We start from the raw sequence: 144,179 nt of genomic DNA, 5'->3' as shown, positions 1-144,179 counted from the left end.
TGTTGCTGTGGCTGTTGCATAAGCCTCAGCTGCAACTCAGATTCGACCCCTAACCTGGAAGCTTATCCCACAGGTGTGACCATTAAAAAAGGGGGGGTTGTCAAATCATGTTAATTAATCCATTGGGAAGACTATATGGATTCTCTCCTTAGTGTATATACAGGCAAATGGTGTAATTATTTTTTTCTAATTTTGAAAAATGCTAGGAAATTCTAAATGTCAGAATATAATGTGGGTTCAATTTACTAACCATTTATGTAGCATTTCTGCATTCATGTTTAGAGTTTAGATTGGCCTATATTGTCCAGTTTCAGGTCACAAAATTATGCTGGCCTCATAAAAAGTTGGTTAGCTTTCTCTCTTTTTCTGTTCTCTGCAACAGTTTATATGAGGTAGAAAGAACTTGTTTCTTGGAAGATTGCTAAATTCTTCAGTGAAATATAAACATCTGAGTCTAATGCCTTTATGAAGTGGATATTTTTATTTTTCTAGAAATGTGTCAATATCATTTGTTTTAAAATTAATTGTCCTAACATTGTCATGTATTAAGGTTAAAAATTATGCTAATCTGTTCTTACTACTCTTTTCCATTTTTTTTTCTTTTAGGACCGCACCAGCGGCATATGGACATTCCCAGGCTACGGGTTGAATCGGAGCTGCAGCAACCGGCCTACACCACAGTCACAGCAACGCAGGATCTGAGCCACGTCTGCAACCTACAGCACAGCTCACGGCAACACTAGATCCTTAACCCACTGAGTGAGGCCAGGGATTGAACCCATGTCCTCATGGATGCTAATGGGATTCGCCAACCACTGAGCCACGACAGGAACTCCCACTCTTTTCCATTTCTTTTGTTGTTGTTGTTGTTGCTGTTGTTGCTATTTCTTGGGCCGCTCCCGCGGGCATATGGAGGTTCCCAGGCTAGGGGTCGAATCGGAGCTGTAGCCACCGGCCTACGCCAGAGCCACAGCAACGCAGGATCCGAGCCGCGTCTGCAACCTACACCACAGCTCAGGGCAACGCCGGATGGTTAACCCACTGAGCAAGGGCAGGGACCGAACCCGCAACCTCATGGTTCCTAGTCGGATTCGTTAACCACTGCGCCACGACGGGAACTCCTCCATTTCTAATATTAATTTGTATGTATTCTTTTTTTCTTTAAGCAGACTTTTTCTATTAGGTTTTGATTTTGCAGTTTAACTCTGATTTTAAAGTCTTTGATCATTCTGTTTCATTTCTATCTTTGCCTTTATTTGTCCAATTTTTGTTGTTCTTTTATAATTTCTTAGGCTCACTTCTTCTTATAATAAACACAACTAAGACTACACATTTTTCACTTAAATACTGGATTAACTATTCCACAAGTTTTGATGGGTAATGTCCTAAAGATAAATTTTCAAAAATGTACTAATTTTCATAGAAATTATCCTATTTCAGGTCATCTGTTTAACATGCTTTGTTGCCATTTGTTTTTTCTCTTGTTAGTCTTTGTGCCTTTTGTTGGGTTAGTATGTTTTTCTTTTTCTTTCTCTCTCTATCTTCCTTTTTTTTTTTTTTTTTTTTTTGTCTTTCTAGGGCCACAGCCACAGCAACGCCAGATCCGAGCTGCATCTGTGACCTACACCACAGCTCATGACAACACTGGATCCTTAGCCTACTCAGCGAGGTCAGGGATTGAACCCACATCCTCACTGGGTTCATTAACCACTGAGCCACCAAGGGAACTCCCTATCTTTCTCATTCATTGACTTTGGATTTGGTTTAGAATCAGGACTAGTATTTCTGCTATCATGGTTTTTCCCTATGATAGTGACTTCATTGATTTGCCAGTTACTTACCCGGTTTTGCTCTACCTGAAGCATAAAATCTGGACACTTGGGCTAACAACATAGTAAAGAAAAGTAAAAATAAAAGATAAAAAAGTTTTAGATTATTCATCAGTGTCACTTTAACCCCCAAGAGTGTTTCTGGACATCTGGAATACGTGTCCGAAACAAGGTTATCAATTATGCCTCAAGGAATACTCATGCTCTATGCTGATGCTCTACAAATATTAAATTTATATTTGGGACCAAATATTAATGTCCAGTTTGGGAAAACAAACAAACAAACGAACACTTCACTTTTATAAACCACCATAGAATTCCTTTCTTATTATCTTCCATCCATTACTAAGATTAAAGTACACTTACAAAATCAAGCCCAACATTTATTGGCCACTGCATGACTATTATTCAACTTACTGGAGTGTATTGACAAGCCTGGATGCAAATACTTCTAGGGTGCACTGATAATATAACAAAATATCAACTCTTTTGTTTGCTGCATCCTGAAAGATGAAATCCTTATATTTGTTAACTCTTAAAAGGGATTAAATCTCCGACTTCCTGTTACGCAACAGTCAATAAGAGCACATGTTGTATTGTTCATATGCAATTTCCTTATGGCACCAAAGATGATGTAAACTCATTTGTTACATAAAAGTAAAGTTAGGGATCTTGGCTCAGCTGAAAGGAATCTGAGGATGCAGGTTGGATCCCCAGCCTCACTCAGTGGGTTAACTGATACAGTGTTGCCGTGAGCTGTGGAGTAGTTTGCAGATTCTGCTTGGATTTGGTGTTGCTGTGGCCGTGGCCTAGGCTGGCAGCTGTAGTTCCAATTGGACCCCTAGCCTGGGAACCTCCATATGCCAAGGGTGTGGCCCTAAAAAGACCGGAAAAAAAAAAGGGGGAGAGAGAGAGAGAGAAGAGAGAGATCAAAGCTGGGCAAGATTATTACATTTCTGAGATTTAATGTTTTTATACTAAAGGGAAATAGGCTTATGTGAATGATGTTCAGTTGTCTGAAGTTGATAATATTCTGCATCAACAGACCTTTCTTTCTCACACTCCCCAGTCCATTTTGCACCATGTTATTGAAGATTCGAGTCCCTTGTCATTGAATCTCTAAAATTTGCCATTTCTCAGCAATGAAATATACAAATAGGAGTTCCCATCGTGGCTCAGCCAAAATGAATCTGACTAATATCCATGAGGACAAAGGTTCGATCCCTGGCCTTGCTCAGTGGGTTAAGGATCAGGCATTGCCGTGAGCTGTGGTGTAGGTCACAGATGAGGCTTGGATCCTGCATGGCTGTGGCTGTGGCGTAGGCTGGCAGCTACAGCTCCGATTTGACCCCTAGCCTGGGAATTTCCATATGCCTCAGGTGCAGGCCTAGGAAAAAAAAAAAAAGAAAGTGGTACATATACACAATGGAACACTAGTCAGTAGCCATAAAAAGAATGAAGTGGTGCCATCTGCAGCAGCATGGGTGCAACTAGAGATTCTCATACTCAGTGAAGTAAGTCAGAAGGAGAAAGACAAATATCACATAATATTTCTTATTTGTGATAATGCATAAATTATGGCACAGATGAACCTATCTACAAAACAGAAACAGTCCCACAGACTTGGAGAGCAGACAAGGGGGATGGGCAGGGAATGGGATGGACTGGGAGTTTGGGGTTGGTAGATGCAAACTCACGTTTAGAATGGTTAAGTAATGAGATACAGCTGTAATAGCCCAGGGACCTATATCCAGTCTCTTGGGATAAAACATGATGGAAGATAATGTGAGAAGAAGAGTGTGTACAATGTTTGGGTCACTTTGCTGTACAGCAGAAATTGACACAGCATTCTAAATCCAGCATAAGAAAAAACATTTTTTTAAAGATTTCAGAACTTGAACTTGAACTTTAGAAATTAAATATCTAGAAATAAATGATAATACATTTTGCACAAATTTAAATAATTACCATTTTTAAAATTTTCCAGGATGAAGCTCCGGAAGTGACACCATCAGAGTAACCAATTCCGATAACGGGTAATTTAAACAACATGTGGTAGCATTTACAAAAATGTGTAAGTAAATGATCACAATTAATTCATTAGACATTTATATTTTCTGTCATGTACTTACATAGGTGTTTCCTAATTTTGTGTGATCAATCATTCTTTTCGTGACATAGCATGTAGGATGCACATGGAAAACATTAACTACTATTTTCCATATGTGTCAAAATATTTTGTAAGCACTACTCTAATTATATATACATATCATACTAAGTCACAATAAAGAAAATATCCATGATATGGGGAGCTCCCTTTGTAGCTCAGTGGAAACGAATCTAATATCCATGAGGACACAGGTTCGATCCCTGGCCTCCATCAGTGGGTTAAGGATCCAGCATTGCCATGAGCTGTGGTGTAGGTCACAGATGCAGCTCAGATCTGGTGTTGCTGTGGCTCTGGTGTAGGCTGGCAGCTGCAGCTCCAATTCTACCCATAGCCTGGGAACGTCCATATGCTGCGGGTGCGGCTCTAAAAAGACAAAAAGAAAAGAAAATATCCATGATAAAGTAAACCATTGGTATGAAATGAAAAATAAGCTAGACTAAAATGAAAATAAATATGAGCTGGATCCGAATCTGAGTAGCAATTTTTAATTAAAAGCCATACCATAATCAAATGATTGGGGTTTTATTTTGCTTTCTTGGATCTTTATACAATATTTCTATATATTTTTAGCATCTACAGAGCGAAGGCTTTATCTGATACTTCACAAATCCCCTCCAAGAGCTAGAACTTTGTGATCAACACGAACTTGTTCACTCGCCAATAGAGCATATCCTGAACTGCTTGGTGTAATTTTATCATTGGTACTAAGTCAACTAAGATGTCCATTTTTGATAGTGATGTTCAATATGAAATAATCTTTGTCATATTTTCAGGACTTTCAAAAATTTTTTAATTACTACTGATTTTTTTTTTTGTTTTTGTTTGTTTTTTCTTTTTAGGGTCACACCCACAGCAAATGGAAGTTCCCAAGCCAGGGGTTGAATCAGAGCTGCAGTTGCCAGCCTACACCACAGCCACAGTAGCTCTGTGACCTACACCACAGTTCACAGCAACACCAGATCCTTAACTCACTGAGCTAGGCCAGGTTTTGAACCCTCATCCTCATGGATACTAGTTGAATTTGTTACTGCTGAGCCACAATGGGAACTCCTGAATTACTACTGATGTTTTTAACATCAGAGCTAAAGAATTTTAGAGCTAGTAGGAGGCAGGCAGTTATCTGGTCCACTTCCTTTATTTTACACAAAGCTGGGGCAGTTGCACAGAAGAATTTAAATGGTTTATTCCTGTTCCTTGGGATCCATTATACCTACTTGACCTCTCAATTTTTTTAATCCTTTTTTTTTTTTTTTTTTTTAAGCAAAGGAATTTCTGCAACTCTGGTGACTTTACTTTTGTTTGTTTTATATCATGAGTGATAGAATATACTTCTTGGTTGGCTAACTGCATTTTTTCTTTTTAGGGCCACACCCAAGGCATGTGGAAGTTCCTAGGCTAGGGGTTGAATTGGAGCTAGAGCTGTGGGCCCATGCCATGGCCAGAGCCATGTGGGATCCATGCCACATCTGCAACCTATGCCACAGCTCACAGGCAACTTCAGATCCTTAATCCACTGAGTGAGGCCAGGGATCGAACCCACATCCTCATGCACACTAGTAGGATTTGTTTCCCACTAACTGTATTTTCTTTTAGCTCTTCAGTAGAAATACTTGTCTTGAGGTCTAGAACCTATTAAACTCTTAGTGGCCAGCAGAGGTAGTCCTTATCCTAATAGCTGTCTTCCTAGACTTCTGCAGCACCACCTGCTGGTCAATTGACCCAAGGAAATTAGAAGTCTCTTAGGTAAAAAAGAAACTTTTTAAAGTACTTTTTAAAAAGTAATTTATTGGAGTTCCCGTTGTGGCTCAGCTTGGCTTATCGGTTAACAAACCCAACTAGCATCCACGAGGACTCGGGTTCGAACTCTGGCCTCGCTCAGCGGTTTAAGGCTCCCGAGTTTCCATGAGCTGTGGTGTAGGTCACAGACACAGCTTAGATCTTGCATCTCTGTGGCTGGCAGCTGCAGCTCCAATTCGACCTCTAGCCTGGGAACCTCCCTATGCCCTAGGTGTGGCCCTAAAAAGACAAAAAAAAATTATTAAGTGTATACTGTGGACTCTTACAAAACAACTTAGCTCTGGAAGTTCTTGGATGCAGCCATGTAGGAATAGGTCATAAAACCCAAAGCAATTTAAAGAATTTTTCTTTAGTTCTTACCACATATCTTTATACTAGTCTTGGGACTTTTCTAACAGTTTTTATTGTGTAATAGATGATACACATGAAAGTTCATATGTGACATTGATGTAAATTAAGAAGCACAAAAATAAACACCTGTGAATCCACCTAAGCTGAGGAAATAACATATTATAAATATAAATAACATATTATAAACATCACTGAAGCCCCTGATGTGTACACTCTGCAGCATGCCTTTAACACCTTATTTAATATAGTAAATAAATATTAATATGGTTCCACATGTTGGAGAAAGACAGCAGAAGGTTGTAAAGAATGTAGCCTCTGGATTTGAATTCTACCCTTTCCACTCGCTATATGCACAAGATGAGGCAAATGACTTCACTTCTCTATACCTTTCCCAATCTTTATCTGTAAAATGGAATTAAAATGTATTCATCTTGTAGAGTTTGATGATTATATGAGAAATGCAACATTTTTTTGTAATAATGAAAACCTGGAGGTTGGAAACAATATAATACAAATATTCATTAACAAGGGACAAATTAAAAAAATTAGTGCACTTGAACAAATGACTTCTATTGAGCACACACAAAAAAAAGATGTGATGAACGGTTACCCCAGGTGGGAGGCAGAATTGTATGAAGGTGGTCAAAAGGTATAAACTTCCAGTTATAAGATAAAAAAGTCCTAGGGATGTAACATACAATGTGATAAATATAATTAACACTGCTATGTGTTATATATGAAAGTGAAGAGAGTAAATCCTGAGTTCTCCTCACAAAGAAAAAATTTTTTTCCACTTTTATTTTGTTTCTACATGAGATGATGGATGTTCACTAAACTTCTTGCAATAAACATCTCAGGATGCATGTAAGTCAAATCATGATGCTATACACCTTAAACTTTCACAGTGCTGAATGTCAGTTATATCTCAATAAAACTGGAAGAAAAGAAATAGCTACAAGAAACAACACTAAAAAGCCCATAGCTAATGGAAAATAATCATACAACATACAATGTAATGAACAATGATTTTTTTTGCCCTTAAGGTTAAAAAATAAATCATGAGAAAGTCAATCTTTCTTTCTTTGAAAGAATGGTCTCTTCTTTCTGAAATTATATATACGCACATAAATAACTTAAAATATATTATATATGTGTTCTTCTGTTTTGTTGGGAGAAAATGTTATTTCTCTGAAGAAATTAATTAAGAATCCCCGTAATTTGCAAGGTGTTCTGGGGCTTAAGGAATTAGCAGTGAGCAAAACTCCATGTGTTTCTTTAACACATGGAGCAAATTCTAGAGAACAAATAAACATATAACGTTATGTCAATAGTAATAAGGGCTATGAAGACAAATTAAGCAGGGTCAGGAGTTGAAGCCGTGGGGCTCAGCCTTATGTCAACACTGGAAACAGCTGGGAGCTTTTAAAAAATGCTGAAGCCTTGGTTTCACCTTCAGAGATTCTGTTTCAGTTGTTAAAGTACAGCCCGGGCATCGTGATTTTTAAGTTCCTCGGGAAGATCTAATGGGCAGCCTGAGTTGAGGACCACCAGGTTAGAGAGCGACATAAGATGCTCTTTTTGGTGAGTGGTCTCTTCTCTTTGACTACTTTATGTGCGGAGGGACACTTTAAAGTCCAAAGTCAAATTTCTGGGCCAAGTCTATCTAGTAAGTGATCAAAATGGTACCCATCTGCCCACCAACAGCAGAACCAATAAATTGTGATCTATTACAGAGCGGAATATTATACAGCAATGAATGAACTGCAACTATGCAACAGCAAATGTTATCACAAACAGCACTAAACATGAAAGTATACATTGTATGATTAGATTTACATAAGGTTCAAACACAGACAAAACCAGTCTTTAGTGTTAGAAGTAAGAAGAGTAGTTACCAGTGGGGGAGTAACTGAAAGAAGGCATAACAGGGTTTCCAGAATTCCAATGGCATCCTGTTTCTTGCTCTGGGTCCTATTGATTTTTGTAAAATTTCATCAAGCTATACTCTTACATTTGTGTGTGTGTGTGTGTGTGTGTGTGTGTGTATTTTGTCTTTTGTCTTTTTAGGGCTGCACTGGTGGCATATGGAGGTTCCCAGACTAGGGGTCCAATCAGAGCCACAGCTGCCAGCCTACGGCACAGCCACAGCAATGCAGGATCCGAGCCACATCTTCAAACACAGCTCATGGCAACGCCAAATTCTTAACCCACTGATCGAGGCCAGGGATTGAACCTGTGTCCTCATGGATGCTAGCTGGATTCTTTTTGGCTGAGCCATGAAGGGAACTAAATTTGTATGTATTTTTTAGTATGTATGTTTAATTCAGTATAATCGGTATGACTCAAAAGACTCCTTAAGTGAAACACCACTGAACCTTAAGGGTATCCACAAGCTTTCTGGAACAAAAGACCATATAGGTCACTTTCACTTTGTCCAGGAAAAGTCAGAATTCTTTAAGCCCCCAGCTATGACAGTGGTCATCTCCTGTGTCCCAATGTCAGCTTACTCTGACAAGCCTTAGCCTTGTATATTTGAGTTGGGTACCTCTGAGACTCTGTGGGTACCTTTCCGTGGCTAGAGAGCTTTGGAGGTGAGGGAGGCGCCATGCTTATACCTATACTTTTGAAAAAGCTGAATCTTCCCAAGTCAAATCTACTCCTACATGACTGAGAGCTGAGGAGGTCATGAAACCCAATCGTGTCATGTGAACACCTCCAGAGGGCGGGGAAAGTCAGCTCTCTTCTTTAAAATGCTGGATTTAAGATTAAACTCAGAGTTCCCATCGTGGCTCAGTGGTTAACAAATCAGACTAGGAACCATGAGGTTGCAGGTTCCATCCCTGACCTTGCTCAGTGGGTTAAGGATCCGGCATTGCCGTGAGCTGTGGTGTAGGTTGCAGACATGGCTTGGATCCCACGTTGCTGTGGCTCTGGTGTAGGCCAGTGGCTACAGCTCCAATTAGACCCCTAGCCTGGGAACCTCCATATGCTGTGGATGTGGCCCTAGAAAAAGACAAAAAGACAGAAAAAAGAAAAAAAGAAAAAAAAAGATTAAATTCAATCATACAGAAATCCTGGGCTCATATCTCATCTTTCAGTCTTAAGGAGCTGGTATGTTTGAAAGCCTCCCATTCCCTAAGAGATTCTTTGCCCCTTCAACATGATATGAGCTGATGGCTACATTTAGAGCTGTGGAACCTAAATTTGGGAGGAGGGGGATTGGATTTAGGGCACTTTGGAGAAGAGTAAGAAGAGAAATAAAATTTCCCTCCATTTGCCCTCCCTTCCTCCCTCTCTCCCCCTCTCCTTTCTCTCTCTGTCTTTCATTTCTCTTTCTTTCTTTCTCTCTTTCTCTCTCTCTTTCTTTCTTGTCTTTTTGGGGCTGTACCCACAACATATGAAATTCCCAGGCTAGGGGTCGAATCAGAGCTGAAGCTGCCAGTATACACCACAGCCACAGCAACTCGTTATCTGAGCCGTGTCTGCGACCTACACTGCAGCTCACAGCTAAGCTGGATCCTTAACCCGCTGAGTGAGGCCAGGGATTGAACCCAAGTCTTCATGGATATTAGTTGGGTTTGTTACTGCTGAACCACAATGGGAACTCTACCTTTTCTTATCTCTTCTTTTGTCACAAGATTTGAAAAATGTTAATCACAGAAAAGTTTTTAAATTCTCATTTGGCTTCCTAGGGAGCAATTTAATTGTACGGTAACATACTTAACTGTTCCCTAGATCCACACCTAATGGAGGTATGTGGCTACTGAAATAGTCCCAGTATCACTTCTCTATAATAAAGTTTTCAAGCCACTTTCAATAAGTGGCTTATTCCACTTATTCTTCTTACCATTATTATTGTCACACTTTTTCACACCTAAATCTTGCTCAGCTGATTTAAAGAAACTTTCATTTTTTCATTGCTATCATGCCATCTTTGCAGCTTCTTTTCCTTTTATAATTATTTGTAGCTATTTCCTTATTCTCAGCCCCATTCATAGAATGGCTATAATATCTAACAATTTTCATTTTTTTCCCTCATACATTTCATCCCAAACAAATCACAACTTGCCTCTTTCATGGCAAGTTACCCAAGATTTAACCAAGTTATAGTCTTTCATTCTTGGCAGTTGAATCATTGAATGAATATGTCTGAAACTCATTCCCAGCAGCATTTTAATCAGGACTCTCATAAAATAATCCCTGTATTTGGGCAATGGATAATTTATTTGATTTTTTTTTTTTTTTTTGTCTTTTCAAGGCTGCACCCGCAGCATATGGAAGTTCCCAGGCTAGGGTCTAATCAGAGTTGTAGCCGACAGCCTAGCCACAGCCACAGCAACGCAGGATCCAAGCCTTGTCTGTGACTTACACCACAGCTCATAGAAACGCCAGATCCTTAACCCACTGAGCGAGGCCAGGGATCAAACCCGCAACCTCGTGGTTCCTAGTCGGATTCATTTCTGTTGCACCACGACGGGAACTCCAATTTGAATATTCTTGAATAACAAATTTTATATATTTTTTATTTTTATTTTTTGTCTCTTTGAGGCTGCACCCACAATATATGGAAGTTCCCAGGCTAGGGGTTGAATTGGAGCTGCAGCTGCCCACCACAGCCACAGCCACATCAGATCTGGACTGTGTCTGCCACATACACCACAGCTCATGGCAATACCAGATCCCTAGCCCACTGAGTGAGGCCAAGGATTGAACCCACATCCTCATGGATACTGGTTGGGTTCATTACTGCTGAGCCACGACAGGAACTCCACAAACTATATTTAGAATGGTCCCATGATCTGTGTACATTTCCTAAGAGACTTATAGGCCTTTCTTTGCTCATCCAGTGACCAATGATATCCACAAGCATAACTATCACCAAAGTAACTCATGTAGTATGTAATAAGCCCAGAAAAATAGTCAAGAAACTTTTTAGGATTGTGTCTATTTCCAAAAATCAACAGATTAATCTGGAATGATCACCAGAAATAGAATTTTGCTTAGGAATCAAGATTTGTCCTTTTTTTTTTTTTTTTTTTTTACCACTGAAAACATTTATTAACTTTTTTCTTCCACTTCTTTTTTCTTTTTTCTTTTTGTCTTTTTAGGGCTTCACCCACAGCATATGAAGGTTCCCAGGCTAGGGGCCCAGTTGGAGCTGCAATTGCCAGCCTATACCACAGTCACAGTCACTTGGGATCCAAGCTGCGTCTGCAACCCACACCACAGCTCACAGCAACACAGGATCCTTAACCCACTGAGCAAGGACAGGGATCAAACCTGCAACCTCATGGTTCCTAGTTGGATTCATTTCAGCTGCACCACGACGGGACTTTTCTTCCATTTTTAATTTCTCCACTGTTATGATTTTTTTTCTTGTTTGAACCATTTCTAAGCCCTTTGTAAACTGACACTCTTTTTACCTTTCTTTTTTTTTTTTTTTTTGATTGGACTAAGTGGCTTTATTAGTGAAAGCCAGGATTACAAAGGACTTAAGAGTTGGCATCGGGTCCCTTCTTCTTGCCAAAGGTGGGCACGACATTGACAAAGCGCCCGTTGTATTACATACGTCTCTTGGCCTGGCCAGTCTTCTTCTTTTTCTCTTGTTTGGCCTTGGGAGCCTGACCTCTGACTTTCCCAGCACGGGCCAGGGAACCATGAACTTTACCTCCAAGCATAGGGCCGGCTACTTCCAGAGTGCTCAGGGCCTCCACCCGACACTGGCTGAGGATGGCCTCATCCTCCAGGGGCGTGCCTGCCAAGAGCAGGACTTGATCTTCCGGAGCGATGCCCTCCAACGAGGTGACATGAGCCTTGATCTGGGCGACCATCTCCTGGCCGGTCACCTCGAGAGTATGTAGCTCCTGGGCGGGGACAAAGAGCTGCATGTTGGCGACTGAAGCATGGACACTACTGCCACTACTGCGAAGACGGAGTCGAGAAAGAGTGTTTTTACCTTTCTTTACCTGTCTTAACAGCTTAAAATCTGCAAGGAGGATTCCAAATTGGTACCCTCGTTTTCAGCTCTCTACCAGGCTGCTGAGCCCTTCCTTGTAGTTTCAAACCTCTTTAGCGCCTTCCCTCCAGAGCCTAATGCCCTGTAGTCGCCCGTTGCTTTTAGCCATTGGCAAAGGAATACTCTCCTCTTTTCCTCATAGATAATGGCCTGTGGTGAAAAAGCTAAGTGGTTGAAGCTTTTTCAAATGCGGAAAGCGATGGCACAGAAAACTATATTGCTTGTATGGTGTACCATAGTTTATGTGGTACTTTATGCGCTGTTTAAAAATAAATGACAGACTTCCTAATTCCCAATGCCTGTGTCTGCAGAGAGTTTAATAGTATGGTCTTATAGTCTTTATATTAGTTTTAAGATTCAACCCCTAGCCTGGGAATTTCTATTATCTTCTATTATTATAGTATGTGAAACTGTTCTCCCATTATATGTTCTCCTATTATAGTACGTGAAACTGTTCTCCCATTAATGGTAGCAATATAAAATTTCCCTTTAAAATAATATGTTTAAGAAATTTCCACCGTGGCTCTGCAGAGACAAATCTGACTAGTATCCATGAAGACGCAGGTTCAATCCCTGGCCTTCCTTACTCAGTGGGTTAAGGATCTGGCGTTGCCATGAGCTGTGGTATAGGTTGCAGACGAGGCTAGGATCAGCAGCTGCTGTGGCTGTGGTGTAGGCCAGTGACTACGGCTCTGATTCAATCCCTAGCCTGGGAACCTCCATATGCTGCTGGTGCAGCCCTAAAAAGGCAAAAATAATAATAACAATAATAATAATAATAATATGTTTAAGTAAAAGTCATTACTTTTTTTTTTTTTTTTTTGGCCACACCTGCAGCATTGGAAGTTCCTAGGCCAGGGATCAAATTCACACCATAGCTATAACCAGAGCCACAGGAGTGACAACACCAGATCCTTAACCCACTGAGGCATGAGGGAACTCCCAAAATTATCATTAACTTAAATAATTTTTTTTTGGCTTTTTTGTCTTTTGAGGGCCGCACCCCGGCATATGGAGGTTCCCAGGCTAGAAGTCTAATCAGAGCTGTTGCCACCAGCCTACACCAGAGCCACAGCAATGCCAGATCCAAGCCGAGGCTTCGACCTACACTACAGCTCATGGCAACGCCAGATCCTTAACCCACTGAGCGAGGCCAGGGATCGAACCCGCAACCTCATGGTTCCTAGTCGGATTCGTTAACCACTGAGCCACGATGGGAACTCCTAAAGAATACTTAGAAATAAATAATAGTAAAGTTAAAAATAGTAAAGACGATATGAACATATGATGAAAACAGTCACCATCAAAGGACCGAAGTCTGAGAAATCTCACTGTTTGGGAAATACTATAAAGAGGGGCTGAATATTTATGGCAGGGCAATTGAGATCCCACTGTCATTTACTTATTCTCTGGATGATACTTCCTGTGCCTCCTGGTGACATACATCTAAGATGATCATAATGACAAGAGCAAACCAAGCCCTGTTCTGCCTTAATCTGGCCAATGGCTGACTGTACCACCCTCGTTCTGGCTGATAGGACAGGTTTGGAATAGCCAGGGAATAACATTGACAGGGGCCAGTCTGAGTGACGGCCTTCACGTCCTGGAAAACCCATAAAATTAATCCACATAAAGAAACAGGTAAGTTGGGCAGGATCAGGGAGCAGAGATTCGCATGCCGCCTCGCCCTTGGAACCTTGGGGAAATGGTAGGAATTCCAAATAATAAAACGATGCAGAAATTTTTAGGATCACTGAAGATATAAACTAGAAAAGAAAAGCAAAACCAAGGAGAAAAACCCAACATAGCTGTCCAGATTAATAAGTGGTAGACAAGCATTAATGTGCACAAGGACAGAACTAGCCCTGGGCCGCCTAGCCACCCAAAAGAAAATGGGAAATTTAGTTACAAACTATTCCTTCATTCTTCCTGAGGGAAAAAATATCAAATGCTCGTGTTTATCGGGGCACAGGACTTCAACTGTCCAAGGTTTAGATTCCTCATCTTTTGAACAACAACAATGTGTATATATATATATATATATATATATATATTTGTTTCAGGCTAGATGTTGAAGTCTAAGTAGAATAATACATTTGAAAAAGTATTTTTTTATGAACATGATGGGCTATGGAAATGCTACGTATTCTTTTTTTTTTTTCGGTCTTTTTGCCATTTCTTGGGCCGCTCCAGAGGCATAGGGAGATTCCCAGGCTAGGGGTCTAATCAGAGCTGTAGCTGCTGGCCTACACCAGAGCCACAGCAAAGCGGGATCCGAGCCATGTCTGCAGCCTACACCACAGTTCATGGCAAGGCCATTTCCTTAACCCCCTGAGCAAGGCCACGGATCAAACCCGCAACCTCATGGTTCCTAGTCGGATTTGTTAACCACTGAGCCACGACGGGAACTCCTATGTATTCCTTTATATATCTTAATTTATCCAATAGAGAAGTCTTGTCACATGGTTGGATCTTCACTTATTTTTTTGAAAATTTTTTTTATGGAAGTATAGTTGACTCACCATGTTGCGTTAATTTCTGCTGTACAGCAAAGTGACTCTGTTATACATGTGCGTACATTCTTGTCCATACTCTGTTCCACTGTGGTTTATCACAGGATATAGAATATAGTTCCCTGTGCTGGACAGTAGGACCTTGTTGTTTATCCATCCTGTATATACCAGTTTGCATCTGCTAACCTCAAACTCCCAATTTATCCCTCCCCTCCCGGGCACCCCTCCCCTCCCAGCTTGGCAACCACAAGTCTGTTCTCTGTCCATGAGTCTGTTTCTATTTTGTAGATAGGTTCATTTGTGTCATATTTTTGATTCCATATAGAAGTGATACCATATGGTATTTGTCTTTCTCTTTCTAACTTACTACATTCAGTATGAGAAGGAGCTAAATTATTTTTACCATTAAGAATATCTAGCAGGCCCAGGCACTATGTTAATAATTTACACATATTCATTTACTCCTGAGAATAATATTAGGTGTTATCACTATCCCCATTCAGATGAAGAAATTGAGGCACAAAAACATTGAGCATTCCCAAGGTTATTCAGAACTAATAAGATTGATATCCAAAAATTTGGCCAAGTCCATGCTCTTTAACCATCCGACTACATACATGCAACTAGATTAAAAACTTCTTATGCTTATAGAGCTTATGTGACTTAAAAAAAAAAATACCAATCAGGAGTTCCTGTTGTGGCTTAGCTGTAAGGAACCAGACTAGTATTGATGAGGATGTGGGTTTGATCCCTGGCCTCACTCAGTGGATTAAGGAGGACCCGGCGTGGCCGTGAGCTGTGGTGTAGGTCACAGATGCGACTCTGATCTGGTGTTGCTGTGGCTGTGGATGGCAGCTGCAGCTCCGATTCAACCCCTAGCATGGGAATTTCCACATGCCACACATGTGGTCCCAAAGGAAAAAAAAAAAAAAAAACTTAAAAAAACACCAATCTGTCAGGAGTTCCTTGGTGGTTTAGTGGTTAGGATTCAATGCTTTCACTGGTGTGGCGTGGGTTCAATCCTGATCTGGGAACTGAGATCCCACATCAAACCGCTGCACGCTGTGGCCAAAAACAAACAAACAAACAAACAAAAAAACCCAAAACAATTTACAAAGTGAATATAAGCCATGCAGTAAAAACAGAAAGTTTAAAATTGCGAATTTAATTTCATGTGACAGATGATATTATTTTCCTCATCACCAGCTGTAGCATGAATTACTTTGAGGTGACTACCAGATACTGTGAGATGACAATTCCCCATCACATTTTTTTCACTCAAATTACTGTAAACCATTTCTTCTACAGCCTGTCATAATATCATGTGGCCTTCCCTTGGCATAAATGCATCATTTACATATTAAGTCCGCTTCGGTTCTTTCTCCTTAGCACCCTGATTAAAATAGAATTGCTTGGCGCTAACTCAATGATAAACACAAACACAAGACTAAACTGGCAGGGTAGCACTTGGTTACAGGGAAATCAGTTAGATGATCCATGATAATATGCTTATATTATCTTTTAAATGTTTAAATGAAAATACAAAATTGAAAATTGCTCACAGATACCAGAATCTGTAGTTTGAGGAGTCCCACCACAGAATATTCTTTTTGTTTATATGTTTGTTTATGGCTGCGCCCAAGGCATATGGAAGTTCCCAGGCCAGGGACTGAATCTGAGCCACAGCTGCAACCCAGGCTGTGGCTGTTGCAATGCCAGACCCTTTAACCCACTGCTCCGGGCTGGGGATCAAACACACACCTCCACACCAACTGAAGCCACGGCAGTCATGTTCTTAACCCACTGTACTACAGTGTGAACTCCCAGAATAGTCTTTGAAAAGCAGTTGAGGAGTTCTCAGCAGTGGCTCAGTGGGTTAAGAATCTAGCACTGTCATTGCAGAGGCTTAGGTTGCTGCTATGGCGCAGGTTCAATCCCTGGCCCAGGAAATTCCACATGCTGTGTGTGGGCACAGCCAAAAAAAATTTAATAAATTAAAAAAAAAAAAAAAAGCAAGGGGGGAATTCCTTGGTGGCTCAGCTGGTTAAGGTTCCAATGTTGTCACTGCTGTGGCATGGGTTTGATCCATGGCCCAGGAACTTCCACATGGCACAGGTGCAACAAAAAAATTAAAATAAGAAATAAAGGAGTTCCCGTCGTGGAGCAGTAGAAACAAATCAAACTAGGAATCACAAGGTTTCGGGTTCAATCCCTGGCCTCGCTCAGTGGGTTGAGGATCCGGTGTTGCCGTGAGCTGTGGTGTAGGTCCCAGATGAGGCTTGGATCTGGCATTGCTGTGACTGTCGCATAGGCCGGCAGCTGTAGCTCTGATTAGATTCCTAGCCTGGGAAACTCCATATGCCTGGGTGCGGCCCTAAAAAGACAAGATAAATAAATAAGAGACAAAAATAAATAAGCAAATAAAAATTTAAAAAGCAGTGCGCAGATGACTTCTCCGTAATTTGATGTTCAGTCCTACCCCAGTCTTTTGCCAGACAGGAAGCACTGGAGCACCCCTCCTGCTAGTGAGAGTGGAAAGTCTCCAATAGCATCCATGCTCTTTCAAGGCTCCACCTCGTTTCCATCACGTACCCACAGCCCTTTGGGCATCTCAGGCTGAGGCGTCCAGCCAGAGTGAGCCCCATTTTAATAGAGACCACTGGGGAAAGAGTGTAACAGCAGAAGTGGTATTGCTCCAATAAATCTCTTCTCAGGGTTCCCATGGCCACACGCTGGCCTGATGGGCTCGGAGTGACAAGGGCTCTTTGGGGTTCTTTTGGCAACAGCCAATTCCCAGTATCATACTCCACTCAGAGTCCCAAGCCTAAAGGACTGCAGCTCACATGAGAAATCCTACCACAGAGTATTCCTAAAAAACGTAAGTGGCCTGATAAATTCTCTGTAGTTATGGCAACTTAATCCTTGTTTGTCTGTTCTTTTTTAAACATCATATCATTTACCAAGAAAATACTTTTTTTTTTTTGGCCATCCCGGGCATTCAGAAGTTCCTGGGCAATGGATGAAACCCAAGCCACAGCAGTGACAATGCCAGACCCTTAACTCGCTAGGCCACCAGGGAACTCCACCCTGTCCTTGTTAGTTTGGCTCCTATTCCTCAACTTCCCAGGGTAAAAGCTGGACCGGAAGCACTGCTTCAGGACTAGATCAAAATAGAAAAGAATTCAGTCTTATTTCCTATTGTAAGCACCCCTCAAATTACAGTGTGCAGGCTGAGGTTTGATGTATTGGTTTCCAAATATGCACAGTGGACTCAGCAAACTGATTTGAAAATACAAACAGCTTAAGATGCCTGTGAGTGGACCTTATGTTTTAAGACTCATATGACAAAAAAAAAAAAATGTAGTTCCCTTTGTGGCTCAGTGGTAACAAGCCCAACTAGTGAGGATGCAGGTTCAATCCCTGGTCTCACTCAGTGGGTTAAGGATCCAGCCTTGCCATGAGCTGTGGTGTAGGTCACAGACATGGTTGGACTTGGCATTGCTGTGGCTGTACGCTGGCAGCTTCAGATCTGATTCAACCCTCAGCCCGGGAACTTCCATATGCCTCGGGTATGGCTCTTAAAAAAAAAAAAAAAAAAGACTGGGATGACAACACTGAATATATTGTACCAGTTATTACAGAGAGGCTGAGACAGGGTCCATCACGCTAGCATCTGGTTTAAAATTACTGTGATATAAAGAACCAATAGCACAGATCTTCACTAGCAGTTCTGAGAATGAAGTCTGGACCCTAAAATAGAGTGACTCTCACTCTCATGATGACCAAAACCTGATCTTGGCCTCATCAACCTTCTACCCTAACTCCTAGATGAACAATCTCTTTAGAAAACCCACCTGGGATCCATAGGACCCACCTGGAACCTCCTTTTGTTGACGAAAACAGGTAAGAGGTAAATGACAGGGGGTCCAAAATTAAGGATAGTGATATCAAACTTGTCATATGTGTGGTAAAAGAAGCAAATCATTGGCTACCACCAGAGCTGTAGGTTTGGGTTTTTTTGTTTGTTTGTTTGTTTTTGCCTTTTAGGGTCTCACCTGCGACATATGGAGGTTCCCAGGCTAGGGGTCGAATCGGAGGTACAGCTGCTGGCCTACACCACAGCCACAGCAACTCAGGATCCTGAATCTGCTGAGTGGAGCCCAGGGATCGAACGCGCAACCTCATGGTTCTTAGTTGGATTCGTTTCCACGGCACCATGACAGGAACTCCTGTTTCTTTTTTTAATGGCTGTCCCATGGCATATGGAAGTTCCTGGGGCAGGAACTGAATCTGAGCCACAGCTGCTACCTATGCCGTATCTGCAGCAATGCAGGATGCTTAACTCACCACACCTTAGCAGAAACTCTTTTTTTCTTTAAGTTTATGTTAAATGACTTAATTTCCTAACTTACCCTGTATAACCCAGTATAATTCAGCCTGTTGTCCCAGCACAATTATTAACAGTGCCATTTTCACTCTGGAAAATGTTCTGGCTTTGACTCCAAATCATCTGGTCTCCCGAGCTATGGCACCACCCATAGTACTTTATGCCCCACCTCTGTCTTCTGCCACCTCTTCTCCCTCATCTCCTAGGAATCTAATCTTCATTCTGGCCCATTGGCTATCTTTCCTATTTTCCAAGTGTTTCAGGCCCCCAAAGTTACCCCTCTACTCAATATTTACTCTCACGTAATCCCATTCATTCAGCTCAGGTGATCCTGGTAGATGAATAGGAAGCAAGAAAGCAATCTGATTATTTCATTTAAAATCGTTTCTACATGGGAGTTTTCACTGTGGCACAGTGGGTTAAGGATCCAGTGTTGCAGCAGCGCTGGTGTAGGTCACAACTGTGGCTTGGATTCAATCCCTATCTCAAGAGCTTCTATATGCTGTGGGTGTGGCCAATTAAATAAATAATGTAGTTTGAAGTTGTGATGTTACAAATAATCTAGACGTATAGAGGAAAAGTTTTTAGATTCCTCTTGCAAAATCTCCACCCATTATCAAAATAGGGTGCAATTGTGTTAATTATGTAATCATTTCTGTCTGAGTTATTTTTGTCACTGCTATTATATATATATATAATATATACACACTTGTTCAGTTATATAATAGGGCTCTCTGATTTGGCACCCTTTATCCTCAAAGTTGGCCAACACAAAAAGACGTACAAGGAAAGACACTGGAAAGAGATTCAGAGAAGCAGGACTACAAGTGGTTAGTGTGGTCTTCATTACACATTTCCATATTTTCCAAATGGCTGGTAATGAGTTTATGTTACTTTTACCATCTGGGAAAGAAACTAAATAGAAGAGAATAATATGCAAGAAAAGAGTAAATGTCACTTGGACTGTTACTTATTTTTATCATTAAGAAAATCTGGGAGTTTCCGTCATGGTTCAGTGGTTGACAAATCCGACTAGGAACCATGAGGTTTTGGGTTCGATCCCTGGCCTCGCTCAGTGGGTTAAGGATCTGGCGTTGCCCTGAGCTGTGGTGTAGGTTGCAGACTCAGCTCAGATCCCGAGTTGCTGTGGCTCTGGCGTAAGCCGGCAGCTACAGCTCCGATTGGACCCCTAGCCTGGGAACCTCCATATGCTGCGGGAGCGGCACTAGAAATGGCAAAAAAAAAAAAAAAAAAGGAAAGAAAATCTGAAAGCCAGATTTGACATTGGATAATGATCTGGTGACTATAAATATATATATTTATCTCACATATATGTCAAATAATGCTTCTTGCAATGGTCAAAGAAGCTCACCTTAGCAATTCAGCTTTGCAAAAACTGTTTTTCTCTCTCTTTAGGGCTGCACCTGCAGCATATGGAGATTCCCAGGCTAGAGGTCCAATTGAAGCTGTAGCTGCCAGCCTGTGCCACAGCCACAGCAATGCCAGATCTGAGCCACATCTTTGACCTATACCACAGCTCACGGCAACACTGGATCCTTGACCCAGTGAGTGAGCCTTGGGATCAAACCTGCATTCTCATGGATACTAGTTGAGTTCATTTCTGCTGAGCCACAATGGGAACTCCTACTGGTTATGCTTATTAGCAAAATAAAGGCCCCCTGCTTCCATGTGTGAAGCCCCATAAGGTGTTAACCCAGCCATATCAGGAATAAGCTCTGGAAAAGCACACTTTCTGTAGGAGGTGCTGCTCCTCTCACCACCATTCAGAGCACTGGAATTTTTTTTTTTTTTTTTTTTTTTGCTATTTTAGGGCTGCATCCCAGTCTATGGGTTGAATAGGAGCTACAGCTGCTGGCCTACACCACAGCCACAGCAACTCAGGATCCTTAATCCGCTGAGCGGAGGCCAGGGATCGAACGTGCAACCTCATGGTTCCTAGTCGGATTCGTTTCTGCTACGCCACAGCAGGAACTCCACGAGCACCAGAATTTTGATTGCCATTGTCAGTTGAGAGCTATTCAGTCCCCAAACCTAACTTACAACAATGCCTATAGTGTTCTTTTCATGCAATACAATAGAGACAGCAGGATTCATTAAGAATAACTGAATAAATATTAAACTACAATAAACCACCTGTGTCGATTCTGTCATTAACATCAACCCCCACTCACCTCCACACTAAGGAATTATAAGAACGCTTAGCTAGATAGAGCTAGGGGAATAATTTACAATTTGATCCTGTTAAATTCCTCCTCCTTTGTCATCCTAGGCCTGAATTTCTTTGCTGACTCTCTTTTTATTCTGATAATGATTCATGTTCCATAACAGTAAATGGTCTTTCTTGTATGGAAGCTTTAATGATCTCTCACAGAAAAGTCTCGTCTCTCTTTCTGTGATTGTTCAGTTCATACTTTAATAGAGTCTTTACCAACCATGCTTCTATTGCTATAGCTATTGCAGTTCCTTTTTGACCTCATAAATCCATGCAATGCTTAAATTTTTCGTAAGATTCATTTTTTTGAAGTCTAGTTGATTTATAATATTATATTAGTTTCAGGTGTACAACATAGTGACTCAACATTTTTATAGATTATTCTCGATTTAAAGTTATTACAAAATAATGGCTGTATTTCCTTGTGCCGTACAATATATCCTTGATGCTTATTTATTTTATACATAATAGTTTCTGTCTCATAATCCCCTACCCCTATCTTGCCCCTCCTTCCTTCCCACTCTTCACTCATAACTACGAGTTTGTTCTCTATATCTGTGAGTCTATTTTTGTTTTGTTATCTTCATTCATTTTAAAAAAACAGAGTCCACATATAAATAATAACGGTGTATTTGTTGTTCTCTGTCTGACTTATTTCACTAAGAATAGGAGTTCCTGCAGTGGCTCAGTGGTTAGGGAACCCGACTAGCATCCATGAGGACATGGATTTGATCCCTGGCCTTGCTCAGTGGGTTAAGGCTCTGACGTTGCCATGAGCTGTGGTATAGGTTGCAGATGCGGCTCAGATCCCACGTTGCTGTGGCTGTGGCACAGGCTGGCAGCTGCAGCTCCGATTCGACCCCTAGCCTGGGAACCTCCATATGCCGAAGGTACAACCCTAAAAAATGACAAAAGACAAAAAAAAAAGAAGAAGAAGAAGAAGAATACCCTCTAGGTCCGTCCACATTTTGCAAATGGCAGAATGTCATTCTTTTTAACAGCTGAGTACTATTCCGTGTGTGTGTGTGTGTGTGTGTGTGTGTGTGTGTGTGTGTGTATCACATTTCCTTCATCCATTTGTCTGTTGATGGATATTTAGGTTGCTTCAATATTCTGGCTATTGTAAATAGTGTTGCTATGAACATTGGGGTGCGTGTATATTTTCAAATTAGTATTTTCATATTCTTTGGACATACACCCAGGAGTGGAATTCCTGGATCATACTGTAGTTCTATTTTTAAATTTTTGAAAAACCTTCATACCGTTTCCATAGTGGCTGCACCAATTTACATTCCCATCAACGGAGTACCAGGGTTCTCTTTTCTCCACATCTTCACCAGCATTTGTTATTTGTATTCTTTTTCAGTGGTGGCCATTCTGACAGATGTGAAGTGATATCTCATTGTAGTTTTGATTTCCATTTCCCTGATAATAAGCAATGCCAGAATTTTAAGCAGTGTGGTCTCTGCCAATGTATGATTTTTTTCACTATCCTGAAGTCCAGGGTAGGGTGGGATGGGGCAGTCATGGAAGGGAAGGAGTTCTATATAGTCCAGTTTTTTAATAGCAAAAAGAATAATTTTCATATTGCATACTATACGAAAAATCCCTCTTTGTTGTGTTTTTACTATGATACTTCCAACATCAAAACAAAAAAAACCCCTCCAACCTAGGGTTTTGCTGTTTAACCACTTCATATCCACTAGGTCCATAATAGGTCAGTTATCACAGAGCCTAGCATTTTGATAAGCCATATAGGAATAAAAACCTGTCATGGCTCAACAAACGAATCTGACTAGTATTCATGAGGATGCAGGTGCGATCCCTGGCTTTGCTCAGTGGGTTAAGGCTCCAGTGTTGCCGTGAGCTGTGGTTTACATTGCAGACGTGGCTTGGATCTGGCGATGCTGTGGCTGTGGTGTAGGCTGGAGGCTATAGCTCTGATTAGACCCCTAACCTGGGAACCCCCGTATGCCCCAAGTGCAGCCCTAAAAAGAAAAAAAAACCTTGAGTGACCCAAAATTTAGGGTTCATAAAATGAAGATGGCTGCTGCTGACTGAGACAAACATGTGCTATCAAATAAGAATATAAGAAAAAGAATATTTGGAGAGTGAATAATGATGGAACATGTGTCTCTACGACACTGTGTCAGCAACAAGATTATAGGGAAACATTTATAAATGTAAAAGCACCATTTTAAAATTTGTCTGTTGTTTCTTTTTCAACTGTGCCCAGACCAGGGATCAAATCGGAGCCACAGCTGCAACTATACCACAGCTGCCACAGTGCAGGATCCTTAACCCACCATGCTGTGCCTGGGCTTGAACCTGAGCCACCACAGAGACAATATGGGATCTTTTGGACTTGAAGACCCCTTCAAGGAGACTGAATTTAAAACCTCTGGCCAGGACAAGAATTACCAGACCCTTATCATCACCCCACCCATCTCATTGTAACGCCCCTTCCCCAACCTTCAGCAAGCTGGTCTGTTCCTTCCTGCACCTTACTAGGAAAGCTATGTGGCCCACTCCTCACCCTGCCCCTATAGGGGCCTTATACACCCCCATCCAACCAGCAAGTGAATCCTAAGACCTATCTCCAACCAATCAGCAGGTCAGCAGGTGCATGGTGAGATCTCGTTTCTCCCTGGCTTATAAAAGCAGACATGACCATGTGCTCAGCAGGCGCTCCCTGATTATCGGGAAGTCATCCCCCTTCGCTTGCAGCTTCTCTTATCTCAATAAACTCTACTTTCTCTCCACCTTGCCATGCTCAGTAAATGCTTCTTTCTTTTCACCCCCATATGAGTCTGGAAGTTCTTTTCAGACTCGCGTACACAGATCACAACAGGATCCTTAACCTGCCGCGCCACAGCAGGAACTCCTAAGAGCACCATTTTAAAATGAGAGAAATGGGTAAGTTGTCTTAGACACTTTGAACAGAAAGGTTTATTGAATAGTTTTTAAAAGAATTATATCTGTCCAGCTCTCTTATCGATTCAAATGATCAGATCCCATTGAGACAGGAAGGAAGGGGACAAGGCACAACCCTTAAAGAATGTCATAGCCATTGAGGACACGACAAAAAAACGGGTCAGAGCAGATTAGGCCTAAAATGGTAGAAGATTCAACTTCCAGTGGACCCTGAGCCTCATTATAAGTTCATTGTAACACCTTAGCATCTAAATGACATGCTCACTGGGAGTTCCTGTCGTGGCTCAGTGGTTAATGAATCCGACTAGGAACCATGAGGTTATAGGTTCCATCCCTGGCCTCGCTCACTGGGTTAAGGATCTGGTGTTGCTGTGAACTGTGGTATAGGTCACAGATGCGGCTTGGATCCCGAGTTGCTGTGGCTCTGGCGTAGGCCGGCAGCTACAGCTCTGATTAGACCCCTAGCCTGGGAACATACATATGTTGAGGGAGCGGCCCTAGAAAAGGCAAAAAGACATGCTCACAGGTGCCATGATGGTTCTGAGGCCCATCATCAAAGCCCCCATTCCTGGATATCCCCCCCATGTCTCCAAAACTGTTGAACTAATTCTCCCACTCGTTAGCCTATGAAATTACCTATCCCCTAAAAACTCACTACCCCATATTTCGGGGCTGCTTTCCTTCTAAGATGGACCAACCACACTCTCTCTAAGGAGTGTGTGTCCCTAAATAAACCTGCTTTCCCACTTAGTTCCTGGGGCAGAGCCCCCTTCCCCTGTACACCTGTTTGTTTCCCTCACAAGTGTCCTATATTAATAAATCTACTTCTTACCCATCACTTCAACTCTCGTTGAATTCCCTCCATGATTCATTAACTCCCGACACCAGGTGAGTGATTTTAATTAAAAGACAGTGGGTCTGAGTCCCAGCTGTGGGTTCAAGTCCCAGTCTTAGGTTTGGCTGGGTTCACTGTCTGAGCAGTTTGGTTTCAGTTTCACCATCACTCTGTAATATATTAAAATAGCTTTTTTAAATTAAGGGATAACATATATACAATAGACACATTTTTGAAAACAAACTTATGGTTACCGAAGGGGACAGGTAGGGGGGAGGGATGGACTGGGGGTTTGGGATTGGCATATGCACACTGAGGTATGCGGAATGATTGATCAATAGGAACTTGCTTTAGAGCAGAGAATTCTGTGTGGAACAAGAATCTGAAAAGAATGGATTGTGTACATGTATAACTGGATCGCTTTATTGTACAGCAGAAATTATCGCAACCTTGTAAATCAACTACACTTCAAAAAAACTTTAAAAAATGGGAGTTCCTGTTGTGGCTCAGTGGGTTACAAACCTGACTGGCATCCATGAGGATGTGGGTTCTATCCCTGGCCTCGCTCAGCAGGGTAAGTGTCCGATGATGCCATGAGCTGTGGTGTGGTTTGCAGAGGCAGCTCGGATCCTGTCTTGCTATGGCTGTGGCATAGGCTGGCAGCTGCAGCTCTGATTTGACCCCTAGCCTGGGAACTTCCATGTGCTGCGGGTGCAGCCCTAAAAAAGACAAAAAACAAACGACTCCTCAGGTCCAGGTTCAACACAGCCACAGTTGTACTGTGACCCAAAAACCCAGTGACTTTATGCTGCCCTGTGGCCAGCATCTCAAAGATGAGCTCCAGGTGGCTCTCAAAACTTTTCAAAATTGAACCACGCTCTTTCAAGACCTCAGAAGGCATGGCAGAACAGGAAAACCTGCTCTCCTCTCATAGGCCTGGGGCTGGACCTCTGGAAGCTGCTGAGAGAGAGCGCTCCCTTTCACTCAGGCTCCTCCATGACAGCTTGGGGCCACCCCACAAACCCACAGAACCTGGTTTTGAAGATTGGTGTGATCCTGAGACGTGTCCTTCATGAGGCCTCCTACAAACTCGAAATGCCCATGCATGCTCTGGCCAGTTTGTGGCCATTCCGAGTTGCTGCAGCTGTGGCATAGGCTGGCAGCTATAGCTCCGATTCAACCCTTGGCCTCGGAACTTCCAAATGCCAAAGGTGCAGTCCTAAAACAAACAAAAAAGCCTTTAAAAATATGGAAAAAATGCATTCAGTGCATTAATCAATGTACAGTTTAATAATTTTTACATATACGTGTGTACATGTATGACACATACGTGTACAAACGGAAACTCACATCCCTTGCATTCCGTAAAGTCCCCCTCCTTTTCCTTCTCCACCTAGCATTACAAAGCAATTAAAAAGTGGCTGAATCTAACAGAGAAAATACTTTGAAGAGTACTCACACTAATTGTACAAGGAATTGCATTTAGTTATGAGGAAGGAACCCCACAAAACAGTGCTTTAAACAAATTGGTGGTTTTCCTTTTTTTTTTTTTTTCGTGTTAAAAAACGATTCTGAAGGTAAGGAGGCTCCACAGAACCTAGACTTCTTCTCTCTATTCAGCCATCCTTGGCCATGAGCTCTCTTCTTGGTTGTCAAAATATAGCTCCTGACTCCACCCAGGTGTGGTGACCACACTCCCAGAAGGAAGAGGGCAAAGGTGAGGAGCAAAGGCACGTCCCAGAGTCAGCCCCCTTTACAGGTTTCTTGAAAGCTGGATCAAATGACCTCAACTAAAATCTTAGTGCCTAAAACTGTGTGGAAAACACAGATCTAGGGGGCAAACCCAACATAAAATCCAATTTTATTCTGAAGGCAGAAAGGGAGCATGGGCATTGGTTAGTCATCCAGCAGTCTCGACACACGAATGGTCACAAACTGCTCCCAGAATGACCATGCTTGCAAATGCCACTTGGTTTGCAATGGATGAATGTGATCTAAAATCATCCCACTGTGGGTAAAGAGTTCTGAAGTAAACACTCTTATCACCTCTGTAAAGACTTAATATTAGGGAGTTCCCGTTGTGGCGCAGCGGAAATGAATCTGACTAGTATCCATGAGCATGCGTATTCGATCCCTGGCCTTGCTCAGTGGGCTAAAGATCCTGTGTTGCTGTGAGCTGTGGTGTCTATTGCAGACACGGCGCGGATCTGGCATTGCTGTGGCTGAGGTATAGGCTGACAGCTGCGGCTCTGATTTGACCGGAGGCTCCATATGCCATGAGTTTGGCCCTAAAAAGACAAAAAAAAAAAAGGAAAGAAGAAAGAAAGAAAGAAGGAAAGAAAGGAGGAAAGGAAGAAAGGAAGAAAGAAAGGGAAATTTGCAGGCGAAAAAAAGTCTGATGAGGTACTGCTTTTAAATACTCTGCCAAAAAAGCATGTTTCATTACTTCTTAAGAAGGAAAATATGGGGAAAATTGTAAAGGTTAAAATTTAAAGGATTTATCCAAGACTGCACGAATAACTAATGAAATTTCTTAGCACAATGCACATTAATTTATTAGGGCCCATAAACAGAAATCTGGCCATTTCCAAATTATAACTCTGCTCATAATCATTAGGACTCTGAGCTTTGACTAAGAACTTTTTTCTTTTAAGAAACAGCCTAAATGGGGTTTAAGTCCACAGTTGCACAAGCCCTCATCCACAATTATGAATGCTCCAAATCTTCGAAAACTGAAAGTTTCCTCAAAAGTTGTAGTGTATGGCAAAGCGGAAATGAATCTGACTAGGAACCATGAGGTTGATGGTTCGATCCCTGGCCTTGCTCAGTGGGTTAAGCCGTGAGCTGTGGTATAGGTCGCAGATGCAGCTCAGATCTGGTGTTGCTGTGGCTGTGGTGTGGGCCGGCAGCTGTAGCTCCAATTCGACCCCTGGCCTGGGAACTTCCATATGCCATGGGTGAGGCCCTAAAAAGACAAAGACAAAAAAAAATTGTAGTGTATGTTGGTAACAAAAGCTGACCTGAACTGATGTGAGGCTATTTATGGTCTGTCTTTACCCCATTTAGTGTGACTGATCATATATTTCTTTTTTCTCAGAGCTACAGCTGCCAACTTATGCCACAGCCACAGCAATGCAGGATCCAGCCATGGCAACACTGGATCCTTAACCCACTGAGCAAGACCAGGGATCAAACCTGCAGTCTCTTGGTCATTGGTTGGATTTCTTCTGAGCCACAGTGGGAACACCGACTGATCATAGATTTCATTGCAAAATATTATTGTATTTGATTATGGGGCGATTATAACACCTCATATAACTATTTATTTATTTATTTATTTAGTCTTTTTGCCATTTCTTGGGCCACTCCCGTGGCACATGGAGGTTCCCAGGCTAGGGGTCGAATTGGAGCTGTACGCCAGAGCCACAGCAACGCAGGATCCGAGCCGCGTCTGCAACCTACACCACAGCTCATGGCAATGCCGGATCCTTAACCCACTGAGCAAGGGCAGGGATCGAACCCACAACCTCATGGTTCCTAGTTGGATTCGTTAACCACTGCGCCACGACAGGAACTCCTCATATAACTATTTAAAATCTGAATTCCAAAACATACCTTCCCTCCCCACATAGTTCTAAAGATCTTAAAAACTACATTATGTAATTGGTTCACAATTTGATTTGCTTCTAGAGACTCCTATTACTACCAAAGTTCATTCAGGAAGTTCCTGCCACTGTGTCACAGGTTGCAACTGTGGCGAGGTTCAATCCCTCGCCTGGGAACTTTCACCTGCTGCAAATGTGGCAGGAAAAAAAAGAAAAAAAAGCTTATTCAAAGGATTCCCCATCATTGATTTGGTCTGATTTTTAAATTTTTCTAAGTCTTAGAATCTAAGAAATTGAACACGTTGTTTCTGCCCACGTGTGTCCAGGATTTGGATTGCTAATAACAAGTTAGTAAATTCAAGAAGAATAACTGGTTTTATTCCAATTAGAGTAGTTAACTTCTAGCCTTAATAATGTTTTGCCTCATTTGTTTAAAAAAATTGTTAATTGAACCTTGTTCAACTCATATGAAATGTGAGGTTTTTTGATCAATTCTACTGAAGAGAGAAGCACAAAACTGAGGCAAAGAGTCGCCTGAATTCTTTCTTTTGATTTTACCAATAATGTGTCGGATCTAAGATATTTGTATCTTACTCCTATTTATTTATGGACTAAATCTTAATCAGTGGCTATAACCACAATGGGGATTTTTAAAAATACAATACCAAAACACTGTGACGCACTATGTAAATTCAAAATTAGCATGGAGTTTTTTCTCCACTTCCCCACTGCTTCCTTGCATTGTACCATCACCCAAACCTCCAAACTCTTAACTTCCAATATTTTACTTTCTGAAGAAAATCCCTTGCTTGGATGTCAAATTCCTTTCCATAGCTTACAAATTTCAGCAAGATGTAACTACCTGTTTGACCTCCTCTGATGTCATTTTCCCTATCTCTCAACATGCTGCATGGCCATGGGCCTCATTTTACTTCCTGGAACACTCCAAGCTCCATTCAGTCTCAGGGCCTTTGGACATGCTGTAAGCAGTTCCTTGTCTGTTATTTCTCTTGTATTTTTCAAGTCAGGCTCCTACTCATCCTCCAAGTCTAGCCTTAATTCCATGTGCTTAGAAACAACTTTCCTTACCACCTTATCTATGTGTTTCCCCTCTCTGTTCTTCTGAAAGATTTTGCTGTTTATTTCTTAGTAGCAATTACAATTTGCAATTACGTATTTATTTACTGACTTGTTTCTCTCTTTCCACTAGACTGTGAGCTTCATGAAGGAGATAAACTTCCTGCTTGTCCATTAATTGTATGTAGCACCCAGCTACTCTATAAACTCTCAAGAACTATTGGAATAAATGTGAAATTATTTATCCTGTATCTTTTGGTGATATTTTTTTCCAAAATATCTCACCTTACATTTTACCTTTACCAAAACGAATGTTGTTCACATTCATGTATTTCATGACTAGTGTCTCAAAATGTCTGAAGAAAATTCTGCTGTAGGGAAGTATGTAACTAGAAATATGCCTATTGTGGAAAATGCACAGAATAGCCTAATCTATAGGTTATAAAAGTATATATATTCATGTACATCCATATACACATATGAATGTACATATATAATTACCTATGTATAATTGTATGTGTGTGTATATATGTATGTATGTATATATATATACACACATACAAATCCATGTGTATATTTAAGGGTGGGTTGAAGGGATGGGAGAGAAAAGGACAGAGCTCAGGTGATGGAAAGACAAAATAGTACATAGTGAAAGTGGCCCCTAGCAACTTTTTTCTGTTGGAAGGAAATCTGCTTAAAATTTTCTTTTCTTGGGAATTTTAGTCTATTCTCTTCATTAGAGGACTTCTTAAGGATGTTTTCCTGATTATAATCACATGTTATTGAAATTTACTCTCATCAGGTAACTACTGATGAGATTACAAAATAAAAAAAAAATAGTTCACTCTCAAAAATGTCCAGATTTAGACAATAAATTAGTCACCCTAACCATAGTTCTTCTAAGAATGTTACCTATTAAATGCTAGACAGAGATAGAAATACCAGAAGGGTGTGTGTGTGTGTGTGTGTGTGTGTGTGTGTGTGTGTAGGGGGTGGGGTAGGGGTCCATAGAAGGCAAATACTTGCCCACTCCTTTCTTTGGCCAATTCCTTTGAACCCCTGGCTCCCTAGAAGTGTGGCTGGCCAACAAGTTTATACCGAATGTGTTCTATTAACACACCCATGCAGAATTTGACACATTTTGATATTTGCTGATTGGGTGGCTTTACATTTACAATCAACTACACTGCAGCATTCATTTCACATTGATTCTTTTTTTTTTTTTAAGTTTTCGACTTCATTTTTATTTGAAAGCCCAGCTGCAACCACCAAATACCTGACTCAGCTCCCAACTAGACACACAGCATCAAATTTCCCAGCCCACTTAATTTGAAAGCCTGCCAAGATAGGTGAAAGACCTTATAAATATGTAAAGCAGGAAGTTCAAATTACAGTCAAGTAAATCTCTAGTGATTGATATTCTTTCCAAAACAATTTTTTAAAAAGACTAATAAAAAAGCAGCACATTTCTAAGAAATCCCTCCCCCCCTTACCAAAAGCTTCACCAACTTCAGCCTGGACAATGTACTTTTAGTACTGTATTTATTTTGGATTTTTACCACTTCCTGGAGGCCGGGAGGAGCCACAGTGGGAGGATCCAAAAAAATTCAGTACCACAGCCATTTTGTTTGTAAGGCTGAGTGGTAGAAATCTGTCAGCCAGTAAAGGTTTCTGAAACAATTTTTAAGAAGGGGGGTGGGGGGAAAAAAGGATGCCTATTGTTTTTTGAGTGTAACGGTTAAAATCATTATTTTATTTGTATTTCCTGCACCAACGGCAGTTGTTACGGCTAACCAATTCTTTTTTTTTTTTTTTTAAGGAGTTTTTTTTTTTTTAAGCTCCCTGAGCTGAAAAGGGTGTGAATTTTGTGCATGGCTTTTCCGGGTACCTTCAGGCTATCCAATCAAATATGTTTCGATAGAATTCATTTTTCAACGGCCACATTTGTATCCAAATTAGACATCGACGTTTGTGAATGACAATCTGCTTAAGAAGAGCGTGCTAGTTAGTCCCTAAAAACCCATAAGCAAGAAAAAAGCGTGTTCCCTAGGCCATCAAAGGGGCCTTTTTGCGAGCTCGCAGGCAGTCGTGGGCGCTATTGTTTTGCAGTGTCACTTCAGAGCAAGCTCAGACTTTGTCATTTGGGTGGCTGTGTTTTTAAAAGCCCAGTGTAAAATGGCACTCACACTGCATTTTTTTCCGAGCTGCAGGAGGCGGGGGCAGCGGGGGGATAGTGCAGACTGTGGGGACGCTGGCCTCCCAGCCAATCAGAGCCCGCCTGCTCGCCATCGCAAAGTTGTTAACCCCAGAGTCTTCTGGCTGCCGCTGCCTCCTCTGCTTTGAATCTTCCGTGGATATTTCTCCGATTTTTCCCAAACGCCCACAGATCTTGGGGAAGCCACCCCATTCAGCCATCGACCATGGAAGAAAGTCTGACTTTTTCTTTCCCAAATATTTTAAAAGATGTTGGAAGCTCCATATGCTGCCTGGAGGCTGTTGTTTCTAGAGACACAAGTATCCAGCCTATATTGTTACAATGCTTTTTCCAGGACTGGCTTCTTCTTTGCCTCCACGAATGGTAAGTTTGTAATTTTAAACATTTTTGTCCTTATGTCTTGGAAGGAGCCACTCAGATTTTTAAGAAAGGATTTTCATTGTGTTTCTTCTCACAAAAGCAATCTTTGTATTTTTTCTTTAGCTTTGATCTCTGCACATTTCCACCTAATCTTGTCTGGTTAAATTTTACTGGAAGAAAGAAATTGGTTTTTTTGTTTTTTTTGTTTTTTTTTTTCAGCCTGTGATTCAAGCTAAATATTTCTAATATAAATTATACTTTAATTATTGCGAGCTAAGGGGAACTCAGCTCTTTCAAGATGGACTTGTTTTGTGCCAGCAATGTTGGTGATGCCAAATATGTGCATATCCTCTTTATAAAAATTATGTATTACCTAATTTGTCCAGGACTAAATGATCAGCAGGCAAACTAGGGATGTAGTTTGGTTTTGTGTTGTTTTAAATAGGCCTATTGTGGTTTTCTTGATGGATTACTTGGATACAAACTACAGAAAAGCTGCCCTTGGTATAATGAAGGTGGAGATTGACATAACCGGGTTTATATTAAGTTATGGCTGTTACTAAATAGTGGATCTTTTATTTGCTGATCAGATCTAAACTTGGGTTCCATGATAGTCATTCTCTGTAGCCCCTCCTTGGGTAATCTTTGCAGATCCTGTTTTTCTCCAAAAAAGGTACATTGGGGAGACATTTTGTAATTTTTGGCATTTTTCTAAATTTTTTTTTTCTTTTTGCCCACGGTGGGAGATCTTTTTTGTTTTGCATTGATCTGTGTTGGTGGCGCTGTAGCTCTCCTCAACAATTTATGTCAGTTTCACTAAAAGAAAAAAGGAGGAAAAAAAAAAGAGGTGGGGCAAGATTTGATCTATTATCTTCTCCCTTTATTTCCTTAAAGAAAGTTCGATTTGGTGCGAGGAAATTATTCGGTTTGTGTTATTTTAATGTTTTCTGCGAACTGTGAACTGTGAGTGAGAACAGACATGTCGTCACAACCCGTCCAGGAGCAGCAGGGACGGGCATGCAGTTTGCAGTTGTGTTTTATCTGATCTGATTATCTCTAGATCAAAATTTCTTCCATAATAAGCTGTCAGTTTACTCTCTCTTTCCTCAGAAACGTCTTGCATTTTCCTTCTCTCACAATACCATCCGTGCTTATGTCTTCTTTCTAACAAAATGTTGGAGTTTTAGTTCACTGAACATTGTAAAAGTTGAATTTCATTTTGAACCTAGGGATTTCTTAAATAAGTATTCTAAGTTTCTCCTGGGAATTTTCTAGGTAATAATGCCTACATTGTTGTTTGTTTTATCTCAAAGTGATATTCGGTTGAATTTATGTGTTTCCTTATTTGAAAAGAATAAGTATTTTGGAATGAGATAATTTTTTTAAGAATCTGTGTACCACTGCTTTTAAATTTAAAGATATTGGTATTCATATATTTAAATGCAGGGTAGATCTTTTCCATCTTTGTTCTTATTGGGAGTTATCTGATTAGAGAATATGGGATTTAGGCCCAAAGCCTCCCAAGAACAAAAATGTACATTACGATATGACATAGTTTTTACTGGTCTTTAGTTGTTTATGGAGATAATAAATATGCCCTTAATTGAAAAAGAAAGTAGGAGAGATCAGTGATTGTACCTAAATATTTTGCCAAATAAAACAAAAACAACTGAAATAGTATCCCAGACAACCTTTTCATATGATTGAATACATTATTTCTTGAGAGAGTAAAAAATTTCTGGAGTTAATATAGTAAGTGTTTTTACTCACTTTGAAATATGTAAATGCTCATTTCACTAATCATTTAAAATGTTGACATAAAAGAATGTGTGAAAATACCTAGGAATAGTATTTCTGATTTTGGTGTCCCTATAATTTATTTATCTGTGTAGGACCCTTGAACTTCAACAACAATTGTGTATTATGCCTATATTTTGTTTATACTTGGCTATAAAAATTTGAGACTGTTCACTGTAACATTTTATCTCCTCATAAAATTTCAATGCCCCCATCAAGCCTAGTTTTGGCATTATAGATTATTTCTAGACTAAAATACTGCAGGTGTAAATACATGATCTAACCCTCTGTGCTGGAGAGTTGAGTTCTCTGAAGTTAATCTACTGAATAAAATATACTTTATTGCTAAAATATTCTGTTATTCAGCTGGTGATTTTTTTTTTGCATTTTAATTGGTGAAAACTAAAAATGTTTGTGTAATGTAGCCCCCCTTTTAAAAACAAACTGATGCTGTGAAGTCCGTATGTAGCTATGCAATGTTCTTTGTTCTCCTACATCATCGACTATTACATCATTGATTATGAGTAATCATTATAGTTACATCTTCACTTTTCAAAATCACCCATAGATATTTATGTTAAAGATATTCTTCTCTGTGTGATTCTTATATCCCTAAAGGAGGAGGTTTAAAATCTGCGAGGCAAAAACCAATTCATTGTTTTATATTATTCTCCATTTTTAAATCCACCTTGTGCTTCATTTTAGCTCTTGATTCTTTGGACGTTAATTTTTTTCCAAATTGGCAACATTTTGTAGGTGTTTAGTTCATGAGTTTGGTGAGATTATGATTAGAATTATTATAATAACCTATGTTTTATCATGAAAAAAAATCTGTATTTATTAAATGTAGTATATAGAGAACTAACTCAGTTTTCCATAGTGACAGTTGCTAGATCATGGACAATAAAATTTTTTTTTTTAATCTTGAAATGTCATTTTAGACAACGATTACATATTTTTTTTCTTGCACACCTTTTTTATCAGAGATAGTAGCAAGAAGCAAAATTGACTGTGTTAAAATATCATTATCATTTTTTTCATCCTGCCCATCCCTCTGATGGAGGGGAGGGGTCAATGAGTAGTGAAATGGCCAAAAAAAAAAAAAAAACAGTTTACAGAAAGAAGAAATAAATGATGTCAATGACATGGAGAATCTGTAAATCAAATTTCAAACAATAAACCTCAGAAAAATGAACTTGAAATTATGAGCTTAATCAATAACGGAAATAAACTGAAATTTTTATTTAGACTTAATGTAGTGAGCCAATATAATTTCCTAGTTTATTAATTTGTATTCATTAGTATTGCTGAAGATTGGGGAAATTTTCAGGTTAGTCGACGTATTGGGAAAGATGCAGTAACAAAAGAGAAGAAATACAGTGATGGTAAGATGACGTATCATGAAATGCTGAAAATATTAGCCAGGACCAATTTAGTAGATCTTGGAGTAAACTTTTTAGAAGAAGGAAAAATAGCTTAAAATTTTATCCTCTGAACACCAAATTCAATACAGACCTGACATTGTATGGTTCTAATTCCACCTTTTTGTGTATACTTACCTGTACTGTTTCTTGGACCAATCATTACATGTTTTGCGAAGGAAGAGATGGGGAAAGAGAGTAAGAGACCAAGTGGGTGTTTTGTGTTTTTTTTTTTTTCTTCTCATCTCTCCAAAAACATTCTTAAATGGAGGCTCTAAGGGGAAAGTAAAGCAAAGATAATGATTTAAGAATAAGATGAGGAGTTCCCGTCATGGTGCTGCGGAAATGAATCTGACTAAGAACCTTTAGGTTTCGGGTTCAATCCCTGGCCTCGCTCAGCGGGGTTAGGATCTGGTGTTGCTGTGAACTGTGGTATAGGTCCCAGAGGTGTTGCTGTGGCTGTGGTGTAGGCCAGCAGCTATAGCTCAGGTTCGACCCCTAGCCTGGGAACCTCCATATGCCTCGGGTGCGGCCCTTAAAAAAAAAAAAAAGAAAGAATGAAAGAAAGAAAAAGATGAAAGGAGTGTCCTTTATACTTGATTTATTCAACATTTATTTTTACTTGGGGGTTTGTTTGTTCTAAATTTCCCTCCTATTATATACAATTATGCAAAAATGCTAGGATACAAAATTAAGAAAAAGAGACAAGTATCCCTGCTCTCATGGAGTTTACAGTCCAATGTGGTTCAACATTTTTTTTGTTGTTGTTGTCGTCTTTCTGTCTTTTCTAGGGCCGCACCTGTGGCATGTGGAAGTTCCCAGGCTAGGGATCTAATCGGAGCTATAGATGCTGGCCACGGCCACAGCAACAGCAACAGCAACACCAGATCCCAGCTGCATTTGCAACCTACACCACAGCTCACAGAAACGCTGGATCCTTAACCCACTGAGCAAGGCTAGGGATTGAACCTGAAACCTCATGGTTCCTAGTCAGATTCGTTAACCGCTGAGCCATAACGGGAACTCCCCCAATGTGGGTCAACATTTTAAAAATATTTTAAATATGAGATCTTGGATGTGGGAGGTTCCTAACTGGGAAAGAAGGCAAAATAAGATTTCTGGGGTAAAACTTTTTTTTTTTGGCCCCGCCCACAGCACTCAGAAGTTCCTGGGCCAGGGATCAAACCCAAACCATAGCAGTAACCTGAGCCACAACAATGACAACACCAAGCCCTTAATTCACTGAGCCACCAGGGAACTCCCTAAGACTTAAAAAAAAAAAAAAAATTCAGTCTGTTTATATAGGATTTAATGTGTCCTATTGAAAGACCATTATTTGGGACACAATGAGGAGAAAATAGCCCTTAGAATTTAGATGTAGCCCAAATAGATGCTACATAAAAAGACAGTTACCTAATGAAAATTCCAACTGCAGAGTGAGAAAAAAAACTTTAACTACTTTGCTTGAGAAGAAAGGAGAGGATCACTCTGGTGATCACATTTGGGATGTGTCCTTGTAAGTTCTACTGAAGGAAAACTTTTTTTTAATGGGGTAAAGCCTCTTTTTTATATAAATTATTTTGCTCACATTGGCATGAAATAATTGCCAGTGTAAATAAAAATTGTGAAAAGGAGCTGGGAAATGCAATTACAGTGCTAAAGGATTATATCAGAATTAAAACATTTATTTTTGTTTTGAAATCTTCTGAAATATTTTAAAGATATTTATATAGTAGAAATTTTGTATAATAAGCATTTATACTTTAACTTATGAAGATAATAGAATTAGACATTTAGCTAATGGTTAATTAGTTAAGCCTATCAGATATGGAGCAGGAAAGTAAGACAGCTGTTGTATACAGATGAATCGGAAGAGAAGGAACTATGCAGTAAGAATTCTCTATGTGTGGTTACGATGACCTCCAGAATAAAGTCACCAAATTATTTTGTCATAGAACCAATTAAGATAGTAATTAATTGCATTATACATCATTTAGTTTGCTTTTGAACTAATATAGCATCATACAGACAATGGTGTTAAACACGAGGACATTTATTATTTTTAACTAAATTAATAATCAGGAGACAAGCTAGTGAGTTCTAGGTTTGGTTCAATAGCTCAGCAATGTTATCAAGTTCCTTGTCGGTCCCATTCTCTTACATTACCATAATGTCAGCAATGTCTTTCTGCTGTAACCCTAAGCATCATATCCAAAGGGAGGAGAGTTTCTCTTATGCATCTTTTTATTTTTTTGTCTATTCTAGGGCTGCACCCGCGGCATGTGGAGGTTCCCAGGCTAGGGGTCTAATCGGAGCTGTAGCCACCGGCCTACGCCAGAGCCACAGCAATAGCAACACGGGATCTGAGCCGCATCTGCAGTCTACACCACAGCTCACAGCAGTGCCAGATCGGAGCCTTGTCTGCAATCTACACCATAGCTCATGGCAACGCCGGATCCTTAACCCCCTGAGCAATCGAGACCAGGAATCGAACCCGCAACCTCATGGTTCCTAGTCGGGTTCGTTAACCACTGCGCCACGACGGGAACTCCCTCTTACGCGTCTTTTTAGAAGAGGAGAAATTCTTTCCCACAGACCACAGTACACTGCTTCTCATACCTCTTCGGCCAGGTTTATAAGAAATGCTCATACCTAAACCCTGTCACTGACAGGGAGACTGAAGTTACCTTAAGAGCTCCTGGGAGGGTGAACATCCGCTGAGTATCCATCCAGTGCTCAGTGTGGCTCCTCCTATTTGCTTTGTGTAAACTTTAACTGCTTTGTAAAAACATTCTTGGAGTTCCTACTGTGGCGCAATGGGATCTGCAGTGCCAGGACACAGGTTCAATCCCTGGCTTGGCATAGTGGGTTAAAGGATCCAGTGTGGCCACAGCTGCAGCATAGGCCACAGCTGTGGCTCAGATTTGATCCCTGACCCGGGAACTCCATATGCTGTGGGGTGGCCAAAAAAGGGAAAAAACAGTTCTTGAATGACAAAGCATGAGTATATGTTTTCATAGAGACCAGACTGGTTACAGAAGCAGCTAATTTAGAAAAACTAAAAATAAACATTTAATTAGAGCTTACTATGTTCCAGCCTCTAGGTTAAATGCTACCTTTAGTAAATATCTCCTTAAATACTCACACAAACTTTGGAGATAGCACAATTAGTATACCCATTTTACAAATGAGGGACCTGAGGCTTAAAGTTTCGCTTCAGGTTACACAGTAAACGAAAACGCTGGCGTCTGAACCCAGGAAGTCTGAAATCAGAGTCTATGTACCTGCCTATTCTTCTATACTATCACATTGGATATTTGTAAATTTATGTGCTATAAATCAGCATTTTATTTTTCTTTTTGGTCATCCTGTGACATGTGGAGTTCCCAGGCCAGGGATCAGATTCAAGCTGCAGTTTCGACCAATATCACAGCTGCGGCAACACTGGATCCTTTAATCCACTGTGCGGGCCTGAGGATCAAACCTGCATCCTGGTGCTGCAGAGTGCAGCCAATCCCATTGTGCCACAGAAGGAACGCCAGTCAGCATATTTTAAATGCACTGTATGATATCCCTGTGTAAATTAATCCTCTAGTGAATAACTTTATAAATCTAATAATCTTTCTTAAATAAGCAATGCCCACCTGATTGATCAGTTGTATGTAGCTGAGTTTTTGCATGTTGAATTTACTGAAGACACATGTACCGCATCATCTCTCTTCAGGAACTTCTCATGAAATTCTTTTAGAAGCTGAATTTCTAGAGGGACAAGAAACTCAGTGAGGCCTTGTTGAAGTGAGCGAATTTGTGATTTATAACACTAGGTCAAAAGAGAATATTGGCTTCTGTTTCACAACATACAAGGTCAATTTTATGTACAAAATGTTTCCATCTTTACGGTCTTCAGGATGTAGGAAAGTTCCCCTCTGGGACATTCTGGGGGGGACCTAGTGTACTCTGCTTAGTGGATCTCAAACTTGAGTGTGCACCAGGACCATGTAAAAGACAGGTGGCTGGGCCCCTGCCTGGGGTTCCTAGTTCAGTTGATCTGGGATGGGGCCTGAGGAGTTCCAAGCTCCCAGATATTGCTGATGTTGCTGGTCTGGGGACCACCCTCTGGGACACTGCTCTGGAGAGTCAACTGGTATCTGCCATGGTGAATATTTTGACTTTGAAATACACCAAACTTTAAAGGGTATCATTAAATACATATGAATAAATACATAGGTAGAATTGAATAGGTGGTCGGGACAGCTTCATTGACTTTTTTTTTTTTTTTTTTTTTGCTTTTTAGGGCCACACTCATGGCGTATGGAGGTTCCCAGGCTAGGGGTCAAATCGGAGCTACAGCTGCTGGCCTACGCCAGCAATGCAGGATCTGAGCTGTGAGGACAGCTTCATTGAGAGCTGAGCGATCACATGAAGGAGGATTCTTCTTATGCCTCAACATGAACACTTGAGATTTATTTTTCCAGCAATTCATATATGTGTGTATTTTTAACTTAAAAAGTAGTAATCCATAATTTACAAATTATTATTGTTGTTATTATTATTATGCTTTTATGGCCATACCCATGGCATATGGAAGTTCCTGGGCCAGGGAATGAATCTGAGCCACAACTGTGACATATGCTGCAGCTTCAGCAATGCTATGTTCTTTAACCTATGAGCTAGGCTGAGGGTCAAACCCGTGCCTCCACATTGACTCAGACTGCTGCAGCTGGATTCTTAGTCCACTGCCACAGCAGGAACTCATAGAAATTATTTTTAGAAGCAAGTAAAAATAGAACTTAGTTGCACCCAACAGCCAGTTACATTTGAAAAACACTATGTATCTGCGACATTTTGCTGGCTTTTCTCAAGAGTTAATCCCACCAACCACTGATGATCCACATTCATTAAAAGAACGTGGTTTTGATGAGACAGAGAAAGAGAGGCTGCCATGCTAGTGACCTATATTTAGCTCTGAAACTCAGGCCACTGCCTCAATCCACTGGAAACTCTCCATCCTCCCAAGACAGAGGTCACAACCTCCAGTTGAAAAACACTGTCAGTTCCAAGGAGCAAAGAGGAACTTTCCAAGAGTTCAGTGGGTTCACTGCTTCGAGACTTGAGAAATATTTAGTTCTAAGACTTTTTGCTCATTTTTTGTTGAAGTATGAAGTCCAAGAAGCTAACCTCCAACCTAAATGAGTAAGAAACATCCTTAACATTTCCAGAAGCCTGTGTAAGCTTGGAGCTCTCCTTCTATCCACCAGAGGCCTCATCAGGAGGCTGGGATGAAGGACCCTGAAGAGACAAGTTTGGACTGGTTTTGTCCACTATCAAAAAGAGTCGCTCAGCACCTGTGTAATGATAGATTCGGTTCATTTAAAATGGCCTAAAACTGGGGGTTCCCATTGTAGCTCAGTGGGTAATGAACCCGACTAGTATGTATGAGTATGTGGGTTCGATCCCTGGCCTTGCTCAGTGAGTTAAGGATCTGGTGTTGCAGTGAGCTGTAGTGTAGGTCACAGACACAGCTCAGATCCTGCGTTGCTGTGGCTATGGTATAGGCCAGCAGCTACAGCTCTGATTTCAACCCCTAGCCTGGGAACTTTTGTATGCCACAGACGCAGCCCATAAAAGAAAACAAACAAACAAACAAACCAATATATAGCAATGTCCATAATTGCAGAAAGTTCTACGGGAACTTTAGACCATGGTAGGCTCACACTGTGGACCAGCGGTTCTCAACTCTGTCTGCACTTTAAATCACCAAGAAACTTAAAAATAAAATTCTGGGAGTTCCCTTCGTGGCTCAGTGGTGAATGAACCCGACTAGGATCCATGAGGATGTGGGTTCGATCCCTGGCCTCACTCAGTGGGTTGAGGATCTGGCGTTGCTGTGGCTATGGTATAGGCTGGCAGCTGTAGCTCTGACTCAACCCCTAGCCTGGGAACCTCCATATGCTGTGGGTGTGGTCCTAAAATAGCAAAAACAAACAACACCACCACCACAAAGTTCCTGCACCCCATCCTCAGAGATTCTAGCTGGTGTAGGTGGTGGGCATACATATTTTCAGAAAGCTGTCCATAGAATCCTAATACACTCAAGTTAGGGCTGAGAATTGGTGACACTGTGGAAGAAAGCTGCTAAAGCAAAAATTGGGAAGGTCCGTAGATAGTGTTGCTACTTCTCATCTCAATCTTTCAAAAGCAACAATCCGTCTGCTAGGAAGTGAGGAAGGTGCAAATGGAAAGAATAACTGGACAGTTCTGTCAACATGTGTTGACTTCCTAATGAACACCAACTTTATTTGGAAGAGAAACAGCTCAGTTGCCATGCATGAGTTATTAGTTACTCGATGCACTCAAGAGTGAGTCTTGGAGTTCCCATTGTGGCTCAGTGGATTGAGAACCCAAAAAGGATCCATGAGGAGGTGGTTCTATCCCTGGCCTCATTTAGTGGGTTAAGGATCTGGTGTTGCCATAACTATGGCATAGCCAGCAGCTGCAGCTGCAATTTGACCCCTAGCTCAGAAACTTCCATATGCCTCAGGTGCAGCCCTAAAAAAAAATAGAAAAAAAAAAAAGAAAAAAGAAAAAAGAGTGAGTCCTGTATCTAGAAAGAATATTCTTAAGTTAATTTGAGTTTTTAAAAAACTATGAAATTGAAATATACCCATAGGTAGTTCTTATGTTTTAAAATTTATCTTACAAATCTTATCATATTTATGAATCTTGCAAATTTTAGAAATCACGATCCTTTAAAACGTGGTCTCATTTATAGCATGATTTAATTAAACCCCTCCCAACTTTTTATATACATTTATACATTGACTGGATCCGATTGTCTACTTTGGTACCTTAGCAAACATTTTCAAGAAGTTAAGAAAGTCTTACCCATTCATAAGTTTAACCTCTAAGATATGGTGATTCTGAATTCTCTTTAGTGACTTAACACTGCCTATAACTTAGTAGGAGTTCTACTTAAGAGTGTAATAGGCTGACCTCCTACTCCATTGGGTCAAAGGTTCTTAAAGAGAACAATTACTTATAATAAAAAACATTTCTGTATTTCCTTACCTTCTAAGGAAAGAGTTATGACTTACCAGACAGTCTGGGATGTTACCTCCTTTTTATTTTTAAAAATTTTTTATGGTGGCACCTGTGGCATATGGAAGTTCTTGGGTTAGAAGTCAAATAGGAGCAATCGCTGCAGGCCTGGTGCAGTGGGTTAAAGGATCTGGTGTTGCTGCAAATGCAGTATAGGTCGAAGCTACAGCTCGGATTCAGTACCTGGCCCAGGAACTTCCATGTGCCATGGGTGCAGCCATAAAAACAAATAAATAGACACATAAATAAATAATCTAGAATAATGCCTGACATGACATAAGCACCTGTATGTGCTTTAAGTTCATTTTCTCATAGACACTTCTGATTTCGGGGATCAAAATAGGCCTTATGCGGTGTGACAGGAATTAAAAAGATCACCCCATTCAGGTGGAAGGTTGTTGTGGTAGTGGGGTTCCTATTACCCTCTCCAGGTGCTCTACCAAAAGTCAGTAAGTCAGCTGGCCTTCCCAAGAAATAAGGTTCCTTTGTTAACTGCTCTTCACTTTTTTAAAGGATTTATTTAATAATCTTTATTGAGCTGCTTCTACATCAAAACAACTACATTGTCCAGAGCCTTAAAGGATTAAAGGGATAACAGAAATGAAGCATTTGGGCGTTGGGGTAAACTTTACAGAGAAGGTACTTTTGACCAGAGCCTTGGAAGATGGGTAGGCTTTCAACATTTGGAAATTGTGCAAAGACATTTGGGGTAAAAAACGCAGTGTAAGCTTAGGCAAGGAGGAGAGAAAACACTGTGGCACTTGAAAATACCAGCCAGACGTCCATGTGGGTAGAGTGTAGGCAGGAGTGCATGGGGGTTAGCGATTTGGCAAGACAGACTCACGAGGGCAGCCTAGAACCAGCACAGGGAGGCTTTGGAATCCCAAGCTTGGGAATCTGGATGTCAGTTAATGCCCATAGAGCATTTGTTCAAATGCTTGTAACTGCCCAGAAAATGGTGATGGGGCAAACGGGGTGGGGAGGCAGGAGGTGACATCTTTCTTATATTAACCTGTTTACCCATTAACCTGGCAGAGGAAAACTCTAGGGGTCTGGATCTCTGGCCAGATAAGTGTTGATGAGAAGAGTAAAGAGAAGTAAAAAACAAAGTTTGGGACAATTTTCAGTTAAGTGTGGACACTGAGCAGCAGGGGGCAGCATGAGGGCACTGCAGAGTTGAAGGAATGCCTAAGGGATTTATTTGCTTATGTTGAGTATTTCTTGGCAATTATGAATTCATATCTATAAGGCTACTCATATTGATAATAGTTTAGTATTCTTTCCCCCAAAGTGAATAGTAATTTAAATAGGAAAAAAAGAAAAGTAACAGGCTGGCTAATGGCAGCATGACATTGCTGTTCATTTGAGAGCATAAAAATAGATGTTTTTTCTATGTATTATTTCCATTCAAATGACTAGGAACTCAGATGTCATATAAATTTTTAAAGTATGCATTTCAATTGGAAATACATCTTTATATGATGCCTTTAAGATTTTGCATTTTTCCAACTATTACATTTAGAATGGATAAGCAATAAGGTCCTATTATATCCAGTCTTTTGGGATAGACAATGATGGAAGAATATATGAGAAAGAGAATGTGTATATATGTAGGACAGGGTCACTTTGCTGTACAGCAGAAATTGGCACAACATTGTAAATCAACTATACTTTAATGAAGATTTTACATTTTTTTTTTTTTGGAAGTACACTTGTTCAGCTACCCTGTGTAAAAGGAACTAGCAAAACAGTGGGGAAAATGTTGAAAATAAGATGAGTTAAATAATGAATAGAAATTTGAATATATATTCTATTTTACCTACCAAATATACAGAATTTCAATTTTTGGGGTTTTTTTTATGATTCTAAAATTTTATTTAAAAGCCATTTTTTTTTCTTTGTAGCTAAATTTAAAGGAATTCCTTGGTGGTCCAGCCATTAGGATTTGGTGCTTTCACTACTGTGGCCTGGGTTCAATCCTGATCTGGGAACTGAGATCCCACATCAAGCCACTGAACACTGTGGCATAATAATAATAATTATAATAATTATTATTTTAATTATAAATTTAAAAATAAAATTTGAGACTAGCTACACTAAATGTCAGAAGATTTTTCTGGTACTTTTTTTTTTTTTGTGCTTTTTTTTTTGCTTTTTAGGGCCACACCTGCAGCATATGGAGCTTCCCAGGCTAGGGGTCTTAATTGGAGCTGCAGCTGCCGGCCTCTACCACAGCCACAGCAATGCCAGATCCTTAACCCACTGAGCGAGGCCAAGGATTGAGCCTGCGTCCTCATGGATGCTAGTCAGATCCATTAGTCAAGATGGGAACTCCTTTTCTGGTGCTTTTTAAAAAGTTTGGATGGTCAGTGATGTTAAGAGTGGGAAATTGGAAATTTTGAGGTAGACTCTCTTTAGCTCTGGAGGTTACCATGCAAAAGCTACATTTCACCCACCAGCAAACCTCTTCCTCTTCAAGTGTGTGAGGAAGATGCTATTACACTGCTTTACCCTCTGCATACTGAAGGAGGAACTTTCTTCTCTCTCTCTGTTCCTTCCTGATTCTCTTCAGTGTTCATCATACATGTTTAGGAGGTCATGATCCCTGGGTGGGTCTGCTCTCTCATTTCTCCTTGTTGTGTGTGCTTTCCTTGTCATTGCTACAACACCCTTTAGTTGTCACTTTCTTTTCTTTTCTTTTTTTTTTCTTTTTTGGCTGCCCCACGGAATATGGAGTTCCCAGGCCAGGAATCACATCTGAGCGATAGGTGTGACCTACGCCACAGCTGCAGCAACACCAGATCCTTTAACTCACTGTGCTGGGCTGGGGATCAAACCTGCATCTAGGCACTGTAGAGCCACTGCAGATCCCATTGCACCACAGCAGGAACGCCTAGTTGTCACTTTAAATAGCCACATAAATCAATGGCTGACTAGTCCATGATTGTAGAATGTTGATTTCCAACTTCATTAAGGAAAATCTGAAATGATGAACAAACTTTTGGTCTAAAATCATTAACCTGAAAAGTAGTTCTTTTTCTCATTTTATTTTTAAATTAAGTAATTGTTTGAATTAAAGTATAGTTGATTCACGTTGTTCCATTTTCTGCTGTACAGCAAAGTGACCCAGTCATACATATACATACATTCTTTTTCTCATATTATCTTTGAAAATTAGTTCTTAAATATCATGAAAAGAGATGAAAACAAACTACTCTGTAGATTTATGAAACATTTCCTGTATATTTTATTTCAATCGTTTGTAAACCTGAAAATGTAAAGATATGAAATTATTGTAAATGTTCCTTTTGAACGAGGATACTCCAGAATATACACAAAGGACAAAAAACTTAATTCCTGTGTGTTTTTACAGGAATTAATTTCATTAAAGGCAATAACATCTTTTTCTTTTGTATCTCCCATGGTTCAAAACACAATGCTTTCATAGAGATGGGACCTAATAAATGAAACAAGTGTTAGGAAAACTTATATATATAGTTTATAAAACAAAATCAGGTTTTTTGATGTAAAATTTAAATGTACTCTTCATGATTTCATTATATTTCAAACTGTTAAATTGGTTAAATTATTACTATTGCTGTTGTTACTGCTGCTGTGTGGTGTTTTTTTTTCTCGGTACCTGGACAATAATATCATGCCAATTATTTTCTTAATTTATCATATAGAAATTCCCTGCATTTTTCCAGTGAGATTCTCAGATGAATTTCAGATCTTTTATTCCCAGACTTCATTATTTTGACCATTTCTGCTTCACCTTTCGTTTCAAAGTTTGTATCTTTCTTTTCATATTAATGCCAAATCTTTATTTTCCACTTTTAATGATATGTGTGTAGCTACATGGATTTTTCAGATCACATTTGACCACACTTAGGGCAAGACTATTTCTACCAAAAAGTTTCCTTTAAGAACCTTTTGTTTAAGCATCAGTTGTTACCAATTATCAACTAACACTGTTATATCTCTGACCCACTCATTGAAAGTACACTCCCAAAGGCAGATCTTCCAGGACTTTATTTGTTCTCATACTCATCTTAAGGGCCTGCTATACCATGTAAACAAATAGTCAGGAAACACTAAAGGTACAGTTTCCAGAGAAATCACATATCTTGAATTTTAATTTTCTTTTCCTAACTTTTTACATTTAGAAAACTTCATGTATACTTTTTTTTTTTTTCCTACTAACTATGGAATTGGGGAGATAATCATAAAATTTGAGAGCCGGAAGTGTTGGAAGGGATCCTTAAGTCTTAGTCCTTCTTTTCAAAGTTGAGGAGACTGAGATCCCGGGAAATTAAGATCAAGGTCACACAGCTAGTTGGTGGCAAAGCCAGGATTGGAACCTACCTCTTTAAAATTCTTATAAATAACTATTTAGTACAGATGAGATAACCTAGCATGAATTATTTTTTAATTTATTGATGACTCAATTAGAAACATGCAACATAGCTTAAAAAGCTCCTTGCTCTTAAAAAAATAGTCTTAGGAAGCTTCCATGTAGCACAGTGTGTTAAAGGATCTGGAGTTGCCGCAGCTGTGGCGCAGGTCACAACGGCAGCATGGGTTCGATCACTGGCCCAGGTACTTCTCCATGACATGGGTGGGGCCAAAAATATACATAAAATAAGAGTCATGGTCTTAAAAACTCACACAATGGAGCCAATATTATTATAAAATTAGACTATTTCCTCTATATTCAAAATTGGTTTTTTTCCCCATGAAGAAGTAAGAAAAACTATTATGCGGAATATTGTTAAAAATGAATGCTAAAGAACCATTGCCTTTTTTTTTTTTTTTTGTCTCTTTGCCTTTTCTAGGGCCGCTCCTGCAGCATATGGAGGTTCCCAGGCTAGGGGTCTAATCAGAGCTGTAGCCACCAGCCTACACCAGAGCCACAGCAACTCGGGATCCGAGCTGCATCTGCAACCTACACCACAGCTCACAGCAAGGCTGGATCGTTTAACCCATTGAGCAAGGCCAGGGATTGAACCTGCAACCTCATGGTTCCTAGTTGGATTCGTTAACCACTGTGCCACGAAGGGAACTCCCAAGAACCACTGCTTTTTAAGTGAGGCATGAAAGTTTAGTTATTTGAAAAGAGCACAGTTTGTGGAATAGTCCAAGAAAATAAAGGCAAAGAGAATTCTGTTAAGATGGAAGAGTGGTTACTAGATGCTGGAGAAACACGCAACTGTGTCCCCCAGAAGCCTGACATGAAGAAGTGTGTGTGTGTGCGCACATGCACATATACACATGTGCTAGTGTTTCTGTGAATAGAGGGAGAAAGAATGGTGTTTGGAAAAGGACAAAAAGATGGAGTCTGGGAAATTATTCAAGAGGGAACACTTCGGGAAGTTCCCGTCGTGGCTCAGTGGGTTAAGGATCTGGTGTTGCCGTGAGCTGTGGTGCAGGTCCCAAACATGGCTCAGATCTGGTGTTGCAGTGGCTGTGGTGTAGGCCGGCAGCTGTAGCTCTGATTCAACCCCTAGCCTGGGAACCTGCATATGCTATGGATGTGGCCCTAAAAAGACAAAAGACAAAAAAAAAAAAAAAAAGGAGGGAACATTTTGGGAGTCCCTGTGTGGCTCAGTGGGTTAAGGATCTGGCTTTTTCACTGCAGTGGTTCAGGTTGCTGCTGTCACATGGTTATATTCCTGGCCTGGGAACTTCCACATGCTGTGGGCGTGGCCAAAAAAAAAAAAAAAAAGGAGCACTTTTTTATTCAGATATCAAGATAGCATATCTTTTCTTCTTCTTCCTTTTTTTTTTTTTTTAGGGCCACACCCACAGCATACAGATGTTCCCAGGCTAGGGGTTGAATCAGAGCTGCAGCCGCTGGCCTTTGCCAGAGCTACAGCAATGTCAGATCTGAGCTGATTCTGTGACCTACACCACACCTCATGGCAATGCCAGATCATTAACCCACTGAGTGAGGCCAGGGGTTGAACCTGCCTTCTCATGGATGCTAGTTGGGTTTGTTTCTACTGAGCCGCGGTGAGAACTCCATGTCTTTTTTTTTTTTAAGTTTGGGTTTTCAGTATTTTTGTTCAAGAGAAAGAAAGATTAAACAGCTAGTATAAACCCAGTGTATCGTTTATGTTACAATGGAGGTAATTAGGACCTAAGTCATCCTACTTGGGCAACCAGTTTTCCACCCTACACTGGAAACTATTTCTTTTTTCTTTCTTTTCTTCTTTTTTGGCCACACTTGAGGCATCTGGAAGTACCTGGGCCAGGGATCTAACCTGTGCCACAGCAGTAACTGGAGCCACAGCAGTGACAATGCTGCATCCTTAACCCCTAGGCCACCAGGGAACTCCTGGAAACTATTTCTAAATCTTTAAGAAACATACTTGGGTTTTGTGTGTGTGTGTGTGTGTGTGTGAAATATATCTAACATTTATTGAAATGTAATGACATGCACTGAAGCCATCTTTTAAGATTTTGTAGGGATTAAATGAGATCATGCAAGTAAAGCACTTGAGCCAAAGTAAGAACTCAGTAAATTTGGTTATGTGGCTTATTTATCTGTTCCAAGCAGTATTTGGAGGTAAATGTTATCTCCACATTTGAGGTGGTAGCAGAAGCTCATAGAAGTTAAGAATTGATTGCAGAGTTGAGGTTCATCCAAATCATGTCTAACTCTGGAGCCAGCACTTTTAACCACTATATTACGATTATTATATAAGCAATTTTTCTTAAAGATTCTGGGTGTTATTGAATTTTTTTTTTTTGTCCTCAGTGGGGGTACAGGTAAGGGAAAACTTGAGAAAACTATAAAAGTTTATAACTGTAAAAATTATAATATAGGTACATTTCTTATCTTAAAATAATTCAAACTTATCATAGATTTTCTAAATTTTTGTATTGTGCTAGACAGCCTCTAGGATAATTGAAAAAACATAGCAAGATAAATTTAAAAGCGTGGGGGAAAAAAAAACAACTACTGACAAATAGGTAAAATGGGTGAATTTTGTTTTTCTCATAAAGATTTCTTATTTAGGAGATCCCATCATGGCTTAGTGGTTAACAAACCCGACTAGGATCCATGAGGATGCATGTTCGATCCCTAGCCTTGCTCATTAGGTTAAGGATCTGGCATTGCCGTGAGCTCTGGTGTAGGTCACAGATGTGGCTCAGATCCTGCATTGCTGTGGCTGTGGCGTAGGCCAGCAGCTGCAGTGCCAATTCAAACCCTAGCCTGGGAACTTCCATATGCCATGGGTGAGCCCCCCTCCCCAAAAGACCAAAAAAAAAAAAAATATATATATATATGTATATCTTATTTAAGAAAAGGTCTAGAGGGCCTTAGACCAGCAATCAAATCTTCTATGATCAACTGCATGATTTGAACAGGTGATAAATCTTTTGTTTCCATGTGTTCTCTGGGGACAAATATACATACGTTCTTCCTAACCATTGTGGTGAGATTGAAATGAAATAGTATCTTCTTCCTTATATTTGTATGCCACTTGGCAATTACCAAAGATTTTTCAGCATACCATCAATTTATTTGGTTCTTCCTAATGGTCTAAGAGGGAGGGGGAAAAAGAATTCTTTAGAGCAAGTGTAAGAGGTCTGCGCAAGGTAAGACCTTAAGCGTAAGTACCTCTTGCATAAGACCTTGGTTAAGTACCTCTTAAGCTTAAGAGGTGCTTAAGGCCTAGAGATGAAATCATTTCTATAGGATCGTGCTGCTAATAGCAGGCCTTAGATTAGCATCTGGATCCTCCAACGTGGAAGCCAGTGTTCTAGCTAGTACATAGTGCTGTGTCTCCCTGCGCTCTGTTGCTACTTTGAATGCAGAATGTTACCTATCATTTGACTCTTACTGCATGAAGCTCTCACCCTGAGAGAAACAGCAGCAACCTGTGCACAGAGGCCCTGACCCCCCTGGGGAGCTGGCCTGACCAGATTGGGAGATAAACTCCTGGATGGGCAACCTTTGGGGGTGGGGGTGGGGGACAGGGGTGCAGCAGGGTTCCTTATAAATTTCAACATAGGAATGATACACAACTGCTAAATGGAATCCTAACAAAAAGAGTCTAGAAGATGAGTATACTATTTTATGTAAATTAGCTTATGTATGTATCTCGGTCTCTGGTTTCATTCAAGGACTGCTTAGTTTTGTTTCCTTAGCTAAGAGTTTTGAAGCCTTTAGAGTCAGTGTTAGGTTTAATGCTGTAGATGCAAAAAGCAAGTTCTGAAAAGTAAAATGACCTATTCAAAGCAATAGAATAGAAAATGTCCTTTAAAAATAGCTCATGTTCATTGAGCATGACTTTTGTGTCAGCTCCATGCTAAACTCTTTGCATTAATGATTTCATTGAATCAAGGTAACAACCTTGGTGATAGATTGTATTATTCCTGTTGTACCAATGGAGAAACTGCAGCTCTAAGAGTAGAAAAATTTCTAAATCAAAGCTCAACATGGCATTTTTAGTAGAGAAACTTAGACTAAAATTAAAGGCAGTAATTGGTAGTACATGGTAAGGGGCTGCATGGTGAGATAAATTTGATGCTGTTCTAAGCATCAGATTTCTTTTCTGCAGCACTTCTCCAAGCCTGTACGTTGAGAGCCTATACGTATTTCAAAGAGAAGGAAATAATACGCAGTATTCCCCTTCATCATTGGTCTTATACGTAAGTCTTTATGGAGCTCTCACCTCAGAACATAACTTCTGGGATTGGTATTTTAAGGAACATCCTTTTTTTTTTTTTGTCTTTTTGCCTTTTCTAGGGCCATTCCCGCAGCATATGGAGGTTCCCAGGCTAGGGGTCTAATTGGAGCTGTAGCCCCCAGCCTACACCAGAGCCACAGTAACGCGGGATCCGAGCCGCATCTTCGACCTACACCACGGCTCACAGCAACACCGGATCGTTTAACCCACTGAGTGAGGCTAAGGATTGAACCTGCAACCTCATGATTCCTAGTTGGATTCGTTAACCACTGGGCCACGATGGGAACTCCATAGGGAACATACTTTTGAAAGATGCTAAGCTAACATCTGGGAAGACGATTTCATGAGGTGGGAACATCCTCAAATGATATCAAGACGTGAGGACCCCAAAATAATATACAATGTTATTCCAATGCTATAAAACGGAGAGGTGAAGAACAAAAAGCCAGAAAAGACTGGAGATTAAAAACACCAAAAAGTTAACGCAATTTTGAATAAATCTATTAAAACTATATATATCCCTATAATTATATATCCAACTATTTGTGCTACCATCTAAATCAGAAGAAATTTTAAGATCTGGGCGTGGTACACACCCTTGTCAGGAAACTCACTTAAACAAGTCAGATCTTTTGTTTACTAGTTTCTGCAATTTGAAAGATATGTTTTTCTTCCTCCTGAGTCTTTTGTGAAGACTTGAGAAATAATTCAATATACTCTCTTCTGATGTCTTATGTGGAAGATGCTGGTGATGTGTCCCTGACTGTGTCGTGAAGCTAAAATGATTTTTTTATGCCCTCAAGGTGCCCCCACTCAGGTACCTAGGAAAATCTCAAAGGCAGGCACTTCAAATGTTTTCCTGGGCTTGGCTGGCCTGCTAAGTGATGAATTCACACGTTTCAGGCACCACTCAGCCTGTGACTCCTCCAGTCACATTTCAACTCCCCAGAGTATTTTCTGCCCACATGGTCCTAGAGAAGTCGGGGTTGCTGTGTCTCCGGGGACCTCCTCAAGCTTTGTTTCACTTCACCTCTTTGAAATAGTCAACCTGGCTCCTCCCAGCCTCCTCTGCTCTTTTCCTGGCTCCTGTTCCTCAGCAGTCTCCTAGATGTTGGTGCTTCCAGGGTTCCATTCTCAGTTCCTTCTCCTCTCACTCCATGAATCGCTCTTCACACCCCTAACCTCACACCTCAGGTTTGAAATCACTCACTTTTCCATCCCTTCTCTGGAAGAGAGGAGGAACTGGACCCAGAGGGCTTGTCTAAGCAGTTGGCACAAGGTTACTCAAGGTACCCTAAAGAAGGATACACAGAATTAAGGGAAAACTTGTCTTCCACTAATATTAACTTATTAGAAAATAATAGGAGAGACTGTTGTGCCCCAAGTTTGGGAAGAAAATAGATGTAATTTCCTTCCTGGGGTCCTAGGAGCAATGGCAATTCACAGCATTCTCTCTCTCTCTCTCTCCCTGTCATGCCTACTTCCCTGTCAGTCTTTTTTTTTTTTTTTGCTTTTTAGGGCTGCATCTGCGGCATGCAGAAGTTCCCAGACTAGGGGTCAAATTGGAGCTACGGCTGCCGGCCTACACCACAGCCACAGCAATGCAGGATCCGAGCGGTGTCTGTGATCTACACCACAGCGGCAACGCCAGATCCTTAACCCACTGAGCGAGACCAGGAATCTAACCTGCAGCCTCATGGCTCCTAGTCGGATTCGTTTCCACTGTGCCACAATGGGAACTCCCCTATCAGTCTTTCTTCGACTTAAGCCTTTCAACACAAATTTCTCCTTCATTCAGAGTTTTTTCTCTAGTTCTTCTAAGTTTCATCTTCTCACCTCTTATGTACCATTTATACCATACTGATCTGCATAACACTCAAGTAGTGTTTTGTTTTGTTTTGTTTTATTTTAGAAACTTTGCATTTTGTTTGTTTTTTGGTGGCACCCTTGGCATGTGGAAATTCTCAGGCTAGGGACTGAACCTGCACCAGAGCAATGACAATGCCAGATTCTTAATCCACTGAGCCACCAGGGAACTCTGAGTGTATGTTTTATGTGCTCCAGATTATAAGGCACCTGAAAGTTCCTACCACTCCCACTTTCTTCCTCTCATTTTTGTCTTTTTGCCCCTTATAACCTTAGACCCCCACCTAGGCTACAGACCGTGTCTGTCAGTAAGTACCAGTCACTGGATTAAATAAGGTAACAGTGATTTGAGAAAATCCAGTTTAAATACTTATTCGTCTAGAAAAAATAATTGTTATGACAGTCCTCTCTTAATTACTAAACACTTGTGTTTGCCATCACTTCTCCAACTGCATCTAGTTGTGTCCTCATTAAAATGCTGCCATGGGGAGTTCCTATTGTGGCTCAGTGGAAACGAATCTGACTAGTATCCATGAGGATGCAGCTTCTATCCCTGGCCTTGATCGGTGGGGTAAGGATCCGGCATTGCTGTGAGCTGTGGTATAGGTCTCAGATGCAGCTCAGATCTGGCGTGGCTATCCATAGGCCAGTGGCTACAGCTCTGATTCAACCGCCTAGGCTGGCAACCTCCATATGCCTCAGGTGTGGCTCTAAAAAGGCAAATAAATACATAAAAGTAAATAAAATATCGCCAAGGAGGCCTCATCAGCTGCTCTCCCTGCCCTGCCCTGATGGTAAGGAAAAGATCAGACGATTTATGGGACCTAGGAATTGAGGAAGGCAAGTCCTAAAAATGGTCAAACTTAACCAATCACTACCACCACCCCCACCAACGAGGGATGATGGTCTAAATTTTGGCAAAATCCTTGCTGTGCTCTGAGTAGACTTTCTATAAATTTAGGATTTTACATTGCATTCTAATGTGTATCATATTTCATTGTCTTTTAAAAACCCGAGTTCTCACTGTGGTGCAGCAGAATCGAATCCGACTAGGAACCATGAGGTTTTGGGTTCAATCCCTGGCCTCGCTCAGTGGGTTAAGGTACAGTGCTGCGGTGAGCTGTGGTGTAGGTGAGAGAGGAGGCTCAGATCTGATGTTGCTGTGGCTGTGGCGTAGGCTGGCTGCTACAGCTCTGACTCGACCCCTAGCCTGGGAACCTCCATATGCTGCCAGTCCAGTCCTAAAAAGGAAAAAAAAAAAAAAATTCCCAATACTGCTGGGACCATTTTGTGGGTTTTTAAAAATTTGAACTTATTTTTATTTGTGTACATTGGAGACACAATTAAATTGAAATAATTTTGAGCCTGTCCTGCTATAGCCTGCTAGGATTAATAACTTGCCCTCTATTCTTTTAAGATGGAGCTAGACTGTTTCTGGATATATTCCAAACTATTTTATTTTATTTTTTGTTTTTAACATTTAAATTTTTTTTGGCTGTGCAGCGTGCAGTGGCTTGATGTGGGATCTCGGTTCCTAAACCAGGGGATTGAACCTGGGCAGCAGAAAAAGCACTGAATCCTAACTACTAGACCATGAGGGAACCCCCCAAACTATTTTATTTTGTATCAAAATTAATTCTTAAGTATATTATGATCAGCATTCCATGAATAAATCAACTCTGTAGAGAAATCGCCAGTTCAGATATTGTTTATGTGACACTATTAAACATATTGTAACAATTGTAACATTTACTTTCTAACATACAACACATCATAAAGAGCTTCATTGTAACACAATTGTAACATTTACTTTCCAACATACAACACATCATAAAGGATCATAAAGGGCTTCCCGTTTTCAGTTTTGTAAATGTTATGTTGGAAGAATTACTTTATGCCATTTCTTTATATCACTCATTATGAAAATAAAAAGTGAGGGAAAATGATTACTGCAGGTGAAAATTTGGGTCAGTATTTTAGTACTTTTGCACAATGCTCAAAATTAAGCATTATATCTTTTTTTTTTTTTTTTTTTTTGCTGCTCTGTGGCATATGGAGCTTCCTGGCCAGGGATCAGATCCGAACCACAGCCGCTAACCAAGCTGAAGCAGAAGAAACCCCAGATCTTTAACCCACTGTGGGGGGCCAAGGGTCGAACCCGCATCCCAGTGCTCCCAAGATACCGCCAATCCTGCTGCACCACAGCGGGAGCTCCTGTATCAATTCTTAATGTCAAGATCATTGTGCTCGCACATCTTAAAGAAATTAATTTTGCACTTTTCCAATGAAATACAAATACAGTAACTCACCTTATTCTTAGCTCTGTGAGGCTATAGGGATCATGTTTCATTTATAATTGTTCGCCTGCACAAATGGCGTCGCATAGCTCTCAGTATACATCCAGGAAATATTTGTTGAATGCCTGAAGGGAAGCACCCAAACTGGTATCAGGATTTATTTATTTTTTTTAGGGCACACCTGTGGCACATGGAAGTTCGCAGGCTAGGGGTTGAATCAGAGCTGCAGCTGCCAGCCTACACCATAGCCACAGGAATGCCAGATCTGGGCTGTACCTGCAAACTATATAGCAGCTCAGGGCAACACCAGATCCTTAACCCACTGAGCGAGGCCAGGGATTGAACCCACATCCTGATGGATACTAGTCGGGTTTGTTATCTGAGCCACAAAGGAAACCCCAGAGTTATTATTTTTTTTTCGGTCTTATTACGCCATTGATGAGAATTTAACTTCTTTGCATTACTGTCCATTCCCGCCCTCCTTCCCTCCTGCCTCAGAGGAAGATGATCCTAAATTTAATCCATTTACATGATTCTTTGCTGGCAGCAAACAAACATTCCACATCTCTCCCACCTACAAAACAACAGAACTGGTGGCCGGAAAACCTATGCCTTCCCCTTTCTCTCTCTCCCTCCTCCCCTCATGGCCAAGCTTCTGAATTCTCTCACTCCCAATCCACTCCTTACTTCACTTTACCATCTGGTTTCTGGGGCTCCACTCAATCCCAGAGATTCTGGTCTCAGCCCTGCCTTTCACTAGCTTTGTGACCATAGGTAGGACTTGCAACATCTCTACAAAACACACCTTAAATAAGGGCTGTCATGAAAATTAAATGCAATCGTGCATTTAGAATGTACTTCTGTTGAGTTCCCATTGTGGCTCAGCAGTAACGAGCACGACTAGTATCCATAAGGACTGAGGTTCTATCCCTGGCCCCGATCAGTGGGCTAAGGATCTGGCATTGTTGTGAGCTGTGGGTAAAGGTCGAAGATGAGGCTTGGATCTGGCATTGCTGTGGCTGTGGCTGTGGCCTCAGGTGCAGCTCCGATTTGACCCCTAGCTTGGGACTTCCATATGCCACAGGAGTGGCCCTAAAAAGACCGAAAAAAAAAAAAAAAAAAAGAATGTACTTCTGCACTACATGGTACCTAGTAGATGTTCAGTAAATGGTAGTTATTGTTCTTACTGATTGAAATTATAGTAGGAAATTATAATAAGAGCCCAGAGATGAGAAAAATGGAGGGAAGCTTAAGGATTATTTTGAGTTCACCTAACTACTTAACCCTTCTTCAGAGGAGGATTCGAATGAGGACCCAGAGAAGAGAAGTCATCAATGTTTCATGAAGAAGGTGATATTTGAGTTGGATTTGGAAGGATAATAGCAATAGCTTACATCTATTGAATGTTTATTGTGGGCCGGAGACTGTATAAATGCTTGACATGGATTGTTTGATTTAATCTTCAAAACATTCCTGTGAAGCAGTTATTTCAGTAGATGGTCTGAAGCTGGACGGGAAGGATAGAGAGAAAGGAATAAAGAAAAACCTGGAAGCAGGAAAAACTTGGCTGATTTTTAAGATGGTGATGAGAGTTACCAGCCAGAATGAAGAGCTTGTCTGTCTTAAGCAATAAGGCGAAACAGTGTTGGAGAGAGTGAGGCAAAATGATGAGGCCTCGAGAAGCATATAAAAAAAAGGGGTGGGGGAGGAGTTCCCTTCACGGCTCAGCATTTAACGAACCCAACTAGGATCCATGAGGATGAGAGTTCGATCCCTGGCCTCCATCAGTGGGTTAAGCATCTGGCATTGCCATGAGCCATTGTATAGGTTGCAGATGCCTCTCGGATCTGATGGTACTGTGCCTGCGCCTGTGGCCGGCAGCTGCAGCTCCGATTAGACCCCTAGCCCGGGAACCTCCACATGCCTCAGGTGCAGCCCTAAAATAGCAAATAATAATAATAAAATAAAATAAAAAAGGTCTTTCTAATGAGCAATATGAGGAGCAGTTATAAAAAATGACTTGGGGAGGGAGGACACAGATCGAAGTGGGGTTTTAGGTTCCTTGATTTGGGGGTGTGCACTGCACTCTGAAGCCCTGCAGGGCAATCTGTATTGCATCTTCATATTTCTAGGGACCCACCAACCACTGTGGGCTTCCACTAGCCACTCTTAGCAGAGTAACAGCACAGTTTCCTAGAAAGTGGGAGCTTCATCAGGGCTTATTGAAGGCGTGAGTGCATCAGGGATGACCTGGACTGGAGGTTGTTTCTAGGTGGGAGGTGATGAGAGCTGAGACAATGGGTTAACTCAGTGGGAGTGGAAATAAGGAGGCAAATCCTAGGAAGAATTTTAAAGAAATAGTAGGACTTGGGCACATGTTGTGCATAAACTAATATTTAGAGCTTCACTTGGGGTCTGTTATGTACAGCAGAGTGCATGTCGGAGCTGTTGCATTTGACACATTCTTTGTTTAAGCAGGACGTTCTGTGTTTGAAACCAGTTGAGATGAATCAAATTTGAGGGTGATGATATTAGTATGACTATTATTCCCATGATAATGTATGGCTCTTTCCCTTCTCCTCCTGTTTCCTCCACTCAAGTTCTTTTCAGTTTCGTCTTCGTTGTTGTCATCTCCCACTGAACCCTGGCTAGGTAAACCTCCTCACCCTCACACACCCCTGGTGGTTGCCTCCTCCCTCCTTTCTGTCCCTGGAGTTGCACTCTTGCATGAAGATTCTTTCTTCTACCATTTCATTCCCATCACCAGTTGGACTGTTAATGATTATCCTTCAGAACCGAATCACATGCCATCTTCTCCATAATGTCTGATCAACCCACTTGGAAGTGGCTGCCTTCTTTCTGAACTCCCAGAGCACTGCATGTCACCATCATGCCTTGTCCTGGTCATTTTGTTAACCGGGTATCCCTTTCTCAGTGTCTTACTTGTATCCCCCCACAGTGATGGTACTGTGTGTTGCCTAGGTATTCAGTATATACTCGTGACATGAGTCAAAACTATTTTAAATACTGTCAGTTCCTTCCCAAACAAAAGTTTCCATTTGAGGAAAGGTTCGTATACACAGCTTTACATTTGTATATATCTGTTGAAGCACTGAGAATTTCATGACACTCTTATTGGGGATTCTTAGCAAAAAAGAGGGAACTGGAAGTTGGGAACAGAAAAAATGAAAAACAGTGCAGGATTAGCCATTTTTGCAAAGAACATTTTGCTTTTTTTTTTTTTTTAATTTTTAGGGCTGCAGGTGCAGCATATGGACATTCCCAGGCTAGGATTCCATTCTGAGCTCCAGCTGCCAGCCTATGCCACAGCCATAGCCACAGCCACACAGGGTATGAGCTGTACCTGTGACCTACACCACAGCTCATGGCAATACAGGATCCTTAACCCACTGAGCAGGGCCAGGGATTGAACCGTGTTCTCATAGATACCAGTTGGCTTCATTACCCCTGAGGAACTCCCCAAAGAACCTTTTGGATAAATGAAGCTGAGGAAAATTCAACCAGAGCCTTCCCTCCCTCGCCCCCCCCCCCCATTTTTGGCCGCCTTAGGGCATATGGAACTCCCGGGCCAAGGATCAGATCCTCGCTGCAGTTATGACCTAAGCCTTGGCTGCAGCAACACTGGATCCTTAACCCACTGTGCCAGGATGGAACCCATGTCCCTGTGCTCCCAAGATGTGGCTGATCCCATTTCTCCACAGCAGGAACTCGTAGACCAGAGCCTTTATTCTGCACTCCTGGCTCTTAGGAGGGAGGAAAGTGAATGGAATGTAAGAGGCTTGGGAGTCCAGCCTTTGGATCTTTGGGAACCAAGGATACACAAATCAGAAATTCAGGTCAGTGAGCTTGATGGGGACCGGTGAAGAAAGAAAATGTGTCTCAGAGGCATATCACCTGCAAAAGGCAAGCTTAATTGGTAAGCATCTCTCTGAACCCACAATGGAGGGTAAGTCTCAAATTTCCAGAGAACAAAGAACTCAGTTATATTGTGCCCATTATTACTAGCATAGGATATGGAAAATGTTATCTTGAGACTATGATTTTAATGAAGGTTTATATATATTCATTTTCTGGGTGGTTCGCTCAAGACTCTATTTTAGTTCACAGACTCCTCAATGAACTGAATCTACTACTAGGATTTTCAGAAGTCTAATAGAATAGGCTGGAGAGGATTATCGTGCTAATATTCAGCCAGTATTTTCAGAACGGTTAAACCTGAGTAAGGAGGCGTCATGGTCCACAGTGTGGCTGGTAATTCTGGAGGACCCCAGCATGTGACAACTCTTTCAGGGCTCTGAGCCTTCCCGCATGCTGCTTGCCTGGGCCAAGTTCCCTTTCTTTCTTTTCTTTTCTTTCTTTCTTTTTTTTTTTTTTTCATTATAGTTGATTTACAGAGTTCTGTCAATTTCTGCTGTGCAGCAAAGTGATCCAGTTACACACACACACTTTTAATCCATAGATACATTCTTTTACTCATGTTACTTTCCATCATGTTCCATCACATGTGATTGGATATAGTTCTCTGTGCTGTACGATAGGATCTCATTGCTTACCTACTCTAAATGCAATAGTTTGCATCTACTAACCCCAAACTCCCAGTCCATTCCACTCCCTCCCCCTCTCCCTTGGCAACACGAGTCTGTTCTCCATGTCCACGAGTTTGTTTCTTTTCTGTAGATAGGTTCGTTTGTGCCATATTTTATATTCCACATATGTGATATCATGTACTATTTGTCTTTCTCTTTTTGACTTTACTTAGTATGCGAGTCTCTAGTTCCATCCATGTTGCTGCAAAGAAAACTTCCTTCTCTCTCTCTCTCTCTCTCTCTCTCTATTATATATATATATATATATATATATATATATATATATATTTTTTTTTTTTTTTTTGGCTGCACCTGTGGCATGCAGAAGTTCCTGGGCCAGGGATTGAACTTGTGCCAGAGCAGTGAGATGCTGGATTCTTAACCTGTGGTACCACCAGGGAACTTCTCTTCTTCTTCTTCTTTTTTTTTTTTTAAGGTTCAGCCATACTTACCCTACATAGTGTTTACTCTGTTGTCATCTCCTCCAAAAAGTCTTCCCTGAATGCTTTCATAAGAGCCACGCCTCAGGAACTGCGTGCCACCCTTGCCTGGTCCCAAATAGCCTGAGCTCTCATCCTCACACTTACCTCAGGTGTGGTGGGTGTGGTCCTCGGGTCCTGCTCCCTCTGGGTGAGCTCCTCCGGGAGTCCTGTGGGTGCTGAGTAATTAGCAGTTCACTTTGAGGGCCTTGAGGTCTCCATAAATGTTTGCTCACTGAAGGAATAAATGCAGTGTCTTAGTACAGGAAATGTAGATGGATGTCCCTCTGCCCCACGGGGCTGACTTGGCAATATTAGGGTTTTAGGATAATTTTAGAGAGCTGCCATCTGTTTTTTTTTCCCCACCTGATAGGGGTAGCTAAACCAACCTGAAAGATAGCACTTTGCCTTGGGACCTTAAGCTAATAACATTTCCTACCCAACCCAGTAGTGAAGAATAGTGATTATTTTTACTAGTATCCTCCAGGGAGAAAAGCCAGAGGTAGAAAACTTTTTTGTATCTTGGTGAGTATTTGAAATTCTGTTGCCAAACCTATTAAGCCTATCCCCAAAGTCTCTGGTTTTTAAAATATTCTGCTGGAAAGAGCTCTCTGAATATTCATTTTCGTGTGCGGTAGAAACCAAGCAGTAGCCATCAAGTCCAGCTAAATCCCTTCTAATAATACAGTTTTTCTTTCTAATTTTTTAAAATGTATTTTTTTGTTTGGCAGGAGCATTATAGGTCTTCCTATAATTTTATAAAGTTTCTCAGAGAACAGATGATAAATATCAACCCATGGCTACACTGAAGCAGCATTTTCTTCCAGTACAGAAAAATCACCTGACTCTAAAATTTGTGTTTGTGCGCACACACGAGTGCTTGAGCTATATGGTAGGTCCTTCTTTATTTATTTTATATATAGTAGTATGTATTATGTCACTCCCCAATTTCTAATGTATCCCTTCCCCTCACCTTTTCCCTTTGGTAAGTTTGTTTTCTATGTGTGAGCCTGTTTCTGTTTCGTAAATAAGTTCATTTGTATCTTTTTTTTAAGATTCCACATATAAGTGGTATCCTGTATTAGTCCTTCTCTGACTTACTTTACTCAGTATGATCATCTCTAGGTCCATCCATGTTGCTGCAAATGGCATTAGCGTGTTCCTTTTTTATGGCTGAGTAATATTCCATCGTGTATATATGTACCACATCTTCCTTATCCGTTCCTGTCTGTGGATGTTTAGGTTGATTCTTGGCTATTGCGAATAGTGTTACAATGAACATTGGGGTGCATGTGTCTTTTTGAATTGGAGTTTTGTTCGGATATATGCCCAGGAGTGGGATTGCTGTATCATTGGGTTGGCTCTAAAATTTTGACATAGGTCTTGCTTTAATTTTTTTTCCTGAAGGTTACGGTGTCCGATAATAATTATTTCCTTTGCTTCAGTGACAATAAGAGAGTGACTATGGGTCGATAAAATGCAAGATTAAAAAAGAAACAAAACACTAAACCCTACTTTGGAGCAGCTAGGACGCCTGCTTATACTGAGCCCAGTGATGGGAACTGACCCGTGATCTGATGCGAGCCCATCAAATACAATTCAGAGTTTCCTTAGACGCAAACATAATGGCTGGTAAAAGTTCACCCGAAGTGGCGTTGCGCCCTGAGCGTCCTTTGCATTTTCCTTCCGAGGCCTTAACGCGCCGGCTGGCGGGGCTTGGGCGCCCGCTCACCCAGGGCCCGGCCGCCGGCGGTGACAGGTGCCATCCCGACCCCGCGCTGCCCGCCGCCGCCGCCTCGCGGAGCTTCCCTGCACCCTGGCCTGTCAGCAAACGGCGCCGCGCGGGAGCGAGCGCGGGCCGGCGGGCGCGCGGGCCGGCGAAGCCGCAGCCGGCCCCCGGCGTCCGGGCGCCCGGCCCGTCCGCCTGCGGCCGCGGGGGCGGGGGCCGAGCCGCCGGGCGCGGGGAGCGGGGCCGGGCGCCGGGGGTTGGCGGGACGCGCGCTCCGTGCCGGCGCCCGGCCTCGAGCCCGCGCCCCCCCCCGCGTGCCCGCGCCGCTGCGCGATGCAGTGTGGGGAATGGCTGGGGTTGGCTGAAGAGCGCACAGTGGAGTTTTAATGTCCGCCATGTTGGCCATGGCGTATTGAGGAGAGCGAGCGAGCGAGGAGCGGAGCGGCTCGGCCTCCCACCTCCCGGCTGCTTCGAGTGCCCGGACGGCGGGCTCCGCGCTCCGCCCCTCCAGTCCCCGGCAGCGGCGGGCGAGTGGGGACCGAACCCCCGGTTCTCCATGATCCCGCTGGCCGGGGCCGTTTCCCCAGAGCGGAGAGGTATCTGCTGCGCCTGAGATGAGTAAACTGTCGTTTCGGGCGCGGGCGCTAGACGCCTCGAAGCCGCTGCCGGTTTTCCGCTGTGAGGATCTGCCCGACCTGCACGAGTACGCCTCGATAAACCGGGCCGTGCCGCAGATGCCCACCGGGATGGAGAAGGAAGAGGAGTCGGTACGTGTTAACTCCCCTGTCCGACCCGCCGCCAGGCCCCGCTCCCTCCGCTGCCTGCGGCGGCGGCGGAGCACAGACCCACACAAAATGGCCGCCATCTTCTCGCCGCCGCCGACTCCCGGCGCCGGCCGGGCCCTTACCCCGCCGCCCCCGGCCTCGACCCCCGGCCGCCGCGGCCCGGCGGGGCCTCCTTTCGGGCCACCCGCCGACCCCCGGCCCCTTGGACCCGGGCCCCGCGCAGTTCGGGCGCCCGAAAGGCACAAAGGGGTCACGTGACAAGGCTGCCGGCAGCCATTTTGTGGTCGGAGCGCTTGGGCTGGGCCTGGTGCATCCGGAGAGGGAGCGGGCCGGGCGGCGGGGGTGCGGCGGCGGGCCCGCCTGCAGCCCTCTCCGTGGACCGCTGGGTGGCGCTCTGGGGCCGGCTCGGCCTCCGCGCGCCGCCGGCGCCGGGAGCGCTGGTTCCGGGCGCGCCGGGGCACTGCTCGCCCGGCGGCCTGCGATCTGGTCCGGCGGTGCGGCCCCACGTGGAGCCCCGGGTGCCGGGCCGGGGGCGGCGGGACTGCGGGCCGCGGGAGGTCCCGGTCTGCGGGCGGCTGGGATCGGACTCCTCCTCTCCGTCCTCTTTCGGGACTTTTGCATCCACTTCTCCCGACTTCCAGTTAGTTGGAGGGTGGGTGGTGAACTACTTCTGTTCCCGACTTTTGCTTTGATCCTGGAGAATACGTTGCAGATCTGGGGCGTGTTGGTGGCTTTTCTGAAAGCCCGTAACTTTATTATTACTTGTTTCCCCGAATCAAACCTAATTCCGCCTGATTGCTGGTTGCTCAACCTAGAGGAGAAAAGACCGCATTTAAAGAAGATGTCCTAGATTTGAATTTAGAAGGTGGGCTCTTATTCGTAACCGAACAAAAGTTAAGTGATTTCCTGCACCGAAGTCTTAACAGGGAGATGTCAACCTGGGTGGGTTTCTCTATCTTAAGTGTTTTGCATCATACAGACATTTTAATCGTAGCCGTGGCTTTCCCTTGTGGAAGTTGGGCTCATACACAGGGATAATAGAAAAAGCCTCTCCTTTGCCCCAGATCCTTGACAGTGTAACTTGCTGACTTGTAATCCTGAGGAATTGCATACCTTGGTTTTCAGGTACAGCCATTTTAACAGGGTGCAGTGTATTGACAGTTCAAGGAAGTCGAGGAGTCCCTGGATTTGTGCTACAGATTGGTTTTGGAAAATTGCCTTGTATTACCTCCATTTGGTACTGTAAGAATTTTAAATGTGGAAATTATTCTCTGTAACGATGACTTTGAAAATAAAGCTGTTTAAACTGTTTGGGTTGTTTAACCTTTTAAAGTCAAATAGTTGTGACGGTCGAGTGTTACTTTTGAGAGTAGTTGCATTCATTAGCTTCTGTAGCAGTTGTAGCAGCACCAGCGCGGTGCTGACTTTGAGAAGGAACCTCTTAATTTATTTTACCTGTATCAACTTTAGAGTAGAATGGTGCCATTTGTTGACGTTTAAATAAGTGACTTGTTTTTAAAAATTAAAGTACTTGTGATTGCAGAATCTTGTCTTTTGGTTTTATTTTTGTTTCTGTTGATAAGTTTTACAGATACTCCTTTCAAGTTGGGGTGTCAATATTAACACTGCCCTGGAAATTCATTTGTAGTTTCTGTTTTGCAGGCGAGGAAAGGGAGAGACTTGATAAAAGCAGGTAGCACTATAGTACACTGAGAAATTTAGTTCAGTCTTGCTTCTGTGGATACTTTGGACTGTCCCAGGAGCCACAACCTGAAGTCAAGAACAGAGCTCAACCGAAGTATCAATGTTTATTAAATTTGACAGATAATTCTTGTTCACTGCAATCATTCTCACATTTTATAGCACAGTGGACATCATTCCCTTGTAACACGTGTAGTCTGTTTTTAAGGGATTTTTTTCCCTTCAGACTACCTTTTGCCATCATCTCTTTAGAATCTGTTTCACTTCACGGCCAACCAAAACTAAGACCAGTGAAACACAGACCTCAGGAATAGATAGCTGAATAGAAGAGTGTAAGCAGTCCCAGGTGAACAGCTGCTTTGCAGTCCTGAGGTTCAGCCTGGTAGGAGAAGGGGAAGAAGAGGCGGTACAGATAGATCATAGTGTTGAATGTAATTCATAAATACTGAAAGTGTGTGTGCTAAGCACAAATAAAAAGTAGTTGAGCTCTGAGTTAGCCTTATTTTTGGCTGAAAAATAATAAGCGTCTTACAAAGATGAAAGGTTAAAACCAGACTTATGCCTCTGATTGCTGTATTAGGGTCAGGAGCCAGCTAGAACCCGAATCGAGGGTCTCGTTTAGAAAAAGGGTGATCCTCTGTTGATCGTGGAAGGTGGGGCAGATTTAGATGAGGGCAGTTTTATATATCTTACCTCATTAAGCCTTTTATGTTCAAATGTCTGCAAAATTGATAGGTGAACTGTACCTGGTGACAGCATATTTAGTTTCTATGGTAAACTTGGCAGAAATGCTAGGGAGAATAACACTGATCTTTCCATTTAACTCATTTTGATGTTATAAGTTGAACATGCTGCCTTAATTAAGCATGCCTCTTAATTTCTAAGAAATAACTTTCAAGTAGATGTCCCCTCCGCCTATCCAAACATGAGTTTTACTCAATTCTAGAACTTAGTTTTTGATGAGTTAGTAGGATTGAGAAATAACTGCAGATTGTAATAAATGGAAGAACTTAACATAGATGTTGGAGGTTCAGTGTCTAAATTGGTATAATGTAATACATTGTAACTTGCTAAATCAAAAAGTAACAGTTGATTTTCAAATCATTGGAAATCAGTATACTGTCAGCTCCAAATATAAAATAAATGAATCCCTTTGGGGTAAAAAGAAAAGTTTGAACAACAGGGGGGGGGGGCAGAGGTTGCACCATCATAGTTTTAAGAGTATAGTCTTTAAAGTCAGAAATGTTACAATACCATTTAGTGCCATGGTTTCACTTTTAATTGAAGGGGTAGTTTTTCCAAGGTATCGGTACTAGGTAATGTCGTTAAAATGGACTTATTTTGGTTAAAATGGAAGCTCTACATTATGACTTTGCTTTATGGATATTTCTCAGTTGAGGAAAGACATTCTGAGAAAGTTGGTTTTAAGGTGGTATTTGGATTTCCCGTCATGGCTCAGTGGAAACAAATCTGACTAGCACCTATGAGGACGCAGGTTCAATCCCTGGCCTCACTCATTGGGCTAAGGATCTGGTGTTGCCGTGAGCTGTGGTGTAGGTCGCAGACGTGGCTGGGATCTGGCATGGCTGTGACTGTGGTGTAGGCTAGTGCCTACAGCTCTAATTCCACCCCTAGCCTGGGAACCTCCATAGGCTGCAGGTGTGGCCCTAAAAAGACAAATAATAATAAAGTGATATTTAATAAAGTGGGACTGCTGGGTTCCTGGAGTCAATTAGTTTTTTCCTGAGGATGCATCTCCAGCATTCGATTCCATTCTTTGTCAGGACTGTAGGCTTCACCTGTCTTCTGTCACTGAGGCTTTTGGGCGAGATAGGTGATGTAGATAGATGTCAGTGATGAGGTTGCCTTGTTCCTGCCCTGCACAGCCACCTTTGGGGCCGTTAGAAGTAGGATCTGGCCATCACAGTCGAACACCTGGTTTAATAGGGTTCTAAGCACACAAGATGCTCTCATACACCTGTCCTTTCTTTAAACTCTCCTTCATTACTGGCCCAGTATATGTGTTATTAAGACCAAGTTTATGAAGTAGACAGGTTTTTTTTTTTTTGGTTTTGTTTTTAACTAGAGGAAAATTGGAAATATGTACACATGGTAAGAGAAAAATTTAAATACTAATTTCCCCAAACTTGATAAAAATCCTGTTTTTCTGTTTCATAAAAACAAGCTTAAGTCACTTTAAATGATAACTTTAAAGTTTTATTTCTCATTTTTGGAAAGAAACCCAATCTTTTTTTTCCTTGAAAATTTTGTAAACCAAGATTTTTTAGTCTTTAATCTAGATTCTTCCATTCTGTCCACTGCATTGGAAGTGAAAAGAAGTAAGTGAAATCTCAATTGACCTAGAAGCAAAACTTAATTTTACGGATAGTTTGAATTAGAAAAGAATTGAGAATATTTGGGATTTCTCCATTAAGTAACAGATCGTTAAAGATAATTGAGAAGCAGTAGTAAAGTCTAATTTCAGCTTTCTACCCTGCCCAAGATATTTTAGTCTTTATAAGCTGGGCTTCTGAGAGTTGCATGGAAATGATGCTGGATTTAGTAAATTCCCATGATATGCATATAAAATTTTGTGATGGTTTATTTTCTTGGGAGAAGATTGGTATTTCTCCTCAGTTTCTCAAGGCATTGATAATGGCGGGGATGGGAGCAGACTAAGCTCAAGATTATGGTTTATTGTTTTAAAATTTTCTAACGGTCGTTTTGGTTTTATCGGTATGGAAGTTACTACATAGGCTTAATAAGAGGAGAAGAATTGAAAAATTAAAGGCTGTAGGCAGATCAGGAAGACTGAGAACTCAGCTACAAAGGGAGCCCCTTGAAAGCTGGAGGGGCTGATGCTGAAGTGTTGGCTGTTGTTTCAGTGTACTATTTCATATTTAAGGTTTTGGGTTAGTACCACTAGTACTTAGACTTCATTTTCTTATAAAACAGTAATGAAAACTGATAGGTTTATATATCCAGTGGGGTTTTGTGGGTGCTTGTGATCTGTAATGGAATTTGCAGAACTCCGTTTTCTGTTGATCAACAGTACTTAAGTAAAAGTGCCATCTAAATAAAGGGTAGCTTAAATCTTGTAAACAAGGAATGCTTACAGGCTCATGAATTTGTAGCTAGGATTAAATATTAAACCAGCCATTCCTAATATTTTATCTAAAACAGACCAGGTTTTAGTTTGGCTTATACTTTATAGTCTCCCTGTGGTGGTAGTGATGGTAACGCAGCAGATGGAAAATATATATGTCTATCTACATATGCACATAATGGCAAGAGTTGTGTTTGTGCACATGAAGGTGTGGATTCTATGTTTGTGATTGAATTTTCCTGGAAAGTTGAGTACTTGTTAACAGCAGTCAGTTAAAACATGACTTTAAAGCACAGAGGGTAGCTTGTAATTTGGGAATAAGATGAATTGTGAGCCTCTAAGTGCAAAAGCAGTGTGAAAGTATGAAATACTGAGAGAGACAGAACTAGACAGAGTATGTCTTTTACTTTTAAAGTAAGCTTTTGAAGCCTTAAAGTGTGACTTAAATTAATATATTACAGTAACTTTTCTATAAAAGTAAATCAATTTATGGGGAAATCAACAAGGAGACAAGTGATTCAAATGTTTTAAACAACTTGCTAGAACTGTTTTCAGTGAATTACTTGAAGCTGTTAGCTTCTGCCCACCTGTAAATTGTGGTGTGTTTCTTGATCAAGTTTATTAAGGCCTGTGATCATAGGTAATGATTTTGAGCAATGTCAATGTTTTAAACCTTGTGGATACCTAATTTTGCACCTTTAAGTATATAAATTGGATTTCATCCACCGACCCCATTGTAGGTAGATTAAAACAAAAAACAAACTTGTAGTTAATAAACCTAATTTGACCCATTGTGTGATGAATAGGGATATAGTCAGTTCTTTAAAAGATAAAACCCTACCTCAATTATCCATTGTTGCAGAGGCATCTTTAAAAAGTTAGTTCAGTTTAAGATATGCACAGAGACATTTTGCTGAATTTTGCAACAATTTATAGAGCAAATCATTTTGGTTGAATTTCCTTCAGTATAGTAAGTACTGGCTGAAGAAGTACAGTGTAGCCTTAGAGTAAATCCAGGGGCAGGGATTAGCTTGAGTTTAAAATGTCCTGTGGATGGTTGTATAGAGGTTCAGATCTTTTTCTATACCGGGATGAATTATTTTGATTATCTTGGAATCACAAGTAGCAGTTGTGTATCGTCAGAGAAAAATGTACTTTGGCATTTGCTGTCTTTGACAAGTCACTTAACCTTCCTGAAAGAACCTTACTGCTGCAGACAACCCCTGCCCCACCCCGCCCCTGCCCTTGCCAGCAGTCCCCTGCCCCACCCCGCCCCTGCCCTTGCCAGCAGTCCCCTGCCCCACCCCTCCCCTGCCCATGCCAGCAGTCCCCTGTCCCACCCCGCCCCTACCCATGCCAGCAGTCCCCTGCCCTTGCCAGCAGTCCCCTGCCCTGTGTTAGGCAGCTCTGAGGGGGGGAATAAGGCGGTGTAGGTGAAAGTGCTGTACAGGTAAATTTCATTATTGCCAGATACCCAGTGTATAAAATGGCCTTGCTTTTTGTTGTTGCTCAGTACTCCGTGCTTTTATACAGTCCTTTGTATTTAGCATTGTCTGGTATAATTGTCCTAGATGTGTTGCCTATCCTTTTATGTATTTGTAAAAAGTCGTATCTTTAAATGTAGGTGATTTATTAATTGGGAAAAGCATAAATCTGGGAGTTATTAGACTGAGGCCTCACCCAGCTTCCCTGTGTGTGTGCGGTTGAGCATGCATGTGTGTGCAGGTGCATGTGGTACCTGTGTGCTCTCACACACCCAGGCTTTCCTCACTACACAGTGAGGTGGAGCTGTGACAGTTTCCTGTGGTAATGAGTATATTGTGTATAGTTACCAATGCATTTAGGTCTGTTTCCATTTGTATTTTATGAGTTTATAGAGTAATGTAAATCTTTAATTAGTTGGTGGCTTCATTTGTACTGTACATAAACGTAATTGACCCAAAAGTAAAAGTAGTCTGGATGCATGGGTGATTGGTTCCAGTTGAGTCTAGAAGAAGGCTTGCATCCTAAAGGACTTAATATAAGTGGGTGCAGTAGTCACAGAATGCTTGTATTGTAATGAGAATTTGAAACTGGAGCCAGAATTTTGTATTGATGGTTGCGAATGTGTGCTTCACCTCTAAGATAATAGAGGCTGAAGGGGAAACGAAATATGAATGTGGCTGTTTTGAAGTTGAAAATAATTTTATTATTGTAATAGCCAGGTGTAGATTTTTGAGGTATAGTGTACAGAGACTAAGAAAATAGAAATTCATTTTCATTCACTTTTGTAGCAAATATTTATCCTGCATTATTGATGAGCCAAGGACTGTTGTAGGCTCTGTGAGGGCAGGACTTTTTGTCTACTTGTTCACTGATGTATTTTTAGCAGCCGAAGTAGTGCCTGGCACATAGTAAGTGTTCAGTATTTAATTGAATGACTCAATCCTAATGGGAAAACACAGACAAAAGTAAATTAATGAAAGTTTAATGTACATATATTTAAAGTTATATATATTTAACTTTTAAGTGGTAGCTGAATAAGGGAGTATAGAATTTCAGGTGAAAGGAGGTGGGTAGAGATTTCTTTGCATAGAGGGAATGTTGGACCTGACACTTGAACATGGGAAGAGCCAGACCTATGAAGATCTGGCTGGAGAACATTCCAGGCAGAGAGAGAGACTGGAGGACAGGTGCAGAGAGGAGCAGAGGTAGGAGCAGAAGGCCATTGTGACTAGAGCAAAGTGAAGAGAGAGTTGAGTGGTGTAAGCTGAGAATGCACAGGTGGTCCGGGTCCATGTCTAAAAGGTATTAGAGGCTACCACAGGGAGTTTGGGTGGTTCTGAAATGAATGAGCCTTTAGAGAGTTTCAGTTAAGGGAGTGACATGATCTGAATTATGCTTTTTCAGTGTTATTCTCACTGCCGTGTGGAGAATGGCCAAGAGTTGCTTTAACTAGAGTGGTAGAGTAGGAAGGAAGAGAAATGGAGGGACCAGAGGTGTATTTAAAGGTAGAACCAACAGAGCATGGCCGAGAGACTTGAATATACTAGATGGAGAGAAAGAATCAAGGATTAACTGCTGATTTTTACCTTGAGCAGCTGGGTAGATGGGTGATCAGGCCACTTACTGACATTGGAAGAACTGGAGGAGGGAGGCTATATAAAGGATGGGCTTACTCAGCTGGAAGTGCCTCTTATTCTTATTTTGTTGGTTATGCAAGAATGTCATGCATTAGAGCAGTTTGCACTATGCACTAGAGGTATAAAATTTAGCAGTCATGGGCTGGTACTATAACTTTGAAAGTCTTTGGGATACAGGTGTTATTTAAAGCTGTGCCTTGAGGCTCAAATAGAGGAGGAACTGTTAGAGAATTAGGAAGAAAGTGAGGGTAAAGGTGTCTCAAGAAAGAAGAACTTAGGTTGATTTTGTCCACTGAAAAGTTGAGTAAGGGTAATGTGACCATTTAATCAATTAGCTGTGTGCCATTGGCCTATTGGATGGAACAGTGGGAAGGAAAGTGCTGTTGGAGTAGAAGAAATACTGACCAATAAACAAAGGGGACGAGCAGGTCTAGATAACTCTTTGGATAGTTCTGCTACAAAGATAAGCAGAAAAAAGCGCTAGGATGGGGGGTTGCGGGAATCAACCAATTTCCTTTTTTTTTTTTGTCTTTTTGCCATTTCCAGGGCCACTCCTGTGGCATATGGAGGTTCCCAGGCTAGGGGTCAAATGGGAGCTGTAGCCACCAGCCTACACCAGAGCCACAGCAACATGGGATCCGAGCCGCATCTGCAACCTACACCGCAGCTTACGGCAATACCAGATCCTTAACCCACTGAGCAAGGCCAGGGATTGAACCCGCAACCTCATGGTTCCCAGTCGGATTCATTAACCACTGCGCCACGATGGGAACTCCAACGACTTCTTTTTAGAAAAGAGTTACAGTGTTCCAGCAGACACAAACTAGGGAGGCACGGCTGAGCTGTCCACTGCCCTGTCTCTACCTAGAGAGCTTCCAGGCTGCAGGCACAGCTAGGGGAGATGCCAGATGGAGCCTGACAGCCTCCCTGAATTGAAGAGGCAGTTCAGAGTGTAAGGAGGCGGAGGTGGCTTTGGGGCAAGGTACCAGAGAGACGCATGGCTGGAAACTGGTCTGAGCCTGTCTGTGGGGAAGCTCCTGAGGCTTGGGGGAAGCAACTGGGAAGAAGGACATTTGGGGGAGCTCACACACTGCTGAGAATGTGCTTTGTCCTTCCTGACCAGAGTGGCGAGACCTCCCAGGACAGAGTGCTGAGATGGGTAACTTCCTCAGTAGTGGGGCCAAGTCAGCTCTAGACTAAACTGTTGTGGACTCACCCTGATAAAGACTAAACACTAGCCTCCAAAGGATCTAACTAATTTCTGATAACTGTGCCCCAGAGTAAAGTCCCTAGATGTTTAAAGGAATGCTAAAAGATCCTATGACATAAATTTAGTGTTTGGCATCCAGTAAGAAAAAAATCACCAGGTATTTAGTGAAGCTGGAAAATCTAACCAGTAACTAAGGAAAAATCAATCAATAGAAAGAGTCGTAGAAATAATCCAGGTAATAGAATTAGTGGGCAGAGATGTGAAACTAGCTATTCTAAATAAGTAAGAGTTACTAGAACTAGTGTAATAGTTGGGATGTTGTCATTAAAAAGGATGAAATAATCTTATTCCCTTTTCTACTCAGGGACTTTGTTCCTGAAAACTATTTCCCATCATTTTCCTGGATCAGTTTCATGGGGGAGTTGGTCACCAATTAGGGCAGGAGTGCTTTTTCCTTTTTAGAAGTCAGGTGGGCTGTGATGTGGTGCAGTTGGCAGTGAGAGGTGGGTCGTTTGTCCAGGATTCTATTTTCTCTGTGATGTATGGGGTGAGATCATCACCTCAGAGTGAGGGGGACCTTGAGACAAGGTATGTGTGGAAGCTGACTTTCTAGAGAAACGCAACAGGATTGAGGGACCAGCTGGGGGCTCAGTACTTGAGATCATTTAAAGGGAGACCAGCCCACTTACTTGGCTTGCATTCAACTTGAGTTTAAGAATAAAGTAGGTATATAAGAAGGCTTTTCTACGGTTGAGGTTTGCCTGATGAGTACAAAGGAGGAAAAGAAGGGTGAGGGGATTAAAAGTGTTAGTGAGGTTTGTTACCAAGAAAGACTGGAGGTTTGTTACCATGGTAGACCTGAGGGAGCTGGTGAGGGTGGAGGGGCGGAGGGGTGAGCTGAGGCAGGAGGGTGGAGGGTTAGAGAGTGAGGTGCCTGACTCTAGATTTCAGGGGGCCCCGTTATTAGTGAAGAAGGTCTAGGAGTGTCCCCTGAGGTGGGGCAGAGGGAGGAGGGGTCAGCGTGGCTGAGGCCGTGGTATAGGTGTATTGTCCATGTAGGTGCCGTCACTGGGTGGGGGGGGGAGATGCCAGAGGAGTAGGAGCAGTTGAGAAGGAGACCGTGAGCTCTGTGACCGAGCAGAGTGGACTGTGAACATTCCAGGGCTTAGGATTTCTGAAAGAATAGCAAGGAGGAAGTGGTACGGGTCTGGCAGTGGGAGGTGGGGAGGACATTAACACCCCGCCCTGGGTAGGTGTGCAGGGCATGGGAAAATAAACAGCTTCTGCTTGGAAGGGCTACAGGGAGTGCTGTTTTTTGAAGACTGCGCCAGGCTTAAAATAGGGCAAGAAGATGAGGGAACTTTGAAAGAAGTTAAGATGGTAGAGAGAAGTTTCCTGAACTATCTTTATTCTAGAGAAAGGAGAAGAGTTGGGAGGGTAGGGAAGGGTGGAGGCTTGGGTCAGATTAGGAGTATTAGATGAGAGTGGTAATAAGAGCTAGAGTGATGCAGTTGAAGTCTGTTGATTATGATGGGGTTTATCCAGCCAACCTCAGATGTACAAATAGTTCCCTTCCTACCAGAGATTCTGAACCTTTGGGACTCTTCTTACAGCTAGAGATGGTGTGATAGCACAAAGGAGGGCAGCCCACCAGGTGAAAGCTGGTTGCTCTGAGCTCCAAGGCGTGTCTGTCACTCCTGCTGCATGGTGGCTTGTCAGCATTTTTGCAGAGAAGGGCTTTTGTACAGCACACCTGTTTCAGGACCCAGGAAACCAGACTTTACTGTTGAACTGAGGATTCTCTCCTCTGCAGTGCTTTTCATTAGGGCCTCTACCATTCTGTCAACCTCAGGACATTCTGGAAAATTGTGGGGGTGCTTTTGAGTGTCACTCTTTGTGGGGAGGAGGTGCTCTTGTTGCCAGGAACAAGTATAAGTTCCACCATGCAAAGGATAGTTCTGCAAAACAAAGAATTGACAGTTTGACCTTTTTACTGTCCCACACAACATCCCAGGTGATGAAATTTCCATTTACCAAATTATTTGAGTTTAGAACCTAATTGCACTTTACATGTAGAGTGTTTTTGATATAGTTTTTGGTAATACTAAATTTTCCAGGACTGCAATTATGTAAAGTAAGGGGATATCGTACTTTTGTTTAGAATTTTGGCAGAAATTGTTACCATTTTAGAAATAACTTTATCAACACTGCTGGTGGTAGTACAGACCTGCAAAAAGTTTGGGGTTTTTTAGCTCTTACGTTCACAATGATTCTCTGTAAACATGTAATTATTTACACGTTGAAATACACATTATTTTATTGTAAATTACTTTCCTTTAACTTTCCCGTTTGTTTTGCAGTTGGATCCTTGCATTGATCACTTGAAAAAACATGTTTAAGTAGAATAGTGGAGTAACTTGAAAAGAGAGAGCATCGGGTCTGATAGGGTTGAGTACAACTATCCTACTGGGTTCAAAACACGAGTTATGGAGTTAGGTTTCAGTTAAAGTTCTGGTTGTGCCGCTTACTTATCCCAAGTCTAAATGTGGTATAAGAGTGAAATGATCCTGTGTAAAGTGTGTAGTAGCATGGTGCTTTACATTAAGTCACATGCTCATATCTTTTTTACTTAATCTTTTTTTTTTTATTTTTAGGTAGGATTTTTAAATTTACATCATAGCAAACAATTTCTATTGTGTTTTTTTTAAAAACTTTTTATTTTAAATGATTTTTTTCCATTATAGCTGGTTTACAGTGTTCAGTCAATTTTCTGCTGTACAGCAAGATGACCACAGCAACATTATGTGAAGTGTTTTGATAGTGAGTGGATACTGTTTTATAAGTATCCAGTTGTATTTATGATGAAATGTGAGATAATAAGCAAGGTATCAAAAAAACATGGCCTTAAGTTGTGTCAAGGATGCCGAAGTCGACTTGCACACATGTGTGGCTTCCTGTCTCCAATGTATAAAACATGTTTTTGAAGAATTTGTCAGCAGGGAAAAAGTTTTCTGTACTTTTTAACAGGTTATACATTTTAGTGATTTTTTTTTGTTGTTGTTCTTGAGGCTGCTGCTCACATACATCCATGCATTTGGATGTAAGAATTTATGGTAAAAGATTAGAATGCTTTCTAGGGCCCCCCTCTTCCCACCCTCTTAGAATTTACTGTTGGCTTATGTGTTGGTCTGAGTCTCAGCCAGTGAAGATAAAGAGTAGTTTTCATGGGGGATGCTCTTCATACAGTAGGGCCTTGATGCCACCAGAGGCCAAATTCCGAGCCTCATTTAGCCTTCAGTACACCTAGTAGCCAAATACCTTCTTGAGGAAGGATGGCTGGGAGAATCTTTCCTGTCTGGTTTGCTCTCTTGGTTGAAAACCACCAATTACATCCTTGTGGTGAAGGACACTGTCTTTCACCTCCCTTATTTTACAAGACTGAGCGCCTAGTAGAAGTCGCTGTTAGAACACTGGCTAAAAGCATCTATAGGCACACAAGCAATCATAGTCTGAGCCTAGAATTAAAACATATAGAGAATACAGAGTTGGGACCAATATTATCAGAAACTAAAGGGAGACTGCAGATAACCATTGGATATAAAGCATATACTTAGCAAGTGCTTAGAGCAATATAATGGAAAGTCTATTTGAATAAGAGTCCACTTCATACAACATTCTGTAAAAGGTCATCTGATAAAGAACATCTAGTTTTAAAGTGTGAAGATTTGAAACTAGAAAATGAGGGAATTGTGATTGCTTTTGTACACTGTTTCATAAAACTGTTCTCAGCTGGAGGAAGCAATATCTACTCCTGGGAGGGCTTTCATGACTGCAGATGATTCAGAAGGGTCTTGTACCCCACATTTAAACAAGATTGACCAATGGGGACCTGCTGTATAGCACAGAGAATCTGAAAGAGAATGTACATGTGTATACGTATTAATGAATCACTTTGTTGTACAGCAGAACTTATAACCTTGTAAATCAACTACACTTCAATAAAACTTAAAAAACATAAACAATCCAACAAAAAGATTAGAATGCCTTCTGATTCTGAAAGGTTTGTATTACTTTTTAACTGGCTTTCCTACTCTAGTTTTCAAGTTTATCATCTCCCTCAAAGTTACCAGGGTGATATTGTCAAAATATGAGTCCAGTTGTTATTTTTCTATCTAAAATTCTTAAATTGCTCCTTTTCTTAATAGAATAAAATGCGCAAAACCTTTTAGTGGAGTTTACTGGGCCCTGCATGATCTGACCTCTGTCTCCATTTCCAGTTTTTTCCCCTTTCCCCTCCTTTGTTCTTTATTGCTGTGTTACTGCCAAAAGTAGCAGCTTAAAACAACACTTAAACAGTTTGTGAAGGCTTGGAATCTTAGGCGCAGTCTTTCATGAAGTCCCAGTAAAGCTGTTGGTTAGGGCAGCAGCAGGCTTCCCCCAGAGGGAGTGATCCAAAAGTGGCAGAGCACACAGATCTGTGATCTGAGTTTGGAACTTACATACCATCACTTCTGTCTTACGCTGTTGGTCACCCAAGCCAACCTGCTACATGTAGGAGGGGACTACAAAAGGCTGTGAATGCCAGGAGATGGGGGTCATTGGAAGCTGTCGACCACAGTTGGCCACATTGCAGAATATTCTCAGTCTCTTCCAAAGCCCCCAAAAGTCTCATCCCATTACAGTATAAGGGTCTTATCCAAATTGGTTTCAGGTACAATTGAGGCCTCTCAAATGTTCCATAAGTACAGCTTCTCAAGTACAAATTCCTCTTAACCCATGAGGCTAGAGAGAGGTATCTGCTCCCTCCACCCTTCCCAGTATACAGTATTGGGTCAGACTTAGGATAACCTTTATAAAACACTCCCATTCTGGGGGAGGCAGAGGGTAGGGGTGGTGTGCACAGGGAGTCCCTGGTCCATAGTATTTCTGAAATCCAGTTGGGCAATGATGCTAAGTCCTTAGTTGTCAGCTCCTGGGTGAAACTGACCCAAGCCAAAAGTATTTGGTTCACCCTCTCTTTTTCCTGAAAAGTAGAGCATGCTTACTACCGAGTTTTCCTAATTTGCTTCCTGCTAAAAGTTTAGGACTCTGAAAACCTCTTTTCATTTGTATTATTTTTATCCCCATCAGTTCTAGCTGGCCTGGTAATGTTTCTGAATATATAATTCTTTTAAAAGCTAGGTTGGAATTTTATTGGAGTCCGTTCCTTAGTTGAAAGACGCACCTGTGGATCTCTTTGAGATAAGCCGTTTACTGCCTTGAGCTTCTACTGAGAGGCAACACCCTTAGCTTCCTAAAAGCCTTATTGTTTGATTGAGAGAATCTTTAAAGCACAGAGTTCTGTTTAGCAGGCCTTTTGTCGGACGGAATAATACTCTGAGACACCATCTTTGATCTTTCTGAGGTCTTAACAAGAGGTTTCTATAGTCACTCCCTCAGCTTAGTTTTTAGACCTTGTTCTTCTGCTGATGCCCTGGATTCGATCTTGGCTCAGCATCCATTTCTGACTTTCAGCACTGTTTGCAGTTGGTGAGACTGCAAATTGTCAAAACCAGCAAGTCCTGGCTACTCTGTATGGTTCTTCATTTGGTTTATTTCTTCTCTCTCCTTTTTTTTTTTTTTTTTTTTACTATATATAGCAGAAAAACAGGGCAGCACTTTCAGCTCACTGGCTGAAAATCTCCTTAGCTAAATCATCCAGTTCACTAGGTAAGTTGTCACATAACTCAGGGTGACGGTGTTAATAAACTTTGTGCTCTTTCCTGTCAGATGCCCCCTCCTCTAGTCTCCAGTAACATTCACCTCACTTTTCTGCCCTCACCTCACCTTCTGAAACACCATGAAGCTTTTGTTACCAGCTTCTCCACTGATGTCCTCGAAGACCATGGCCTAGTGCCAAAACCAGTCTGATTGAGGTTTTTGTTTTACAGTGAAGACTGTTAGTACCAACATATGTGTTATCTCTTGCTGCCTAACTGCTTACCCAAAATTTAGCAGCTTACCACAGCGCACATTAATCTCAGTTTCTGAGATCAGGAATCTGGGAACAACCTTACCAGGTGGTTCTGGCTCAGCGTCTGCAGAGAGCCGTTCAGGGCTGCAGTCATCACACAGGCCTTTCTGTGACCACCTATGTGTCCTCAGAGCCTGATGCCCAGCTCCCCCAGAGCAAATGACCCACGAGAAAGCTTGTGTAGAATCGAGTGAGAGGGCTCCTCAGACACAGGCTGCCGACTTATAACTTTGTCCTGTCCCGGGAGTGACTCCCATCATTTGTACCATACCCTGTTGGTCACCCAGACCCACACTACACACTGTGCGGCGGGGGGGGGACCCACCCAAGGGTAATGTGCCTTAGACCAGCATGGAGTCTGGCTACTTCCAGGGTAAACTGAACTTATTCTCTCAGTGTCTCACGTCTGCCTTTGCTCACCCCGGCCGTATAGACGCAAATGCCTTTCCTGCCCCGTAGTTTATTCAACGTTTATGACGCTCTTCTTGACTCACCCTTTCCAAGTACTGTCACCTAGAGTTTTAGAAAACAAATTCATTTATAATTGTTTCTTTCACTATAAGCCTTTTTTACAGCAGAGATGGTGTTTTATCTTAAAAACTTAATATTGTTCTGGCACAGTTCTGGCACAGAGGTTTCTTTAACGCTTTAAAAGTTTTGGGGAGTTCCCATTGTGGCTTAGCAAGTTAAGGATGTGATGTAGTATCCATGAGGATGCGGGTTCAATCCCTGGCCTCGCTCAGTGGGTTAAGGATCTGGTTGCTGTGGCTGTGGTGTAGGACTGCAGCTGCAGCTCTGATTTGACTCCTAGCCCAGGAAGTTCCATATGCTGCAAATGTGGACATAAAAAAAGTTTTTTTAAGGTTCTGGAAAAATACAGGTACTTTGTTTATATTCTAATCAGGGGAGTTCCCAATGCAGCACAGTGGAAACAAATCTGACTAGTGTCCATGAGGCTACAGGTTCCATCCCTAGCCTTGCTCAGTGGGTCAGGGCTCTGGCACTGCTGTGCTGTGTGGTGTAGGTCACAGACATAGCTCGGATCTGGTGTTGCTGTGGCTGTGACGTAGGCCAGCAGCTCTAGCTCTAATTCGACCCCTAGCCTGGGAACCTCCATATACTGTGGGTGTGGCCCTAAAAAGCAAAATAAATAGATACATAGATAGAAAGAAAGATAAAATGGCAGTCAGGAGTTCTCGTCGTGGCTTAGCAGGAAAAAACCCGACTGGTATCCGTGAGGATGTGGATTTGATCCCTGGCCTCAGTCAGTGGGTTAAGGATGCAGTGTTGCTGTGACTGTGGTGCAGGCCAACAGCTGCAGCTCTGATTTGACCCCTAGCCTGAGAACTTCCATATGCCAAGGGTGTGGCCCTAAAAAGACAAAAATAAAAAAAAATTAAATGGTAGTCAAACACCTGATTTAACTGCCTTTGAGCTTTTGGAATAAGGCTGGTAAAGTAGGGTGTAAGCTGTAGTTTTTCATGTTTTCTCTATGGTTGGGAAGGACATAGGACATTCTGATAATCCAGAATTGTAAGACAGAGAAAATGTCATGGCCTTTCCAAAAGTAGGTTTTGTGAAATGCTCTGCTAAAAGCTCTTATTTTATATTCTGTTGATTTATCAAGTATTTGTAAATGTACACTTACAGAGTATAATACTAAGTATTATGAAGTCCACAGACATATTTTTCCTTTAAGGAGCTTATAGTTCATGTGGTAAATAAACTGTAATCTGAGGCAGTCTTTTTAAGGCCTTGTTGTAGAGATCAGATTATTTTTACTTTTGAGTAGTTGGTGTCTTATCACTTGGAGTCTAATACAACTGTGTAAGCCAGCTTCTAATATTGAGTTCCTGAAACTCAATCTCCTTTGTTGTTATTATTAGTAGTATATTAGTATTAGTATTTTTTGTCTTTTTAGGGCCGCACCCAGAGCATATGGAGGTTCCCAGGCTAGGGGTGTAATCAAAGCTGTAGCTGCCAGCCTACACCACAGTTAGAGCAACGCTGGGTCCGAGCCACGTCTGTGACCGACACCACAGCTCACGGAAATGCCGGATCCTTAACCCCCTGAGTGAGGCCAGGGCTCGAACTCGCTTCCTCATGGATGCCAGTCAGGTTCATTAACCACTTAGCCACGATGAGGTGAGACTCCTCCTTTTTTTTTTTAATGGCCACCTCTATGACATATGGAAGTTCCCAGGCCAGGAACTTCCAACACTGGATCCTTTAACCCATTGCACCAGGCTGGGTATCCAAACCTGGGCCTCTGCGGCGACCCAGGCCACTCCACTCAGATTCTTAACCCACTGCACTACAGTGTGAACTCCAAAGTCATCTCTTTTTAGTCCCCTCATTTGAGGTAAATACAGGCAAAATCATGCGAAATCAAAATCAGTTATTTTCCTCCAAAATTTTTGCCTTAAAATTATTTCTCTCTGATTTGAAAGTATCTTGAAAACCAATATTTTGGTTGCAATTTTCTTTTTATTATCTTCCTTGAAGTTTCCTTTTCAGTTTCACAGAGGCCTTTTGACACTGTGAAAATTCTATAAATTTTTTTTCCCTTGGTGATTTTTTCCTTTGTAATGCAATTCTAATAAAATAAAAGTGGTCTTTTTTTCTGTGTATCAGAAAGTATCATAGAATGAATTTCATAAAAATACATTCCTGGATTCCTTTGTCTTGGTTTTTTTCTGTACACCATTTAAAAACATCTGGTGAGTTCTGCTTTGTCTGAACTTTCCTACTGTGATTTTGTAGAATACATAAATTCCTCCTATCTTTTTATAGCAGTGAACCATTTTTGTTCTTTTTTTTTTTTTCTTTTCTTTTTGTCTTTTTAGGGTCACACCGTCGGCATATGGAAGTTCCCAGGTAGAGGTCTAATCCAAGCTACAGTTGTCAGCCTTTGGCACAGCCACAACAACACCAGATCTGAGCCGTGTCTGCGACCTACACCATAGCTCACGGCAATGCTGGATCCTTAACCCCCTGAGCAAGGCCAGAGATCGAACCCGCTACCTCATGGTTGCTGGTCCTATCCGTATCCACTGCGCCATGATGCAAACTCCCCTCTTCTGTTTTTTTGAAGATGAACAGAATAAAGAAATGCTGGTGATAGAATTAACTTTTTTTTCCTGGTCTTCTTATTTTTAGGACTGCATTTTTTCTGTATGAAATTTCTCAGTTGAATATTAATTTTTGCTCATATTTACAACTCTTATTTCTAAAGGATGCCTTATAAATTATATCACGAGCAAGACTCCAATTTGAAAACTATAATGTTCCTTTGTTTCTGGACCCAAGCATTTTAAGTCCTTCCTGGAATAAATATTAAATTTGAATTTTAAAATCTGATTTCTACGATCTGTTCTAGCAGGTTTTCACTAAGTAGCCTGCCTTATCATTTGGGAAATAATAGAATATATATATCTTCTAAAAGTGTTGCTGGAGCCTTTGGAGAGGCGTCCTTGTGAAATAAATAGTAGTCTAGCCATATGGTATTGGTGTATGCTGTGCTTTCACTTGGTTTAATGTATTTGGATTTACTGTATACCACAGTGGAGAAATAAGAGAACTAGGATGAAAGTTTAGATCAGCTAGCAGGAGTTTTAAAATATCCTGAATAAAAATTCCAGTGTACTGGTGTTTAATTTCTTAAATAGTTCATATGTAATCATCTTTAGTGCCATGTCCCTAATTCAGGGATAACATTTCTTGCCTGGATTTCAGTACCTTTCTAATGAGTCTTCTGAAGACTGCAGTTGCTGCCTTCCTGGGTATTTACACAACCAGTGGTCTTTTGAAAACTGAAATCTCATTGTGTCACTTCCTGCTCAAGACCTGTAAAGGGTTCCTATTGCTCTTAAAGTGGATTATATATGAGGCCTTACGGAATTTGTAATCTGGCCCTTGCCTCCTTTTTGCTCCTCTAAAGCCTCCAGGTTCCTTCCAATCACAGGATCATTTGGATCATTTCTTATTTATTAGCATGTACTGAAAGTATTCCTCTGCGGGTTGGTATGGTAATCTCCTACTGATCCCCCAGATCTCAGTTCAAGGTCACTTCTTAGATATCTATCTACCCATTAGGATAGGTCTGTTACATGCTCCCATAATGTATCTTTCCTAGCAGTTACTGTTGTAAACTTCCATTCTAGGTTGTTGTTTTTTTTTTTAATGGCCACAGCAGAGGCATGTGGAAGTTTCCAGGCCAGGATCTGAGCCACAGCTGTGGCAATGCCAGCTCCTTTAACCCACTGCACTGGGCCAGGGATCAAACCCATGCCCCCGCAGTGACCTGAGCCACTGCAGTTGGATACATTTTTTTTTTTTTTCCTTTTCAGGGCTGCACCTGAGGCATATAGAAATTTCCAGGCTAGGGGTTGAATCAGAGCTGACGCCACAGCAACACAAGATCCGAGCCTTGTCTGCGACCTACAGCTTACAGCAATGCTAGATCCTTAACCCACTGACCAAGGCCAGGGATCAAACCCGCAACTTCATGGTTGCTAGTTGGATTCGGTTCTGCTGAGCCACTACGGGAACTCCTTGAGGTTGGATTCTTAATCCAACACATATGGAACTCCCATATGTGTAGTGGGTTTTTTTGTTTGTTTTTTTTTTTTTAATATAATTTTTTTTTATTTTCCCACTGTTCAGCAAGGGGGTTAGGTTATCCTTACATGTATACATTACAATTACATTTTTTCCCCCACCCTATGTGTAGTGTTTTGATTAGCCTTTACCACATAATTCTGAGCTCCAGGTACCTTTAGCATTGGTGCTTAATGCTTCCATTATCTGTTGAGTGAATGACTGGATTGGCCCATTGCTAATTTATTCATATGTTTTTAGTTCAGTTTGTCCCAGAGCTGTGTTTAGAGATTAGGAACATAACTCCCATTGTAATTTAGAATTACATGAGGATAATGATTCTTCTACCATGTGGTTACTGTGTGATTAGACAGGTCACTTAACTGTAGACCTCATGTTTATCATTTGTAGAAGAAACTTGAACTAGTTGATCTATTAACCTGCCTCAGACTCAAATGTTGAGTGGCTCTAAGGGTTTTCCTCTATTTATCAGACAAGATCGGCAAGGTTATACTGTAAACATAACAGTCCTGAAATCTTGGTAGCTTTATTCTGACACTGCATCGTCTGCTGGGTTGCTATGGGTGTTCTGTTCTACATGACCTTACTCCAGAATCCAGCTGACGGGACCACCTCCATTCTGAACATTGCTGGACATTATAATAAAGAGCGCTGGGAGAGCTCATATCCTGTATCATTTATTCAGATGCTATGGCTAGAAGCCAGGCATGAGGTTCTGTGTCACCTCAGCTCACAGTTCACTGGCCAGAACAAGTTATATGGCTCTACCTCACCATATAGTTGACCAGGAGATACAATCCTGCCGTATGACCAGATGGAAAAGAACAAAAAAAAAAAAAATATTTCACAGACAATAGTAATAGACAGATACTGCCCTTCTGGTCAGCCAAAGAGTTGGCTCACTCTTCCTTCCCACAGACAAAATGTATTCATCTCCTCCCCAGTGAACCCATCCTGCAAGGCCCAGCTAAGGAGTAACAAGCTGAAAGTATTAGGATTTCCAGGTGATACACATAATTCTCTACATCAGGTCTGGATATGCTTTCTCTTCATCTGGAGATCTGTGAGTGAAAACATTTATCTGCACCCCTCCCACCACCACACACACATTCATCATACGTTGGAATAACAGAGGCCTGATAACCTCAGCAAATATCCCCTTCGGATAATGGAAACACAGCAGTCCCTAACCTGGAGCAACTCAAATCCCACCAGGCTGGCTTTATAAGGTCCTCTTCCCCTGGATGTGGGGAATATTCTTATCTGGGTACTAGACGACTGTCTGGGTTTTGTGGGTCCAGATATTGAATCTAGGAGATTCCTCCTTTCCATCGTCTTCCTTAGCCTCATCTCAAGTAGATGTTGGAGGATAAGCCTTTTGGGAGCCGAAGTGCCTCACGGGCTGCTGCTTGCACATAGAAGATAGGAGACGTGAGTGTACTTTTAAGTCAGTTGATTTTAATCTGGGCTCTTGGTTTTTCCTTGTTTCTTGGCAGCACAACTTTGTAGGCTTCTGGTGGTTCCTTTTAGCTCAGTATGCAAGATAGCCTGTCCTCTTCAGTTCTTTATAGGGATCTAGATCCTTAATGCTAATACCAGAGGCCTGCTGGAAGAGCTGCTCTGTCTGTCTCTTTTCCCCCAAACATTTTATTCAACTGAGAGCATTTATTGTGTGTCCGGTTTTCTGTGGGTCTCTGCTCTGAGGCTCTAATCCATTCAGATGTTTTAACTGTGGGTATCAGGACCCTGCCTTAGCTTCAGCCATATCCTCTTTTGTTCCTCAGAGGCCTTCTTGATTTTTTAATTTATGCTTTGAGTTGAGAAGCACTCTTCATCAAGTCCTCAAATTTTTGACCTCTTCTCTTTCACTCCTGCATACAAACTGGTCAGGTTTTTTTTTGGTTTTTTTTTTGTTTTTTGTTTTTTTTTGCATTGTAGGGGTGCACCCGTGGCATATGGAGGTTCCCAGGCTAGGGATCTAATTAGAACTGCAGCTGCCAGCCTCTGCCACAGCCCCAACAAGGCCAGATTCAAGCCGTATCTGTGACCTACACCACAGCTCACGGCAACACTGGATCCCTAACGCGCTGAGGAAGGCCAGGGATCGAATCTGCAACTTCATGGTTCCTAGTTGGATTCGTGTCCACTGCACCACAATGGGAACTCCCAAACTGGTCAGTTTTAAAAATTTGTTTCTTGTAATAGCAAACATAGAGCAACCAACCCATAATTTTCATGTCCAGGTTTTTTTCCCCTCTTCTCCTAGAACTGTAAGTTTATTAATTACATGATCTGCTTTCCAGGTTATTGTAACTGACTTCTACCAAATATTTTGTGCTGCCTAATGTGGAATGCCATGCTGCAACCTCTGAGAACTTTGCCTGCTTCCTTTTAGTCTTTGTGTTATATCAGTGTATAATAACTCCACTTCTGGGACCTGTTTATATCAGTCAGGATAACTAGGTTATGACATGTGATTTCAAGCAACCTCAAAAATTTAGTTCTTGTTTGTGTCACGTTTTATCATGGATCAGCTGGGGAACCAGGCTGCTGCAGCAGATACGCATAGTGACCTCGTCCACAGCAGTTAAATAGTCTAGTCCACAAGTAATGGAAGTGGCTCTGACTCCCAACTCATTGGCCAGAATTAAGAATTAGTTCCCCAGCCCCAGCGACTCTAGAAGGACCAGAAAGCATGATCATACTGTGTGCCTGAAGGCAGCCAGAAATGATTTGATGAACAAGAGTAAAGATTGCCTATTACACTCTCAGTATTAATCTTGTGTATTGGAGAAAGATGAAGAAAAGAGGGTATTTAATGTAGATTACATCCTACAACTCCTTGCCTTGTTGGCAATGTGCAGTCTTCTCATGTTTGGAAGACATTTGTGAAGACAGATAAGAGGCGTAACTTCCGTAGGCCATATTTTATCTCTTCTGAGCTGAAGGTCTAATCTATCCTTCCCTCTATTAAAAAGTAAGTTTTTCATTCTGAGCGTGGTTTGGTCAATTATAATACAAAGAATACCTCACCTACTAGAAGGCGTATTTTGGTTGTCAGGGTCAAATTGAAATAGACATAAATTACTAATTAAGTTCAGGTGTAACACTGCTACCATTTTATTACTAGGAGGTTAATTTGCAAAATTTTTTTTTTTTAATAGGGTTTAAAAAAAAAAGATTGACTAGCTTGTTTGCCACAGTTTTGCTATTTGAAATGAGATCAGGAAATCACATTGCTTGTTCTATTTAGGTGTAGAAGAATCAACTTTTCATTCTGACCATATTAAATGTAACTCCTGAGGTGATACATACTTTTATCATGGTTTATTTATATTTTTGTAGGAAATAAGATAATTCATGTGATATTTACATGAGCACTAAAGACCTTTACAAGAAGGAATATAATTTCCTTTTTTATTATGGCTGTAAATACCAACTAAAGAGATAATTTAGGAGTTCCCATTGTGGCTTAGGGGTTAAGAATCTCACATAGGAGATGGGATTAAGATGGCAGAATAGAAGGACTGCAGCTCACCTTCTCTCATAAAAACAACAAAATTACAACCAAACACTGAGCAACCTTCATCCAAATGGACTAGAAACTTTCAAAAAGGTATCCTATTCCAGAAGACAAAGAGGAGGCCACACCAAGACAATAGAAGGGGCAATTACACAATATAAGCAATCCCATACCCACTGGATGGGAAGCCCACAGACTGGAAAGAAACTGGATCACAGAGACTCACCTACACAAGTGAGAGTTCTGAGCCCCTCATCAGGTCCCCATGCCTGGCGATCTGGCACTGGCAGAAAGAACCCCCAGATCCTCTGGCAGTGAAGGCCAGTGGGGCTTGTGCACAGGAGCTCCACGAGGCTGGGGGAAACAGAGATCCCATTCTTTTTTTTTTTTTTTGTCTTTTTGCCATTTCTTGGGCTGCTCCTGCAGCATAGGGAGGTTCCCAGGCTAGGGGTCGAATCAGAGCTGTAGCCGCCGGCCTACGCCAGAGCCATAGCAACATGGGATCCGAGCCACATCTGCAACCTACACCACAGCTCATGGCAACGCCGGATCCTTAACCCACTGAGCAAGGCCAGGGATCGAACCTGTAACCTCATGGTTCCTAGTTGGATTCGTTAACCACTGAGCCATGACGGGAACTCCAGGGAGATCCCATTCTTGAAAGGTGCACACAGGTTTTCATGTGCACTGGGTCCCAGGGCAAAGCAGAGGCCCCATAGGAATCTGGGTTGGACCTGACTGCAGTTCTTGGAGGATTTCTTGGGAAAATGGGGTGACTGTGGCTCCTTGTGGGGGAAGGACATTGGAGGCAAAGCTCTTGGGGATATTCATCAGCTTGTATTCCTCTAGAGGTGGCCGTTTTGGGAAAATCTGGTCCCACCCATCAGCACTGAGAAGCCCCAGACCAAACAATAATCTAGGTGGGATCACAGACCCAGCCATTGGTAAACAGGCTGTCTAAAGACCCACCAGGCACACAGGGACAAAGCCCCACCCACCAGAGGGATAGGCATCATCCCTACCTACCAGTAGGCAGGCACCAGTCTCTCACATCAGGAAGCCTATAGCAAGCCCCCCATACCAACTTCAGCCACAAGGGGGGCAGACATCAGAAATAAGAGAGGCTCCAATTCTATTGTCTGCAAAAAAAGACCACACCAAAAACCTATAAATATGAAAAGGCAGAGAATTATAACACAGATGAGGGAACAAGAAAAAGCCTCAGAAAAACAGCTAAGTGCTCTGGAGATTATCAGCCTCCAGGAAAAAGACTTTAGACTGATGATGCTGAAGATGATGCGAGACACTGGAAATAAACTGGAGGCAGAGACTGATAATTTACAGGAAACACTGAGCAAAGAGATACAAGATTTAAAACTTAAGCAAGCAGAGATGAAAAATACAATAACTGAAATAAAACATTCATTAGAAGCAACCAACAGCAGAATACAGGAGGCAGAAGAGCGAATAAGCGAGGTGGACGTCACTGATCCACCTCACTGATGCAGAACAGAAAAGAGAAAAATAATGGAAAAGAAATGAAGACAGTCTCAGAGAACTCTGGGACAACATTAAACACACCAACATCCATATTATAGGGGTGCCAGAAGGAGAAGAGAGAGAGAGAAAGGGACAGAAAAAATATCCCAAAAGATAATAGCCAAAAACTTCCCTAACACAGGAAAGGAACCACTTAGCTCAAATCCAGGAAGCACTATAAGTATCATAGAAAATAAACCCAAGGCAGAACACCCTGAGAAACATATGAACCAAACTGACCAAAATTCAAGACAAAGAAAAAATATTGAAAGCAGCTAGGGAAAACAAACAACATACAAGGGAACCCCGATAAGGTTATCAGCAGATTTTTCAGCAGAAACTCTGCAGGCCAGAAGGGACTGGCACGACATACTTAACCTGATGAAAGAAAGAAACCTCCAACCAAGATGACTTTATCCAACAAGGCTCTCATTCAGATTTGAAGGAGAAATCAAAAGCTTTACAGATAAGCCAAAGCTAAGAGAATTCAGCAACCCTAAACCAGCTTTACAACAAATACTAAAGGAACTTCTCTAGGCAGAAAAGAAAAGGCCACAACCAGAAACAAAAATGCCATGAATGACAAGGCTCCCCAGGAAAGGCATATGTACAGTAAAGGTAGGAAATCATCCATGCACAAATATGCTGCTAAAATCAGAAATCACGAGAAGAGGTGGGTGCAAATGTAGGAAAATGGAGATGCACTTGCAGATGGAGATGCACTTGCAGTTTAAGAGACCAACAACTTAAAACAATCTCCTATATATATATATATATATATATGTATATATATATATATACAGACTCCTATATATATATATGTATATATATATGTATATATATATATATACATCTCCTATATATATATATATATATATATATATATATATATATACAGACTCCTATATCAAAACTTCAGGGTAACTGCACACCAAAAATCTACAATTGATACACAAATAAAAAGTCAACTCAAATGTAACACTAAAGATAGTCATGAAACCACAAGAGGAAAGAACAAGAGAGGGAGGGAAGAAAAAAGAGCAACAAAACCAAATCCAAAACAGTTAATAAAATGGCAATAACATACATATCAATAATTACCTTAAATGTAAATGGACTAAATGCCCCCATCAAAAGACATAGACTGGCTGCATGGATACAAAAACAAGACCCATATATATGCTGCCTTCAAGAGACCCACTTCACTTCTAGGGACACGCACAAATTCAAAGTGAGAAGATGGAAGAAAATAATTCCATGCAAATGTGAATCAAAAGAAAGCTCTAGTAACAATACTCGTATCAGATGAAACAGACCTTGAAGAATATTATAAGAGACAAAGAAGGACATTACATGATGATCAAAGAATCAATCCAAGAAGAATCTGTAACAATTGCAAATATATATGCACCCACATAGGATCACCTCAGTATATAAGGCAACTGCTAACAGCCTTAAAAGGAGAAATTGACAGTAACACAATCATAGTGGGGGACTTTAACACCCCACTTACAGCAATGGACAGATCATCCAGACAGAAAAATCAACAGGTAACACAGGGCCTAAATGAAGCGTTAGACTAGATAGACTTAATAGATATTTATAGTACATGCCATCCAAAAGCAGCAGAATACACATTCTTCTCAAGTGCACGAAACATTTTCTAGGGTTGATCACATTCTGGGCCACACATCAAGCCTCGGTAGCTTTCAGAAAATTGAAATCATATCAAGCATCTTTTCCGACCACAATGCTGTATGACTGGAAATCAATAACAAGAAAAAACTGCGAAAAACACAAACACATGGAGAGTAAACAACATGCTACAACCAATGGATCACTGAAGAAATCAAAGAGGAAATTAAAAACATACCTAGAAGCAAGTGACAGCAAAGAGACAACACTCCCAAACCTATGGAATGCAGCAAAAGCAGTTCTAAGAGGGAAGTTTATAGTAATACAAGCCAACCTTGGGAAACAGGAAAAAGCTCAAATGAACAACCTAACTTTATATCTAAAGTAGCTAGAGAGAGAACAGACAAAACCTAAAGTTAGTAGAAGAAAAGAAATCATAAAGATCAGAGCAGAAATCAATGAAATAGAAATGAAGAAAACCATAGAAAAGATCAATGAAACTACAAGCTGGTTCTTTGAAAAGGTCAACAAAATTGATAAGCTCTTAGCCAGACTTTTTAAGAAAAAAAGAGAAAGGACTCATTTGCCACAGCAATCAGAAATCAGAGAAGATGGGAGTTCCTGTCGTGGCACAGTAGAAGTGAATCCAACTAGGAACCATGTGGTTTTGGGTTCAATCCCTGGCCTCGTGCAGTGGGTTAAGGATCTGGCGTTGCTATGGCTCTGGCACAGGCCAGCAGCTGTAGCTCTGATTAGACCTCTAGCCTGGGAACCTCCATATACTGCAGGTGCAGTCTTGACAAGACAAAAAAAAAAAAAAAAAGGAAGAAAAATAAAAAGAATCCAAATTGGAAAGGAAGAAGTAAAACTATCACTATTTGCAGATGACATGATACAATAAAATTAGAAATGGAAAAGAAGTTTAAATGGCCCTGACAAATAGAAAGGGTCATAAGAGACTACTACATGCAATTATATGCCAATAAAACAGACAACCTAGAAGAGATGGACAAATCTTAGAAAAGTACAATCTTCCAAAACTAAACCAAGATGAAATAGAAAAGATGAATGGACCAGTCACAAGTACTGAAATTGAAATTGTGATTTAAAGACTTGCAACAAAGAAAAATCCAGGACCAGATGGCTTCACAGGTGAATTCTGTCAAACATTTAGAGAAGAGCGAATACCTCTCCTTCTGAAACTATTTCAAAAAATTGCAGAGGAAGGGATACTCCCAAACTCATTCTATGAGGCCATCACCCTGATACCAAAACCAGACAAAGATACCTCAAAAAAAGAAAATTACAGGCTAATATCACTGATGAACATAGATGCAAAAATCCTCAACAAAATACTAGCAAATCGAATCCAACAATCCCTTCAAAGGATTGTACGTCATGCCCAAGTGGGATTTAAGGATTCTTCAACATCCTCATATCATTCAGTGTGATACACCATCTTAACAAACTGAAGAATAAAAACCATATATGATCCTCTCAATATATGCAGAAAAAGCCTTTGACAAAATCCAACACCCCTTTCTGATAAAAATCCTTCAGAATGTGGGCACAAAGGGAACCTACTTCAATATTATAAAGGCCATATATGATAAACCCAGAACTGACATCATTCTTAATGGTGAAAGGCTGGAAGAATTTCCACTGAGATAGGAATAAGACAGGGATGCCTGCTCCTGCCACTATTATTCAACATAGTTTTGGAAGTCCTAGCCATGGCAGTCAGAGAAGAAAAAGACATAAAAGGAATCCAAATTGGAAAGGAAGAAGTAAAACTATCACTATTTGCAGATGACATAATATTATACATAGGAAATTCTGAAGATGGTACCATAAAATTCTTAGAGCTCATCAATGAATTTGGCAGAGTCACAGGATCCAAAATTAATACACCTACAGCCAACTAATCTATGACAAAGGAGGCAAGGATATACAATGGAGAAAGGACAGCTTGTTCAATAAGTAGTGCTGGGAAAACTGGACAGCCACATGGAAAAGAATGAAATTAGAACACTCCCTAATACCATACACAAAAATAAACTCCACATGAATTAGAGACCTAGATTTAAGACCAGACACTATAAAACTCTTAGAGGAAAACATAGGCCAAACACTCTCTGACATAACGACAGCAATATCTTCTCAGATCCACCTCTTAAGAGTATTGACAATAAAAACAAAAATAAACAAATGGGACCTAATCCAACTTCAAAGTTTCTGCGCAGGAAAGGAAACCCTAAACAACACGAAAAGACAACCCACAGAATGGGAGAAAATCTTTGCAAGTGAATCAACTGACAAGGGATTAATCTCCAAAATTTTCAAACATCTTCTGCAGCTCCAAACCAAAAAAACAAACAACTCCATCCAAAAATGGGCAGAAGATCTACACAGACAATTCTCCAAAGATGACATACGGATGGCCAAAAAACACATGAGAAGATGTTCAACATCACTCATTATTAGAGAAATGCAAATCAAAACCACTCTGAGGTACCACCTTATACCAGCCAGAATGGCCCTCATCAAAAAGTCTACAAATAATAAGTGCTGGAGAGGGTGTGGAGAAAAAGGAACCCTAGTACACTGTTGGTGGGATTGTAAATTGGTGCAACCACTGTGGAAAGCAGTATGGAGATTCCTCAGAAAACTAAAAATAGAACTGCCATTCGATCCAGCAATCCCACTCCTGGGCATCTATCCAGAGAAAACCATGACTTGCAAAGACACATGTACTCCAGTGTTCTTTGCAGCACTATTTTCAATAGCCAAGACATGGAAACAACCTAAATGTCCATTGACAGAGGGGTGAATCAAGAAGATGTGGTATATATACACAATGGAATATTACTCAGCCATTAAAAAGAACAAAATACCGGTATTAGCAACATGGATGGACCTAGAAATTATCATGCTAAGTGAAGTCAGCCATACAATGAGACACCAACATGACCACTGACATGTGGAATCTGAAAAAAGGACAGACTGAACTTCTTTGTGGAACAGATACTGACTCACAGACATTGAAAAACTTATGGTCTCCAGAGGAGACAGTTTGTGGGGTGGGGGGATGTGCTTGGGTTGTGGGATGGAAATCCTGTGAAATTGGATTGTTATGATCATTATACAATTGCAGATGTGATAAATTCATTTGAGTAATAAAAGTGTAATTAAGGGGAAAAAAATACACCGACATCGACTGCATTTCTACAAACTAACAACGAAAGATCAAAAAAGAGAAATTATGGAAACAATCCCATTTACCATCACATCAAAAAGAATAAAATACTTAGGAATAAACCTACCTAAAGAGACAAAAGATCTATACTCTGAAAACTATAAGACACTGATGAAAGAAATCAAAGATGACACAAACAGATGGAAAAACACAAAGGCAGAAATGTAAATCAGTGGAACAAAATAGAAAGCCCAGAATTAAACCCGCGCACTTACAGTCAGCTAATCTATGACAAAGGAGGCAAGAATATACAATGGAGAAAAGACAGCCCCTTCAATAAGTGGTTCTGGGAAAACTGGACAACCACATGGAAAAGAATGAAATTAGAACCTCCCTAACACCATACACACACACACAAAAAAACTCAAAATGGATTAAAGACCTAAATGTAAGACCAGATACTATAAAACTCTTAGAGGAAAATACAGGCCAAATGCTCTCCAACATAAACCACAGTAATATCTTCTCAGATCCACCTCCTAGAGTAATGACAATAAAAACAAAAATAAACAAATGGGACTTAATTAAACTTAAATGTTTCTGCACAGCAAAGGAAACTACAAGAAACAAAAAGCCCACAGAATGGGAGAAAATATTTACAAATGAAGGGACTGACAGGGGATTAATCTCCAAACTTTATAAACACCTTCTGCAGCTCAATACCATAAAAACAAACAACTCTATCAAAAAACGGGTAGAAGATCTAAACAGACAATTCTCCAAAGAGGACATACCAATGGCCAAAAAACACATGAAAAGATGTTCAACATCACTCATTATTAGAGAAATGCAAATCAAAACCATTATGAGGTACCACCTTTTACCAGCCAGAATGGCCCTCATCAAAAAGTCTACAAACAATAAATGCTGGAGAGGGTGGGGAGAAAAGGGAACCCTATTACACTATTGGTGGGAATGTAAATTGATGCAACCACTGTGGAAAACAGTATGGAGATTCCTCAGAAAACTCTGAATTACCATCTGATCCTGCAATCCCACTCCTGGGCATCTATCCAGAGAAAATCATGACTAAATGTCCATTGACAGAGGAGTGGATCAAGAAGATGTGGTCCATATACACAATGGAATATTACTCAGCCATTAAATGGAACAGAATACCGGCATTTTTAGCAACATGGATATTCGAAGTGAAGTCAGTTGGACAGTGAGACACCAACATCAAATGCTATCACATGTGGAATCTGAAAAAAGGACAGACTGAACTTCTTTGCGGAACAGATGCTGACTCACAGACTTTGAAAAACTTACAGTTTCTAAATGAGACAGGTTGGGCGGTGGGGGAATGCACTGAGGGCTTGGGATGGAAATACTATAAAATTGGGTTGTAATGATCGTTGTACAGCTATAAATGTGATAAAATTCATTGAGTAATTAAAAAAAACACCTCACATAGGCTCTGTGATTATGTAGGTTCAATCCCTGGGCTTGCTCAGTGGGTTAAGGATCCCATGTTGCCACAATCAGTGACATAGGTTGCAGATGTGGCTCAGATCCAGTGTTTCTGTGGTGTAGGTTGCTGCTGCAGCTCCAATTTGACCCCTGAAACGGGAACTTTCAGACATTGTAGTTGCAGCCATTAAAAAGAAAAAGATGGTAATTAAAGTGTTTTAGAGAGATGATAATTAAAGTGTTTTAGAATTAGATCTTAAATGGCTGTAATTATTTTCAAGTTTTGCAAACACCCTTCCTCTTCAAATGAAAGTTTTTACCCATTTTTCTTTCATTTCCATAGGGAAAAGGAAACCAGATTTTTTTTTTTTCAAATTTATTTTGTCTTTTTTTTTTTTTTAGCTGTTTCCTGGGCTGCTCCCGCGGCATATGGAGATTCCCAGGCTAGGGATCCAATCGGAGCTGTAGTCACTGTCCTACACCAGAGGCACAGCAACGCGGGATCCGAGCCACGTCTGCGACCTACACCACAGCTCACGGCAACGCTGGATCGTTAACCCACTGAGCAAGGGCAGGGACCGAACCCGCAACCTCAGGAAACCAGATTTTTTTAGCATTCAAAGATTCAAAATGTTTTAGTGAGTTTTCTCATATCCATTGTAGGATGTGAAGTACGTGGTACAGATTATCTTTGAAATAAATTACCGCCATTGATTTAACTTGATTAGGAAAGCTGTAAGAACTAAGTCTTCCTTGTAGACCACAATGCCCTTTTTTTCTTTTTTTTTTCGTTTGTACTTGAAAGTATGTAAACAGATTTCATTCTCTTGTAAAAGCTGGAAAAGTGACTGACTGTGGTCACTGGTATGGTTCCTAAGTTTGTTGTATGAAGTTAAGTTCTACAGTGAGATTTGGTTATCTTCAGAGGTCAGAATTGTTTTTGTTTTTTGCGTTTTAGGGCTTCACGTGTGGCATATGTCGGTTCTCAGGCTAAAGGTTGAACTGGAGCTCCAACTGTGGGCCAACGCCACAGCACACCACCACCAGATCCGAGTCACATCTGTGACCTACACCACAGCTTATGGCAACACCGGTTCCTTGACCTTCTGAGCAGGGCCAGGGATTGAACCCGCATCCTCCTGGATACTTGTCAGGTTCGTTACTACTGAGCCACCATGGGAACTCCCAGGATTGTTTTGTTAATAGTGACAGTTTACCAATACAAATTAACTGGAGTTTTAAAATGTCTTTTTTTTTTTTTTGTAGGCTTAGAAGGTAAGAAAACACAAGATAAATTTGGAATTTGTCTCGTTATTATATAGCTACAGTGAAACAATTTATATTAATAATTTCTATTATTATAATTTGCCTCTTACAACAATAATGCATCAGGGCTTTGTGGACATAACTTCATTTAATCCTCAGTGCTACTTGATAAGTTAGGTAGCTTTTTCTGCCCTTTACCAGTAGGAAAAGGTTTCATTGTTTGTATTACAAAGAGCTAACAAGTGTGTGCTAGGCACTGTGGTAGGCGAGGTTTACCTGCAGTTCTCATTTTATCCTTATAATGGCAGTTACCTCATTTTGCTATTAAGGAAAGGAGTTTAGCAATGTTGAGTCACAGTTAGTAAATGGCAGAATTGGGATTCCAACCCAGGTTTCTGACATATAAAAATGTGTGAATGTGTGCTCTTAAACAGCATATCTTTTATATATCTTATTTGATAGAGTATTTTAATAAAGTCAGAATTTCAATTTCTGTACAGTGTGTTTTATGTAAGAAAATAATTTAGGTATCAGATACAATTAAATTAATTAGGATCATTTGAGATTATGAAGTAATTAGTTTCATCTATGAATGTGTTCATTCCTTTAAAGAGTGAGTTTAAGTGAGGGAAACAAACATAATTAAACAAATAAGTTTTGACACTATTAGAGCCCCTTCTATTTTTTATCCACTGCAGAAGACACAACTTCAGAAATTACATGCGAGTTTTATGGTTTTGGTGAAACCAAGGGACTTGGTTTTAGTTAAGAAAAGAAGAAAATTTTTAGGTTTGGTCTAAAGTGAATAACAAGTACATTGTATTAACTGTCACTTCTTCCTGTACTAACCATGCTACAGTATTTGCCATTGCCTTAAACTTACACAAATCTTAGTATTCATACAAGCCCTAAAGTTTTACTTTTTTTTTGTTTTTATTTCTGCATTTTAGCTACATTTTTAGTGAAGTATAGTTAATTTACAGTATTGTGTTTCAGGTGTACAGCAAAGTGATTTATGCTTATTTTCAGATTCTTTTCCATTGTAGGTTATTACAAGCTGTTGAATGTAGTTCTCTGTGCTATACATTAGGTCTTTGTTGGTTATCTATTTTATGTATAGTAGTGTGTATATGTTAATCACAGACTCCTAATTTATCCCTCCCCTCTGCTGTCCCCATTGGTAACCATAAATGTGTTTTCCATGTCTGTGAGTCTCTTTAAAATTTTATATTTTTGATGGGTAAAACAAAATGTTAATAAAAGCAAAGTAACAACAGCCAAGTCTTGCTTGCCACATTAACTGGTAGGAAAATGCAGTAGATAAATCTGTTATTTTTTGATAGAACAGGGGATGGTCAAATGTAGTCTAAATCTGTTTTTGTTTCAGTCTTCTTTGTTCATGCTCAGCTTTCTTGGGTGGTAAATCACTTAGTATCCTCTTACTACTTTCCTAGTAGATTATGTAATAGTCCCTAAATAAAGTACTCGTAAAGCCAAGTGAGTTCCTTCGTTTTTTCCTGTTAATTAAAAGTGGATTCCCTTCTTTGAGGGAAACTCATGTAACTATTTTTGTAAAAAGGAGGTTGTTTTGTCTCCACATTTGGTAAATGTGGTGTCAGAGCTACAGTAAGCAATGTGTTGGAAGTCCAGGGGAAAAGGTAGCAAATTTTAAGATTTTTTTTTTATTGCCTTTATTCAGTAAGATAAAAACAACAGTTGTTAAAGAATATCCTCCACCCTTTCCTGTAGGGAGGCACTGCACTTGGGCTAGGCTCTCCTGTGACTTCATCTTCCTCAGCTCCATCCTGCACATCCAGGTGCCTGGGTATTGCCATCGGTTAGGAGGTCTGTGCTTCCCTCCTTAGCTTGCCGGCTTGTAGCCTCCCACCAGTCCTTGTACACATGATGCTGCTGCTCATTTCTTCAGCTGTTTAAAGTCCTTTCTGCTTCTCTCTTAGTATTCTGAGTCCTTCCCTGGGTATCAGCCAGAACTCAGCCATAAATGGGGAAGGCAAAAGAAGACAAGAAGGAGGAATTAAACCACAGTAGAAAGACCATGGGGTTCTGGAGTCAGACCTCAATCCAAATCGTACTTCCATCGCTTCGGGCAAGTGACTTAACTTTACCAAGTTCAATTTCCCTGTAAAATAGGTATACTATGCATCTCAGAATGAAGAATAAGTGTCTAATATAGGGTCTAAAATAGTGATACCTTTTTTGCATAATGAACTTCCCTCTTTTGTCATTTTCACCATGTGAATAGTAGAGCAGGCTTGAGTGTGTGCCAGTGATCCACCTTACCCCACCCAGACTAATAGCATGAGTAGCGATATCTATGTAAAGAGTCAGATGGTAAATATTTTAAGCTTTGCAGGCATTACAGTCTCTGTCATGACTACCCTGATGTTGTAGAGCAGAAGTGGCCATGGGCAATACATCAGTGAACAAGGGCCGCTGTGTGCTAATAAAACTGTTGACAAAACCAGGTGGTGGGCCAGATTTGCCCCCTCAGGCTACACTTTGCCAGCCCCTAATCTCTATTATTGTCCATCCAGGACAGGTCTGTTGCCAGAGATTTCATAGTCTTGATATTGCCTGCCTTTAAAAAATAACTTAGTAAAAGTTACCATGCCATGAGTTGAACAATGGAGACAGGGGGTTATATTTCCCAAAACTGATAAAATCTGTTATTGTGGAAGAGAATGTTTTTTGTATTACCGCAATTGGATATTAAGACTTTATTTTAGTGCTTACCTTTTTAATTAAAATTAAAGAGTTGGTCCCAGCAAACATTTATATGAATCACACTAACAGTGCTCAGTGCATAATTAGGAAATGTTGACTTATGTATTATTTGGAAAATCATGGAGCATTTTGGCAAATGTGAAATCACTGAGGATTCTTTTGTTAAGAAACTGTTCAGCATTGTCTGTTTACTGTCTGTGCATTTCCCAAAATTATTTAATCGCAGAACTCGTGATACCTAATTATGTCCTTAGAACTTCCATTCAGAAGACAGTATTCTTGAGGCTGTATGGTTTAGTTAAGGACATTAAGAACCAGAAACTTTCACTGACTTAGAGATTGTGCAGTTACTTTGCAGCAATTCTGGAAAGAAAGAAACATCTCCTCCTCTTGCTTACAGAATCTACTTTTTTCAATTTTCTTTTGTTCTTAGCTTAAAAAAACAAAAAATTGAAAAAAAACTTAGGAGTTCCCGTCATGGTTCAGCAGAAACAAATCTGATTAGCATCCATGAGGATGCAGGTTCGATCCCTGGCCTTACTCAGTGGGTTAAGGACCCAGTGTTGCTGTGAGCTGTGGTGTAGGTTGCAGATAAGGCTCAGATCCCACGTTGCTCTGGCTGTGTGTAGGCCAGCAGCTGCAGTTCTGATTCAACCCCTAGCCTGGAAACCTCCATATGCCACAGGTGTAGCCCTAAAAAGACAAATAAATAAAAAAACAACTCACTGTTGCCTGGTGGCTCAGTGGGTTGAGGCTCCAGCATTGTCACTGCTGTGGCTCAGGTTCGATCCCTGGCCTGGGAACTTTTGCTTGCTTTAGGCGCAGCTAAAGGGGAAAAAAAAGCAGCACTATAGCAGTTGACCCTTGAATAACAGGTTTGAGCTGTGCAGGTCCACTTATACATGGATTTTTTTTTCTTCCTATTAAAATCTACGCACATATTAGATTTTAATGAAATCAGATGTGACACTCAGGCCTGGCATGTAGTAAATACTCAGCAAATGTTAGCTATTTTTTTTTTTAGTTCTGGAAATGTGCATTAATACACTTGGTAATGAAACTTAAGGCTTTATAACCCAAAGTGAAAGACTTCACAGTCATTTCTCCCAATATCCAAGATAAATGTCTTTTTAAAGTGTCTTCTTACTGGGCTTGTTCTTTCTCCTGGTGTTCTTCCCTGCCTCTTGTGCTCTGTCTCTTCTGGCAGGTGTGAGGCAGGTACTTCAGGGGTGAAACCCCATCAGGAATTTTTTTTTTTTTAATTCTGAGTCCCTCAGTTTCCAATTTCATAAAGATCTTAATTGAATTCAGATAAACGGTTTAAAAATCACCTGTTTTCTGTGTTCCCACTGTGAGAGTCTTACATAACTGTTGTGAAAGACTTTCTGAAAGAGGGGTAGGCATCCTTGCAGAATTGTAAAGAGTTGAGAGAGGTCAAGATGAACTTAAAAGACAGGGAACGTTGTGTATAGGTATTATTAGAAAGTTCTATGCGGTGCTCCCTATGGCTGGCCTGGGAGACTCAGGGTAGAAAGCGGTAAGATGTAGGACTGGCAGAATTAGCTCAAGCCAGATCATAACGGACCCTCTTTGCCATGCAGAGATCATGCAGGCAATAGAGATCTAAGGATTAAGTGGGAGAGAGTCTTGGTCATGCTCTTCTGAAAGAGCACTGGCAATGCTGCAGAAGGGAGTTGAAGAACAGTTTGAAGCTAGAGGTAGGAAGGCCATCCTAATTCTGACAGTGGGGTGAGCAAGCACTGAATGATTTCTAAACGTAAAACTAATGAGAAATCTGTGGGATCTGGTGCCTGGTTTGGAAATGGGAAAGTAAGAAGCAAAAGGGAGCTGGAAAAATGAAGGCTTCTGACTGAATATAGATGATGCGATTAAACTGAAGTTGATCCTATCTGGAGAGGAACCAATTTGGAGAGTTGGCAGGTGGGAACATTGATGTTACATAAGACGTGTCAGTGGAGCATAGAGTCAGAAGTACCTGATGTTCAGCAGAAATCCAGGCTAGAGATTAGGGTTTTGAATCATGTCCTCAGCATGTGAATGTTAGTTAAAGCCGTGACAGTGGATGAAATTGCAAGTACATACAAGGACTAAGGATAAGCCTTGGAATAGTGTACGCTTGAACAAGATTGTATAAACATGTTTAGTTTTAGGTGAGTTTAAACTAGATGGAGTTCCCGTCATGGCGCAGTGGTTAACGAATCCGACTAGGAACCATGAGGTTGCAGGTTCAGTCCCTGGCCTTGCTCAGTGGGTTAAGGATCTGGCATTGCCGTGAGTTGTGGTGTAGGTCGCAGACGAGCTGTGTTGCTGTGGCTCTGGCGTAGGCCGGTCATGCAGCTCTGATTAGACCCCTAGCCTGGGAACCTCCATATGCTGAGGGAGCGGCCCTAGAAAAGGCAAAAAAAAAAAAAAGACAAAGATTAAATTAAATTTAAAAATAAACTAGATGTTCATTTATTTGATGCTGTTGCTTTAGGGTGCTACCCCCAAAACGAGAAACATTATTTGCATTTTATTTGGGTGGGTTACAGAGCATTAAATAATGGCAGATGACTACCTCTCCAGGGTCCATTGGAGTTGTAGAAATCCTCAGCATAAAGATTATAAATAAAAATAAGAGCTTTTTGAGATTTTTTAAATTTAATTTTTAGGGAAACATTCTGATTAGATTGTAACTGTTAAGAATAGAAATAAATAAACTGATTTTAGGCCCTTACCCTTCACATCCCCAAACATCACCCTGGGCACACACGCCCTATCAGCCCCTACATGCAGGGATGGACAGGCTACAGACAGGTGCAGAAGAGGCTAGGATGGAAGTGAAACTTATTTTTGCCTGGGGCTGCCTTTACTGTGCTCCTCAGCCGCTAAGTCCTGAATATTTTATAAGGGAAGTACTAAATTGACAAATAATTCACACTGAAGAGAAATAAGACTGGATAATTTTACCTGTACTGTAGCAGAGATCTTCCTTTACTGTCTTTTATACTCTAGAAATAAAGGTAATTTCAGAGTATTGAGCTTCAAGTGGGAGAAGGAATAGAGGGTAATAGAATCTTTTTACCATTTATTTTTCGTACAAAATTAAGTATCAAATGGCTTTTTCTTGCCAAGTAGTCTAATTGGCCTTCCAACTATTTTAACTGTTCACCCTGAGTATTTTAAGTCTAAAAGCAAAATGCGTTTGTCTTAATTTTTTTCTGCCTTTATGAAATTCAGCCTTTTTTTTTTTTTGAAGTCTGTTCCAAACTAGAACAGTTCGTGGAACTTAAATAACTAGTATAATTGCACTAGCTCATTTATTCAACAAATATTTATTGTATACTTTTATGCGGTAGGCATAATTCTAGACCTGGGGAAAACAAACCACAAATTCCTACCTTCATGGATCTTATATTCTGGGGAGAAGACATAGACAATCAATAAAACAATAAGTAAGTAAGTAAGTAAATTCATTAGTCTCTTAGTAGGTAAGTACCATCTAGGGAAATAAAGCAGGATAAGGGGATAGAGTAGGCTTAAAGGGGAGAGATTCCATATTTTTTGCAACATTATGAAAATTTTCAGACAAAGTTTCAGGAATTTTATAGAGACCACCCATATTCTAAGTGGCTAGTTTCCACCATTAACATTCTCTTCTACTTGCTTTATCACACATCTGTTCATCTCTTCTTCTGTCAATCCATCTTATTTTTTATACATTTCAAAGTAAATTACAGGTATCAGTGCATGGTTCCCTAAATACTTAAGCATATATACATTAGGAGTCCAATCTTGACAGGTTGTTGGTTTTTTGGGGTTTTTTTTATGCAAAGAAATTCATAAAAATTTAGTGTGTAATAGCTGGATTTTGAAAAATGCATATACTTGTATAACCCAACATCCATCAAGATAGGGAACATTACCATCATCCCAGAAAAATCCTTCCTTCCCCTTCCCCACCCCAGAGGCAGCTACTGTTTTGATTTTTTTTCTTACCATAGATTAATTTTATGCTTGTTTTGAAACTTCCTGTAGTTGGATGCCTGTGTGCTTTGGAGACTTGCTCCTGGTCCTCTGTTGTGTTACTAAACCACAGTTTGTTCATCCGTCCCCTGATGAGGACACTGGGGCTGTCTCCTCAGGGCCTGTTAGGAATAAAACTGTATGCGCATTCTTACTCAGGTCTTTTTGTGGCCTGTGTTTTCATTTCTTTTGAGTGAGTTCCTAGCAGTGGGATTGCTGGGCCGTGTGGAGTGTGTGTATATGGTTTCCTAAGATCTGCTGCTCCTTTTTCCCCACTAACCGTGCCTGGGAGTTGTAGTCTTTCCACATCCTTGCTGTGGGACCATGTTCTCAGCCTTCTTAGTTTCACCTGTTCTAGGGGTGGATAGCGGGAGAGTTGGTAAAGAATGTCTGTCTGCAGAGATGACCTTTGAACAAAGACTTGAAGAAAGTGAGGAAGCAAGCTATTGTATGTTTGACCGAGAGCAAGGAATCTAGTGCGACAAGAGCTGAGGGAGGGAAGAAGTAAATGATGCCAGGACAGGGCACTGCAAATCCTGTTGGACCTTGTAAGCAGTTTTAAGAACTCTGGCTTTTATTCTGAGTCGGGTGGGAAATACCTGGAATATTCTAATGGAAGGGTGGGCGTGGCATGGTCTGATTTGTATATTGACAGATTGCTCTGGCTATCCCATGAAGACAGACAGGAATGGAAGCAGGAAAACCAGTTAGAAGGCTGCTGTGATGAGCTGGCAAGAGGCAGGTGTTTGGATGTGGAACTAGGGAGCACTTGCTGGTGCAGGGCTCCCAAGCACCAAGGTTCAGTTCTTTAGGAAACAGGAGAGAAAGTGATTCAGTTCAGCCCTTTTGTTCGGTAGCAATGGAGTCTAGCTCTCCATGCATAAATAATCAGGGGTTTCAACTTCTTAAGTGGCTTTTTACAAGTTAATCATCAGTTATTTCCCCATAAGGAATTGTTTACATTATTGTCGCTTTTAATAAGCTGTTTTTAATTCAGTATCCCAGAAGGTCTAAATGTGGCATATGGAGTTCCCAGACCAGGAATCAGATCTGAGCCCCAGTTGCTACCAGCATCACAGCTGTGGCAGTGCCAGATCAAACCTGGTCCCAGCACTCCAGAGATGCAGCCAATCCCATTGCAACACAGCGGGAACTCCTAAATGTAGTCTTAATTGTTGTTATGGCTTAGTTTTATTTGCTTAAATTAAATATTTAATAAGTAAATATAATTTAATCTTTGTTTAGGAATTTGCTCTTTCTAGCTTGGTAGTATTTATTAGAACTTAACAGTAGAGCAGGTAGAAATACCTTTTGCTTTTTTCCCCATGTATTTTATTTAGATGACTCCTCGTTTTTTTCCATAATGAAATATTGAATATCTGCGATCAAGAAAAAATATAGTACTAAATGCTGTGTAGATCACAAAAATAATCCTATTTTAGCCCACATCCATAAAAGAATTTTGAGTCCTCCAATACTATAAGAGAATACATCTTTTAAAAGGATCTGGAGGTTAGTTGGACATGGCAAATAATCTTAAAGGGCTCAGAGTTTGGAGATCAGTATGTAAACAAATAAATGATTACAGCATGATTTGTTAAATAGAGCATCTAGATAAGGGGCCAGTTCTGCATGGTGGAAGCAGAGGAAAGATCGTTTTAAACCAGACTTTGAAGAACAAGTGGGAATTTTCTTGGAGGAGGAGGGAGAAGGCACATGGTGAATGGTAGTCCATCTGTGTGAGCAAAGGCGCAAAGCAGATGTTTAGGACACATGCACAGTACTGTCCCTTCAGATAGATCTTATCTATAAATAGCTAATGTCACTCTTACTGAATCATAGAAATGATATTTTCTGATTCCTTAGGTATAGTGACATATGCCCTGTTTATAACTAGTTAACCACTTTGCATTAACTACCTATGCACTTATCAAAGTGACCATTAAAAGCCTCCTGAAAAGGAAGAATTTTTCTAGGTATGCGCAAAAATAACAGAGAAAAGTAAAAGAAAAAAAAACATTGCTTGAGAGAAAAGAGGGAAAAATGGGTAAAAAAAAATATATGTATATTACAAATAATAAAGACCAGTAGCAGAGCCACTTGCTGGGACTTAGGGCTGATAGGGACCCTTAGATTCTCACTTGGGCCTCTGTCTCTAAAACCCATACTCTTCTAACGCACTCGGGCTGGAGTAAGAAAAGGGATTATTTGGAGCCCAGTGCCGCGGTTGCCTCTGAGCTTTCTAAAAACCATTGTTGTCTTTTCTGACCCTCTTTTATTGTTCACATTGCTGTGTATAGACAACATTTTCTATAATTACTTGCAGTGCAAGAGGCTTTCAAAGTTACTTGCTTAGTCATAAGTTATGGTTCATCGGATTCCATTTTATGTAAGATTGACCATTAAAGAATTCTTTAGCATATTTGGTTTTTCTTTGTTCCCTGTAAGACCAGACTGATTTGAGAGGGTATGCCTCTGTTATTTCATGGAAAAATGGGAATTGTACTTGGTGTTTGGTGATTAACTCTTAAATTGCAACTGAGCCTAACTAATTATTGTAAATATCCTATAATATAAAGAAACTTTGGTCACCTAAGGTATCAAATTGGTAAGTGATCTTCAAACTAGCTATTTTCTTACAATAATCTTTTCTCTCCCATTCCTACAGCTCTTAGCTTAAATATCACTTTGCACTAGTGACAGTGGGGCTGTCCTTGAGATACTTTACCTGTTTAGATTTCCCCTGACACACTGTACTTTTCCTTTGAGCACTTACCATGCTTTACAATGTATTCATTTGTAGGCCTGTCAGTATCTGTCCTTCCTACTGCGGTGTCAGGAACCATGTCTACTTTATTTACCATTGTGTTTCCAGGCCAGGCACATAGTTGGCACTCAGTAAATATAGACTAAGTTAATTAGCGATTTTAAGCCCAGATGTCCTGCCCTGTATCTCTCATTGTCCTGTACCAGCATTTCCCAAGCTGTATTACAAAAGTTCTCTTTGAGCTATTAACACTTTCTGAAAAAGTGATTTCTTTGGTCATAGATTTGGAATGACTGTACCTTCCCTCATTAGCAACTGCAGGTTACATCAGCTTTCAGTCCTGGAGTACCCGTTGTGGCCCAGCAGAAACGAATCTGACTGGTGTCCCTGAAAATGCTGATTCGATCCCTGGCCTCTCTCAGTGGATCCTGTGGTGTTGGCTGGCAGTTGTATCTGCGATTTGACCCCTAGCCTGGACACTTCCATATGCCCGGGTGAGGGCCTTAAAAAGTAAAAAATAAATAAATAAATAAAAAATAAATAAGCTTTCAGTCCTGAAGTTTAAAAATCTTTTTTTTAAATGGTCACACTCTTTATTGGGCTACCTGTTCATAATTTGAAATTAAGTATTCCAGTGATCACAGCTTAGGAAGGAGGGCTGCTCAGTCTACAAGTGGATTTATTTAAAAATTTCATTGACAGGAGTTCCCGTCGTGGCGCAGTGGTTAAGGAATCCGACTAGGAACCATGAGGTTGCGGGTTCGGTCCCTGCCCTTGCTCAGTGGGTTAATGATCCGGCGTTGCCATGAGCTGTGGTGTAGGTCGCAGACGCGGCTCGGATCCTGCGTTGCTGTGGCTCTGGCGTAGGCCGGTGGCTACAGCTCCGATTCGACCCCTAGCCTGGGAACCTCCATATGCCGTGGGAGCGGCCCAATAAATAGCAAAAAAAAAAAAAAAAAGACAAAAAAAATTTTCATTGACAGATACTATTATCTTCCAGGAACATCTAACTTTTTATATAATTGTAATTAATGTTGGATCATCTTAGTTATTTAATCAAGATATTCAACAATTTTTTATTATTTATTTATTTTGCTTTTTAGGGCCTCATCTGCGGCATATGGCAGTTCCCAGGCTAGGGGTCGAATCGGAGCTGTAGCCGCCAGCCTACACCACAGCCATAACAACACAGAATCCGAGCCACTTCTGTGATCTACACTGCAGCTCTTGGCAACACCAGGTCCTTAACCCACTGAGCGAGGCCAGGGATCCAAACTGCGTCCTCATGGATGCTAGTCAGATTCGTTAACTGCTGAGCCAAGACAGGAACTCCTAATAATTATTGAATTGAATTCCTAGCTTAGCTTATTTTATTTCATATGTTACTCCACCATTTTACATCTTCCTACTTAAAGCAAAAGTCTCATTTTCATTTAAAATTTAATGTTACTTTAGCATAATTAATGTTCTTTTTCTCAGAAATAGATGTATATTGTTGGGGTTTTAAAAATGCTTTCTTACCTGGAAAGCTGCGAGTACAGTGTTTTAGTCTTAAGCTAATCTGACTTAAATGGGAAGGGTTTTAACTGAACTAAATAAATTTTTTTTTAGAAAATCATGTGAGATGTACTTAAATATTTTCAGTCAAAAAGAATTACATTTTGGAAAAAAAGGAAAATAAAAGTATAGAAGAGTATTTCAAAGTAGTACTACCTGTAGACTGTGACCTGTTTGGTGAACATACTTTGAAACTTTAATGCATGTGTGCATGCATGCGTCTGTGTGCTCTGCATGTGTATGTATATACACAGATGCATACATACATACATATTCATTTATTCAAATATTTAAGCACCATGCTTTGTGTCTGGCACTTTTTTTGGGGTGGCTAATTAGCAGTGAACAAAATAGACAAAAATCCCTGCCCTCATGATGCTTAGGTTGGGGTGGGCAGGAAGGGGTGACAGTCTAAACAAATCAAGCGTATGACCTGTCAGAGGATGGTAAGAGCTGTGGGAAAATAAAGCAAGGAAAAGAATAAGGGAATGTAGAGGGAAGGCTTGTTACCTATGTGTTCAGCTACTTCCAGACTCTTTTCTATATGTGCATGTGTTCAGTTATGCCTTTTTCTTTTAAAAAAGATTAAATACAAATATCCTAAACATACAGTTTACAGATCTGTCTTTTTACTTAATAGATGTTTTTTTCCGTTTCATTAAATACTATTCTGAACCATTTAAAGGCCAAGCATATTTCATTTTTTAGACTGTGGTCCATTTTCTATACAGCAGCCAGGATACTCTTTAAAACCCTTCAGCCACTTTGCTCATAGTCCAAGGTCAGATATTTCACATGCCTGTGACTCTGAGTGACTTGATGCCAACCCCCACGCACCCCTCACTCACCACGCTCTAGCCACTGGCGTGTGTGGGGGGATCCCTCTGTCCTCGAGTCCTCAGACATACATGGGGATATAGTAAATAGGAAACTTAAAGGTTATATTACATACTAGTTCTTGAGGAGTGATTTTCAAGCCTTAGAAGACCATAACCATTATTTGTTGTATATAATATGCATCTTGGGTCCTTAGTTTCCTTGTGAGGAAATTATGTCAAATATTTTATGAAACAAAAAAAATATAAGATTATTTTTAAAGCATTAAGTACTTTAATACTGATGAACAAAAATTTGATTTCACGGTATAGAAAAATGGCTATAAACAAAAATCTTCCTCCAGAACACAATTGGTGATAAACATGGAGAATGAAAGGTACGCATTTGCTACCATGTTTTGGGTAGTTAGTATGTCCAGGCATTTTATCTTAACCACAGTTCCGCATGGGAGGTACATAAAGTACATTTATAGGTGATAAAACTTGTTCATATTGTTCCAAGTCCCAAAGTCATAGGGCTGGTAAACCATGGAGCCAGCATTCAGTACCCAAGCACTCCTGATTGCAAATGCATGTTCTTCAGCAGCATGCTGTAGTACCTGCAGAAACCCAACGGCTTGGTTGTATTTCACACCTAGGAAGTAACTTTCACTGTGGTTCATGTAGAAAATTAAATGAGATAACCAGGAAATTTCTGAAAAGGAATTGTGAGGAATTTAATATCTAGTCAGTGCTAGATAATAGAATATAGCTTGAGGCTGCTTTTAAAAACATGTTAAAGGAGTTCCCATCGTAGTGCAGTGGTTAACGAATCCGACTAGGAACCATGACGTTGCGGGTTCAGTCCCTGTCCTTGCTCAGTGGGTTAAACGATCTGGCGTTGCCGTGAGCTGTGGTGTAGGTCACAGACATGGCTCGGATCCTGCATTGCTGTGGCTCTGGCGTAGGCCGGTGGCTACAGCTCCGATTCGACCCCTAGCCTGGGAACCTCCATATGCCATGGGAGCGGCCCAAGAAAATGGCAAAAAGACAAAAAAAATAAATAAAAATAAAAATAAAAACATGTTAAATACGGGCATGGGAGGCAGTTGAGTAGGGAAAAAGAACTTGGAAATATTCCCAAGTACAAGTGGAATTTATGGTAAAGGGAGGGACATTTTTAGTCATTAAGGGGAATGGATAATTTTATGCATGGCATTAGGACAGCTTGCTGGCTGGCTAGCTCTCCTGATAAAAAAATAAGAAGATAGGGAATTCCCGTTGTAGCTCAGTGGTTAACAAACCCGACTAGTAACCATGAGGTTGCAGGTTCAATCCCTGGCCTCGCTCAGTGGGTTTGAGGATCTGGTGTTGCCATGAGCTGTGGTGTAGGTCACAGATGAGGCTCAGATCTGGTGTTGCTGTAGCTGTTGTGTAGGCCAGCAGCTACAGCTCCAGTTGGACCCCTAGCCTGAGAACCTCCATAGAATGCTGCGGGTGCAGCCCTAAAAAAAAGACAAAAAGAAAAAAGATAACCCATCTCTCAACATGTTCACCTACACAGAGAAATGCTAATGGATTTAGAACAAAATTCACATTATGAATAACGTGCCTTGCCTTCCTCACTGCCTCCTTGAATTTGATGTGAGGGTTTGGGGAGAGGACACATAGGGCAAAGAAAAATTCTCTTGGTGTTTGAGGGTATCTGAGGGTAGAAAAGCACATCTGTGCTTCCCAGCCAGGCTCAGAAGTGCCCTGTGTCAGACTTCACACCAGCTCCTAGGAGCCATGGGGCAGCCTGAAGCCAAAATCAAATTGAGTTTTTGTTTATACACCCTAGTTTGCGACTATACAACTTAAACCTGTTATTAGGAGTGACAAAACCATAAAGGAAAAGGTTAATAAATTTAACTAGTAGAACTTTCCTGCAAGGAAAAAAATGAACAAAATCTGAAGTCAAGCTTCAGGATATATCTGGACAAAATGTTCATTGAAAAAGATACGTGCACCCTTATGTTCATTGCAGAACTATTCACAATAGTCAAGACGTGGAAGCAACCTAAATGTCCATTGACAGATGAATGGATTAAGATGTGGTATATATATATACAATGGAATACTAAGCCATAAAAAAGAACAAAATAATGCTATCTGCAGCAACATGGATGGAACTAGAGACTCTCATACTAAGTGAAGAAAGATGTGCAAATACCATATTGTATCACTTATATCTGGTATCTAATATATGGCACAAAATAACCTATCTACAGAAAAAAACTCATGGACTTGGAGAATAGACTTGTGGTTGCCAAGCAGGAGGGGGAGGGAGTGGGGTGGACTGGGAGTTTGGGGTTAGTAGATGCAAACTATTGCATTTGGAGTGGATAAGCAATCAGATCCTGCTGTATAACACAGGGCACTATATCTAGTCACTTAGAATGAAACATGATAGAGGATAATGTGAGAAAAAGAATATATATGTATAATATAGGTATGAATGGGTCACTTTTGCTGTATAGCAGAAATTGACAGAACATTGTAAATCAACTATAATAGAAAAAATAAAAATCTTTAAAAAAAAAAAAAAAGGTACCAGGACTCACACATACAAAGGTAAACAAAAGAAGTTTCAGGAAAATATTTGTGAAATTAATTACATGGGCGCTGATTTCCTTAATATTGGAAAGGAAATAATCCACATATTTAACATCAGTGAGAAAAGGGAAAGCAGCACTTTTTGAAATGAGCAAACAGCAACATTTAAGGGAAGAAAAACTCATTGTAAAGAAATTAAACTAAAATAATGATGGTACAGCAGGTTAAGGATTCAACATTGTCACTGCTGTGGCACGGGTTTGATCTGGAAGTTTCCTGGTGCTGCAGGTGCAGCCAAAAGTAAATAACAAGATGTGTGATTTTTTTCAAGGTTTTTTTTGTTGTGAAAGTATAATTGATTTACAGTGTTTCATCAACCTCTGTTGTACAACAATATGACCCAATCACACACATTTCCCTGTGCTGTATAGTAGGATCCCATTGCAAGATGTGTGATTTTAAAATTGGAGAGATACTAAGAAGTTACTGCCAGGAGTGGTCACAATGAGAGTTATAACTTCATATATCCTTTGAGCACTTCTGTCTGTAGTTGTCATATGGATGCTTTCCCAGGCTCAGTAAGGTGTCTTACGTACAGTAGTACAGGATTTGCAGCCTATAGTGTCTGAGCAAATAAGTAATGGTACATCCACATGGTGGAATACAATGCAGCTGTTGCAAAGAATGTAGTAAAAGTATCAGTATGGAAAAATCTCCAGGATATAACAAGTGACCAAAGCCCTAGGAATAAAGCTCTGAATGTTGCATAGTAGACTCCTAGCTGTGGATTTATATATCTCTATCTCCATGTGTAAAATTAAGAGAGACTACTTATAAGGGCTGGAGTTTTTTTTCATACTTTTGGAATGTTTTTCTTCCTTGAACTTGTATCTTATGTGGTATTTTAAAAACTACTTTGGAGTTCCTGTCATGGCACAGTGGAAGCAAATCCGACTAGGAACCATGAGGTTGTGGGTTTGATCCCTGGCCTCGCTCAGTGGGTTCAGGATCCAGAGTTGCCGTGAGCTGCAGTGTAGGTTGCAGATGTGGCTTGGATCTGGTGTTGCTTCAGCCATGGTGTAGGATGGCAGCTACAGCTCCAATTCAACCCCTAGCCTGGGAACCTCCATGTGCCGCAGGTGCAGCCCTAAAAAGACCGAAAAAACCAACAACAACAACAAAAAAAAACCTACTTTAAACTTAATGAAATGTTTACCAAAATTCCTTGATGATAAGGGTGGGTGCTAACAGATATTTTTATGGCAGCTGGTGGCATCACAAACTGGTAAAAATCTGTGTGGCGACTAAACCAAAGCTTATTTTGAGCACCTGTTGTGTGCCAGGCATTATATTAAACATCTAATGCACATTTATCTTATGTAAATCTCCAACCCCATAAAGTAGATTTGATTTTTCTCTTACTGGAGGAAGCAGACTTAGAAGAATGAAGTGTCTTGCCAGGAGTTGCAAACTCTGGAGCCTGTGCTTTCAATCCTTGTACTTTACTGCTGTTCAAATGGGCTGTGGAAGTTCACAAGGTTATTACTCAGGACAAAAGCCAGGTTTGGATCTGTGATAGTTTCTCCAACTAAAAATGGAGATAATAATCTCTTACCTTCCTGTAAAGGTCATACAGTTGATTCATATGACATTTATGAAAGTGTGTAAGTGATGAGAATCAATAAAAAAATTTTATGTGTAGCTTGCTTTTTTCATGTAGTAAGTTTAAATATTATAACCCTATTTTTTAAAAAATTGTAAAATGCAAACAGTAACAGTCTTAGTCAACTTTTTGAACTCATTTAATTTTCAGTTTTGGCATAGTACTTACTCTTTTTTTTTTTTTTTTTGGTTTTTCAGGGCCACACCTGCGGCATATGGAGGTTCCCACGCTAGGGGTCTAATTGGAGCTGTAGCCACCAGCCTATGCCAGAGCCACAGCAACGCCAGATCCGAGCCGTGTCTGCGACCTACACCACAACTCGGGGCAACGCTGGATCCGTAACCCACTGAGCAAGGCCAGGGATCGAACCTGCAACCTTCATGGTTCCTAGTCAGGTTCATTTCCGCTGCGCCATGATGGGGACTCCAGTACTTATTCTTAAATTGAAGAAATAGTATATCTAGCAAAATGATCTTATTTCTGCTTAAAATGTTTTTTACCACTAGCTGTATTATTAGCAGCATCCTTGCACAGTTACTGAAACCTCTTCATAAGGCTGTATGTTCTGTTTGGTAGTTTTCTAATACATAGACTGACCTATTTTTCTGTCTTTTCAGGAGCACCATCTTCAGCGGGCTATTTCAGCACAGCAGGTGTATGGCGAGAAGAGGGATAATATGGTTATACCAGTCCCAGAGGCAGAAAGTAATATTGCTTACTATGAGTCTATATATCCTGGGGAATTTAAGATGCCAAAGCAGCTCATTCACATACAGCGTAAGTAATTTCTCTTTTGATAATTATATTTTATATGATCTTTTTAATGTAATTCTTGACAGATTTTTATCTGTCCAAGGCCATTGTCAGTATCTGTTTCATTGACCAGCATCAGAGTTATTAGAGCCCATTTTGACCTTTTAAAATTGCCTGAGATTTCTGCCTTGCAAAAGATAGCATTTTCATCCTAGATGTTTAGCTTCATCTCAATATGGGATCTTATGCTGCTTTAGACAAGTTTTATGAAGACTATGCCTTGGATGTAGAAATCATTTTCTTACTGTTCAGAAATAGTAATTTAATTGCTTTAAAGAACTTCTTAATATAAGTCAGAAGTCATCAAACTTTTCCTTTTAAGGATCAGATGGTAAGTATTTTAGGCTTTGTGGGTCATTCGGTTTCTGTCACAACTATTTTACTCTGCATTTAAGAGGAGATCAGCAAGAGCCAGTACATACGTGAATGGGCATGGCTGTGTTCCAATGAAACTTTACTGACAAGAACAGATGCAGCCCAGTATTGGCCCACGGGCCATAGTTTGCCAACCCCATCTGTGTTTCTACTCATTTTTTAAAATTGTAGTGTTTTAATTGGTAACTTGTTTCACTTCGTAGTGACAGATTCTTAATTGGAAATGATCCCTTGATAGCTGATCCCATTTGATGATGAATAGCTGAGAGCTTGTAGACCTAAGAGAATAGATTTCTTTCACTCCATCTCTAGGTAGTTGACAACTTAAAAAAAGCATAGCTTAAAAGTTATTACTAAGGTAAAATTGCTACAGTGGTTGTTGTCTTGCTGATCTTTGAGATCAAGTAGCTTTTCCAGGGACCTGTCTAAACGTTTTCCAGGACTTTTTTTCCCTATAAATCTGTTTTGTTTTTATTGTTCTTTCTAAAGACATAGAAAAACTAACTTTACCCAGTTTCTAATTTATTAACTACTTTTCTAACTCGTATAACCTTTTCTCCATATGGTCTAGTTTCTGTCCTGGATTCTAAGCATAAATCTTACTATTTCTTGAATATGAAAACCAAAAGTAAGAGCCCTCTGGCTCTTAGCAGTTTTGTGTTGGCACTTGATAAGTTTTTAAATAAATTTTATTAGAGTATAGTTGACTTGGAAAGTTGGCATTTGATGTTTTTAATTTGTGATAATTTCTCATCTTTACCTCTAACTTGTACCTAATCGTATTGACTTCATTTAGAAAAAAAATTCTTCCAATTTATTAAAGGCTATTTTGAAGTGAACCAAACAAATGGTGTGTGTTTTCTTGCCCACTCATGTGTTTAAGTACATATAAGACATAGACATTCTAAACAAATTTAATATCAATATTGGGACCTAAAAATTAGTTCTCTGGAAATGCATGACCATGTGAAAGTCACAGAGCTGCTCCTTCCTATATATATGACAGCTAGAACCATGCTGTATTCCACAGCCATAGACTGCGTCATCTTCCAAATACATGCTTTTAGGTTAAAGCAGGAAGGAGTCCCCATTGTGGCTTAGCAGGTTAAGAACCCGACGTAGTATCTGTGAGGATTCAGGCTTGAACCTCGCTCGGTGGGTTAAGGGTCTGTTGTTGCCGCAATCTGCGACATAGGTCACAGATGTGGCTCAACTCCAGTGGTCTGGGCTGGCTGTGGTGTGGACTGCCAGATGCAATTCCAGTTTGACCCCTAGCCTGGGAACTTCTGTGTGCTGCAGGTGTGGCTCTTAAAAAAAATTTTTTTAAAGGTTAAAGCAGGATTGAGCAAGATATAATTACATTAATTTACATTCTCATTACTATCAGGAAAAAAAAATTGAATGCATGCTTTACAAACAGTTGCTTATTGATGGCCAAAATCGACAGATCATGTTTTATTGGTAACTAGTGGATTATATTGTGGTCAGAAAAGTCAGAAGGTACTATATGAAAAGAAGCATTGACTTTGCTGATGTTATAATCAAGTAATAGTAATAAAATGGAAGCAGAATTGTAAATTATTTGGGGAAAAATTTTAGTGCACCTTTGGGAAGATGTATACATTGGAATATTAATAAAGGTAGCTAAATTAGTGTTAGCTGTCTTTGAATTTCTCTTAATGTCTTGTTTTGGATGATTATAGATTCACAGAATGACATGTGAAGCATTGTATAATCACCACCACGATTAAGACACTCACTTGAACCATCACCACAAGAGTCCACCTTGGTGCTCCTTTTAAATGCACCCCGAGGCCCTGGCAACCACTAATCTGTTCTCCATCTCTGTCCTTATGTCAGTTGATGAATGTAACATCAGTGGAATCATGCAGTATATATTCTTTTGAGATTGACTTTTTTCACTCAGCGTAACATCCTCAGTGTTCATCCGGTTGTTTGATTCATTCTGTTGCTGAGAGGTCTTCCATAGTATACATGCACACCACGCGTTGGACCATTCACCACTGAAGGATGTCTCGGAAGCTTCTAGGTTTTAACTGTTACAAATAAAGCTGCTGTGAACATTCTTGTACATATCTTTGTGTGAACATATTTATTTCTCTGAGATAAATATCTATGGGTGTAGTTGCTGGATCATCCTTGTTTAGTTTGACAAGAACTTCTAAGACCTTCTCCTGTGGCACAGTGGGTTAAGGATCCAGTGTTGCTGCAGCTGTGGCATAGGCTGCAACTGTAGGTTCAGCCCCTGGCCTGGGAACTTGCACATGCATGGTGTGGCAAACAAAACAAAACAAAAACAAACAAAAACCTTCTGCACTATATCCGAGTAGCTGTACCATTTTACATTATCATCAGTAGTGGCTGTGTGATCCCGTTTCTCCTGTATCCTTGCCAGCATTTGAAGTTATCACTTAGCTATTCTAGTAAGTATGCAGTTATACCCCATTGTACTTTAAACCTGTATTTCTCTAAATGGCTAATATGTTAAATGTCTTTTCGTGTGTTTGGTTGCCATCTGTATATCCTAGTTTGTTTTAAGTTTTAATTTTTGAGGATTTTGTTTTGTAAAGTCTTTTCATCCTCTTAATGGTCTTTCACAGAGCAGAAGTATTTAATTTTGGTAAGATCTACTTATCAGTTTTCCTCTTATTCATCATTATTTTGCCCTGGGTCCAAAGATTTTCTCCTGTGACCTTTTCTAGAAGTTTCACAATTTTACTTTTAAAAAGTGTAACATTATTTAAGTGTATGATCGATTCTGAATGTGAGGTTTAGGTCACCATGCTTTCCATCCAGCCCCCACTCCCCCAATATCTATCACTCCAGCACCAAGTCATCCCTCCTCCATTGAATTGCTTTTACTTCTTGGCCGAACATCAATTAGGCATTTTGATGTGGATCTCTTTCTGGGTTCTGTATTCTGTTCCATTGATTTCTGTGTTAATCCCGAGACAGTACCACTGTCTTGATTATGCAGCTATATAATAATCCTTAACATCGGGGAGTGTGCTTCCTCCTTTATTTTTCTTTTTCAAAATTGTTTTCAGTCTTTTAGGGCTTTTCCCTGTAAATCTTATAAGAAGTTTGTATCTGCAAAGAAACTTGCTGAGATTTTGGTTGGAATTGCATTAAATCTGCAGATCGTTATAAGGAGAATTGACATCTTTGCTGTTTTGACTCCTCAGTCCATGACCACAGTATGACTCTCCTAGTTTCGGTCTTCTTTGATTTCTTTTGTTTGCACTTGACCATTTTCATCATACAGATCCATATTTTTTTTTGATTTGTACCTGTTTTATGTTCTTCAGAACAATTGAAAATGGTTTTGCACTTTTGATTTTGGTTTCCACTTGCTCATTGTCAACCTACAGAAATGTAGCTGTTCCATGTCTTGTCTGTTGTGAATAGTGCTGCACTGAACATAGGGGTGCATGTATCTTTTTCTGTGAAAGCTTTGGATATATGCCCACGAGTGAGATTGCTGGATCACATGGTAGTTCTATATTTATTTTTCTTGTTCCTGTCTATTCCTAGTGTATTAAGAATTTTTAGGGAGTTCCTGTCGTGGCGCAGTGGTTAACGAATCCGACTAGGAACCATGAGGTTGCGGGTTCGATCCCTGGCCTTGCTCAGTGGGTTCAGGATCCTGCGTTGCCGTGAGCTGTGATGTAGGTCACAGGTGCAGCTCGGATCCCTCGTTGCTCTGGCTCTGGTGTAGGCCAGCAGCTACAGCTCCGATTCGACCCCTAGCCTGGGAACCTCCATATGCCGTGGGAGCAGCCCAAGAAATGGCAAAAAGACAAAAAAAAGAATTTTTATCACGACTGTTGAATTTATCAAATGCTTTTTCTGCATCAATTGATAAAGTCATGTGCTTTTCCTTTTATCATAGTCAGAGCTGTGAAGGAAGAAACCCATATTAAAATCATTATGCCCAGGAGTTCAGCAGTAACAAACCCAACTAGGATCTATGAAGATTCAGGTTTGATCCTTGACCTCACTCAGTGGGTTAAGGATCTGGTGTTGCCGTAAACTGTGGTGTAGGTCGCAGATATGGCTTGGCTTGGATCCCGAGTTGCCATGGCTGTGGTGTAGGCCAGCAGCTGTAGCTCCCATTCAACCCCTAGCCTGGGAACTTCCATATGTCTTCAGTGTGGCCCTTAAAAAAAATATATATATATATGTATAATTAAAAATCAATAAAACCATTATCCCCTTCTTCTAGATTGTGAATACTTTCTTAGACTGTTTCAGAGTACTTTTTCAACATCTCCTGGTCCTAAGGGTCTAAATGTTTTTTCTCTTTTGATTGGTGATCTGTAAGGCTTCTAGATGACACAGCTAAGACTCCTCTTTTCCTATTCATACTGGAAGAAAGGACAAAACAGTTCTGACCAGAATAGGCAGAAACAATTCTTTATCCCTCTTGCACTTTCCTTGCACGGTCTCAAGATTCAACTGTTTCTCAAAGAAAATCTTTTTTCTTTCTTTCTTTCTTTTTTTTTTTTTTTTTTTTTTTTTTTTTTGCTAAACCGAGGTATATGGAAGTTCCCGGGCCAGGGATTGAACCTGCCCCACAGCAGTGACCCAAGCTGCTGTAGTGACAACACCAGATCCTTAACCCACTGAACCACGAGAGAACACCTCAAAGAAAATATTTTTTAAAGGGACAGTCTTGTGTATTTGAATATGTGTGTGTGTGTATAGATACAGTATATGCATTTCTAGTTCTATCCACTGCTAGGGCCAAGAAGCAGAAATATTCACTAGCAGTAAGCACACCTAGCACCTATGCTCTCATCCACTCCCCATTAAATAGGACCGAGAATATGTGGGAAAACAGTTAATTCCCGGACTGAGGCAGGGTGAGCAAACCTTGCGGAACATGTTGGTACCCCAGAAATCAAGCACTCAAACAAACAGCAGAGGCATATCACAAGGACCCAGGAGTTTCCACTGGCTAAATCTGGGACAGTTCAAGCAATGGAATAACTCAGCACAATATTGAATCATAAACCTTTGAAAAGGTAGGACTTCATGAGTCTATACAGACAATAGATCAATAAATGGTAGAGAAGAGTATTCTCATGGTTTTACAGTATGGAATGCCAAGAGCTGAATGGTAGTGGAAAGAGAGGGCTGGAGTTAGAAAATTGTTTTTGCCATTACCATGAGTCACACAAGCATCACCAATGTGTGCTCAGTAGAAGAGGAGATTTTGATGAGGAGCAAGATGTTTACATGGCCTTAAACTTTCCCCACAAGCTGATTGTTAGGTACAAGGGAAGGAGGGAGAAAACAGTAGTTACACAGAGGAGTAATTGGGCAGTTTCTTGACTGATGGTCACAGTTACCACCACTTAGGAGAAACAGATGAACATGTGTGCCCCTAGGGGTGAGACCCTGAAAAAGGATTAAAAAGGTTGAGTGTTCAGTGTCCCAGCTAAGAGTGCATAACCGAATCACAGTGGGAAAATGCAAGAGATACCAAGTGGAGAATGCGCTAATAGTAATAATTCTGAAATGACACCTGAAGCTAATCTAAACTGTATGTCACCTCTACGTCAATTAAAAAATAAAATCCTGGGGAGATGGCTATGTCCTTCAGAAAACATTAGTGTCAAAAGACAGAGAAATGTCCCACATTAAGGAGGCTAAAGAGACAACAATGAAAGTAATACCTGATCCCACACTGGTTCTTGGCTGGAGTGGGAAATGTTACAAATTAATGGGTCAGCTGGCAAAATTGGAGTATAAAGTTGATGACTGTACTGTAATGATATAGAAGAATCTATTCTTAGAAAACACACTCTGGTATTTAGCAGTAAAGAGCCACCATGAATGTAATTTACCCTCTGATGGCTCAAAAATTACTGTGTGAGGGTGTGTCTGTGTGTTGGGGGCGGGGTGGGGGTGGGGGACATGCACATGCAAATGATAAATGGAATAAAATTTTAGCAGCAGGTGAATCTGGGTAAAGGATGTGCAGGTGTTCCTTGTACTGCTTTTATTTTGAAGCTTTTATAAGTTTGATTTTACTTCTAAATAAAAAGATTTTTAAAAAACGGATCCTTGTGGAACCTACTTTTTATTACCTCTCAGAACAGCTGTACCTGTCTTTATGCCAATTCTGAAAGATTACATCATTGCCTTCCCTTGCCTGCCTCCACCGCCCTGCAACATACGTTCTTTCCCCATTACTCTTCTGGGTCCACTTTCTCACAGGTAAAATCTGTTTCGTCAACCACAGAACTTTATCTACAAAGGACTTGTATCTGGAATTTCAGATCTTTCAGATCTGGGATTCTCCGTATACTCTCCCCAAATATGTTCTGGAAGTGACTCCAAGCTCTGTTGTTTATAACATAAAGAAGTTGAAGAATCTCATGATACAGCTAGCCTTCGATAGCGTTGTCTTCTTAGGTCTAAGCAAAGCTGTCCCATACCTACCACCTCAATAGTAGATACCACTATTAACAGTTTTCTCTGCCCAGAATTTATTTCAGGGTCTTTGCAAGTAGGTGTTACCAATCCATGAGAGTTAGTGCTTGACTTAAAACTGGTTTTCCATTCCTGCCCTGACAAATTTATCTTCACCCTTGAATAGTGTACCTCCTTTTCTTTTTCTTTTTTCTTTTTTTTTCCTGTGGCTTTTTAGGGCTGCACCTGCTGCATATGGAGGTGCCCAGGCTAAGGGTTGGATCAGAACTATAGCTGCCTGGCCTATGCCACAGCCACAGCAATGCCAGATCTGAGCTTCTGTCTGCAACCTACACCACAGCTCACAGCAATACTGGATCCTTAACCTCCGGAGCTAGGCCAGGGATCAAACCTGCAATGTCATGGTTTCTAGTCAAATTCGTTTCAGCTTCACCATGACGGGAACTCCTCTTTTTCTTTTTTCTTTTTTCTTTTGGCCCCACCCTTGCTTGCAGAATTTCCTGGGTCAAGGGTCAAACCTGCACCACAGTAATGACAGTGCTGGATCCTTAACCCACTAGGCCGCCAGGGAACTCCAAGTGTACTTTCTTTTCCTTCAGGCAGGAATTATATTCTGTTCCTAAGCCATATTTTGTACCATTTCATGGACCCTTTCGCTACTTGTTTCCTATCAAGTAGAAATACTGTTTGGAGTTATGGCCACACCACCCATGCTCACTTAGTCTGAGCCATTCTGTGGCATTTGTTACACAGATATTTAGGTACATTTCATTTCTATCCAGTAGGACTTTGTAGCCCCTTTAAAATTATTTATATGCACTGTGTGTTCTTTTTGTTTAGATTTACTTTCTGTAGATTTTTACCTTTTTGGTCACACCCACGGCATGCATTCCTGAGCCAGGAATCAAACCCGAGCCACAGCAGTGGTAATACCAGATCCTTAACCACTAGGCCACCAGGGAACTCCTCTATCTGAATATTTTAAAAGGAGTCAGCTTCTGCAGTATGGCTCCAATATTTAACAGTCATTGGCTAGCCTGGTTTCATCTTAATTGGCAGAGCTTAATTAGAAGAGGCAGCTCATTTGCCTATTTGTCTCTAGACCAGGTTTTCTACACTCAGTAACTTGCCCCAGGAGATTCAAAGATACTCCTAATTTCTAGAACCATGATAAAGATGTTACATCTTTATCAGCTGTGTTTGAGCTGTCGGTTAGAAGCTGCCATTTTGGCTGAAACCAAATTACACTTCAGTCGTTGGCTGTGGTTTTTTGATAAATGAAATCCTAATGTGATTTTTTTTGTACGTATTACGTTTTCTCTAGGGCTTTAGTATTTTATATCTGAACAAGATTTGGTTCTCCTTGTATTTTAAGATCTTAGACATGTTTGCACTAACTAAAAAAAAAAAAGCTTCTTGCAATGGCCAGAGCACTGTGACTCCCAGGTACTTCTTAACTTCAGTGGAAAAGACAGAGCTCACCCAGGTGGGGATCTTCCTTCTCATCTTCATTCTGTTCCCTCTTTGTTGCATGTGACCTGTCATTGATGGTACAGCACGTACTAGAAGTGTATTTTGATAGTGCAAAACTAAGGTGATGTTGGGCAAGCTTGTTTAGTTTTTATGAATAATCAAGCTTTGTAAATGTGATTTGATCTAAAGAAAAATCAATTTTATAGTAATGTATAAATGAGACCCTAAAAATATATAAAACACACTCTAAGGCAGAACATTGGTCTGCCAGTGATAGTTGACAGTTGGTCCCTATCAGTTTGGCTTTCTCAACTATCTGGACCTGCTCTGTAATAGAACTTTCCATGATAGGAATTTTCTTATAATCTGTAGTGTCTGGGACAAAAACTATAGCCACATATATTATTTAACACTTGAAATGTGGGTACTGTAACTGAGGTGCTGAATTTTTAATTAAATTAATTGAAATTTAATTAGTCACACATGGCTAGTGGTTCCCTAATGAACAACACAGATGTGGATTTTCTTGTTATGGGAAAGAAATCAAGGATGTTTAATCCAGTAGTCAGTGTTTTAATCTGCTTTGAAATTTCCAAAATCTGTTTACGTAGCAATAACAGAATTAGATGGTGGAAGATCATTGGAGGGCCTATTGCTGTAAGAAAAATGGGTGCAGAGATGTTAACATGTAGACATTTCTGTGAAGGAGTCTGAATATTCATTTATTTTATTCTGTGTTATTTGGGGGCATACCCACGGCATATGGAAGTCCTCAAGCCAGGGACTGAATCTGAGCTGCAGCTGTGGTCTGCACCACAGCTCCGGCAACACTGGATCCTTTAACCCACTGTGCTGATCCAGGGATTGAACCCGAATCTCCACAGTAACCTGAGCTGCTGCAGTTGGATCCTTAACCATTGCTCCACAGCAGGAACTCTCAATTTATTTTAATTAGGAATGTTGATTAGAAGTGGGATGTAGGTCAAAATGAAAATGAAATACAATGCAGTGGGATAGTATATTCAGTTCCACAAATACTTGTTGGGTTCCTGTGGGCCAGATGCTGTATTAACCTTGAAGGATGGCAGATTTGGGTCAGTCAGGGAGTCTCCTCTTGTACCTGTGACTCATCACTGCGAGTGATGCAGGTTTTCTGAGGCCTTTTTTCCACTTGAATAGAGTGAACTCCAGATGCTTTTCAGTAGAACCCTGCAAGCAGTTGGCATGTTTACTGTCCCTGCACTGGAGGTGCAGAGATAAATGAGACCCAACACTTCTTCTCAAGGAGATCAAGCCTGTTTCAATGCTTAACAAATAGATTGTAAAGTATGTGTAATAATGGTACAAAAGAAGGAGAGCCGTCTAGAACAGGAATTTCTTGCCTTGGTGCCACAAGCTTTTAGGGACATTTGAATTGTCTATAATTTATACAAAATCTTTTATGTTTACACCTCCTGTTTTTCTGGGGAGAGGGTTCATAGCTTCTAAAAAAGATAAAAGTGGTAGGAGAACTACTTGGTGGAAGGAGGACAGTCAAGAAAGGATTCCACTGGAGTTAATGTCAGGTTGAGTTTTGGAAAGAATAGTCATTTGCTAGGTGGACAAGCAGAAAATAGCACATGGAAAGGCCTGGAGACATGAAGGCATAGCATGCTATTTGAAATGTATGAAATTTGATGTTGCTAGATCATAAAGTACTGGTGAGAGGGCCAGGCTGGGTCCAAAAGGACCTGTTAATTCTAAGGATTTGGACTTGAGGGTCATGAGAAGGTAGGAGGAGGATCAAAGCAAGGGGAAGGTGTGAGGTAATTTTTGATACCAAGCTTCTTATTTTACTATCAAACTAGTTTAATGTTGATAAATAATTGGATGGCATTTGATGGTATAGTATAAAGCAGTGGTTCTTGCCCCCCCCCCTTTTTTTTTTTGCTTTTTAGGGCTGCACCCGTGGCATATGGAGGTTCCCAGGCTAGGGATCTAATTGGAGCTACAGCTACCGACCTACACCACAGCTTACAGCAACACCAGATCCTTAACCCACTGAGCGAGGCCAGGGATGGAACCTCAACCTCATGGTTCCTAGTTGGATTCATTTCTGCTGCACCACCACAGAAACTCCACTTGCCCCTTTTTTGACAGCCGTAGGAATACTTCATATTTCTGTCACCATGACAATGATTCTCATGAGGGGACAAACCTCACTGAGTGACAGCTCTTACTGTTATTGGCAGTGGCTTCTAACACTTCAGCTTTAAATAGCACTCCCCAAGCTTTTGGTTAAGTAGTTAAATAAGCTATAAAATAGGACTTAAATATTCTAGAAACATCTTACTTAAAGATCTCATTCTTTTATTAAGTGAGATTATATGAAATTGCTGATACTTTATCATTTTTGAGCTACAAAATTTTCATGTAGTTCAACCCAGTGTAGTTAACAGTCTCTTTATGTTCTTAATAATGGGCTTCTAGTTTGTTTGCTTTGGGGGGTTGTCTTTTATCACTTTTATCATAACAGTAAAGATGATCTTAAATTTAATGGGGAACTTAGATTGTGAGTCTGAAAAAAAAAATCTTTCCTATATCTTTTAGAAGTTATCCACACATCTGTGGAAGGTTTTTGTCGTGTATTCACACAGTAAGTGATTGCTTATGGTTTCTTCTGTCAGCTTTTAGTTTGGATGCTGAACAGCCCGATTATGATTTGGATTCTGAAGATGAAGTATTTGTGAATAAACTTAAGAAGAAAATGGACATCTGCCCATTGCAGTTTGAGGAAATGATTGACCGTCTAGAAAAAGGCAGTGGTCAGCAGGTACAGCTTCATTGTGTATGCATTAAGTGTGTGTGAATATGTCTATATAAATATCTCTTTATATGGAAACAGCGTGATGTTGGGTGGGGCCGAGAGAGCAGGTTCTGGACAAGCATGAATTCATATCCCATCTCTGCCCATTACTAACCTGTATGACCTGCAGTATGTTTCAGTTTCTGTGTGCTTCAGCTTCCCCATCTGTAAAATAAAGATGATAGACATTCCAGGGTCGTTAGGAAAATTAAATAACATATTTAACATAAAGCATCTAGCTCATTGGCTGGCATGTGTAACGAACTCAGTGTGTTTGCCACGGTTAATACTGTTATTTTGTTTATTGTCCTTTAAAGTTACAGAAGTGCTTTGAACCTTTTATTTGTATTATGTGAAAATGACATAATGGTTTTACATTTAGCCAGTCAGTCTGCAGGAAGCCAAACTACTGCTAAAAGAAGACGATGAATTAATTAGAGAAGTTTATGAATACTGGATTAAAAAGAGAAAAAACTGTCGAGGGCCGTCTCTTATCCCATCAGTAAAACAAGAGAAGCGAGATGGTTCCAGCACAAATGATCCTTATGTGGCTTTTAGAAGACGTACTGAAAAAATGCAGACTCGAAAAGTAAGAGATCCTGGGGACATTTTTTGTAATTTTTTTTTTTTGATGTAAGAAAATGTATATATAATTATGAATATCTCAGTATCTGAAGGTTGTGTTTTAATTTGTGTGTAGACAGATTTTTTATACAGTATAATGAAAAATATTAATTTAAAATGAATCAACCTTAAGGTTCATTACAGATCTATTAGTGATATGTGTTACTGTTAATCCATGTTAAAAACCATAGTCAAAATTGATTTCCTCGTGATCCATGTTCCCTTTCACTGTCTTTAAATTCTAATCTAACCCTTCAAATATATATATATTCCTTTTTTCAAATATATATATTCTTATATTTCGGTAGCTATACTCAGAATGTCACTAGTTAGAAATGCTTATTGACATCAAACAAACAAATTTATATTTGCAGAATCGCAAAAATGATGAAGCCTCTTATGAAAAAATGCTTAAGCTGCGTCGAGATCTAAGTCGGGCTGTTACTATTCTAGAGATGATAAAAAGAAGAGAAAAGAGTAAAAGGGAACTATTGCACTTAACACTGGAAATTATGGAAAAGAGGTAATGTCTGTTTTAACTGCATTAGAAATATGTATGTAGAGTTAATTTATTTCCTAGGCAGTTATCTGTAACTCCAGAAATATATTCTTTTAATAATAATTAGAGACCATTGAAATGTGTGGCATGCTGTATATACTTTGTATAACTTTATGTGTTTTCCTCTATTTTTTTTTAAAGTGACTGGGTTCAGTAAAATTAAAATATGCCAGGCATTTCCATTTTGAAATGATATTCTTTTGCCTTTATTTGAGTTGTGTGCAGAGTTGTGAGGGAGAGAGAACATTTGTCATTTCTAAAGTTTTTGTTTTATTCACTAGATGAAACTAAATTTTCTTAAAACACTTTGTGAGTTTTTTAAGCAGAAAAATACAAAAGAGGGGGAGGAGGAAAGACCCAGCTGATCCTTCAAGGTGCACAATGAAAATTTCAAGCCTCGGTCCCCTAGTTCTTAGTTCCTATTCCCAAAGAAACCCACCGTTAAATTCCTTATGGGGAGTTTCCATCGTGACACAGTGGCAACATGTCCGACTAGTATCCATGAGGGTGCAGGTTCAATCCTTTGCCTCACTCAGTGGGTCGGGGATCTAGCATTGCTGTGAGGTGTGGTGTATGTCACAGACACAGCTTGGATCCCGAGTGGCCACTACCGTGGCATAGGCAGCAGCTGTAGTTCCGATTTGACCCCCAGCCTGGTAACTTGCATGTGCTGCAGGTGCGGCCCTGAGCCAAAAAAAAAAAAAAAAAAAATTCTTACGATTCATTCAGCCAAAGTAGTTTTATAGCAGAGGCAACTCAAAATAGTAGAAAGTTCCTCAGCACTGTTTTAGGCATGAATTTCAACATCTCTCCCAAATCTTTCACCAAAATTGCTGTGTTAAAATTCAAACCTTTGGGTTTTTCCCGCAGTTATCTGTTAATGGTGAGAGAAAGCTGTAGGCCAAAAAGTAAAAGAAAGAAATGATAGGAATTATGTCATCTGTAGTTTTAATAAGCATTCAGCAAATAGTCAAGGTTTAACTGTAATCTTACCTTAAGGCTAATCAGTGTTTGCAGTTATACCTCAGTTAGCTGTTAGTAGTCATGAGGATAAGTATGTGTAGAACTAACTTTTTAAACTTTCTTTTTATAATTTCAGGTATAATTTGGGTGACTACAATGGAGAGATCATGTCTGAGGTTATGGCACAGAGACAGCCAATGAAACCTACTTACACCATCCCCACCATCCCCATCAGCAACAGCAGTCAGTTTAAACACCAGGAAGCCATGGATGTGAAGGAGTTTAAAGTTAATAAGGTGATAAAAATTGCTCTGATAATAGCTGAAAATGTTAGTGGTGTTTTATCGTTGCATTCGAAGTGAGGAGTTCCCTGGTAGCTCAGCCAGTTAAGGATCTGAAGTTGTCATTGCTGTGGCTCTGCTTTACTGCTGTGGCAAGTGTTCAGTCCCTGGCCCAGGAATTTCATATGCCCTGGGTATGGCAAAAAAAAAAAAAAAAGAATCAGAGTGGAAAAGAAATATGTATGTTTATGTATATATATAAACCCTACTCTGAAAACCAGATTTTGATTTAAGACTGGACTGTTGATATAGCACTAGAAATCATAAAGAGAAATACTTCATCATTTAATAATTAACTTTTCTTTAAAAAGCATAATGCCATAAATTGTATGAAACTTGACATAAATATTTAGCATATTTATACAACCATGATACTTGCCATGTTCTTTTCTTCCCAGGAAATATCATTTTTGCCTCTAATCTTTCTTGCCTGTTGCCTACACATGGAATTCATACCCCCACAGCCTCTGCCATCACCTGCTATGCTCATTTGTAATAGGCACTGTGATCCTCACTCCATCACTCTTGCCTCTCTCTCTCTCTTTATCCCTGCATTTCCCTATCTGATGATTTCATATCTTTATCCTTTAAAACTGCTCACAGTTTATCACTCCAAAAAGCTTTCGTTGTTGAGCCAGCAAGTCCTTACTACTCTTGACTTTTGGGGGTGTTGGTGGGAGTCGCCCCCACAGCATGCAGAAGTTCCCCAGCCAGGGATTGAAGCCTCGCCACAGTTGTGACCTATGTACTCTTTATTTTTTAATACTTTTGCATCATCGATGTATTTTTCACTATGCTAACAGTTATCTGAAGTTTGCTCTGTGTGTACATAAAATTGTTTTAATTAATGCTTTTCCAGGGTTGATTTGTTACTTTTTTAAAGACTAGGCATCCCTTTTGAAAAATTCTGCCCTAGAATTTTCATATAAAGTTAAGAAAAAGATACAAGAGCCAGTGGTAAAAACTAATTGCAGTTGCAAGATCTCAGAGGCTGGAGAACTTTGACTTTAATGGAAACAGTACTTGATGATTATGTTTAGGTTGTAGGAACATACTTATGTTTTCACAGAGACCAGCCTCTGAGACTTTACAGTGTAAGACGACAAAACATAAAGGTCTTGTGTCTCTTATGGTAAAAGGGCCTTCATTTTAGCAGTGAACTTATTTTTAAGACTTCCCCAGAACTTAACAGTTTGTTGAACATGGTTTCTAGTGTTTAATTCCTGACTGTATTGCAGCAAGATAAAGCCGATCTTACCCGACCTAAACGTAAATATGAAAAGAAGCCCAAAGTCTTACCTTCGTCTGCTGCTGCTGCCCCTCAACAGGCGAGCCCCGCCGCGCTGCCAGCCTTCAGCGCTAGAGACCTGAATCAGTACGACTTCCCCAGCTCGGATGAAGAGCCTCTGTCCCAGGTGAGTGGCGAGGGTTCTCTGCGGACACAGGCGGTAACATGGGAGGCCCACGTTCTGACTGGCTTCCTTCCATTGAAAGGTTTTGTCTGGCTCTTCGGAAGCTGAGGAAGAGAATGACCCCGATGGCCCCTTTGCTTTCCGTCGGAAGGCAGGCTGTCAGTACTATGCGGTAAGTTCCTAGTTCTCTTCTCGAGTGACAGACTGTTTACCTCTTGCTGACCAAGAAAGATAATTGGGGTTTTTCTTTTTAAGCCTCACTTAGACCAAACTGGCAACTGGCCTTGGACTAGTCCCAGCGATGGCGGATTGGGGGATGTGCGATACCGATACTGCTTAACCACCCTGACCGTACCCCCGAGGTGCATTGGATTTGCACGAAGACGGGTTGGGCGCGGTGGAAGGTGAGGTGTCTGTACTCTTGCCATAGGGATGTTTTAGGTGGCGGGGTCAGGGGATCTCAAGTTAAAGTGAGGTCATCTGTCTAAAGAGCTCATTTGTTCCCACCTGCTGTTCTTAACCAATTTTTTGGACTAAAATACTTGGCTACCTGTTTCTTTGTTTTTCTTTTTTCTTCTTTCTTTTTTTTTAGGGTCGCATCCGTGGCATATGGAAGTTCCCAGGCTAGTGGTCAAATCGGGAGCTATAGCTGCCGACCTACGCCACAGCCACAGCCACAGCCACACAGGATCCAAGCTGCGTCTACGACCTATACCACATTGCACAGCAATGCCGCATCCTTAACCCACTGAGCGAGGCCAGGGATCAAACCTGCAACCTCATGGTTACTAGGTGGATTCGTTTCCGCTGTGCCACAGTGGGACCTCCTGCTACCTATTTCTTATTCAGCCATAGCTTTTAATGCATAACTAATAGTTGCCTAATGGATCTGCTTTTCTTCCTGAGATTGTAAACCTCAGATATCTATTCTTAGAGATAGAACTCTGAGAAAAGGCAGCAGATGAAGGCAAGTGTAAACCATAATTACATAAATTGTATTAAGTTAAGGAGACTACACAAAATTGTTCTAGGAGTTCTGGGAGACATTGGGGGAAAAGGATTAAATAGGCTAAGGAATGTCACATAACTAGTATACTGAGTTAACTCCCAGTGGAAAGGCTCCAGGATTCACAAGCCTTGACATCACCTTGTCTGGACTTCTTCCTTTGTTTAAACCTGATGAAACCCTTCACACTAGAGATGCCTTGGTGTGAGAGGTTGTGTGGGGAAGGAAGAAATTACAGAAATTAAAAAAGCAAAGAAAGACAAAGACACTCAAGTAAATGTGAAAAAAAATTTTTTTTTTTAAACAAAACGGAGTTTCCGTTGTGGTGAAGCAGAAACAAATCTGAATAGTATCTGTGAGGATTCAGGTTCCATCCCTGGCGTCGCTCAGTGGGTCAGGGATCCAGTGTTGCCCTGAGCTGTGGTGTAGGTTATGGATGTGGCTTGGATCCCACGTTGCTGTGGCTGTGACATGAGGCCGGCAGCTGTAGCTCTGATTTGACCCCTAACCTGGGAACTTCCATGTGCCTCGGGTGCAGCCCTAAAAAGAAAGAAAATAGAAAAAAGGCAAAACAGATAAATCATCAAGGTGCTTTCAGGAAGAAACCTAAGGGTATAATTTATAGTAAATCATTGACTTATACATATGTTGCTTTCATTTTTGAGACTTAGTTGCACTTTTTATTACTTAATCATTAGTTTAGATTTATTCAGATACTAAAATACATTTTATTGAGTGCCTTTTCAACTCCATCATTACATTGACACCAGTAGTGGTGAAAGTTCTCTATGTTGGCTATATTGTATTCTGTACTAGCATTAATCAATGTTATTTTAAGATGGAGTCATTAGTAAAGTTTATATAAATAACATGCAAATACATCCTCTGGTGTGGTAGCTCTCAAATATTTTGTATATAAGAAATTTTAATGGTATAAAATATCCAAAGATCACATGCCTTTTACTGCTTTTCTCCTACCTCCCCACTCCAAAAAAAAAAAAAAGCAGTTGTTTTTGTTTAAAGAACATATGTTAGCAATATCTCCTAAAGTGATTTGGTGCTCTGTAATGGAAGAGAAAAATCAAATTCTTTTATGTGGTATAACAACATACTATTAGGCCAGCATGCAGAGTTAGAAGACTTGCTCTTGTGGATAGTATCTACATTATTCTTTAAGGTAGGTTGCTTTCTTCTTTATTTGAATCATTATAAAGTAAAAGAAGCTTTATCAGAAACGGAGTTTTTTTTTTGTTTGTTTTTGTTTTTTAGCCCATATAGCCAAATACTGAAATAATCAAGTTTATTCTTTAAATAAATAGCTTTTAAATAGTATGAGGTAGCTTTGGGAATTTGAGGGGGAGAAAGAAATACCTTTTTAGTATAATTTTTGGACAGCTATTTTACATATATGTTTCTGCCTTATTTTTAACAGGGTCTTATTGGACAGAGCTCACTCAGACTATGACAGTATGTTTCGCCATCTGGATTTGGAAATGCTTTCCTCACCACAACATTCTCCGGTCAATCAGTTTGCCAATACCTCAGAAACAAATACCTCGGACAAATCTTTCTCTAAAGACCTCAGTCAGATACTAGTCAATATCAAATCATGTAGATGGCGGCATTTTAGGCCTCGGACACCCTCCCTACATGACAATGACAATGATGAACTCTCCTGTAGAAAATTGTATAGGAGTATAAATCGAACAGGAACAGCACAACCTGGGACCCAGACATGCAGTACCTCTACACAAAGTAAAAGTAGCAGTGGTTCAGCACACTTTGGTACGTTTATCCGCTATGATGTATGTTTCTGTAGAGGCGTCGGGCTTAGCAATTTTTGGCATATTATATGGTTATACTTAAAGCTGAAAATTCTTTTCTCCTAAAATAGTATTTTTAAAAATCCAGGTTTAAGTATTTATTTGAATCCCAGTTGTACGTCTTCATTTAAACATACCCACATACATAAGATGTTTATTGCTATATGATGTAGAATGTTTCCTGGATGCACTTCATGAACCACAAGATTCAGCTCTTATGTTTTCAGATAATATGAAAAGAACATAGACCGTAAGTTGATAGTGTTTTATGTTTGGATCTTCCTAGACTGCTTAAGACTAGGCCAGCAAGTCAATAGATACGTAAAGCCTTATCTGCTGACAGAGCAACTCAGAATAACACGTAAGAGGGAAATGAATTTTTCAGAGAACAGCATTTAGGTTAAAGGATTATTTTAATAATTTTGGAAGCATTTTCATATAATACCTACTTTAGCATTACGGCTACGTGGTGAAATACGTCTTTAAAAAATGCTGTCTACTAAAAAATATTCCTCAAATTTTAGTTTTCTGTTATAAAGCCGGTATCTATTATTTAAGGCATGTAGATCATAGAAATTCACTATTAAAATTGTTACTGCAGATGTTTATAAAGATAATTTAAGTATGGATTTTGAAAGAGCTGTAGAGGTATTTAGTCCTTAAATATGAAAATATGCTTCTTATTCTTTAAGATATCCAGAAAAGGTTCAAGCAACTAATTTACTTAGTATTTAGAAATAAAGTACTTCTGTGAAATGGAAGTCTTTCAGCTCATAAGAAAAATAAGCGTATTTCAGAAATCAAGAAAAAGAATCTGAATTATTCTGGGGCCTAATGGGTTATTTATTATCTCATTAATATCAGAGTCTATATCATGAAGAGCACCTTCTGTCTGCTTTTATAGTTTTAAAAATCAAAAGGAAAATCTTTCCAATATGAAGGAGGACTTATATATGGCGTGAGTGTAGAGATTTTAATAGTATAAACCTGTAGTGTGTTTCCCAGTGAAGTTTTTTTTTTGTTTTGTTTTGTTTTAAATTCTTTGATGGAGCTGCTTGGTGGCCTAATGGGTTAAGGGTCTGTCATTGCTGTCGCTGTGATCACTGCTGTGGCACAGGTTTGATCCCTGGCTTGGGAACTTCCACATGTCGTGGGGATGGCCAAATTAATTAATTAATGTTCTTTGAGACCAGACATAGAAAATTGGCTTGTTTTATCAGTCTCTGTCTTATTCACTTCTTAAAGGTCTTAAGGATCCTAAAGATCTTTTTTTTTTAACTTGTGTCTAATTTTTAGGGCCACACCCACAGCATATGAAAGTTCCCAGGCTAGGGGTTGAATTGAAGCTGCAACTGTTGGCTACGGCACAGCCAAAAAACGCTAGATCTGAGCCATATCTGCAACCAACACTGCAGCTCTGGGCAACAGTGAACGGGGCCAGGGATCGAACCCACTTCCTCGTGGATATTAGTTGGGTTTGTTACCACTGAGCCACAAGGGGAGCTCCCTAAGGATCTTATAATGATCTTTTGATCTGTAAATTGTTTTGCTCTACTACTTAAGTAAGCATTGGTATTTTAAAACTTATTTGATTTGTGTTTGCCAAAGAATATGAAAAGGTGATTATTGAACAGTATAGTATTACCGAAAATTTAGCTGAAAAAAATATTTAATTAACTGTGTAATTTTCTTATTACTCATTTTCTTCCCCTATCTATATGATTGCACTTTTTAAAAAATGGGTTTATCAGGGTTTTTTGGGTTTTTTTTCTGTTGCACTTGTTTTCAAATTTCCTTTAAATTTTACTAGATCTTCCTGTGTATTTCTAGAATAGATACCTGTTTGAGTATCTATTGCTTTAGGGTAACACTTTATTCTTTCATGTTTGTGAATATGCCAGAAAGATAAAGCTTTTCTCTTCGCAAAGTAACTGTGGACTTATGTCATATGTACCTTTAATCTAAGTGAATTCAACTACAGGCCCCTGGAGAAAAAAAATGAAAATTTTAGCAGTTCAAATGTTGTACAGGATTGTACTAATTAAATATAGTTGTACTAAAAGAGTGAGCCACTCTGGGAATGGGAGAAGTGAGTCTATATTGTTCCTCTTGTAGCATCAATACCTTCATTGCTGCTTCACGCTGTTAAGCATCCCATCTTGGGCAGTGTAATTGTAGTTTTAAAAATAATCCTTTCCATATAGCATAGCCCACAAATACTAGACTACTACACCTGGCCTTCAGCCACAGAAACTCAGATCTAGTCTGATGCCAGAGGGAAAACTGGCTGTGATGGGCTTTTGGAGGAAGGAGGTGGACCTGGTACACACAAATGGAGTTTTCAAGACTCAATTTTTACTGATTTTATTTTATTGTCTTTTTGCCATTTCTTGGGCTACTCCCACAGCATATGGAGGTTCCCAGACTAGGGGTCGAATCGGAGCTGTAGCCGCCGGCCTATATCACAGCCACAGCAGTGAGGGATCCGAGCTGCTTCTGTGACCTACACCACAGCTCACCACAGCTCACAGCATCGCTGGATCCTTAACCCACTGAGCAAGGCCAGGGATCGAACCTCATGGTTCCTAGTCAGATTTGTTAACCACTGAGTCAGGGTGGGAACTCCTGTACTGATTTTAAAACTGAACCATTCATTATATGACATACAAGTCAACTGATATACTTATCTGCTGCTTAAGACAAATATGTGGGTTTTGATTTAGCCATTTTTGATTTTTTCGGCCATTGTTTTTAAATATTAAATTTATATGTATGCTATGCATGGTGATGCCCTCTGCACTGATTTTCCCTTCTCTAAATCCCCTGTAAGGGCCTATTCTCACTTTCAAATGAAGTTCTCAATGAGGGTATCAGGAGCCCATTGTTTGGTAAAGGGCACGAGCTTTAACACACCAACTTTTGTAGCCTGTTTCAACTGCTCGGTCTTTTTGCTTGCTTCCCAATCTTGACCATTTTGCATAGTCATGTGCTAGAGTGCTTGGTCCTCTGGACACTGCACAGCAGAACGACACAATGTTAAGAGTTTTTAGGACCAGATCTTAGTACTTAAGGGTAAGTTATGTATTTTAAATAATCTTTACTTAATATTGACTTGGACAGTTTCCAAATGCATTTTTCTAATTGTTTTTAATGTACAAAAGCACCTTTGAAAATTTAGGTTTGTGGAGTTGCTGTCGTGGCAGCTAGTAACTAGTAACAAACCCGACTAGTATCCATGAGCTCCAATTCAACCCCTAATCTGGGAACCTCCATGTGCTTCGGGTGTGGCCCTAAATAGATAAAGAAAAAAAGGTTTGTTCAGTGCCAAAGTATTCATTTGCACATGTTTGGGTTTGGGAAGGATATCAACTTTTTTTCATAATTAGGAAGGACTAGGAGTTCCCGTCGTGGCGTTGTGGAAATGAATCCCACTAGAAACCATGAAGTTGCAGGTTCTGTCCCTGGCCTCCGCTCAGTGGGTTAGGGATCCAGTGTTGCCATGAGCTGTGGTTTAGTTCACAGATGGAACTACACAGTGGATCCCACAGTGCTGTGGCTGTGTAGGCCAGCAGCTGTAGCGCCAACTGGACCCCTAGGCTGGAAACCTCCATATGCCTTGGGTTCGTCCCTAACAAGCCAAAAAAAAATTAGGAAGGACTTTATAATTCACAAAGACTGAAAACAAGAGAGTTATTTTATAACTACCATTGGAGTTCTCCTTTGGCTCAGAGGGTTAAAGATCCAGCATTGTCACTGCAGTGGCTCAGGTTGCTTCTCTGGCGTGAGTTCTGTCCCTGGCCCAGGAACTTCCATGTGCTGTGGGCACAGCCAAAAATAAATGAATAAATAAATAAAATAAAACCACCAGTATATGTTCAAGATTTGAATTCCCAGTTCCCAGTGAAATTTCTTTAAGTCAGTTTTCTAAGCTCACATATCTTCAGGATAGATTTGGTTTATTTTCATAAGTGAATAGGAAGTTATAGCTTGAACGATATGTTCTAAGTCTCAGTATTTGTGATGGTGCTGTTTACTTCTATTTGTAGTATAAAATTTTAATCTTATTGTAGAAAGGAGTTCTAGATTTGTACATTGAATATATTTATTGTTAGATTTTATAAATTGGCAGGACCTTAATCCTTATCCAGATGTATTTCAGAATTCAGAATTACATGCTCAGCAGAGTCTGGAGTAATACCCATAGTGAAATACATTAGTAGTTGTGAAGTGTGAGAATATTCACATACTCAGTGGAATGTTTGACCCCAAATAGTCTCACATTCAAGACTTTTGCAGCCAGCTGAATTCAGATTGGATATTTTAGGTAACTGATAAGTGCTTATGAACCTGCAGACTCTCAGTTCAAGCTTCCTTACTAGGGGCTCATACTTCATTACTGTTTAAAGTCATTTCGGTTTATTTCTTTATGTATTTCTTTAAGTTACCCCCGCCCCCATATTAAAATAATTGTCTTCTTGTGTACTGCTCAAAGAAATTTCTAATTGAAGAGAATCTTTTAAAATAGGTGTTTGGGTTGGTTGGGATTTCTTTTTCTTTTAAAATGAACTAGACATATTGGTAATGTAGAATTCATCTTCTCAAACAATTTTCAGATTTTTTTTTCCCAAGTACCCGTCATCTCCGTCATGACTTCAGCCTGTCTGCTCTAGCTCAAGATAGTGACTTAAAGGGCAGCAGCCTGAATGCTAGGCTCTTCCAGGTGCTGGTGTTGCGCATGATAGCTCCTCGTGTAAGAAGTGGCCTCGGAAAGTCTTCGATTATCCCACCTAAATTCCCACCCCAGAGAATTACTAGATGCTCCCTAAACGGAGATGGTTTCTGACCACTGCCTAGATAGCTCTAGGGGCAAATTAAAATTCAGCAACTTTCTAGATCAGGTTGGGAGTCTTGTTTAGAAAGTTTGTGCATGTGGAGCAGAAGCTGCCGCCTTAAATTGAAACCCACCGGCCCCATCTGCCCTGGGTGAGTGTGAGTAGGTGTACTTGCTCTCCTACATCACCGTGTCACCAAGTGCTCAAGGTCGTGTCATGCTCCTTCCCTGGTCTCAGCATCTAATCCTGTCCTTGCCATGACTTTGCTCCCCACCTTGGACTCCTGCTTGAAAGGTACTCTAGGTGTGAGATTTCTTTTAAAGCTCGCTGTTGGTACATAAGAAGTTTGATTATTTTTGTAAATAATAACTTTAAAATGAACTTTTGTCTATTTCTTTTTATGTTTAAAATCCTATTGGTTTGGAGGTGGCTTTTTTCCCCTTCCACTGCTAAAGATCTTTGTGACCTCAGATGAAAGTTTCTTCATCTCTAGCATGAGGTTATAGGAGGAAACCACCAAGAATCCCTCCTGATTTAAAATTACCTGTTTCTCTGAAATGATTCTGATTCAAGGTTTGGTCATCTGTCCACAAAACCATCTTGTCCATCTTTGTGTGAACTGCAAACTTGACTGCCACACCTTATCTGGAATCCTTAGACATGCAACCTGAAAACTTTCTTCCTGGATAGAGATTTGGGGAAATATGGTCATTTTTGTTTATTTCCACTGAGCATTACAGTTTGAATTATCATGACGTCCAAGGTTGCCTCAGTGTAAAACCTAGCCTAGATTTTATTTGCCCAAATTTACTGCCTTACCTTTGTCCAAACTTTCCCATTCATTCATACAGCCATTTGGATTGGAATTTTATTTCTCCGAAGAAATATAAAAGTTTAGCACCTCATGGCTGGAAAAGGACTTCATAACTGGACTCTGGAGTATAGAGATGTTCAAGAAAGGCTGATATCATAGGGCTCTAGAATCTATAGCACAGTCATCTAACTTATCAGTTGCATTTTTATGTCTAAATCTGTATCAGGAGGAAGTTAACAGTTGTTAAAATGTAAAATTCCTATAAAACTCTCAAAGACTAAAGACTAAAATGTTGATTTAAATAGGGCAAAAATATTTGGAACTTTTATTCAAATTGATTTCCAATTTAAATATTGCTAATTTTTTCATTAAAACACACTAACACGAGCAAAGTTCTGTAAAAGAATATTTTCATTTATATACATGGAGTTTTTATACATAGATCTTTATAATGAATGCTAAGTTACTGTCTTCTAGATGTATAATGACACCTTTCAGAAATGGTCTGTTTTTTCCTTTTTTTAAAAGTTGACTAAGCATTTCCTATGAGGAAACTCAAGATTTAGGCATCTCACGCAAACTTAGGAAATTAAAGTATAAATCGCAAGAACATATTAGCAAAACTATCTGATAAATTCAGTATCTTTCGTTTTAAACAGTTGCTTTTTATGGATTTTTTTTTAGATAAAGCTAAATATTATGTTAATTACAAACATTCATTCAGGGAAGCATTATTTTTTAACTTTTTCTTCAATTCTGATTTAACCCCATTTCTGTTATGTGGAAATGGTAATGTTGACAGTGACTTTTATTTGGGGATTATCCTCTAATCAATAAAGTCTTTTCCTGGAGAATTCAGGTCTGAGGACTGCACACTAGGAAAAGAAACTGGTCAAAGGAGGGATTGCCACCAGATTTGTAACACCCAGAAGAAGAAAACGAATCATAGCATTTTTCCAACAAGAAACTTTTTGTCTTTATAGCCTAAGAAAATTGTTCAGCTGAAGTATAAGAACCTGTGTAAATACTAATAACTTCTGAGGTTTTCTTAACTATTACTTTGCAGTTATCTGATTTATTCAAAATATGGTAGAATTTCTACCTAACATCTATTGAAGCATTTTGTAGTTGTCTTAGACAGAAGCTATATCCCGGGAGATAAAGATTCTTTATGAGTTGTGAGTGAAAATTACAAAACTTGATGAAGTAATATTTTAACTAAATCATCAAAATGCAGTTAAAGACAATAATCAACTAGTTGACAGTCTTTTGAAAACATTAAACTTTAGATTGAGGTAGTATGCATGGTTTATAGATTCCCTAACTCAGGGATGCATGATAACCCTTTTTTTTTTATTTTAAAATAATTCTTACCCAAACATCACAGGCTTCTTAAAGAAGCCTTTGAAAGTCAGACGTTGTGATTGTATGTGCTTTTTTTTTTTTCTTTTTTCTTTTTAATTGGCAAAAAAAAAAAGAAAAAGGTTTCCTTTTTAAAAGCTGCACACACTTTTTGGGGGGGTAATAAATGAACATTTTTTTGTTTGTTTTTTTTAGAACTGAGCTCTCCATAGACAAACATAAGTAGCATAACACAGTGTCTTTCCTCAGACATCATTCTGTACAGTAAACCAACATAAACAACTCCGTTCTTATTGACTGGATTTTTTCCAGGTGGGTTAATTGGGTGGGGAAAATTAACCTTTGGAGCCTCTTTTCTTCCTGTTAAACTTAAAGGATGGGTTCTTTACCAAAAAAAAAAAAGGGTAATAAACAACCTTATATTTCATATAGAGGAAGAGTTTGTAATGGCTAAAACTAGAATATATGTAGAATAGTTAGTATTTTTACACAGAACTGCTAGGGATCATCTGAATGCATTGGGACAGTAATACAAATAAACTAGAAACCAAATGGTAATTATCAGATTTCTTCTCCAGCTGAGTGTAGAGTTGAAATTTCAAATATGTGGATTTAAAAAGCTGGTATTACCCTTTACACTGTCTCGCACAAGTGTCAGAGCTTACAAAAATAATGGTTTTGAAACTTGGGAAGTGAGACCTTCTCTTTCCTAGGTGTAACTCAGAAAGCTTGATTTCTTTAAACTCAAGACACTCTTGTTAAGAGTGGTTATAAAAATGCTGAGATTTTCGTTTGGAGGCGATCTTTAGAAGGTTGTTAAAATGCTTTAGATCTGCACAAAATCTTTTAAAATGCTCAAGTTCGTGCTAGTATATGGTTAGAGGTGCGCAATAGCAGTGCGTTTTTGTAAAGTGTTTTCTCATTTTATGTTTAGCATTTACAGCCGAACAATACCAGCAGCATCAACAGCAACTGGCGCTAATGCAGAAACAGCAGCTTGCACAAACTCAGCAACAGCAAGCAGATAGCAATTCCGCCTCCACCACTGCACAGGTGAGGGGTTTGTCTGTCTCATGATTATCCCTCATTGTTTCCCACCAGAGTTCATCTCTAATTACCAACTGTTGTCATAGAACCTTGCATCTAAAGAGCAGCAAAGTGGCTTTCGCCTGAATCTGCATCCTAGCCATTCTGTACAGGGTTTAGAAAGAACATTACAGGTGAGTATAGAAGCTGTCACCCTCTGCTCCCTATTTTAAAAACTAAAACTAAAACGCTCAGTCAGATGAGAGGCAGACCCTGTGTTCAAGTCCGATTCGTAATCTGTGAATGTATCTCCTTAACAGACAACCCTGCCCAGCTCATTATCTGGGAGAGTGAAATTACTATTAAAGGTTATTAAAAATTGGATGAAAATGACCTCTTATACTATGAAAAGAAATCACTTTTGAACCTAAAGCGTGACAGATGTTTGGCATTTAAACACATTTTAAAGCCCACTTAAAGACCAAGATTTGTATTTCTAAACATCTTAGGGGAAAAATTCATTGTAAAAAAATTGAAGGGGCTTCTTAATCTTTAGGCTAAGTTTGGATGTGATGTTTTGTTACTTCTATTTTAAAGGGAAGAGTTAATCTTATTGCCCCAGAGGTTCCTTTGATATTGTGTGTGTATATGTGTAAGTTTGGCGACAGAAGTTTACATACTTATTTGTTCCTTATATGAATTTATTCATTCTTTGATTCATTGCAAATCACTGAAATGTTCTACTAGCATATTCCTTCTCCAACACTTTGTGTTAGTGGTGTACTGTTGCCACATTATAAAAGGCTCATTTTGGTAATTCCATGTTACATGTTGTCACATGAGAAGATCAGAATTCGTAATCCTTGAATTACAAGATTCCTTGAACATAATCAAAATTTTGACTGTCAGAAGAGATGAAGATATTTCAGTGGTTTGCCACTTCCATTTATATTCAGACTGATTCGGGAATACCTGTGTAGCTTTACTATGGACTTGAGACTAAGGGATGCTGATTAGATTTGCTTTGCATTTTTCTTTTTAGGGTTTTGTTTCCAAGACTTTGGATTCTGCTAGTGCTCAATTTGCTGCTTCTGCTTTGGTGACATCAGAACAACTGATGGGATTCAAGATGAAGGACGACGTGGTGCTTGGCATTGGGGTGAATGGCGTCCTTCCAGCCTCAGGTAAGGGGGAGGACGTGGTGTCTGTAACCTGGGTCTGTAATAAACAGCCAAGTTGTGGTTGCTGAGATGCTCCTTTCTTTCTCCCCAGGAGTATACAAGGGCTTACACCTCAGTAGTACCACACCCACGGCACTTGTCCACACGAGTCCCGCGACGGCAGGCCCCGCTTTGTTGCAGCCTGCGAACATGACACAGACTTCGAGTTCCCCCAGTGCGCCGAGCCATCAGGGGACTGCCAGTTCTGCCACAACTCAGGTCCTGATTGGGAACAACATCCGATTAACTGTCCCCTCCTCAGTCGCCACTGTAAACTCTATTGCCCCCATAAATGCACGACACATCCCTAGGACTTTAAGTGCTGTTCCATCGTCTGCCTTAAAGCTGGCTGCCGCGGCCAACTGTCAAGTCGCCAAGGTTCCATCCGCAGCCTCCGTAGATGCAGGTCCTCGGTGAGTAGTTCCTCGAGCCTAAGGTGCTGGGGGGATGCGAGAACTAACTTCAGTTCTCTGGCATTGCTCTCTACTTCTTTCTTTGTGGTTTTTGTTCTTTTCCTAATAGACATTAAAAATGTGCAGATAATGCACATTAATGTACATCACTTAATATACATTGAAGGTACAGATTAAAAATGTACAGATGAGAAAAAATGCCTTATTTGAAAACTAAACAGATACATGTAATTCTGTATTGCTGAGAATTTGAGCTAAGGGGAGTATGTTGCCTGTGTGATTGAAACATTACTTTCTTAATATCATAAGAGCTTGTTATTCTGCTTCTGGAGAAGCAGAGTTCTCTTCTTCTGAAGGAGGCTCTTCTCTGACCTTCTGAAGGAGTTCTCTTTAGAACGTCTCTTCTAATTTCTTCCACACCTTCTCATATAAACCAAATTGACAGACCCCACGATGGCTCGTATGCCCTTAATAATGTAAATAATGTCAAGGTGACAGGATTCACCGCCAGGCTGACTTTTCATCAGACCATTAATTTTCTATACTAACTTGTTTTCCTGGCTTTCAGTAGATGGTTTAGAATGTTTGCCCAGGCTCTATTCTGCTTTAAATATTACAGTAATTAACATCCTGCTGTCTGCAGAGTACTTTGGGGGAAACAAAAAGAGTAAGAGGAGCTTTCAGCTTAGAAGACCAGCACAAAAGTGTGAAAAGGGCAGTAAATAGTAGGTGAAAACTGTTGCAGAGGTGTCACAAAGCGTTGTATGTTTGGCAAATTAGTGGTGTATCTTCTGGCTCTAATTTGAACATAATTTCAATGGACGGGATACCTGGGGGATTCTGAGACTTTTGTGCAAAATAAGGTCGGATGTCACCTGGTTTGGACAGAGAGGAAGAAGAGAGGGAGTTGGGGAAATACAAGTGTGTTCAGGGGTTCACAAGTGAACTAGTTTGCAGTGAGATTTGGGGAGGTTAGTAGATGCAGCCGGAAGGGTAGGAGGAGGCCAGACTGACGTTGACTTGCTCCGTGGGCACAGCCGGAGCAGGGAGCAGACTTTGGAGTGAGAGGCTGTAGCTGTTACTTCCCAGACCCCTGCGTCCCTGCTGCTTAAGTCCAGTCGTTGTCTGCGCGGTACTCATCATCCTCGTGAGTATTCTGGATCTAGGCTCAGCTAGTCAGTCACCTGCAGCTCTTCCTTAAGTATATAGTACACGGTTTTCATTGCTATAGAATTCTATAACCACAGGACACCAAGTGACCCCCAAATTTTCTTTTCACGTATTGTAAAAATTAGGGTATTGGTCCCTGGGCAGTCAAAAAAAGAAAAAACAAAAACCTTCTTCTTGGAGTTCCCTGGTGACCTAGCAGTTAAGGACTCAGTGTTGTCACTGCTATGGCTTGGGTATGATCCCTGGTCCGGGAACCTTCCTGGGCCACTGGGGCGGCCACATAGACACACACACCCGCCAACAACAACAACAAAAAGATAAGGGAACGGCGGTCCAGAGGAGCTAACTGAGCTCTGCGCATGAGCAGTCGCGGGGCTGGAGGAAGCTGAGACCCTGAGCTCCACTTAGAGAAAGAGCCTGGACCTCAAGTTCTGACATTAATGGACCTCATATCACATCCTTTCTTTTGAAAAACTCTTAGGAGAGGGCTCATAGAGGAGGAAATTGAAACTGTAAAAACCACAGCTTGGAAATTCTTTATGTGTCTTGACATCCAGGTTGCGTGGGTGCAACTGCAGTTCTGTTGTTAATACAGTTACTGTGGGGTAGGCAGCGGACACAAGCCTGAGTCTGGTTGTATATCTCAGATGACAAAAACTGTAAAGGTTCATCTTCCTCTACTTGCTCTCTTGTCCCAAAGGGTCAGGTCCCTTTCTATCAGGAACAATACGTAAACATCTTTATTGGGAATATCATCATGCTTCATTGCAGTTATTGCTGATACGTAACTTCTTGAACTTGACTTCAACAGGGAAAATCATGAATCAGAAAAGCCAGCACTCAACAGCATCGCAGACAACACAGTGGCGATGGAGGTGACGTAGCTTCCTGAGGAGCGGACCGCAGCCCGGGGGCTCGATTAGGTGCTATGCATCAGTAGCATTTTGAACGCAAGGGAGGATGGGGTGCAGCACATGCGTTTCTGTGGCAGCTGTGGGGACTTGACAGCAATGCTCATCTCTCATGCTTCAATTTTTCTTTTCTTACTGTTAATAGGAAAAAAAAATCAACATCTGTAAATTAAGAATACAGCAATTATCTGTACAGTACTGCATATTTGTAATACCCTTGTATATATGTTACTTGAATACAGAAATGTTCATTTGTGATGCTTTGCACTTGGGGGTGGGGGGTGGGAGGGAAATAAATTGCAACAAAGAGTGTGAGATGTGAGATTGTATAGAGATGAAGTGTCGTCACATCATGTGCATGGTGCGGAACCTGCTGTTTCTCTATTTATTGTGCCGTGTTTACAGGTTTTGTACACTGTACCTTCATTGGTTCCTGTGCTGTAGTAAATGTGTTAGGTAGCTGTGGACTCCTTGGTATTTTGTAAATGGTATAACATAACTTGGTTCCCCTCTGGGTCCCTGAGTTTTCTGTGTATCATGTGAAAAAAAAAAAAAATGGTGACATACATACAGAATTTTACAAAAAAAAAAAAAGAGGCATCAGTTTTTTTAAAAATGGGGAATGTACTGTTAAATGGGGAGCTTCCTGGTCTCCTCTCATTAGGACAAGTAACAAGCTAAAAATGAAGTCTCTTGAATCTTCCCATCCCCACTTGCCCACACCAAGCTGTGGGCAGTTTCTGGTACTTAAAGCACTAATGTTATGTTGCTGCTCTGCAAACAGCCCAGTTAGTCCCATTTCCTTCCACACCAAAAAAGTGTTAAATCAAGTATGCAAACGGAGTCCTTACAACTGGAGTTTATGTTGTCTTGCCCTTTTTTTTTTTAGCACAAGAAAACCTTGTCCTTTTTTATTGTCGAATTGTTGAAAAGACTTCATTCTTTACTTGTTCTTACAAAAAGGAGATAAGGGAGAAGAATGCAGTAATTGCTGTACATGTATCATCATTCCAGTTTCTAAAAAAACAGCCAGCCAGCTTTTTTCCTTTTAAGATTCTCCAGAAGGCTGCAAGGCCAGAACCACAAATATCGGGTGCCTTCCTTTGGAAATATTTGACCTCTCTTCTGTGAAGAGAATGGTACTTAACAGACTATACTAGTGCTTTGTCAGTACCGAAGTCTGGATGCCCAGTCCAATGGCATACATTATCCTTAAGGTTTTTAATCCCACCTGGAAAAATTGTGATAGAATTCTCACAAAATAAACCCAGGGCATTACATGTTGACAAACTAATGTGTAGTGGTCTTTTGCTTTTATTTTTCAACCCAGAAACTTCTGTGTGACTTGAATTAAAATCACTCAGTAAAGGGGGGGGGGGGGGCGTGGGGATGGGAGTGTGACTTTTGAGTCCATTTTTTTCAACATTGATTGGACGATGACTACACGTGGGACTGGTCTAGGTCCTCCAACATCCCTGCCCTCATAGAATTTATAATCGCAGTGGGTGATAAAAACAAGATGAGTAAGTAAAATTTACATTGTATTATGGTGAGTATTTGGGGGGAAAAGTCGAGCAAGGAAGAGGGAGAAGCAAGGGCAGGATGGGGTGGAAGGTGGGCAGGGAAGGGCCCGCAGAGAGGCCGTGGGGGGAGGCAGAGGGTAAGTACAAGGATCCTGGGGCCGGGCGGTGGCTGCTTAGCCAAAGGAACGGTACGCGGCTGGTGGCAGGCTTGGAGGAGGATGGGGAAGCTGCTCTTGGGGGTGGGCCAGGAGGTGATTGTCAGCACTGTGCCGTTTCCTCTCCTTGGGAGCAGATGAGTGACGTGATGGGAACAGGCTCCCCCTGGCTTTGGAGTAGACCAACCAGGGAGCCCACTTAGGAAATAAATTGCAATAATCCAAGTGAGAGACAGTAGTGACGAGAGTGATGGTGAGAAGCAGCTGGATTCAGGGCAGGTGGTTTTGTTTTTCTCCATTTTTTGGCCATCCTGCAGCAGCACATGGAGCTCCCAAGCCAGGGATCAGTTCTGAGCCGCAGTTGCAGCAACGGTGGATCCTTTAACCC

At 40.6% G+C, this 144,179-nt stretch overlaps 2 protein-coding genes across 9 annotated transcripts; one reads left to right on the top strand and one right to left on the bottom strand.

Moving 5' to 3' along the window:
• Positions 1-11,693: 11,693 nt before the first annotated feature.
• LOC125112730 (ubiquitin-like protein FUBI) lies at positions 11,694-12,052 on the bottom strand. Its single transcript, XM_047755094.1, has one exon. The coding sequence runs from the start codon at positions 12,033-12,035 to the stop codon at positions 11,709-11,711; it is 327 nt and encodes a 108-aa protein (XP_047611050.1). The 5' UTR covers positions 12,036-12,052; the 3' UTR covers positions 11,694-11,708.
• Positions 12,053-32,029: 19,977 nt separating this feature from the next.
• EPC1 (enhancer of polycomb homolog 1) lies at positions 32,030-143,407 on the top strand. 8 transcript variants are annotated; one of them, XM_047755331.1, is made up of 16 exons: positions 32,030-32,325; positions 97,460-97,608; positions 112,287-112,446; positions 123,459-123,604; positions 124,020-124,226; positions 124,636-124,784; positions 125,920-126,079; positions 127,363-127,539; positions 127,619-127,708; positions 127,792-127,940; positions 129,975-130,327; positions 138,308-138,426; positions 138,507-138,593; positions 139,442-139,583; positions 139,672-140,032; positions 142,014-143,407. In XM_047755331.1, exons 2-16 carry the CDS (start codon positions 97,504-97,506, stop codon positions 142,084-142,086), a joined length of 2,478 nt encoding a protein of 825 aa, XP_047611287.1. In that variant the 5' UTR covers positions 32,030-32,325; positions 97,460-97,503; the 3' UTR covers positions 142,087-143,407. The 8 variants fall into 8 exon arrangements, with proteins under 8 accessions (XP_047611287.1, XP_047611288.1, XP_047611290.1 ...); XM_047755332.1 differs by lacking the exon at positions 97,460-97,608 and adding an exon at positions 61,318-61,478; XM_047755334.1 differs by lacking the exon at positions 97,460-97,608.
• The last annotated feature ends 772 nt before the right edge of the window (positions 143,408-144,179 follow it).

The sequence above is a fragment of the Phacochoerus africanus genome, chromosome 12 (assembly GCF_016906955.1).
Source record: "Phacochoerus africanus isolate WHEZ1 chromosome 12, ROS_Pafr_v1, whole genome shotgun sequence".
Classification (NCBI taxonomy): Eukaryota; Metazoa; Chordata; class Mammalia; order Artiodactyla; family Suidae; genus Phacochoerus; species Phacochoerus africanus.
Note: the sequence above shows the minus strand (reverse complement) of the source record. Positions and strands in the feature narration are given on the sequence as shown.

Bases quoted from the DNA above. Each gene is read 5' to 3' on its own strand.
- EPC1 (XM_047755330.1), top strand. From the start codon at position 62,930: ATGAGTAAACTGTCGTTTCGGGCGCGGGCGCTAGACGCCTCGAAGCCG. The intron at 112,447-123,458 runs GTAAGTAATTTC...TTCTTCTGTCAG, and splicing joins GCAGCTCATTCACATACAGC to CTTTTAGTTTGGATGCTGAA. The intron at 124,227-124,635 runs GTAAGAGATCCT...TTATATTTGCAG, and splicing joins AAAAAATGCAGACTCGAAAA to AATCGCAAAAATGATGAAGC.
- LOC125112730 (XM_047755094.1), bottom strand. From the start codon at position 12,035: ATGCAGCTCTTTGTCCCCGCCCAGGAGCTACATACTCTCGAGGTGACC.